Source organism: Oncorhynchus nerka, linkage group LG13, assembly GCF_034236695.1.
Source record: "Oncorhynchus nerka isolate Pitt River linkage group LG13, Oner_Uvic_2.0, whole genome shotgun sequence".
Taxonomy (NCBI): Eukaryota; Metazoa; Chordata; class Actinopteri; order Salmoniformes; family Salmonidae; genus Oncorhynchus; species Oncorhynchus nerka.
In genome coordinates this window covers 38,863,207-39,007,385 of record NC_088408.1, presented here as the reverse complement: position 1 = coordinate 39,007,385, position 144,179 = coordinate 38,863,207, and the positions used below count along the sequence as shown (strand labels likewise).

Sequence of the window (144,179 nt, the reverse complement as noted above, 5' to 3'; positions counted from 1 at the left end):
GACAGAGTACGGCTCCTACTCTGCTCTTTCCAGGCCTTCCCTGTCCTGTCTCTCCCTGGGGGTGTCTGTAGGCTATCACTCCATCTACCTGCTAATCGATGTCTCTAGAGGATAAAGAAGTGGTCCCACAGGTGACAAAGTACATGAAATATGTAGCACTGTTATTTGTGTTGAGTTCTCCACGAATTTGACATAGTTTGTAGGCCTTCGGATTGTACAGGTTTTCACAGACTTGTGTTTAACTGTGGTGACTGTATTTCCTGTGGCATTCTGTATATTTGGAGATAGAGATGAGATTATCGAACAGCGGATATCAGACCCACAGTTAAAACGCTCTGCTAAATCTTAGCCAATGAGTGCAATTCATTATCTGTGTTCTTGTCACGAATTGTCAAATTCACAGTGCTGCGAATAAAGCATTATAAGTATCTGCATTCTGCACTGCTTGGATTAATTATGTATTCTAGATACAAAAAAAAGAAGGAAGGTCGACCTTGCATTTTGACTTACATGTTGCCTCATGTCCTTATCCCTCAAACCCACTTGGTGTTGTCTGGCCCTACACAAAGGGTGAAAAGGTTAAACAAAGGTATTTTTTGATGGTCTGGCACACTCAGTGGCCACTAGCATACCAAAGACCAAAGCAAAATGGGAATGCCATACCAGTCATCCACTAACAATAGTCATCCATTGTACCTATCAGCACCTGTGAGCCCATGCTTGTGGAGACATGCAATCTGTGTCGTCAGGGGAGAGGATGTCCATTTACCCCCTCCCACCCACCACCACCAACCTACCAGCCCCATGTACTTCTGAAAGCCTGTATAATGTAACATGTTTTGGGTGGGAGTTCAAAACAACACTAATGGCCTCTCAGAGCTCCTGAGAACCTTCTGAGGGGGTATCCGTTACACACTGCAGCCCTTCCGTTCAGTCCCAGCCCCTCGGAGGCGTCACCCTTCAAATTATTTTGATGTTACATAAATCGCAGATCCCAGCTCTGACAGGGCCGGTGGGGGATCGCATAGGGGTCAAGAGGGTCGGCCAGTGGCCTTTGAAGGCAGGCCTGTGCAAGATGTCAAATTAGAATTCCTCCCTCTACCTCACACTGTGATCCTGCATGCACTTCCTGGCAACAGGGGTCACATCTTCTTTCAAATATGCATGAGTAAGTAGGAGTGATGATCCATTCCCCAGAACACCAAGCTTTGAAAACTGTCCTGCTTTGTTTTCCTATTTGCGCCAGGGCCGCACTCCAACGGCTATAACGCAGATTATTACACATCAATTTACATTTCATGGTTCCAGCTTGAGACGAGACGACCTGCGGTAAAGGAGAGTGGCGTTACTAATCTGAGACTGAATGTGGAGGGACAAGCTGGAGCAGTTCTGCCACTTGAGCGGTGTATGCCGCCCTCCTAAGCCTGCCATGCAGGAGCTGTCACCTGTGCTTGGCCAGACCCCAGCAAAGCCTCCTAATTTCCCCTCACCCTCCCAGCTGTGCTCCGGTCACCCACAATGTTGGAGGGATCATTAACACAATTCATTCATTTGAAATTAGACCATAGGAACAAAGCTCTCATTGTTCGACCCTCATTGTTCGACAAATAGAGAATAGAACTACAATGATATAGAGCAAACATTGTAGTTACAAAGACCATGAAATGTAAAAACGTAGATTTTTTTAATCATCAAACAAACAAACTGTAAACTACAAATATGACTTGTATATTATTGTGAGTATCTTAAGTAGTTCCATTGAACAAGAGAGGAAAAATTCTCTTTGTTTTCTTGTCGTCTTGTTTCTCTTTTTCTTTGTGAACAAGGCACTACATTTGCAAGGACTTTGCACTATAACAAATATCTGATCGAATATTTTCATCTGTTTTGAATCAGTGTGAATGATATTAGGATTATAGGGAGGACACCGGCTTTAGAGAGGAACCCAGCTAGCACATTTGGTTCCTTGAAAGTTGTGGGAACGTATGTTTTTTGTTTCACATAGGGTTGTGGGAACGAAGCCACACGCTTTCTGACTGGTAAAACGTAATGGTTTTTTTTGCACAGAAGTGGAAATTTGTTTTTTTGTCATGGAATTAGTCCACTGCACCACCAGGGTTGAGCTAGCATGCTATGCTTTTTATGTGTACAAAGCTGTTCATTTTAGTTAACTCAAACAGGCCCCATTTAAAAGGAAACAAGCAATCATTAAGATCAGGTGTGGCCAATTAGTGGGTGCGGCCAACACACCTGAACACACTTAACAAGATAGAGGATACAGAGAGTTCTGTTGTTGCTGAGAACAGAATGTATATGTTTTAAAATAACATTCTTAGAACTTTCTCTGAATGTTAAAGTTTTCTTGTGGTTTTAACGTTCTTGGAACAATTTGAGGACCATGAGGAAACCTGTAGGAAATGTTATGCTGAAGTACTGAAATTCCCACAATTCCCTGAACTACTTGAGAACATTCCCAATGTCAAACCAATAATGACATTTCAAGAATTATTTTTTTGTCAAGTTCCTTAAATTTGCTGAGAATGTTTCAAAGCCAAGGAACTACTGTATCCTGCACTATTCCCAGAAAGTTGTGGGAAGGTTGTATGCTAAATAACTATAGGACAACCACTCTCTCACCAAGCGCTAAGAAACGTATGGTTCTCAGAACGTTGTGTGCCAGCTGGGAAGGCTCTTGAGAGATTAGATTTATAGATTTATCCCACGCCAGTGATGTTTCATATCCAATGTTCACATGGTCCCAGTATGCATTATTATTCATGAATCTGTCTATGTTTGTCTGTCTCCATTCACACTCTTGTGCCAGAAAGATACTAGAATCATCTTATGCGTCGGCCATCTTAACTTTGATTATATTGTAGACCACAGATAAATGCTGTGGCAATGATTTATTTGTGGTCTGGCTGCTAATACCGTGGCACTAAAGATGAGTGTGGATGCTGAACTTGGGCAGCCTCACAGCGAATCCGGACACGCTATCCAAACCAATCCATGTCATAGGTTAAAAAAAAATCTGTAATGATAAATTGTAGATGAGTGATTATGCTGGATAGGTCCCAAGAATTTATGAAATTGGCTAAAGCCGAGTTAAATGTCTCCAGCTGCTGGAATACTGCACTCTGTGAATTTCCCTTCTTCAGGTTTCAGATTGAACAGCCTCCATAGGCCATAGCCAGCTTTTAACAAAGTCCAGTTGTTTTTGAAATGGCACACTTAAGTGTTGTGCCAAATACTTTGGAGAGTGATGGATTATCACCAATATAGGTGGGAAGACTGGGGGATGTCATCAGGGTTAGACAGAGTTCCCACTGGCCATGAGTGACAGTACAAATGAAAAGCAAGCTGAATCGTGTTAGGTGTGACAGGGTATGAGGATGCAGAGAAAACTAATCCACTACCGACCTATCATTTGACTAATATCTCAAATAAATAAATAAAAATTCAATGGAGGGCAGGGGTTTTGGCACTTTGAAGTACTGTAACTGAAACACCTCAATGAAATGTGTCATCGTTTTCACATTCAATGAAGAGGCACACCGTGCTGAGAGGGCAGTTTTCTGCTCTACAAAGTCATGGAAATATGACGGAGAGCAGTTGAATCAATGGCGCACTAATAAAATGTATCGTCTTGACGATATCAAATTGAAAATGATTTCTTATGACTTTTCCCCACACCCCTTTCTCTGCCTTAGTAACTTCAAGCGTTTCACTGTGTGGCCAGTTTTGAAGGCGACAAGAAATATTGTGTTAAACTCTCTTAGACAGTGCATAGGCTATTCAAAACTGTATCTGGGGCGGAGGAGATAGAAATCAACCAGTCATTTCCTCCAAAACGTACTCCAGTGATTCAGGAAGAATGATGCCTGCAGGAATGTGCAGCATTGCTGAAAAATAATGATACAAACAAAGGGCAGGGCCTACACAATTCATTCATCATGTTGCCTAGACTACAGCACAAATCAAATCACTCTTTGACACATTAATTACATAAATAAAAACGCGTTAATAGTAAGAATTACCTGTCACAAACAACAAACATCAAATATCAGTTGTTTTTTGGGGGGGGGTTGATAAAAAACTGAATCAAATTTTAATAACCAAAGCAGCCTCGAGTCGGATACGAGGAAAGCAGTGGGCTGTGTTGTTTCCTATTGTCTGCAAAGTTGCAGGTATTCACAAACAACAGCTTTGCCGCCATTGAGCACCATCTGTTTATGCAGTGTAGTTGAGCTGAGGACATTTGGTATGTATGAAATACACACACCGGCAGTGAGTAGTTCTCTAGCCCATCACCAGGAAACAAACAGGGCCTGAGGAGGGTTCACAGGAGGGTCACAGGGGTGGAGGACTGGGCAAACAGGAAGTCCCTTATTATCCCTGTGTTTTATGATGCCTTATTTATGCTCTGGGCTTTGGCCGTGTGCTATGAATATGAAGTGGTGGCCGTCTTATAAACCTAGGTGATCACGGGCCTGGAAGCCATATCAACGTCGGGACTCAAGGTCAGAAGGCATAATGATAGCTCCGATTTTATGCAGCTTGATCTCTGATTGGCTGCAGCACACACCTAAGTGGAGAGCCTAAATGAAGAGGACTGGAGGAGATTGGAATCACATGACCCCATCTGCCAGGGGCACTTCAGTCTTTTAAAAGTTAGCAGTCACTGCCGGAGAAGGCTAACCCTTTGAAGTGCCACTGAAAACAACCAGGGAAACGTGTCGCAGTCAATATTATAGCTGTGTTGCTTTCCTCCTTACAACATTCGATGGTGTGGTTTGTCAAAATTCTGTATCCAACTCCTTCAAATGAGTGCCCCTAACTGAATCATTAGAGATGCTGACATACTGTAGATCAATAGTTGTTGGTCACTGGTGTTGGCCAGAGGGCTCAGAGAAGTACAAGTCAAAAGCCTACTGCTACTCCATGTTTACCATGTCGACCACCGGTCCTCCGAAAGCATACAGTTGTACTGTGTAACATAAACAATGAAAAGGGAACATGATATTCGATTAGCCAGGAATATGGATAACAACAATGTAGATAGGGCAACTGGTTATATCACAGGACATAATAATCGATTATGTTAGACGGTGACATGCATGAAAAGATGCAGGTAAGATGAAACAGTAAGAGAAAAGTAAGATCCAGAAATGTTTGGTTTATCATTGGTGTTGAACATGCATGTATACACTACCAATACGCAAGTCAACTGTTACGCATCTTAAGACTTGATGTTTCTAATACTTAAATGATGTTGTGACGGATGGGAAAGGCGGGCAAACACAATCGGCTTTACCAGTAGCTAGGTTTCCATCCAATTGGCAACAGATTTTCATGCAAAAAGTCTTAAAATCTGCATAAAAAGAATATGCACATTTTCCCACTAGAGATGTTGACCTGTTGCCGATAAAAGGCTATGCATGATGACGTAGTGCACATTAAAATAACATTTGCGGTTCAATTCCCATGTACGGAATAAAAAATACATGTTAAATGGGTTTCAATCAATTTTCAACTCAACTGATGGTTTTCACACAAAAATGGGCTTTATATAGTGAAAGAAATGGGCTTTATATATGGGCTTTATATGGGCTTCATATGTGCCCACTCTAGTCTTGGTGTGTGGGCACTAGACAACAGCTCGCAGATACAGTGTACTGTAGGCTACCTACAGTACATGATGACATTATTATGGACAATATAGCAATATTATTTGTATTTGTTGAACGGCAGCCAAGCATCGGTCATCATTTCACCAGAGTAAGACGCTCAATATTAAATATATAATACATTTTATTGGTAAAGGTGCATCAAGCTTATCTCCGTGCACTTTCATCACCCGTGCACTATTTCATCTGTAGCCTAATAAACTGCATGCTTCCCTGAGTCATAGCGAGAGGACTCAACAGGCTATATTGAGTCGTTTCATCTTATCGTCCAAGGGGAATGCATGCAGCCGGCTATACACTATACACCAAAACATTCTCCGGTCGGTTCAGGCTGCAAAGGCGTCGATTTCCTCCTTAACTGGATGCAATTCTGAAAAGGGAGGGCAAAAAAGGGAAAATATGCATACTTTTTTTTTATGAAACCCCATTTTTCACCCCCATGCTAGTGGCTAATGCTGCTTCTTTAAACAACAGTCTGCTGCAACCTGATTGGCTGAACATGATATGCGTTCCTAGGCATTAGCCACTCTAGCATGGTAGTGGAAATGGGTGTTTCGCGAAACATTCTGCCTTCTCCACATTAAATCTAGTTAATGAGGAAAGCAACGCCTTTGCAGCCTTAAAGGAGAATGTGTCATGTACGAGTGTATAGCCGGCTGAATACATTCCCTTTGGACAGGTAAGATGAAACGACTCAATATCGCCATCGGCCGGCCTTTGGGCTAACGACATATCATTGATTGACTAAGTTCACTTCAATATGAGGCTTATTATATCAACATCTGCCCATAAAGGCGTTTCCACGGCCATTTCTCGCATAATAAATGTTACAGACACAAAAAGTGTCCACCCCGTCTAGCGTATTTGGTTTTATCTGTCGTGTTTTTTATCCAGCATGTACTTTACTTGCATAAAAAAAGGTTGGATGGAAAGCTGGATAGTGAGACAAAACTAAAGATGAACGATATGTTTGGTAATGATAATAGCATCTGGGAATCATGACCGCCGCCGGATTTGGTTTGCTCATGCTCAGATTTGAATGAAATAACATAGTGAAATGAATTAAGATTACATCCCTTAGCCATGCTGAATCAAATTATTGCATCTCGGTGTGTGCGTGTCTTGGAAGTATAATTATCTTAAAGACAAGGGGGTCATAGGTGGATTGCTAAACTCTCACCCTTAGTCATCCGCATTTGTTGACTCCCGAAAGGCCACTACATGTCTGGGTGGATGTAATCTTTTTTTCTTTTTCTTTCCTCCATATTAAAAAAAAGCTAAATGAATTACTCTGCACCCTATGACCCTGAGTACCTTGCCATGTAGGACCAAGTATCATAGTATATTTTGCATAATGCGATTTTACAGTACTTGGTAACTAAATTACAGGGAATTGAACCCGCCTGAGGGTTAGAGCTCGTGTGTCCTTGATTGACAACTTTCAACAGAATAGTCTTTTTCTAAAAGGTGCATGGAAACCAAACCAAACATGTATCTACAATATAGCCCAATCATACCTCTGCAGAGCGGTCACAGAACCTCGTCTCCGTTTAAAACGCGAACCTCTGGACACTGCCTTTGAACGAGGCTGATTAGGCTCAAGCTAGTATGTAACATTGTTCTGGTCTAAGAATAATTTTGGGACGGAAAGAGGGCACTCAGTTCGAGTCTTGGTGGAGTGGTCTTTCTTTTGAGGATGATTAATGAAGGCTCTTGCCCACGGAAACCAGAAGTGTTCTTCCCCATCAGACAAGTGATGCTGATGAAGCCACTGAAGTGCTCTCTGATTACTGGCTCACCTCTCATTCTCGTTGGCTCAGGGGCGTTGCTGTGTATGTGTGCGTGTGTGTGTGTGTGGGTCTCTGCTTGTGCGCTTGCGTGCGCGTGTGTGTGTTGGGATATGAGGGAGCACTTAGGAGGCTGGGGTGGGGAGGTGGAGGTGTGTGTTGGGAGGTTTATTGGCAGCTCCCTACTCCCAGCACTGCCTGTCTGTTAGTTCTGCATGGCCGAGTCCACTTCATCTTTCATCACTCTGATATCCGCCCAGAGACCCGGCCAGATTCGCATGTGTGCCACCAGCTCAGGTTCTCAGGATCTTCGGGCCCTTGTCAGGCTTCTCTCCATGTAATACATTTCCGCAGCATGAATATACCAGGCTTCACAGGACAGCGGTTTTGGACTGGAGTGTCCTCACTACAGGTCAGTCCGAAATACCTCCAAAACAAAAATATGTTGCTTAGATACATAACCATAACACAATTACTGTATGCTTCTGCAATTATGTTACTCTGAGCTATGGAGTGTTCTAAAGAGTGTTTATACGACTCAACGAATTCTACTATGTATGAAGTGCTGTTGGCTCGTCGAACATCGTGGGCCAACATTTCATTCACTAGGCACTCTTTTCGAGGCTCAACACACACAACACACATGCAATATTGACTGTTTTCATCTTTGGCCAAACATATCCTCTCGCCTGGTGTTGATGTGTTTATTTGTGTCAACACACCTATCAACAAACCTGTGTAAATAGAAAAAATAGAGAGTCAATAGAGAAAAGAATCTAGGACTGTAGTATGGCTCGAGTCGAGTGTGTTCACAATGAGGTCACTCCTGGCGGCTTCCTTCACGTGCAGTTCCACTGACCTTCACTGACCTATAGAGGCTGGCTTTGCTTTTGGCCGCTGATGCATCGAGTCACCATGAGCATCTGACCTCACACATGTAGTCAACTGCAGTGTGCCACATGACTTCACTTCTACACCGTGAAGGCGTCCCCTTGATGTCCAGTAATACGAGCCATCCGTAGAGGGATGAGAATTCAGAATCAGGAGTCATCCGAACAAGGAGAAGGAGGTATAATTTTAGTTCTATCTATCAAGTCTAGGTGTACAATGTTTACAGTATATAGTGCATTTGCAACAGTGTCGTTCCGTCCCTCTTCTCACCCCAACCCGAGCTCGAACCAGGGACACTGGAAATGTCGACAACAGTCACCGTCGAAGCGTAGTTACCTATCGCTCCAGGGAAACAAACACTCCGAGGTGATGTCAGAGAGAGTGGCGTCGCAAATTGAAATGCTACTAGCGTGCACCACTAACTAGCTAGCCATTTCACACCGGTTACACATGGCACAAACCAGTCTGGTTCATACAAAACAAAACGGACATGTTAACTTCTTCTCATAGCCTCAAAGACACAGGACCCTTTGATCTCTACCTCTGCTACTGTAATCAGGAGGCACAACATCTGAGGGGGCAGAAAGTACGTGAGGATGACTGGGGGTGGTGAATTTAGCATTTTTCAAACACTTGAAACAGATTTTTCCTGCAATCTAGAGCCATAACCATTATGCTTAATTGATGTCAAAAATATGTCTATTTTTCTGCATGTCTTAGCATACCACTTTAGCTGTCTGTATCCTTTTGACTGGTGTTTTTTTTAAAGAAGCTAAATATGCTTCATTGCGTCTCTGCTAAAATCTGGGTAAAAGATTGAAAGTAATGTGAGTCTCATTCAGTACATTTAGTAATTTTCTAAAGTCTACCAACCTTGCCAGCAGGCATGCCAGATGAGATAGCTAGCTACTCTAACTTGGGTCTCTATTCAATCCGTATCGCAGAAGTTCAGCTTCACAGCATGAATTGAAATTGAAAGGAGATGTTCCCACTTTAGCAGAGACTGTATTCATGGTAAATGCTGCGCGTATGTCATTTCAATGGGACATGACCTTTACATTTCTATTGCCGAATCTGTAACGCTTCAGCCTGAAATGGCTTCTTGGTAGCCAGTTATGAGGTTGGGAGATTGTGAAACTATCCGGGCTAGCTAAAGCCAACTTCATAAAATGACTAGGTCGCTAGTAGTATTACAGAGAAACAACAACAAACCATTTTACGGCGTTCTTAGTGTTTTGTACACTCAGTGTACATCACCTACTGTGCTGTAGCCTACATTCACCCACTGTAACAAAATGGTGGGAATGGGGACTGTATAATATTAACAAAATGAGTGACGTATACTGTATATTTACCTGAATGTTTTGGTCATGATTTGATGTCACTGTGGTTTGGACATGAAACCCATAAAATAATCAATCCACATGAATCCACTGTGTCAATCTTTTTAATTAAATTGTGTATATGTATCAGCATAAGCCTCGCAAAATACTTATAGAAATGACATCATCAACGTCTAGAACTCTTTTTTTAATGTTGACGTGTTCTCTAGAAAATAATAATGTTTTGATGTTATGACTGATGTCATACCGATGTTCCCTTTCTTTCTCCTCTGCTCTGTAATCAAAATGGGCTTACATCTGGAGAAACAAACAGCAGCCTATGAGATTGCTTCAAACATTTCCATTTCCTGAGCTCCGAGGCATTTAACTGCATGTGAGTAATTGGATGCTGAGTTCTAATATGACCTCTCGCGGACCTCCCTTCACCTTCCCTTCTCAGTACCAGGAAGTCGTTGTCATGAGAGACAGAAGGAGAGAGCGAGATAGAGAGAGAGAGAGGGGGACAGAGAAGGAGAGAGACCCGTGACAGACAAAAGTCCCACGTCAGAAAATGGTCAGGAAATTCCAATTGGCAATGTCCGTCTTGTTTAAATTTCAAAGAAATAACATTCTCTGGCATTCCCAGAGAAAATGGAAACAAAATGTCCATATTTTAAAGTTGAAGTCCCTTTTGCCTTCTCTGTAACTTGTTCCCACATATATGTACAGATACAATAACATTTTGTAAAAGGTGTAAAACATTTGACAAAGCATTTCAATTCGCTCAGTGGTCAGCACAGGCCTCACTTCCGTTTTGAAGAATTGTCCTTGCATGAACTGTGTTAGGACAATGGATGTTGTATTGTGTAATGAGGCGATGAGGAGCTGCAGGCCACTGATCAATAGGGTCATTTGTTAATCAGTGCTAGGAAGGTTTGGATTTGTGTACTCCCGGGGACTTCATTTGTGAGAATCAAACTGACACACTTTGAAACGTTGTCTTTAATGGCTTCTCTGGAAAAGGATCGACACCAAATCAAATTCCGTACATTTCGAATGAGCTCCAACTTCATTGTCGTACTTTTCATTATTCCACTCCCCCATTCATTTTTGGACAGACATGTCCTCTTGAGGTGTGAAAGTGAGCCACAACCTCTGAAATATGAATTTTGTCTGTCATGTTTCATTCAGTCAGCCATAAATTAAAGATGCATTTGATAGCTGGGGATGTAAATTGAGGTCTCGTAAACGTTCCCCTTTGCTCATCTGTCCAAACCTAGATCCCAGAGAACATTTTTGACATTGTTCCAAAAAGCATTTTAGCAGAAATAAGAGAAGTTCCAAACTCAATCAGTCTAGTGGCCAGCAACATGTAATTCATGACTATTAGACTGTGAAACTCAGAAGGCTCAGATGTTATAAGATGGTTGCTGGTCCAGTGGTAGCCTAGCGGTTTGGCCAGTAACCGAAAAGGTGAAACAAATCTGTCAATGTATCTTGGAGGAAGGCACTTAACCCTAATTTGCTCCAGGCATGCCGTACCGCTACGGCTGACCCTGTTCAACAACACATTTCACTGTTGTGTGTGTAACACAGTTTTTTTTTCAACATTTTTATTTCATTACCCACAATAGCAATGGGCATTAGGATGACACACTTATCCAACTCCCTGAATGTCCATAGTGCTTTATTGCATTGGGCTATGGGACGTTTACTTTGTAATCCCAAAAACAAACCGCGGCAAATGATAATGGGATATAAGACTCTCGCCATTAGACGTTCCTGCATATCTCATCTGATCCCTTGTGTTAACTTGTGGCGTTTATCACATCAAGAATGCTACTTTGTCCCTTGTGAATCTGAATTGATCATTTGCATCCACTTTGTGCAGAAATGTCTCTAAGATCCCTTTGACGATCTGTAACTCGATATGAGAACACATTCTGATGCAGCAGTCTTTTAATCAATTTCAGAGTGTACATACAATATCAATCTCTGAATGGCTGCGCAAGAAATGAACAGATATCCACAGGGAAACGTTGCAATATTACTGAGCTTCATAGCAGTTTCTCTGTCTGTCGTGCTAAGCGGGTTTGATCAGAGTTAAAGCAGCAGAATAGCATGCAAATATTTTCCCTTGCCCATTGGTTGCATCAACATTCTTATCAAGCCAGTCACATCCATACTATGGGCAATTTGAGATTCCCAAAAAGCACATTGAATTTTGAATTGACGGAGCCCGAGTAAGCCTACATTATTAGGCAAACACGTCCCTTGCATAATTTTTTATTTTTTACAAAAAAAAATTACCATATATTGCTTTTACTTTTGATGCACTAAATTATTGACCAGCCAGAATGGAGAATTGGCAAAAATGTGACTGATTCAGGCCAGTGATGGAGCTCTTCCCAGATCACTGGAAAACAGTCCATCATGTCAGGCTCTGAAACTCTGGTCACACCAGCACCTGGGCAAGATTGAATGAGAGCTGTGAGGTTTGACTGAGATTACCAGTGATACCCTGGGTTTCCCTTCCTCAGGTTTTCCATACAGGGAAAATATAACATCCTCATAACTACCATTCATTTACATGTACATACAGAGCATGTATTTACGTGAATATGAGAAACTGTAGACCAAAGGAGTGCCAATTAAATTTTTCCCCAGGGGGGCGCATTTGATCTTCAACGAGGTCTGGAGGAATGCACAAAAAATTGGTTATATTTCCTTGAAGTCCAAATTTCCATCAGATGGTCCTCTATCCATTGTTTTTGGAATTTTCGATCCTCGCTGACTGTCTAGCTTTTAATTTAGGTGATTATTAGAGAGCTGGACACAGTCAAGAAATGGTATACATGTAGTTCCATTATCATTTCTACACAGTTTTCGATTTGGTTTCAGTCATTTTAAATGACTTTTTTACACTGACTTTTTCTATTCTTCTTCTTTTTTTAAAACTCAAACCACCCATGGGCCAGATTGGACCGTATGTTTGACACCCCTGCTGCACACTACATTTTCAAGTCAAGAGCAGATTTAAAGGCCCAGTGTAGTCAAAAACGTGATTTGCCTGTGTTTTATATATATATGTCCACACTATTAGCTTCGAATAATACTGTGAAATTGGAAAATTATGATAATGCTATCTTAGTTTAAGAGCTGTTTGAAAAGACTGTCTGAAATGTCAGCTTGTTTTGGACCGCCTGGCGACATTACCAGGCGGTACATATTAATAGACCAATAACAAAGAGTTTTCACTCCTCTCTGCCAATAACAGCTAGTTTTCAGGTTACAATTACGTCCCTCACTCAGACACACCTCCCAGACACACCTCGCTAAATTCTTGCTTGAGAAATTGCTTTTTGCCAAGAAGGTAGTTTTGTTTATTTTTGACCATTTTAGTGAAAACAATAACAGTAAGGTACTGAATGGTTACCCAGAGATGATCTGATATTGAGATAAAAACATCTGCATTGGACCTCAAACAAAGGGTCTGTGTGGATTATCCTGCAAAGATGAAACCAGGCTCAGTCTCAAAATGTGTTTGCCAATTGTGTTTAACAACTTGGATTTTGATGTCACTGTGCATTTGGCGACTTTCAAAATAGGACATTATTAATGCAACAAATGTTCCCCCCCAATTTTGGTGAAATTAAAAGTAATTATTTCCCCTCTATTCAGGACTGACACATGCAGCCTTGTGGAGACAGGCTAATATCCCTTAGCAATCCCAGTAGAAATGTTCTGACTGATACAGTAGGTCATTAACGGACCGGTCCACAGGGCCTAGATCTAGCGCAAAGAGCATTATTATGGCTTATGGCAGGTCCTGGAAAATAGCCCCATTGATAATTCAACCCATTGTGCTCTGCCTTTGTAATTTCTGATTCATTTCAGCAGTTTAATCTGCTGGTGTTTTTTGTGTCACATTGTGAAATGAATAATTAATATATAATAACCCTCTGATTCACTTATTAATTTAAAAACACAAACAATACCTTGTATCTGTGCTGCATGCTACTGGGGAGTGGATTTGGCTGGTGAAAATTCTAGGTAAAGAAAGAAACTAAGCAGCCATCTCCCCAAAATGATTTTATGTACACAAAGGTGAAGTACATTGTTCATTCTGTGAGTTGTGAAAGGCTATCCAAGGAACAATTGTTTGTCAAAAAACAAGTAGGGCATCCTTGTTTCTCATTTCCCAAGTTCACCAAAATGGCAATACCACATATTGGTTTCCTTATAATAAGCCATGCGTTTCCCAGGCACTTTATTTCCCCATGCTAACATTTCAAAACATCTATAAGTAACTTTGTTGAGCGTCACAATAAATATTAGATGTTTTGGATGATTTGGACATGATGTGTGAAAAAGGCTCATATCGGTCTCATGACTTGAATGGGATTTGTGCTACAAATGCTAAAACATTAGCATGCGGAAACAGTGCCAGGGAAACTCAAACAAAGCATGGATTGCTGTCATACCTTGTCCATAGACTGCTTATAGGGTAAGGAAACCAATCTGTCATTTTGTAATTTGGGTGAACTATCCCACAAAGGACTAAATAATCCTATAAAAGAGAAAAACAGACTGATTTCATGTACATTCCTGCCAGAATCCATTTCTATTTCGCATACTGCCAGCAATCCTCCAGAACATTCCAATCAGCAAACTATGGTAGTCTTCTTCTCTCTAAACAGCTATTTGTTCCCAGTATGGACAATAGGTATAACAAACATGAAGGTTTTTCATTTGATTGGTCACAGGGATAAAAGCCCGTTAGCTTCTCAGCTCCACCAAACATCACGCCAGTCTCATCCACACAGAGTAATGGATAGCCCAGGCATATTCTCCTGGAGGTGTCTGTCACAGACTGTGTGTCAAACTTCAACAACAACAAAAAAAAAAACATTAGAGTCTGTCATTCACCATATGCGGGGGTTGATCCTGCATCATTTAAATAAATGCCGCCTGACAGAGCAATTAAAGTGGTGCCACCTAATTGTCAGTGTATGACCGAGGGTAGCAGTTAAGATACGGACTCTGTCAATCTCTCACATGCTACTAGTGTAGATTTGACTTACATTATGACTAGACAGTTCTCCTTGGATGAATTGAAAAGTCCAACCACACTGTACTGTCGAGAATGTCTATGATGACAACATTCCAAATACATAGAAATGTCCCCAAAAAGTAATGGGTTGCCAAGCTGGCGGTGACACTGTTTTTCTTTGGACCCTTGAGAAATGAATTATACTTAAATATCCAACACATTAGTTTTAGTATCAAAGCTTTTCAAACACGATTACTCAATTAAAGTATACTGGTCACATCCCCCAAACCGTCCCTGACATTTAAATAAGCTAAAACTGGAAGTATTGCAGTAAATCCTATTAAGTACTGTATAATGTTAATCCATGAAATCAATAAGCAGCTATTAGAAGTTCAAAAATTCACTGTCCAGAAAAAAAAGATGCACAAATAACAGGATTACTGATGCTGAAATATTTTACTTGATTTATTCACAGAGGAACTTTGAACCAGATTAAACCCAAAATGTGCCTAATGCTTCATTTTCTATATAACAAGTTCTACTGCATAAGAAGAGAACATTTAGAAAGCTTCACAGTTTAATGCTTCAAGTATAATACCTTTAACATGGTTCCCAAAATATAGACTCTCGAAATATGAAACGATAAGACCTCAAACAATTGTGGTTATCGTTCTGCGGTTCAAAGACTTCCAATGTATTTCTGGTGGCAGTGACCTACAGATACACTCTTAAATGTTTAAATATGGTACCAGAGCAGCTCTATAGTTTGCTCAGATAGGTTTTTAAGACTGTGAAAAATAACTTTAGGGCTTTATATCGATCAGAGAGAAGACCATTGATAACGTGTCCGGGTTGCTGTTTCACAACAGATGCATGCTCTAGAGATGGTGTATCAATTTGGTATATCACCCTAGTTTGGTATAGCTGATGATGTCTATGTGGCGACTGTGCTGTGCATCTCCAGAGACAGGAGAATGCCCATAGCCAACATTGAAGTGATAATTCACTTTTACAGCCATTTTAGCTCCTACATTACTAGACTGCAAAGATTGCCATGTCTGTCTTTAGGTCCAACGCACCAAGACAATTACAAAAGTAAGCCATGCATATCAGTCATGCATTGGCTTGAAATGAAACCCAGCCATCACATTCCTGACAATGTTACCAATATAACCTTGTTTGGGAAATTGGACACAGTGGCGGATACTTATTACTCATCAGTACTAACTCATTATAAACCAGTGTCACCTTTCATTTGCAAAATTATCCATTTTCCATTTTCTTCTCTCTGGATGTGGGGGGAAAAAACAAAGTGCTGAAAAAAGGGAAAACTACAGATGCAACGATCTTTTTTGTCTTTGAGTTAAGCCAAGAATGTATTGTTTGTATAGTTTTTTCAATGGTATTTTTTTTTTTACTTTAGAGGACAAATAACCTGAAAAGACCTACTTTGTATTTTTTGTATTTACTGAAAGTTGATTGCGGTCTTGCTGGCCATTGCTCCGCGTACATGTTCCCTACGAGTAAAAAAATGGTTACTAGTCTCACTTTCAGTGTACAACACTAAATCAGTGCAGCTAATTGCCACACAGTATTCAGACAAAATCAAAGGTTTCAAAAAACCTCTTGTGGTGATTTTTGTCAGCTCAGAATGCTGGCTTGCACAGTTGGATTTTGGCTTTCATTTTATGTTAAAGGGGAAAGAAGGTATCAATGCTGATTCTCTGGTATTTAATCAAGAATAAAGATGTTTCATAAAAAAATATCTGGATCGTGGGCCACCACGATCCAGAACAGCTTCAATGAACTTTGGCATAAATTCTACAAGTGTATGGAACTCTATTGGAGGGATGTGCCACCTTTCTTCCACAAAAAATATCCATCAGTTGGTGTTTTGTTGTTGTGGAAAAAACTTTCCAAGGCTCCAGAATCTTCAATTGAGTTAAGATCTAGTGAATGAGACGGCCATGGCATATAGTTTACATCATTTTAATTTTCATCAAACCATTCAGTGACCACTCATTCCCTGTGGATGGGGGCATTGTCATCCTATGTGGTAGCCAAAATAATGTCCTGCCCATAATTTTTTATACATGACCTCTAGCATGATGAGATGTGAATTGCTTACTTAACTCACAAACCACAGCTGCGTGGAAGCACCTGCTTTCAATATACACTATATATATAAAAGTAGGTGGACACCCCTTCAAATGAATGGATTTAGCTAATTCAGCCACACCCGTTGCTGACAGGTGTATAAAATCGAGCACATAGCCATACAATCTCCATTAGACACACATTGGCAGTAGAATGGCCTTACTGAAGAGCTCAGTGACTTTCAACGTGGCACCGTCATAGGATGTCACCTTTCCAACAAGTCAGTTCTTCTTGTGAAGTGGAAACGTCTAGAAGCAACAATGGCTCAGCCACGAAGTGATAGGCTACACAAGGTCATGGGACCGGAGAGAGCTGAAAATTGTATGTCCTCGGTTGCAACACTCACTACCGAGTTCCATACGGCTTCTGGAAGCAATGTCAAGACAAGAAATGTTCATTGGGAGCTTCGTGAAATGGATTTCCATGGCCGAGCAGCTGCACACAAGCCTAAGATCACAATGCTCAATGCCAAGCTGGAGTAGTGTAAAGCTCGCCGCGATTGGACTCTGTAGTGATGAATCACGCTTCACCATCTGGCAGTCTCGACAGATCAATTTTGGTTTGACGGATGCCAGGAGAATGTTACCTGGCCAAATGCATTGTGTCAACTGTCAAGTTTGGTGGAGGAGGAGGAATAATGGTCTGGGGCTTTTTCATGGGTTGGGCCAGGCCCCTTAGTTCTAGTGAAGGGAAAATCTTAATGCTACAGCATAGAATTACATTCTGGATGATTCTGTGCTTCCAACTTTGTGGCAACAGTAAGGGGAAGGAATTTTCTTGTTTCAGCCTGACAATGCCCCATGCACAAAGCAAGGTCCATACAGATATGGTTTGTCGAGATCGGTGTGAAAGAACTTAACTGGCCTTCACAGAGCCCTGACCTCAATCCCATCGAACACCTTTGGGATGAATTGGAACGCCTACTGCAAGGCAGGCCTAATTTCCCAACATCAGTGTCCGACCTCACTAATGCTCTTGTGGCTGAATGGAAGCAAGTCCACGTAGCAATGTTCCAACATCTAGTGGAAAGCCTTCCCAGAAAAGTGGAGGCTGTTATAGCAGAAAATGGGAGACCAACTCCATATTAATGCCCATGATTTTGGAATGAGATGTCCGACAAGCAGTTGTCCACATACTTTTGCTCATGTAGTGTATTTTGTATCCCTCATTTACTCAACTCCATTATGTTGGCAGATACCGTCACATAGGCAATTAAAAGCCCCAAACCATTCAAAAACTATGGTTTGGAACCCAAATTATTTTCTGATATACACACATAAAACAAATAAGCTGGTGCCACAAAGTGACTAAATATTTTCAGTAACAAGGCTATGCTTTTCCGGTGAATAACTATCCATGGCGTCCCCTGATGGACGTTGAGTTTAACTTTTAAACCAAACCAAGTATTTCTAATCACATGTACAGTATACTATGGTCTCTTTCTCCCCTACAGTCCTCCATATTTCCTCTCTAGTGAGGGTGCTCCCTCGACTTAACTGGGGCACCCAACCTTCACATCATTGGCCAGGGAAGACATCCCTTAAGCTCGTGGTCCACCCAGAGCAGTCAATGGAGACATAAGGAAATCCTAATTAGGATTAATACCTTTCTCCAAGGATGCACAAGGCAAAAATATCAGCTCCCATGGGGCGTGAACCAAATACGACAGGCCCAAAGACTTCTTGCCCCTCAGGTTTGACCCAAAAGTATCACATCGTTAGAATGTGGTTGTTTGCAGCATCTGTGGAGAGCCGTGTCCACCGGATACTTAGGCAGAGTGATAACTGTTTAGCGTGTTGTTAGATGCAATGTTTAATCTAAACGCTTGTTTTGCTGATAGTCCCCACAGCATCCAGAGGTCCACAGAACAGGCTAAAGGTTGGCCTCTCAAGCCCATCACAGTGTGTCTCCATCCAGCTGGCCTGCTTCCAGTGTTGGAGTCCATGGGAGGACCTGGTGGGACCGTGCCACATGGTCATATGGCAACCAAGCAACTGGCAGTGAAATAGGCCTGAGAATCAACAGTAAAGAACAAACAGGTGTAGATGCCTGTCTTTTTAATTGTGTAATTTGGCCCGGCTCTTAACACACTAGTTCCAGGGCTCATTTGCACAGCTGGACCACTCTGGAGGACATCAACACCAGTGTGGAGGTCAGCCAGCCAGGACCTTCTGCTCCCTCCAGACCTGCTTTCGCCATAATTGTTTTCTTCACTGTCACTCCCTTCTATCGCCACCATTTTGTTCTTCACTATCACTTCCCTTCTATCTCCACCATCTTGTTCTTCACTGTCACTCCCCTTCTATCTCCACCATTTTGTTCTTCACTGTCACTCCCCTTCTATCTCCACCATCTTGTTCTTCACTGTCACTCCTCTTCTATCTCCACCATCTTGTTCTTCACTGTCACTCCCCTTCTATCTCCACCATCTTGTTCTTCACTGTCACTCCTCTTCTATCTCCACCATCTTGTTCTTCACTGTCACTCCCCTTCTATCTCCACCATCTTGTTCTTCACTGTCACTCCCCTTCTATCTCCACCATCTTGTTCTTCACTGTCACTCCCCTTCTATCTCCACCATCTTGTTCTTCACTGTCACTCCCCTTCTATCTCCACCATCTTGTTCTTCACTGTCACTCCCCTTCTATCTCCACCATCTTGTTCTTCACTGTCACTCCCAGCCATCAGGCGAGGTAACCGTCCAAGAACTACAAGTGCTATAAAAAGCAGGAAAATTCACAAAACTCACTGTATTTTTTGGCCATAGACAATGACAGGTCAGGTACGGTAGTACAGACAATTAGAATAATTATGGACTGAAAAATAGTGAGCCTATCTAGCCTGGCTTCACAGCTACCATTTAAAACCCAGGTAACTATTCCCCTGTATGCTGTCCTTGCCTGTGGGCGAGCTGCCACTATCGAAGAGACATATTCAGTTCAGGACGCACAAACAACCCTGGCGGGCGGTGTGCAGTCTGCCACTGGGGGATGTTTTTTAACCAGTTGGAGGAAGAGCACCTGATCAGCATCCGACAGATAAACCCCTCCCGGCTCTCCCCATTGGGCGCTGATGGAGACAGCTTTAGAACAGAGCCGATCTGTCATAAACACAGTTGTGTGTTAATTGTGATTCCGTCACACCAAAGTTAATTACAAGCACCCGGGTTGAGACAGGGGGGGGGTCCACTCCCCTTTCCTATCGCTGTGTCACCTTTCATTTCATTTCACCAAACATTTAAATAAGAGCCGCACTTGTTGTCTTTGCAGCTCTGGATCACTGTCATCCCTCTGAACTAGCACAACAAACGCACTTCTCCCAGCTCTACATAGGCCCAGTTGTTGTATCGCATCACCACAAACGCAATTATTGTCCGTAATTACCAGGATCTTGGGGAGCTTGAGTGAAAGTCAAATTACAAAAACAACAAAACATGGATTAAATTGCTCAGACCACTTGACAAGAGGAAAGGAGTGTCATTAAATTGTCATTCAGATTCAAATGTCCTAAGTATTCCAACACCGGCAGTTTGGCTCGAGCACTTTGCCTTTTTTCCCCTGTTGTTTGCTGAAGGTCTTTGAGGTCAGACTCAACAAATGGCTCTCGGCTCGCTTTATCCACAGGTCATGAGAAAAACACAGCCTGTGGGGCAGACACGCTACCTACGAGCATCTCCTGAGCTTCCTCGATTGAACACACTGCAATTAACGTATCACTCTAAGTAAGCAGGTGTCATTTTCGAGTAATTTTGAGACCAGGGAGTTGACTTGGAGTCCAACTTACACTATATAAGCAAATAAAAGAAAGCCCCCCCCCCCCAAAAAAAAACCATGTTTGGCGATGCTTGCATTAAATTGGTGACATAACTGGAAAAACAAGGATAATAGTTTCATTATAGACATTTCAAATAGCGATTTGGTTTCTCAAGAAATGTGCAAAGTAGAATTGTATCAACAGAAATGTTTGCCTTTTCTCAAACTGCTGCTTTTTCACAACTTATTTTTAATGACACAGCTTCAAGAGAGGAGAGATATAAAAAAAGAAGTATAAATTCAAAAGGCTTGGAGTGAAATACACTGATAATTAGAACGGTATACTTTAATTGCATGAATATAAAATAAAAAAGCTCAAACCCCCTAGAGGAGTTTTTATTCTGTTGGAATTTCTGCACCAATTCTAAAATAGGGGAAAGGCCTTTAAGATGCAATTCAAGTTCACTTGCATCCTTTTAAAGATCTTACAGGAGCATTTAAGGTAACAACTGTACTCTTCATGCACAGATGAAAGAAGGATTACATTACAAAAAGTGCTCGCCATCTATTACATGTCTCCTTGTGAGTTTTACAATCTTAACTAACTCTGCGGTGTTGGGTGGTGATGGAACTCTTCACTGCCTTTCTGGCCGCCTATGCTGCAGGGATACAGAGGTCAAGGTTCAAGGGACCAAATCTAAGGTGAAAGCATTTACTCATAGATAAAAGCCATAGCCGTAGGGCTGCCGGCATTGTCATTTTGTTTTCACTAAACCAAGGTGTGGGCTTAATGTTTCAATCACTTTGTCGATGTCTGACGTCTCGACTCGTTTCAGGGGTCTTTGTCTGAGCGGGCGTACTGCAAATCGGCGGGCTGATTTGTTTTCATTTGATAAATGCATGACATCACCTGTAAACGCAGATGAGAACATGCAGAGCGTGTATCAACGAGAACACAGCTGTACTCTCAAGCACAACAGAGCAGTGTACTGACATTAAGTTCACATGAGTAGCTCAGAGTAGCCTGGTGGGTTTACGAAGAACGATTTTCTAAATGTCACATTATGGTTGAATTAGCGTTCTGCGTGCCCAGTTTGCCATGAGTGTTGCTAACAGCGCTAATGTACAGTCGGCATATGGTAAGAACAAACCAAAACTCATACTCTATAACCACCACCCATGTTGATGTCTGTGTTTACTAAACACACCTGTCACTCTAGTCAGACACTTCTACACAGTGAAAGCAGAACATTAGCCATCTCCTCCTCAGCTTGGGTTCTTACCATTTTATTTTCTGCAGAGAGGTAGTTTCTGCCGTAAGAGCCTTCAATGCGAGAGACCCACGCAAGCATTCCCAGGAGGACAGAATAATCGGATTCATATTCAGCCGGCAGAGTCATTATCACACGTTAAACACCAAAGGAGGAACCCCCGAGGAATTCAACATACACTGCATATAGATTATGTATGATACAAAGTACACGTATGGTATATATACACAGGGCCTGCAAAGTAAACGGCCATGCCGTAGCAACACTTTTCTCTCTCTCAGTGTGTGTGGATCCAGGGGCGACGGAGACAGCAAGCAGCAGCAGCAGTAGCAGCAGAGGCCTGCCTGACCCACTTTGCTAAGCCGCACCGCAGCAGAGGAAGAGTTAGCAGTGTGCTGCTAACACACAGACGAGCGCGCAGGCACACACACACACACACACACACACACACACACACACACACACGGCACACACACACACACACACACACACACACACACACCACCCTGTGTGAAGGTGTCAGGCAGGATGACAGATGCAGTGCCAGCCCGACAGCATGGTCCTGCAGGGGCCTGATGGGCCTTCAGTGCTAGTAGTGTCACAACCCCCCTCTCATCGTCACTGAGCTAATCACTCAGCCTGTCTGTCTGTCCACTACACCCTAGCCCCGAGCTAGCTTCGCTCTGCTCATCACATTAGCCATGCAGGGGGACAGGGACAGGGGCGCCATTTCATTTGCATTTTCTTCTGTCTCTTTTTTTTTTTTTATAGTTGTTTGGCGCTAAAGAGCTTTGTCCACCAAATAAGAATTACGATAATTAATGACACAACATGTTTCTCATTTGAAATCTAATCTAAAAGAGGTGGACACAAATGATTTGGCCTAATTGAAAAGTTAAAAGCAATAAAGCAGCGCTTTTACAACCCTAATGTGCTTCTTGAATGGTTGGGGAATGAAGTGAAGGGTCTTGGTGTGGGATCTATGGTTGCTATGAAGCTTTGTTAGGAAGCCACACACCAGCATAGATTCTGGTTCGCTCTGCGTCGTTGCATTGCATAAAAGTCCGTTCTTATACTATTTCATATGTAGGCCTAATACTTGATTTTTTTTTGCATTACAGCGAATTCTTATGAAAAGCTGTCTCCGTGAGAGAACGGAGTGAGGAACATATGCATATTACCGCAGATGCATGTGTACGGTTCCTTGATTCCTAAGGCTGGGGGATGAGACGATAAAGTTGTTCGCGAGGACGTTGATTGTGGAGCTTCTTAGTTTACCCGGGTAAAAAAATGTGTTAATGTCCAAAAAAAAGCTGTATATCTTGGACTCCTGACAGAGGCAATTAATGTGAAGGGAAAGGGAGAGGGAGGGAAAAAAAACATTATTGTAAACAGACAGAGAAAAACAAAAAAAATCGAATTCATCTGGTTTCCTTTAACAATGTTGCAGAGTGTTTTAATCATCCCCAAATCTCCAGGCGGAGTGAAAAGCTCCACGGGGAAAACAAAGGGGCAACATTTCTCCATTTCCTTGAGGGGCTGGGACCCTGGCCCCCCCACTGTCCCCTACACCTTCAGGAGCCCATTGAGGCCCCAGTAAATATCCACCTCACAAAGGGCTTGTTCTCAGTGGGGATAAGAGAAATCTACAGGCTAATTATCTCAGACCTAGCCAGTCGGATTTGTAGAGGCCTGCCAGGCATGCTCTCATTGGTCATATCTGGTAGGCTAGTCTGGGATTAGTGAGGTGGAGAGAGGGAGGCATATTCGCCCCTGTGGCGAGGCAGCCCCTACCAGGCTAGCCCGACCAGCAGGCCTTTATCAGGGTGTGAATGGAGATGGCCTGCCACGATGACCGACCGCAGAAAGGGCCAGGGCCGTCACCTATTATCCCTGTCTTTTGTTGAGAGATGGTGACTATGAAGGAGCGGGAGGGGGATTTGAGGTATTCTGAGACACGGCTAGGGCCTGTGAAGGCCAGAGTGGAATGTGATCGGAATCCAGCGGTGTGTTTGATGCTTTCGTTCATGTGACCTCTTTTCTCCCTGCCTCGCCGTGCTCCGTGTCTCTGAATCAGTGGTAGGATGGATGAAAGTAGTAGGTCTGGCTCAGGCCCCTCTGGACAGAGCCCCAGCCCCTCTCCCCTGGCTCCACGGTCCACTTGAGCCTCACTGGGCCTCACTAGGGTAATGAGCAGGGATCTCCGGCTAGCAGGTTAATGTGCTTTTATTGCCATGGTGGAGGTAATAGAGTTGTGATGACTACACCTGCCACGGCCAGAAGGAGAGGGGAGAGAGAGAAGCCACCGTGACAACTCCCAGAGGTCTAGAGCTGTCTATACGGGCAAAAGTGCAGCTGACAGATAAAGCATCTGACAATGACATATTGCTGTGGGACAACAATAAAAAATGACTAGAATTTTAAAACGTAATCCGTCTCTCTTCTTCACTGTTTTGCCCTCTTGTTTCGGGCTTGCTCTTGAAATTTTACATAACAGCGAGAGGGTAAGAGAGAAAATTACACCCAGACACTTCTCTCTCTACCCCCCAATTCAACCCACACGCATCCAAAAACACTATACAGCATTAATAATTCTGCTTCTAAAAAAACAATAGAAGCTGGGTCGTCTTTGCTGGATTTACAGTGTTTTCTGCCTTGCTATTGATTACTGGAGGGTTTGCTGATGTAATGGACAAGTGTTTTGTTCACTGACCTCTCACCTGATTGCTTATTATTTCTATGGTTAAAATCATTTTCAGAAAAGAGCTACTCCATTGTACAGAGTCATCTCAGCTGGAAAGCAATGGTGTAACATCTGTAATACCGTCAATACAATCACAAGGCTACGGTTGTTCTTAAACATAACGGCCACATTTTGGTTTAGCTCCAAATTCTTCATCATACTGATCAAGAAAATCCCATATTACAGGGGCCTCTGTGAATATGAAGTGACTTGTCAGATTAGGTTTTACATTTCATTTCACCCCGCTAGAAAATCACTTTGTAACAAATCACTCAACAATTGTGCAAGGGGTTTAACTTGAGGAGGCCTCAAAGCAATGTGAGGTTTTAGGGGAAAAGTTTATTTTGCCAAAATGTAATCCGTTTGGAATTGATTTAATCCCGGATTCACAGGGTGAATAGTAATATGCACCCACATAATGGTGGCGTCTCCTGCAGAGTCCAACAGCCTTCTACATTCCTCGTCTGTGAGTCGTAGACTGTTTGCACGGCAAGGCTTTTCATTCCCCTTCACATCACTTTGACGGCAGTGTAAAATGCATGGAATATCTTAGCACAATTGTTCATTCCTCAACGGTGTCGGCTCAGCCCAAACAATGATCCAACTTATATCCCTCCAATTCGGTTAAAACAACAGATCAGAGCTACTACATCTGATAGGAAGATTTCTGGCTAAGCTTCTTTTTTTTTACAATTATTATTCATATCCAACATTTTACTTTCCTACCGTTGCTGTCTGGCTTTGTGTTTGTGTACTTGCGTGTGTAGCTATATCGTTTACATTTGACTTGTCGGTACCTTTATGCTTGCGTGTGCGCTGGCACGTCTTCATTTGCCTGTGTGCAATTTTGAACCTAGGAATCAGTCTTATATTCTGGATCCCCTCCACCGTATTTCAGTTGTGTCCTGGCTACACAAAGGCCTCAGAACTGAATAGCACCATTGGACATATTTGTGGTGCCACTGAAAAACGGCCTATTTATCTGTGTTTGCCCTGAAATCCAGCACTCCTCTGTGCTCACCACTCCTCTGTGCTCACCACTCCTCTGTGCTCACCACTCCTCTGTGCTCACCACTCCTCTGTGCTCACCACTCCTCTATGCTCACCACTCCTCTGTGCTCACCACTCCTCTGTGCTCACCACTCCTCTGTGCTCACCACTCCTCTGAAAGTGGGATTATGTCTCCTAAGGGTCCATTAAATCTCTAAACCCCAATTACACTGCTACTAGTTGATTTATGGGTTTATTTTTAATGACACATTAAAATGCAATTAGCATCTGTATCCAGAACAAACTGTGTGTATCCAATGAAGGTTTTTCAGTATAAATGACATGGGTTCCCCTTTACCATATCACAGACAGACTCTTTGGCAGGAATCCATTCAATCCACGTGCATTAACTTAGGCTACAGGAAAATAAAGTTTAGGAAAGTGTGAGAATTAATAAATGACCTGATCTGGATTCTATCGTGTTAAGTAGAAAAAGGTCTGGTCTGTGGCTATATTTCACCTGCTTCTCTCTTTCTCCCTATTTCTTTCTCTCTCAATCTCTCTCTCTCTCTCTCTCACTCTCTCTCTCTCACACACACACACACTCACACTGCAAGTTCCAGTGATTTGCAGTTATGGAATCCTGTTAGCAAATGAAAATTCATTGATTTTTCACAAAAATGTTTTTCGATCCGATCTAACATGGAAGCGGGAACTTCTCCAGGCATTGACCTCAAGAATTACCAGAATTATTCGATTTACTCTACATGCAAACATTTTCCACTCAATACTGCCACTGACCTGCAGTCAGCAAACAAAAGACTGTGTCCCTTCAGGAAGATAGTAATCTTTACACACAGTGAAACACAGAAATAGCACAGAGATCAGCAGATTGCATTCTGGGATGCCGCGTTGCATACCGATCAAGCTCACCGTAATGTGTTCTCTTTAAAAATGAATTTGCTCTAGACAGGCCTAGAAGACATGTAATGCAAAACAGATGTGCTGTTCTTCTTCTGGGTGTTTGACACATTTACCAGGGCTTGTATACTGCACTTTGAACCTAGAGCTAAAGCCATCTCTTTAGCTAGTTTCCTGCATTTTTTCATATAGCTGATCGCTTTTCCTCATCAGAAGATATCTGTATTGACAAGGGGATAGACTAATGCAGGGGGAGCTCACCCGTTGCAATATCCCAATCGGCATATCCCAATCATCAGAGACGGCAAACGCCTCCATTGATTTGTTATGCTCCCTTGATACTCGTGTAATCAGAGGATTCAGATTGTCCATGTGGTCATACTGTACCTTTGAAATGCTCCGTGTGGATGGAAGGGAACACAAGATTTCATGTAGATTTATAAGTGCATCAAATGCTATAGCAGTAATCCTCCTAAGTGACGTAAAAGGTGCAGTTGAAATTCACTCAATTCCACTATGTTTTAAGGGAAACGACACAGCAGGAAGAGCCTCCTTACTGAAATCACTAAAAAGTTATTGAAAGAATGTATTAATTGGGACCTGATTCTGTCTTGCTTTTAAAACTCCTTTCATCGTCTGTGTCAGGAGGAAAAGTCTTTGTCAGCGACAGGGAAAGTTGTGTTCGAACAAATCAGAAGCAACAGGGGAGAAATGGGTATGAGATCAGAGGAGCAGCCACATGGCTGAGTTAGTGTGCGGTGACAGCTGGAGTGAGTGGAGTGACCTGCTACAAGACAGCCTGCGTCAGCAGAAATGACATGAATACAATTGATCTTGCCTCCACTGTTGGAGCGACCTCATATAAAAAATAAAAAAGTCTGACAAAGGGTTTGACAGCATCTTTCCACTGAGAGTCAATGCTACTTACCCTTCCCAGCTCCTCAAGTAAAAGGAGGAAGTGTCACTTTAAATCGGATCCAACACTTCTATCTATCGCTCGATGTAATACTCGTAAATAAGCTGCTTGCTGTAGCTTCCACCACTCCTTCACCGGATCATAAACCATAATAACACAGGTGGAACACGTGGATGCTAGGGAATACAGTAATCATTACGCAAATCTGCAACGACAAAAGAATTGAGGATTTACTTTGGGTGGAACACATGTCATGGAAAGCGGTCCAAATGGCGTGATGAACTGGGGAAGATCGAGAGTCTGAAGTTTCTCTTTCCTGTTCCCGTATTGCTCTTCCGTCTTTCATATGACCGTACACATTTATTTAGGGCTGGGTCATTTGCGTATGGGACATGGGAATATACTAGCCTGAAGATGGGACAAAGTGAGATTTATCAACTGAATACTTCTTGATAGCTATTACAGTATGAGACATAACAGCGCTCACTCTCCGATCATCAACTGCAAAGCCTTATGGGAGAATAATATTTTGGAGGATCCTTTTGTCAACGACTCCACCTATCAATCATGCAAATTACCTCTCACCTTGGAATATGACATTGTGCTAATTGCAGCCATTTCTCAACTGTTCTGATGGTGTGACACATATATCAGATAAGACCCTACCCCCCCCCCCCCCTATGTTTAGACTGCATCAATCATATCCCTTTCTTTGGAGGTGATATTACACGTTGATAGAAACAATATTTGTGAATTGAAATGGGTTGTCTTTCCCTGTCCCATTTCCATTCAGTTGTCAAATGTGGAAACAGAGATTTTTTTTTGTTGATCTGCCCATTTTGTAGCTCGTTGGTTTATTTCAGTTGAAAATGCTATAAAATAAAAGCCAGGAAAAACATCAATTTAAAAATGAATGGCTGTTGAATGATTACATTCACACTCCAACTGTCAAGTTTTAACGTCACGTGCAGAAGTACTATACAGCTCCAAACCCAACAATGCAGTAATCGATAACAATGTAAGACTAAAAATAACACAAGGTAGAACAAAAACACACGAGAAAAACGAATATGTAGTACATAACATAATCTACAGGATCAGTTCCAATACCACATTTACAATTTGCAGGGATACTGGATCAATAGAGGTAGATAGCTATAGTTGAAGTCAGAAGTTTACATACATTTACATTTTCAACTGCTCCACACAATTCTTGTTAACAAACTATAGTTTTGGGAAGTCGGTTAGGACATCTACTTTGTGCATGACACAAGTCATTTTTCCACCAATTATTTACAGACAGATTATTTCACTTATAATTCACTGTATCACAATTCCAGTGGGTCAGAAGTTTACATACACTAAGTTGACTGTGTCATTAAACAGCTTGGAAAATTCCAGAAAATGATGTAATGGCTGTAGAAGCTTCTGATAGGCTACTTGACATCATTTGAGTCGATTGGAGGTGTACCTGTGGATGTATTTCAAGGCCTACCTTCAAACTCAGTGCCTCTTTGCTTGACATCATGGGGAAATCAGCCAAGACCTCAGAGAAAAAATTGTAGACCTCCACAAGTCTGGTTCATCCTTGGGAGCAATTTCCAAATGCCTGAAAGTACCACGTTCATCTGTACAAACAATAGTACGCAAGTATAAACACCATGGGACCACGCAGCCGTCACACCGCTCAGGGAAGAGACGTGTTCTGTCTCCTAGATTTGAACGTACTTTGGTGCAAAAAGTGCAAATCAATCCCAGAACAACAGCTAAGGACATTGTGGAGATGCTGGAGGAAACATGTACAAAAGAATTCACAGTAAAACGAGTCCTATGTCGGCAAGGAAGAAGCCACTGCTCCAAAAAAAAAGCCAGCCTACGGTTTGCAACATCACATGGGGACAAAGATCGTACTTTTTGGAGAAATGTCCTCTGGTCTGATGAAACAAAAATAGAACTGTTTGGCCTTAATGACCATCGTTATGTTTGGAGGAAAAAGTGGGAGGCTTGCAAGCCGAAGAACACTATCCCAACCGTGAAGCACAGGGGTGACAGCATCATGTTGTGGGGGTGCTTAGCTGTAGGAGGGACTGATGCACTTCACAAAATAGATGGCATCATGAGGCAGGAAAATGATGTGGCTATATTGAAGCAACATCTCAAGACATCAGTCAGGAAGTTAAAGCTTGGTCGCAAATGGGTCTTCCAAGTGGACTATGACCCCAAGCATGCTTCCAAAGTTGTGGCAAAATGGCTTAAGGACAACAAAGTCAAGGTTTTGGAGTGGCCATCACAAAGCCCTGACCTCAATCCCATAGAAAATGTATGGGCAGAACTGAAAAAGTGTGTGCGAGCAAGGAGGCCTACAAACCTGATTCAGTTACACCAGCTCTGTCAGGAGGAATGGGCCAAAATTCACCCAACTTATTGTGGGAAGCTTGTGGAAGGCTACCTGAAACATTTGACCCAAGCTAAACCATTTAAAGGCAATACAATCAAATACTAATTGAGTGTATGTAATGTTCTGACCCACTGGGAATGTGATGAAAGAAATTAAAGCTGATGTGAATCATTCTCTCTACTATTATTCTGACATTTCACATTCTTAAAATAAAGTGGTGATTCTAACTGACCTAATACAGGGATTTTTTACTAGGATTAAATGACAAGAATTGTGAAAAACTGAGTTTCAATGTATTTGGTTAAGGTGTATGTAAACTTCCGACTTCAACTGTACAGGGGTAAAGTGACTAGGCATCAGTATATAATAAACAGAGTAGCAGCAGCGTATATGATGATTGTATGTGTGTGTGCGTGTGTGTAGAGTCAGTATAAATGTGTGTGTGTGTTCTAATGTCAGTGTGCGTGAGTGTGTAGAGTCCTGTGAGTGTGCATAGAGACAGTGCAAAATACAAAATAAAATACAAGGGTTTACTCAGATTGTCCATGTAGCCATTCTGTTTGCTATTTAGCCGTCTAATGGCTTGGGGATAGAATGCTGCTCAGGGGCCTTTTGGTGTCAGACTTGATGCACCGGTACCGCTTGCCGTGCGGAAGCAGAGAGAACAGTCTATGTCTTGGCTGGCTGGCTGGAGTGCTCAATGATTTTCCGGGCCTTCCTTTCACACCGCCTGACATAGAGGTCCTGGATGGCAGGGAGCTCGGCCCCAGTGATGTACTGGGCTCTCCGCACCACTCTCTGTAACACCATGCGATCGTAGGCGGTGCTATTGCCATACCAATCAGTGATGCAGCCAGTCAAGATGCTCTCAGTGGTGCAGCTGTAGAACCTTTTAAGGATTTGAGGGCCCATGCCAAACCTTTTCAACCTCCTGAGGGAGAAGAGGCGACTGTGATCATGTGAGTGGACTATTTTAAGTTCTTAGTGATTTGGACACCGAGGATCTCGAAAGCTCTCAACCTGCTCCACTGCAGCCCAGTTGATGCATTTCCTGTAGTCCAGGACATATATAAGTCCTGCATTTGTCATCACCTCAAGATCGCTTCTCTTCACTCTGAGCCTTTGTTTGGGAAGTTATGGGTTTCATTGATTGGTATTTTGAAAAACATAGTTTACTAAATCAGAATAACAAATATCCTTATACTGTATATGGAAATCATGAAATAGGAAATCTGAGAATCATCACTTGAACCTTGTGTAAGTCACACTTATTTTCGGCTTTCTCAAAGCCAAGTGATCAGATGTATTGTTTCTCACTGGTTCCAAATAATTTTTCAAATAATATATTGCTTAGAAATCGCATTCCACAAGGGTGTCTTTGTGCCACCTATCTCGCGAAAGACGTCTGGAGAGCAGGACTACATGGTGTTGTGACTGTCAAACTGGATCTAATTGAACCCTGCTAGAAGGAATCCACTAATCCTCTCATTTTCTGCCCTGTAATTGTTCCCCATGTATATCCAATGTCAGACAACTGAAATATGGGTTACTGCATGTGTAGCAGCAACAACACTAATGATGTCCTTGTACAAAACGACCAGCCTCTGAACTCCAACCTCAAATTCTTCTGTTATCTTATAATATAAGATAATTGTTTTAGCACTCAAGGGGGACCTGTTGTTTGTCTTGTTCTTCAGTGATTCATGTGTGAGTTTATTCTCGAGGTCCCCCCACGCAACCATTCAGCTCTACAAGTATATGGGGGGAAATGGATGTATTTGATGGTATTCAAAGGCATCTCTGTTTTGGCTTAGCTTAGCTCTCTCCCTCCCTCCACCCAATTCTCTGTCTGCAGATGTGTGCTGCTGCTGCTGCAGCTGACAGCTGAGTTCGTCACGGAAATAAAATAAGCAATTGTAAATAAAAGTTACATTTCTTGTTAACAATTACTGTTGAATGGAGACCAAGAGGTTAAGCTTGGTAATCAGGGAATCTGCATAAACGAGAGAAGTAATGAATTATGTAAACTAGAGGCATTCTCCCCAAAAAGTAAGACATAGGTTTCCCAACACGCACATTTACACTGAACAAAAATATAAATGCAGCATGTAAAGTGTTGGTCCCATGTTTCATGAGCTGAAACAAAAGGTCACGGAAATGTTCCACATGCACAAAAAGCTTATTTCTCCCAAATTTTGTTCATTAATTTCTTTACATCCCTGTTGATGAGAATTTCTCCTTTATCAAAATAATCCATCCACCTGACAGGTATGGCATATCAAGAAGCTGATTAACAACTTCTTAGGGATAGGGGGTAGTATTTTGATGCCTGGATGAAATGTGTGCCCAAAGTAAACTGCCTGTTACTCAGGCCCAGAAGCTAGGATATGCATATACAGTGGGGCAAAAAAGTATTTAGTCAGCCACCAATTGTGCAAGTTCTCCCACTTAAAAAGATGAGAGAGGCCTGTACTTTTCATCATAGGAACACTTCAACTATGACAGACAAAATAAGAAAAAAAATCCAGAAATCACATTGTAGGATTTTTAATGAATGTATTTGCAAATTATGGTGGAAAATAAGACCATTCCATAAAAATGGAGCTCTATAGGAGAAAGCCCTGCCTCCAGCTGTTTGCTTAGAAATTCTAGGGACAATTAGGAGGCCTGCGTATTGTGACCGTAGCGTACGTGTAGGTATGTACGGCAGGACTAAATCGGAAAGATAGGTAGGAGCAAGCCCATGTAATGCTTTGTAGGTTAGCAGTAAAACCTTGAAATCAGCTCTTGCCTTAACAGGAAGCCAGTGTAGGGAGGCTAGCACTGGAGTAATATGATCGAAAGGGGCAGGCATTTCACTGGATGTTGTCAAATCTATCCCGCTAAAGGGATTGGCATGCGAAGGGATCACTAACAGGTTAAAACTTCTTAGGGCTGCAATCCTGTTAACGGGATCAATATGACAACAGCCAGTGTAAGTGCAGAGAGCAAAATTCAAAACAACAGAATTCTCATAATTAAAATTCCTCAAACATACATGTATTTTATACTGTTTTAAAGGTAATCTTGTTAATCCCACCACAGTGTCCAATTTCAAATAGGCTTTACAGCGAAAGCACCACAAATGATTATGTTAGGTGACCACCAACTCACAGAAAAACCCAGCCATTTTTCCAGCCAAAGAGAGTAGTCACAAAAAGCACAAATAGAGATAAAAGTAATCACTAACCTTTGATGATCTTCATCAGATGACACTCATAGGACTTCATGTTACACAATACATGTATGTTTTGTTCGATAAAGTGCATATTTATAAATAAAACAATCTCAGTATACATTGGTGAGTTACGTTCACTAGTTCCAAAACATCCTGTGATATTGCAGAGAGCCACATGATTTTACAGAAAATACAATTCTTGGACATGGAAATATAGATATACCTCTCCTTAATGCAACCGCTGTGTCAGATTTCAAAAAACTTTACCGAAAAAGCAAAAACCATGCAATAATCTGAGACAGCGCTCAGATTTTTTATTTTTTTATCATGTTGGAGTCAACAGAAATCAGAAATCACATTATGAATATTCCCTTACCTTTGATGATCTTCATCATAATGCACTCCCAGGAATCACAGTTCCACAATAAATGCTTGATTTGTTAGATAATGTCCATTATTTATGTCCAAGTAGTTACTTTTGTTAGCGCGTTTAGTACACAAATCCAAACGCTCGTGCAGGTCCAGCCGAACGTCGGACGAAAACTTCAAAAAGTTATATTACAGGTCGAAGAAACTTGTCAAACTAAATATAGAATCAATCTTTAGGATGTTGTTATCATAAATCTTCAATAACATTCCAACCAGAGAATTCCTATGTCTGTAGAGAAGCCATGGAACGCAGGTCGCTATATCATGTGAAATGCGTGTGACCCAGACCACTGACTCAAAGAGCTCCCATCTGGCTCCACAACACAGTAGAAGCCTCATTCAAGTTTCTAAAGACAGTTGACATCTACTGGAAGCAACTTTATCCATATCCCACTGTCTATTCAATAGGGGCTGGGTTGAAAATCGACCAACCTCAGATTTTCCACTTCCTGTTTGGATTTCTTCTCAGGTTTCTGCCTGATATATGAGTTCTGACATATGTTATGACATATGTTATACTCACAGACATCATTCAAACAGTTTTAGAAACTTCAGCGTGTTTTCTATCCAATACTAATAATTATATGCATATATTAGCAACTGTGACTGAGGAGCAGGCCGTTTACTCTGGGCTCCTCTGGGCACCTTTCATCCAAGCTACTCAATACTGCCCCTGCAGCCATAAGAAGTTTTAAACAGCATGATAATTGCACAGGTGCACCTTGTGCTGGGGACAATAAAAGGACACTCTAAAATGTGCAGTCTTGTCACACAACACAATGCCACATATTGTCATGACTCAGGATAAGACTCAGATGCAGACACAGGAGGCGAATAGTATGATTCTCAGAATATTTATTATAACAAAAGGGGCAGGCAAAAGGCAGGTGGAGGGCAGGCAGTGTTTCGTCAACCAGATCAGAGTCAGGCAGTTACAGGATGACAGGCAGGCTCAGGGTCAGGTCAGGCAGAAAGGTCAGAACCGGGAAGATTACCGCGATCGGAGACCATGTTGACCAGACGTCCGTGGATCTGAAAGACGTGCTGCACCATGTGCTGGGCCGCCTGCTTGGCTGAGGGTACCTTAGGAAGGAGAATGAAATGGGCAGCTTTGGAATACCTATCCACCACTGTAAGGATAGTGGTGTTGCCATCTGACAGAGGGAGACCAGTGACGAAGTCCAAGGATATGTGGCACCAGGGGCGGTGAGGAACAGGGAGTGGTTGAAGGAGGCCAGCTAGAGCTGGCCGTGGAGTCTTATTCTGGGTACAGTGCAGGCGGCGACAAATGTGGAGATGTCAGGAACCATGGTGAGCCACCAAAAACGTTGTCGGATGAAAGCCAGGGTCCGACGGGAGCCAGGATGGCAGGTCAGTCTAGAGGAATGTGTCCATTCCAGTACCGGGGAACGAGCAGAGTCCTGGACAAACATCCAGTTAGCTGGGCCCCCCTTCCCCACCCCTATACTATATATACCCCAGATGACTGCAGCCGCTAGACAGGAGGTAGGGAGGATGATCTCAGGGTCAGACAGTGTAGCAATGTGGCTATATAGGCGTGAGAGCGTGTCAGGCTTCACATTCTTGATCCCAGGGCAGTAGGATATAGTAAAATTGAACCGAGTGAATAATAGGGCCCATCGAGCCTGCCTTGAGTTGAGGCACTTAGCGGTGCAGAGATACTATGGTCAGTCCACACTAAGAACGTGCTCTTGAGATGAACGGGAAAAAACAAGGATGTCGTCGAGGTAGACAAACACAAACTGGTTCAACATGTCACGGAGCACATCGTTGAACAGGGCCTGGAACACTGTGGGAGCAGTCCAAATGGCATAACAAGGTACTCGTGGTGCCCGCTAGCCGTGTTAAAGGCTGTCTTCCAATCGTCTCCTTCCCGTATCCGAAACAGATGGTAGGCATTCCGAAGGTCCAACGTTGATACACTGGTGCAGGGTTTTGTACTTCTTCTCCACGAAGCTGAACGCTGCGCTGGCGGGGGAGCGATGCGGAGGGACAGATGTAGCGAGGGCCTTGTTGAAAACCTCCCAGAGGTTCTGGTATTCCGTGGGAATGGTGGAGAGATCTGAGGCTTCTCCCAAGCTGGCAGAAAGACGTCCTGCGCAGGTTATGCCGACTTCGCGCATGGCAGAACGGGCTCGAACCCATGATAGAACCAGTAGCCCAGTCGTTCAGGGGATTGTGCCTCTGGAGCCATGAAAACCCCAAAACCACTGGTACATGAGGAGATTCAATGAGCAGGAACTGAATAGACTCACTGTGATTACCTGACACTTGCAGGTTAATAGGAACCGTATTGTGGGTAACTCTGGCAATAGAGCGCCCATCCAGCGCTCTGACGTCCATAGGAATGGGGAGAGGTTGTGTGGAGATTCCCAGCTCCGACACCAGGGTAGTGTCCATAATGCTCTTGTCGGCCTCAGTGCTAATAAGCACCTGGAGAGATTTGGACTGCTCACCCCACAACAGGAATGGACTGGTAGATATGTAATGTCCTGTTGTTCTACAATACAGCTCTTGGTGCTGAGTCTGCATAAGAGTTCAGTAGGAGACAATCCAACCCTGCTCGGGTGACATCGGATTCTCCCGATGTTGTAGATGCTGGAGACTTGATGTGTATGGTCAAGGCTATGAGAGAGTCGAGGTCCATGGGAAACTCCCGGGCTGCGAGCTCGTCTTTAACCACCTCCGATAAGGAACTTGTCGAATAGAGATTCCGGTTTCCAGGCAATCTCGGTGGCCAAAGTGCAAAGATCTACTGCGTAGTCTGCCACACAAAGGGAGTTTTGATGCAGTTGAAGTAGGTTCCGAGCAGCCTCTCTCCCAGATAACAGAGAATCAAACACCTTTCTACCCTCCGCCATGAACTCCTCCAGACTGAGGCAAACGGTGGATTGTTGCTCTCACACCGCCATAGCCCAGGTGAGTAGCCCATCAGCGTTATCATGTACACTATCTTTGAGCGATCTGAGGGAATCAAAAAGGGCTGCAGCTCAAAGATGAGGGAGCACTGGGAGAGAAATGCCCGGCAGGTTCCTGGATCTCCAGCGTAGCACTCCGGAGGAGGTACGCGTGGTTCTCGGGAAACCAGGGCAGGCTGGAGAGAAGTGTCACTAGTAGCGGGATTACTGAGAGTCTGGGTGGGTTACTGCTCCAGCAATGCAGTGAAAGAGTAGTCATGGTGTCCCGCCAAGGTCTGGAGTCTATCCATAAGGGTTTAAAGTAACTTCTTGTGTCTTCCAATGGCGGCTCCTTTGAAGGAGACAGAGTTGTGGAGCTGGTCCGAGTCTGCTGGGTCAGTAATGGCCAGTTCGTACTATCCCGACTCAGGACATGACCCAGATGCATACACAGGAGAAGGATAGTACGATTCTCTGAATATTTATTATAACAAATATGGCAGACAAAAAGGCAGGTTGAGGGTAGGCAGTGGTTTGTAAACCAAGTCAGAGTCAGGCAGGTACAGGACGGAAGGAAGGCAGACTCCGGGTCTGGACAGGCAGAAAGTTCAGAACCAAGAAGATTAGAAAACATAAACTTGATAACAGGAAAAACGGGAAACACGATGGTACAACCGGACAAGACAAGATGAACGCACAAGAAAATGCAGGTATAAATACACAGGGGATAATGGGGAAAATGAGAGACACCTGGTGGAGGCAAGCACAAGACAGGTGAAACAGATCAGGGTGTGACACAGATGTATCAAGTTTTGAGGGAGTGAGCAATTGGCATGCTGATTGCAGGAATGTCCACCAGAGATGCTGCCAGGGAATTGAATGTTAATTTCTCAACCATAAGCCGCCTCCAATGTCGTTTCAGAACATTTGACAGTATGTCCAACCGGCCTAAAAACCGCAGACCACGTTTAACCACGCCAGCCCAGGACCTCCACATCCAACTTCTTCGCCTGCGGGATCGGCTGAGACCAGCCACAAAGACAGTGGATGAAACTGTGGGTTTGCACAAATGAAGAATTTCTGCACAAACCATCAGAAACCATCTCAGGGAAGCTAATCTGCGTGCTCGTTGTCCTCACCAAGATCTTGACCTGACTGCAGTTTGGCGTAACCGACCTCAGTGAGCAAATGCTCACCAACAATGGCCACTGGCATGCTGGAGAAGTGTACTCTTCACCTTTGAATCCTGGTTTCAACTGAACAGGGCAGATGGCAGACAGCATGTATGACGTCGTGTGGGCAAGTGGTTTGCTGATGTCAACATTGTTAACAGAGTGCCCCATGGTGGTGTTGGGGTTATGGTATGGGCAGGCATAAGCTACGGACAACGAACAAAACTGCATTTTATTGATGGAAATTTGAGTCCACAGAGATGAGATCCTGAGGCCCATTGTTGTGCCATAAATCTGCCGCCATCACCTCATGTTTCAGCATGATAAAGCATGGTCCCATGACGCGAGGACCTGTACACAATTCCTGGAAGCTAAAAATGTCCCAGTTCTTCCATTGTCTACATACTCACCAGACATGTCACCCATTGAGAGTGTTTGGGAGGCTCTGGATTGAAGTGTACAACAGCGTGTTCCAGTTCCCGCCACTATCCAGCAACTTCACACAGCCACTGAAAAGGAGTGGGACAACATTCCACATACCACAATCAACAGCCTGATCAACTCTACGCAAACAAGATGTGTCGTGCTGCATGAGACAAATGGTGGTCACACCAGATGCTGACTGGTTAACTGATCCATGCCCCTAACTTTTTTTAAGGTATCTGTGACCAACAAATGCATATATCTATTCCCAGTCATGTGAAATCCATAGATTAGGGCCTAATAAATATATATAAATTGACTGGTTTCCTTATATGAACTGTAACTCATATAGAAATCAACTGCCTACAAACTGGTTGAGGAAGACGAGGAAGTAGACGAGAAACACGCCTCCACAACCGACATCTCAGATCATACAACCTTTGAGTACAGCCCAAAATCTACACGGGAACATTCTCAGTGCTAGGGAGAAAAGAACCTTCCGAAGAAATTCTCCATTTAGGTCAGGGTGAATTGCCATAAGTTGATTTAGATCCTTTTCTCAGACAGTTCCCTAACTGAAGTATGATTTACACTCATCTAAGTCATATCAGAAATATCAGTGGCACCCCACATCTCTCCCATTAACCCTGGAGGGCTGATCAAGCTGGAATCGGGGCATGATGGATGTTGGTGGGATTTCGACTTCCCATGACCCTTTGCACCACATACCAAACTTCACTGGCAAAGGTGACTGGGAGCTAACCTATTTTACATTGAATAACACCCCACCAAGGTTATTAGGGAACATGTACTCCATACATCATCGAGGCTACAGCTGTAAGCAGATTTTCCAACAGGAGCAATACACCAAATAGAGAGCAGCTTACTTCATGTATCATAAGTTCCTTCAACATCAATTCTCAATATTCGTACAAGTCCGACAAGAGTTCTGTTGCAAGGTGCCATTTTAAATACTCTCTACGTTGTTGGTTTATCAACTGGGAATCGATCTGTGAGATGGAAAATACAATGTGTCTAAGGCACAGCAACTACTCGGTACACTTTCCAGGAACAAAACAGACCCATGTGGCCCTGTCTTTCTTTCCCCCCCAAGTCTTTCCCATTAACCCATGGGGAGAGTACTGGGCCTCGATCAATAGTGGCCCCATTAGAGACACCCATGGAGGGTGGGCTCATGGCATTGACTGGTCTTTAGCCATCATAATAAGAGTCTGGTAGCAGCAGTTGTGGTGTGTGTGTGTGTGTGTGTGTGTGTGTGTGTGTGTGTGTGTGTGTGTGTGTGTGTGTGTGTGTGTGTGTGTGTGTGTGTGTGTGTGTGTGTGTGTGTGTGTGTGTGTGTGTGTGTGTGGACGTGTGTGTGTGTGTGTGTGTGTGTGTGTGTGTGTGTGTGTGTGTGTGTGTGTGTGTGTGTGTGTGTGTGTGTGTGTGTGTGTGTGTGTGTGTGTGTGTGTGAGTTAGTGCATATGTGCTAAGGTGTAGAGAATCAGAGCAGTTGGTCAGTCCAGTTAAAGTGTTTAGCAGGGTTAGGGTTGAGCCTGTTGGTATCAGACCTCATGCCCCGATACTGTCTACCCGACGGTAAGGGAGAGAACAGCTCGTGGTCGCCCTGTGTGGGGTCCTTGATGATGCTGCGGGCCTTCCTCAGGGACCGTTCGAGTAGATGTCCTTGACTGGTGGGAGCACGTTCCCAGTGATTTACTGGGCCGTCTTCACCACCTGCTGGAAGGCCTTGAGGTCGTGGACAGAGCAATTCCCGTACCAGGCCGTGATGCAACTGGTCAGGAAGCTCTCTTATTTTGAGAGGACCCGGGGTGGCATGCCAAATTTCTTCAGCCGCCTTAGGAAGTAGAGATGCTGTTTCGCCCTCTTGACACGAGTGGTGGTGTTGGTCTATGACAAGTCCTCAGTGATGTGAACGTTGAGGAACTTAAAACTGCTGATTCTCTCTACTGCAGTCTCGGGGCATGTTCCCTCCTCGGCTTCCTGATGTCAACAATCAATTCCTTTGTTTTGCTGACATTGAGGGAGAGTTTGTTGTCCTGGCAACACAATGCCAGTTCGCTTACCTCCCTATAGCCTGACATGTCATTGTTGGTTATCAGGCCTACAACTGTGGTGTCGTCAGCAAACTTGATGATGGAGCTGGTGTCGTGCAAAGCCACACAGTCAGTTAAGTTAAGAGTCAGTGTGGAGCAGGTGTTGTTGCCAATCAGGAAGTCCAGAAAATAATATGAAACAATAAAACATTTTCCTTTTTAGATAAAACTATACTAAATATGTTCACATCACCAAATACCCGATTAAAACACACTGTTTTGCTATGAAAGTCTACAGTAGTCTCAACAACACACTCTAGTTAGCACCATTGTGTAGCTGGAGGACAACTATTCCCCCTCTTCCTCTGGCTACATTGACTTCAATACAAAACCTAGGAGGCTCATATGCCTTACCCCCTTTCATAGATCTACACGGCAATTATGACCACTTCCCGGAGGACGTTCTCCAACCAATCAAAGCTTTTGTAATATGAACTAACATGTTGTACATCCAATCATAGGATTAGGAACAGAGAACTAATTTAGTGTGGTGTATTGTGGTTGTGCCACAGAGCATTATGGGGGCTCTACGTGTTGAGAAGCTTGGTGAGTTGGTGACATATTGGATAGAGATTGAGAGTGAAGAATGATAGTTGAGCATTTTTAGGATATTATTAAATTCAAACTAGTTTCTTTAAACTACAGGAGACGGAGGAGGTAGATTATTTTTTGTTTTCTTGGTTTTAGGACTTTATTTTTGTGTTGAGTTAGTGCAATTACCTTTAGTAGCAAGTGCTAGCGTTAGCTAGCCACCAGAGCGCAGTTTTCTCCTCCAGAATGGCTAGCAAATGCAAACAACAATGAGGTGGATTTTTTGTTGAAGAATCCCTTTCACTGGCGACATCAGATTCAAGCTTCTTGGAAAAAGCCTCATCGAACATCTAATGGACGAACGACCGCATATTCAAACGACGCAACACAATGAGAAGGTAAGAAGATACAGGGTCACAAGCGGCTTATCGGCAAGATGGCTTTTACTAAGGGTCACGATGAGAGAGAGAGTTCAGCCAACAAATGCAACTAAACTCAGCAAAAAAAGAAATGTCCCTTTTTCAGGACCATGTCTTTCAAAGATAATTCGTAAAAATCCAAATAACTTCACTGATCTTCATTGTAAAGGGTTTAGACACTGTTTCCCATGCTTGTTCAGTGAACCGTAAACAATTAATGAACATGCACCTGTGGAACGGTCGTTAAGACACTAACAGCTTACAGATGGTAGGCAATTAAGGTCAATGTTATGAAAACTTAAGACACTAAAGAGGCCTTTCTACTGACTCTGAAAAACAGCAAAAGAAAGAATCCCAGGGTCCCTGCTCATCTGCGTGAACGTGCCTTAGGCATGCTGCAAAGAGGCATGAGGACTGCAGATGTGGCCAGGGCAATAAATTGCAATTTCCGTACTGTGAGACGCCTAAGACAGCGCTACAGGGAGACAGGATGAACAGTTGATCATCCTCACAGTGGCAAACCACGTGTAACAACACCTGCACAGGATCGGTACATCCGAACATCACACCTGCGGGACAGGTACAGGATGGCAGCAACAACTGACCGAGTTACACCAGGAATGCACAATCCCTCCATCAGTGCTCAGGCTGAGAGAGCCTGGACTGAGGGCTTGTAGGCCTGTTGTAAAGGCAGGTCCTCACCAGACATCACCGGCAACAACGTCTCCTGTGGGCACAAACCCACCGTCGCTGGACCAGACAAGACTGGCAGAAAGTGCTCGTCACTGACGAGTCGCGGTTTTGTCTCACTAGGAGTGATGGTCGGATTCGTGTTTATCGTTGAAGGAATAAGCATTACACCGAGGCCTGTACTCTGGAGTGGGATCGATTTGGAGGTGGAGGGTCTGTAGTCTGGGGCGGTGTGTCACAGCATCGCCGGACTGAGCTTGTTGTCATTGCAGGCAATCTCCACGCTGTGCGTTACAGGGAAGACATCCTTCTCCTTTGTGTGTTATTCTTTCTGCAGGCTCATCCTGACATGACCCTCCAGCATGACAATGCCACCAGCCATACTGCTCGTTCTGTGCATGATTTCCTGCAAGACAGGAATGTCAGTGTTCTGCCATGGCCAGCGAAGAGCCCGGATCTCAATCCCACTGTGCACATCTGGGACCTGTTGGATGGGAGGGTGAGGGCTAGGGCCATTCCCCCCAGAAATGTCTGGGAACTTGCAGGTGCCTTGGTGGAAGAGTGGGGTAAAATCTCACAGCAAGAACTGGTAAATCTGGTGCAGTACATGAGGAGGAGACACACTGCAGTACTTAATGCAGCTGGTGGCCACACCAGATACTGACTGTTACTTTTGATTTGACCCCCCCTTTGTTCAGGGACACGTTATTCCACTTCTTGTTCAGTTTATGTCTCAGTTGTTGATTCTTGTTATGTTCATACAAATATTTACACATGTTAAGTTTGCTGAAAATAAACTCAGTTGACAGTGAGAGGACGTTTCTTTTTTGATGAGTTTACAAAGAGCTTGCAGAGGTAATTGTACGATGCTTTACTTGCTGGACATGTGTAAGTTTCTACTGTCTTATCTGGGATGTCGAAATCAATTCAGAATTATTAATCCATTCAAAGAAAGTTTGATTTAGTGCATTTTTGTTTTGCGCGAGCTTAAGTAGGCTTTTTACTCTCCTCCAGTATTTATTTAGAAAGGTGATTTAGAAAGGTGATAACACATAATCACTCCGGGCAGACACAAACAAAAACTCATTACATAAATGTTGCAGCAGCCTAGACTACACCCAAACACTAGAGATCTGACATGCTGTATGGGATGAAAACGAGCTGATTTTTCTGTCTGATCACCTTTAGGCCACTAACAATAGCAGCTGCATACAGCCAATGCGCCCTGTCCATCTGGCCAGGGTAATAAAATTGGTAACGTTATGCATTTATAGTCCATTTGTTTGTCAGGAGAAAATGTGAATGGGATCTCTATGTCTGGGTAGAGGAAACCCACCTGTTAGCCTAGTCTAAATATAATTCATATGAACAAGTACAAGGTTGCTGCAGTTTGACAAGGTTGTCATCCCCAGACCTTGATTATTCTTTTTTTTAACCATGTGATCTGATGTGAAAAAACGTTTTTTTGTTTTTTTTACAACTGATTAAATAACTCTCATACCCTATAGGGTCCAGAGTTGTCCTGGTTAGCTTACCAGATAAGGAACAACTCTGGGACCCAGGGGGACAAAATTGCCCCACCACTCTGGGACCTATGGTGCCACCAGTCTGCTCGCAGTTGTCAGGTATGTGGAAGATCGGGGCATTGTTCAGGAACATTTCTTGTCAAGTGGGCGAGATGCTGTGTTTGACTTTGTGAATTCTGAGATATCTGAGTCTAACTTCATGGAGAGACTTGTTGCGCTGCTGTAATGGAATGCATCTGCTATTTGTATTTACACCTAAGTCCCATCCTGTTCCCTTATTAGAGGTCATGACCTCTCCACTCCACGACCATTGTCAACTCTCTCCTGACATGAACTGCAGCTATGTCTCATGTGCCTCCTCATCCACTGGCACATTGAATGTTTCCTCTCCAAGCACTGTGAGTAGACCTGTCAATTTTCTCTCGTTACTGTATGTTGAGTCAATCTCATACACAAACACAATCACATTATCAAACATAAATGATTTACTCCTTGCTTGGACAAACTCATTCTTAGCTCTTTTGTCTAACTGTGTAGTGTATTGTGCTATAGTTTTTTGTCTTCCCAGTCCAATCCTGCCCTCAGTGGAGGAGTTGCGCTCTTCTCCAACACCATCCACCCATGAGGAGCCTGTCCTGCACGACAAACACCTCAACCCCTGTCCTGCACTACGGACACCTCAACCCCTGTCCTGCACTATGAACACATCAACCTCTGTCCTGCACTATGAACACCTCAACCCCTGTCCTGCACTACGAACACCTCAACCCCTGTCCTGCACTACGAACACCTCAACCCCTGTCCTGCACTACGAACACCTCAACCCCTGTCCTGCACTATGAACACCTCAACCCCTGTCCTGCACTACGGACACCTCAACCCCTGTCCTGCACTACGGACACCTCAACCCCTGTCCTGCATTACGAACACCTCAACCCCTGTCCTGCACTACGAACACCTCAACCCCTGTCCTGCACTACGAACACCTCAACCCCTGTCCTGCATTACGAACACCTAAACCCCTGTCCTGCACTACGGACACCTCAACCCCTGTCCTGCACTACGGACACCTCAACCCCTGTCCTGCACTACGAACACCTCAACCCCTGTCCTGCACTACGAACACCTCAACCCCTGTCCTGCACTACGAACACCTCAACCCCTGTCCTGCACTACGAACACCTCAACCCCTGTCCTGCATTACGAACACCTCAACCCCTGTCCTGCACTACGAACACCTCAACCCCTGTCCTGCACTACGAACACCTCAACCCCTGTCCTGCACTACGAACACCTAAACCCCTGTCCTGCACTACGAACACCTCAACCCCTGTCCTGTACTATGAACACCTCAACCCGTGTCCTGCACTATGAACACCTCAACCCCTGTCCTGCACTATGAACACCTCAACCCCTGTCCTGCACTATGAATACCTCAACCCCTGTCCTGCACTACGAACACCTCAACCCCTGTCCTGCACTATGAACACCTCAACCCCTGTCCTGCACTGCGGACACCTCAACCCCTGTCCTGCACTACGAACACCTCAACCCCCGTCCTGCACTACGAACACCTCAACCCCTGTCCTGCACTACGGACACCTCAACCCCTGTCCTGCACTATGAACACATCAACCTCTGTCCTGCACTATGAACACCTCAACCCGTGTCCTGCACTATGAACACCTCAACCCCTGTCCTGCATTACGAACACCTCAACCCCTGTCCTGCATTACGAACACCTCAACCCCTGTCCTGCACTACGAACACCTCAACCCCTGTCCTGCACTATGAACACCTCAACCCCTGTCCTGCACTATAAACACCTCAACCCCTGTCCTGCACTACGAACACCTCAACCCCTGTCCTGCACTATGAACACCTCAACCCCTGTCCTGCACTACGAACACCTCAACCCCTGTCCTGTACTACAAACACCTCAACCCCTGTCCTGTACTACGAACACCTCAACCCCTGTCCTGTACTATGAACACCTCAACCCCTGTCCTGCGCTGAAGTCAAGCCTCTGAACACCTCAACTCATGCCTCATACCCTCCTACTGCTGTGATCCCTTCCCAACACTTTGTCAGTAGCCCTCTCATTTCCATTCTCCATAATATTGTACTATAAATGTCTTTACTAAATGCTTTAGGTTCAAATAATTAATGTTTGACAATTTGTTAAACACACTTTGTCGTTTCCGTGCCTACACCGTAGGTTTCCCATCCTCCTCAATTTTTTTCAAGTCACCAGTCTCCTCTGAACTGTACTCATCCATCAGGCCCTAGTTTATCTCTCCAGCCACAGCCACCAACAGCTCCCTCTCCCAGGTACACAGCACTAATGGCGGCCTCTCATCTATTCTAGTAGGTTTCAGTGTTATTATGAGCTGTGATTATTGGCTACTTAGGCAGAGCATTTATCAGCTGTGTTTATCCAAATCAAGCATCCTGCGAGAGGACAGCCAAACAGCTGTTGACCACTTTTTGCTGCTGGACTACTATGCATTCACAGTGTATTATCTCAGGTCTCAACGAATTGTTGCTCATTTTATTTTAGTCCTTTGGAGATTGTCTTGTGTTGTTTTCCACATTCATAAGGGCTCATGTACAATACCACTACGAAGGGATAGAGAGGGGAATTGCCGTTAATTTACATATCAGAGAAAATAAGATCTGCACAAGAATGTAATCGTTTTTATAGGGACGGGGTATCATGCATGTATCGGTGCATAAACAATCATAAAGCAAGATTTCTTCTATATCACAAACCCTGGTCTATCACATTTACCCAGTTACCCCTCTGCTGCCTGAGCCCTTGGCATCTCCTATAGTATCTATTCATTTTACCATGAATAATGTGGCGCATCTTGTGTGAGATGGAAAGATAATGGTGTCACAAAGCTGGCACACATCTCTCTATTGACAATGGGCTACTCTGTGATTTCACTGCCTCTTCATGCCTCGCATTGCTGGCCAATGAGAGGGCTATTTGCAGAGAAGATGCATGATTGACCCTTCGGCTGACCCCCAGTAGGGTAGCACCCACGCAGCTCACAATACTTGACCTCTTGGTGCAGTGGATGGTAAAGATCAGGTCTGATTTCACTGATTTCTTCCCCACTCCCCCCCCCCCCCCCCCCTCTCATGATTCCCTTGAGGCGTAAAAACAGAATTGCATCATTATTTTCCAAGGTTTGACTTATTTCTATCCTCCCTCCTTAGAACCCAGCTGAGCAAGTGGTACCAATGCTCCAAGTCTGGAACCAATAGAAACCTGAACAGCTTTAACCCTCAAGCCATAAGACTACCAAATAGCTACCCGGTCAATCTGCATTGACCCACTTTGCAGGAACTCTTTTGACTCATCACATACGCTGCGGCTACTGTTTATTATCTATCCTGTTGCCTAGTCACTTTATCCCTACCTATATGTACATACTGTATCTACCTCAAATACCTCGTACCCCTGCACATCGACTCGGTACTGGTATCCGTTTAAGCAGCAAAGTTATTGTTACTCATTGTGTATTTATTCCTAGTGTTTTTCTGCATTGTTGGGAAGGTATGTAAGTACACATTTCACTGTTAGCCTGGACCTGTTGTTTTACAAAGCATGTGACAAATATCATTTGATTTAATCAATGATCTTTGCACTTTAGCTGACTAACACTTCCGTAATGTTATGGAATAGTCATCATCATGCTCTCATTACACTGCTGGGAACAGCAAAATGCAAGGAGATAGATAGGGAATATCTATGATGATGATGAGTAAACACCATTGACCTCTCTGAACCCAAGAATTCTGATTATTGGGGTTTCATAAGAAGGGCAGCTGGACATAAATGGCATTTCAAATCCTCCCTCAGCCCAAATTTTTTTATCATGAATATATTCCACCATACTATGTGCAGCTACATGGCTTTGTGAGGCTCGTCTTCACAGTCGGCCATTACTGGGCCAGAAATAGAGCCTTGACTAGCTCATGCCATATGAGCTGTCTTCGCTACTGACCAGCTAATGGCAGGGATGCCGTAAATCATTTCTCTCCACTGTGTCTTTGAAGAAACCATCAGATCTGCCAAATCTATCAGCCTTCTCCTCAGAGGCATTTGCCAGCCTGTGAAATTGATCATCTTCCCAGGGGATGGCAGTCCATAGAGGGGGAGCCATATTTTACTAGCCCCTGAATACTTAATGCTGCAAGGTGCCACGGGCCAGACCGTAAAAAGGAATCCGTGTGAATCCATGGTGTCCAGGCTATTCCCAATCAAATAGCCCGCGGTAGACTGATATGGTAAAAGCATCTGAAAGGCTTTTCATACTCGTCATGCAACACTCTTCATAAAAAAACGAGATTTTTTAAAAGGTATTAAACTCAAAAGGATTATGATTTAGTATTCTTAGGGGTAAGACGAATGTCAGATTTGCATCAAAAACGCAAGTGACAATTATCCATTTATCTGCCTTGAGCAAACCAGGCTTCAATCAACTTAGCATGAGTTTGCGGAGTTTATGTCTTTATTTTACCCTAATAAGGACTGATGATTCTTACCTTTAAGCGTTTGAATGTCAAGCAATGACATGACTCTGCTGTCATTATCTTAGGTGAGCAGAGAGAGACTGTGGTTATTATCCAGAAACCTTTCCCTGCACTTCGTTAATTATTTCTCTGCGTTTCCAGGAAATATTATATAAGCAGAGAAATCATAACGTTTCTGTTTGTCTTCTGAAGGGAAGCCGTGTCTGAGGGAGATCAGTGAAATCGATGACAGATTGTCTCTTCAATTCATACAATCATTATGTGAATTACATGTTCTCAGATAATTCAACTCGTATTTCTTAAAGCCAAATGTGTGTTTTTAAAATATCCTTGTATTGGATTTTCATGCTTTTAATTTGCATACAATCCTGTTCATTTGTCTTTATATGTCAAATAAATCGAGCCCCAGAGGATACATTTCTTCCTTCGAATATAAATATACTTCCTGATGTAATGATCAAACCCGACTGATGATTAAGCCTAAATGGAGATGTTTGAGTTTTGGCTCATTCTTCTTACCTGACAGAGTTGGTGCAATATCACGTCCACTGTAGTTTCAATGACATACCTGACAACAACAGACGACATATGTTTTAAAATAGTCTTCAATTACATATATTCACGTGTTTTGTGGAAAGACTAAAGACATACTCTCAAACAATGCTATTAACGATCTCAAACAATGCTATTAACGATCTCAAACAATGCTATTAACGATCTCAAACAATGCTATTAACGATCTCAAACAATGCTATTAACGATCTCAAACAATGCTATTAACGATCTCAAACAATGCTATTAACGATCTCAAACAATGCTATGAAACATCTGCAGGCTTTGCTGAACAGATATCCACAAATTATAGTGTGTTTTTGAATGTTTAATCAAATCCTTAATTGCTTTTTTTTTTTAAAGAAAATGTTATCGGTCTTTACCTGGCTAAAAGAGAAGGTAAAAAATATATTTTGTTTACAGGAACTCATTCTATACCTTTAGACGAAGTTCTATGTAAAAACAAAAAGGACGGGGGCACTAAGAAACTCAAAAGATGTGATGATAATTAACAATGATTTTGACCTGAATGTGCGAACAGATCTGCAAGGAAGGTGGATCCTTTTAAATATGCTATTGGACCATAAACATGCAGTTGAAGTCGGGAGTTTACATAGACTTAGGTTGGAGTCATTAAAACTTGTTTTTCAACCACTCCACAAATTTCTTGTTAACAAACTATAGTTTTGGGAAGTCGGTTAGGACATCTACTTTGTGCGTGACACATACTTTTTCCAACAATTGTTTACAGACAGATAATTTCACTGTATTTTACTGTATCACAATTCCAGTGGTTCAGAAGTTTACATACACTAAAGTTACCGTGCCTTTAAACAAGTTGGAAAATTCCAGAATATTATGTTATGGCTTTAGGAGCCTCTGATAATTGATATCATTTGAGTCGTTTGGAGGTGTACCTGTGGATGTATTTCAAGGCCTACCTTCAAACTCAGTGCCTCTTGCTTGACATCATGGGAAAATCAAAAGAAATCAACCAAGACCTCCACAAGTCTGGTTCAACCTTGGGAGCAATTTTCAAACACCTGAATGTACCACGTTCATCTGTACAAACAATAGTACATCATGGGACCATGCAGCCGTCACACCCCTCAGGAAGGAGACGTGTTCTATCTCCTAGAGATGAACGTACTTTGGTGCAAAAAGTGTAAATTAATCCCAGAACAACAGCAAAGGACCTTGTGAAAATGATGGACACAAAAGGTACAAAAGTGTCTATAAAAGTATCTATATCCACAGTTAAACGAGTCCTATATGGACATAACATGAAAGGCCGCTCAGCAAGGAAGAAGCCACTGCTCCAAAACCGCCATAAAAAAGCCAGACTAAGTTTGAAACTGCACATGGGGACAAAGATCGTACTTTTTGGAGAAATGTCCTCTAGTCTGATGAAACAAAAATAGAACTGTTTGGCCTTAATGATCATCATTATGTTTGGAGGAAAAAGGGGAAGGCTTGCAAGCCAAAGAACACCATACCAACTGTGAAGCACGGGGGTGGCAGCATCATGTTGTGGTGGTGCTTTGCTGCAGGAGGAACTGGTGCACTTCACAAAATAGATGGCTTCATGAGGGAGGAACATTTGGTGGATATATTGAAGCAACATCTCAAGACATCAGTCAGGAAGTTAAAGCTTGGTTGCAAATGGGTCTTCCAAGTGGACAATGACCCCAAGCATACTTCCAAAGTTGTGGCAAAATGGCTTAAGGACAACAAAGTCAAGGTATTGGAGTGGACATCACAAAGCCCTGACCTCAATTGAACATTTGTTGGCAGAACTGAAAAAGCGCGTGCGAGCAAGGAGGCCTACAATCCTGACTCAGTTACACAAGCTCTGTCAGGAGGAATGGGCCAAAATTCACCCAACTTACTGTGGGAAGCTTGTGGAAGGCTACCCGAAACGTTTGACCCAAGTTAAACAATTTTAAAGGCAATGCTACCAAATACTAATTGAGTATATGTAAAGTTCTGACCCACTGGGAATGTGATGAAAGAAATAAAAGCTGAAATGAATCATTCTCTCTACTATTATTGTGCCATTTCACATTCTTAAAATAAAGTGGTGATTCTAACTGACCTAAAACAGGGACTTTTTATTAGGATTAAATGTCAGGAATTGTGAAAAACTGAGTTTAAATGTATTTGGCTAAGGTGTATGTGAACTTCCGACTTCAACTGTAAATTATTCGGCTCATTAATCTATATGGTCCAAATAATGAAGATCCACACTTCTTTGAAAATATATATCATAATTTATTATGTTTACAGGCAATACATGAGTCAATTATTATGGTGGGAGATTATAATACGGTTTTAGGTACCTCAATGGAGCGTAAAGGAAATCACATTACAATCTATCACCCTCGTGCACTTAAGGATATTAAGAATGTTATGGATATTGGAACTAGTGGATATATTGAGGTTTAAATATCCTGACCTAGTGAGATATACAGTACATGGCAGAGGCTCAGTCAAGCTGGTTGTCTTGACTACTTTCTTATGTCATTTTCGCTGGCTCCAAAAGTTAAAAGATAGGAGACAGAATGTGGTCGGACCATCAAATAATTTGTATACACGTTACTCTTACAGAATTTCCGCAAGGTCGAGGATATAGGAAATTTAATCAAAGTCTACTGGAAGACAACTTGTTTTTAACCAAGACAGAAGAATTTATAACAGACTTTCCCCTACATAACATGGGTACAGCATATCCACTTATTTGTTCTTAACTGATTTGCCTAGTTAAATAAAGGTTAAATAAAACATTTATAAAAAAATATTTGTATGGGACACTTTTAAATGTGCCTTTAGAGGCTATGCAATTCAATACTCATCATTAAAACAAAAACTATTTAGGTTATAATAGTTTCATCTTAACAAAGGAAATCGAGGAACTAACAGTACAGATAGATGGCAATAAAAGCTGTAACATAGAGGCATACAAGTTAGAGGAAAAACAAAAATAAATAGAAAAAATAAATGGAAGAACTTATTCAAGAAATATCAAGTGTATCATATCATAAAAAATAAAGCCAATTTGATGGAATATGGGGGGAAATTAACCAAATCGTTTTTGTATGTTCAACATAGAAATGCTACCAAAAATAATTTACAGAATCTTGTTACAAATGACAGTCATCCATGATTCACTAAACAATATTTAAAAAAGAGGAAGCAAAGTACTTTAAGCATATGTTTTCATTTCAGTCTCCTCCATCTCTACTAACTGAAGTCAATTGTAAGGAGTTTTTTCTTCTTATAATAGTGTAAAATTAACAGCTATACAGAAAGTCATGTGAAGACCTAATTACAGAGGAGGAACTTCTAGATTCAATTAAAGCCTTCATAAGGCCTCACACAATTGGCCCTGCGTCGTCCGGGGTTAAGGTTCGGCCGGGGTAGGCCGTCATTGTAAATAAGAATTGGTTCTTTAACTGACTTGCCTAGTTAAATAACGGTTCAATAAAACAATTAAAAATGTTGGCATACCAGTTGAGGTATATCAAATATATTTCAATGTACTCAATGGTCCGTTAACATGTTTTAACCACTCTTATAGAAATGGTAGACTTTTATACTCAGCAAGAAGATGAGATTTCACTGTTACTGAAACAGGACCCAGGTGGTAAAGATCCAGTCCACCTAAAAAAAAAACTGGAGACCCCTTACACTTCAGTGCTGTGATGCCAAAATCCTAACAAAATGAATAGCGTATAGAATTCAAAAGGTATTGTGAGATATTAGTCATTGTAATCAGACAGTTTTTTTTTTACATGGACCATACATAGGAGATAATATAAGACAAGTATTGGAAACAATAGAATGCTATGACATCTGGGAAGCCACGCCTGGTATTCATAGCTGACTTTAAAAGTACGACTGGAATTTATATATAAATGCCTGGACTATTTTTTATTTTGGAGAATCTCTTATAAAATGGGTTAAAGTTATGTATACTCACCCTAGGTGTAAATAGTGAATAATGGCTACTTCTCAGAAGGTATTATATTGTCAATTTAAATTTTTATTTTTTACCTTTATTTAACCAGGCAAGTCAGTTAAGAACACATTCTTATTTTCAATGACGGCCTGGGAACAGTGGGTCAACTGCCTGTTCAGGGGCAGAACGACAGCTCGGGGATTTGAACTTGCAACCTTCCGGTTTCTAGTCCAACGCTCTAACCACTAGGCTACGCTGCCGCCCCTACCCTTACTCAAGAGGAGTAAAAGAAGTTTGTCCACTATTGGCATATCTATTTATTATGGCCATCGAAATGTTAGCTATTAAAATCAGATCCAACAATAATATCAAGGGGCTAGACATCCACGGCTTAAAAACTGGTGTCATTATACACTGATGATTCATATTTTCTTTTCAAATGTTTTACTTTAACATTACCTCGTAGTTTACTAATAAACATTTTGAGAGTGATGTGGACATACACTGTATTTAAATTCCGAAATAAATGATTTCACTGCAATATATTTGAATAGAAAGTTTGCCAAATTAGATAAGATCTTGGTACCATGGAAAGGACAACACCTAAATGTTTTAGTCGTATCCCAATTTACCTATTTACTTATGGGCCTGGCTACACCTAACGACTTGTTTTTTTAAATTATATGAGCAAAAAAAGATTCCACAATTAAACCGGTCTAAAATAACTATACTTAAATCTGAACTGGTTTTCTAGCAGACTAGTAAGAATGGCTCACACCGTGTTCACGAATGGCCTTTTTCCCTTTATTCAGGTTACAACCTCTCACTTTCGGTTATTATAAAAATAAATCATCTCCAAAATATTGCTATTTTTAAAACAAGAAAGCTATATATTTTGGTTGCAATTTATGCTTAATCCACCAGAAAAGACAGAACAAATATTACTAAAAATATTATGCTTAAACACAAATATACTAATTGATAATAAAAAAGATATATACATTTTTTAAAAAGTTTAAAAACGGTATAATCCTTTAATATCATATCATAAATCGGGCTGGTGGAGTTATGTCACACATGCAGCAAAACAAATTACATGGCTATGTCTGCTCTATCCAAAATTACAACCAACTGATTGCAGCATTACAACCAAAATGGAGGAGGTAAGTGGAAGGGGAAGGAGGTAAGAAACCTGTCTGTTGGCCCTGCATTAAAGACCAATCTTGGCTAAGGAAAATTGTGATGAATACAAAAGTATACCAGTTTCATTTAAAACTTGACAGCTGTGCCATACAGGTTGCAAAATAGCACAGTAGAAACATTCATGGCAGCTATAAATCAACTGGACGGTCTTCAGAGATAGATGGGAGGGGTTGAGGGAAGCTGAAGGCAAAAAAACAGAAGAAAAAAAGATAACTAATGTAAAATATACTGTGTCCCTAAGCTATAATTAGAAGCATAAGTGTTGTTGTCCATTATTTTACTCAAATTAGGTGAGGGGCGGTAGGGTTGGGAGAAAATAATGAAGAAGCAAAATATATATTTTTTAAAAATATTAAAAATAATATATACATATTTACAAAAATATATATATTCGGATTGGAAATGATGCAGACCACTACGTTGATAGAAGACACAATCTATCAGCAATATTGAATCTGATCTACTCCCTAATTTTTTATTTATTTATAAATAAATACATGTATATTTTGGCTGCATTTAAAACCCCCACAAACAAATACATTTGCATGCTCAATGTCATCATTATTTAGTATGAACACACTCATCAACGTCGTCACCTTGGGATCAGACATTATAAATAGTCCTGTGCCCAGTCAATTACATTCCCAGATTTCCTTTGATGTAGTGTCCCACAGCAACATGTACCTTTTCTTGGTTTGGGGATTTTATTAATGTGTGCAAATGACATATCTGCCCTTGTCTTTTGTATTCTGACAAGTCCACTAGCTCCAGTATACATATTTCAACCAGAAGTGGGTTATATGAGGCATTAAGCAGCAAGGAAGGCACGTTTTCTAGATAGGCACCTAGTTAGGCACCTACTACACACCTGACTAACATCGTATACTACATAGAAGAAAACATAAGAATATTGGATGGTGAGCACTTCCATTATAGACTTTATTGTATCAGAATGGAGTGTCGTTTTAGACTTTATTGTATCAGTATGGAGTGTAATTTTAGACTTGATTGTACCAGGATGGAGTGTAGTTTTAGACTTTGCTGTACCCGTATGGAGTGTAGTTTTAGACTTGATCGTACTAGGATGGAGTGAAGTTTGTTTCTTGAGTGTACAAGGATGGAGTTGTATGCATGCATTCAGTCTGGAATATCAGAGCAAGGAGGGCTGCAGTAATTGAAGGATGAGCAGGTGAATGTGTCCGATTTGCATTGTGTCCGAGAGCCCAGGATGATCCTACCCTGTCCTCTCTGTCCTTTCTACAGTTGATGGGAACAGGAGGTCGGTGACCCACACTGCAGGTGCCAGCCCACACAGGCCTGTGGCCCAGCCAGATGAGATTGAGGACCACTCCATGGCCAACCCAAGAAGACCGTGGAGGAGGCCAGACTACCTCCACCACACGTTTCTCAAGCTCTTCAAGGTCTGGAAGCCCCACAAGCTCCTTAAACTCCACAAGCTCCACAGAGCCCACAGTCTCGTGACAGGAGCAAGGCAGTGCCCCCAGTCCTGCCACAGCCAAGTCACAGTGAACAGGAGAGCCCTGTCAGTCATTGTGTAAATATTACTTAGCTATGTACATCCTAGCTATAACTATGGGTGGGGCAGCAGTCTAAGGCACTGCATCTCAGTGCAAGAGGCATCACTGTAGTCCCTGTTTCGAATCAAGGCTGCATCACATACGGCCGTGATTGGGAGCCCATAGGGCGGTGCACAATTGGTCCAGCGTCGTCCGAGGTAGGCAGTCATTGTAAATAAGAATTTGCTCTTAACTGACTTACCTAGTAAAACATTTTTTTTAACCTTTATTTAACTAGGCAAGTCAGTTAAGAGCAAATTCTTATTTACAATGATGGCCTAGGAACAGTGGGTTTGCTGCCTTGTTCAGGGCCAGAACAACATATTTTTACCTTGTCAGCTCAAGGATTCGATCCACCAACTTTCCAGTTACTGGCCCAAAGCACTAACCACTAGGCTACCTGTCACCAGGTAGCCTAAATAAAGGTTAAATATATATGTAGATATTTTAAACCCAGTAGGCAATTTAATGCACATGAATCAAAACACCATATGAACAGCTTTGGACAAAAACCTAAAAAAGTTCAACTCCCTGTTCACCCATGACTGCGTGGCCATGCACGCCTCCAACTCAATCATCAAGTTTGCGGACGACACAACAGTACTAGGCTTGATTACCAACAATGACGAGACAGCCTACAGGGAGGAGGTGAGAGCACTCGGAGTGTGGTGTCAATGAAATAACTTCTCACTCAACGTTAGCAAAACAAAAGAGATGATCGTGGACTTCAGGAAACAGCAAAGGGAGCTCCACTCTATCCACATTGATGGGACAGCAGTGGAGAAGGCGGAACGTTTTTTAAGTTTTTTAAGTTAACTGAAATAGTCCACCCACACAGATAGTGTGGTGAATAAGGTGCAATAGCGCCTCTTCAACCTCAGGAGGCTGAAGAAATGTAGCTTGTCACCTTAAACCCTCACAAACTTTTACTGATGCACAATTGAGAGCATCCTGTTGGACTGTATCACAGCCTGGTACGGCAACTGCACCACCCACATCCACAAGCCTCTCCAGAGGGTGGTTCAGTCTGCACAACACATCACCGGGGGCAAACTACCTGCCCTCCAGGACACCTACACCACCCAATGTCACAGGAAGGCCAAAAAGATCATCAAGGACAACAACCGTCCGAGCCACTGCCTGTTCACACGGCTACCATCCAGAAGGCGAGGTCAGTACAGGTGTATCAAAGCAAAAACAGCTTCTATCTCAAGGCCATCAGACTGTTAACCAGCCATCACTAACACAGAGATGCTGCTGCCTACATACAGACTCAAATCATTGGCCACTTTAATAAATGGATCACTAGTCACTTTAAACAATGCCACTTTAATAATGTTTACATATCTTGCATTACTCATCTCATATGTATATACTGTATATTATACCATCTATTGCATCTTAGCCTATGCCGCTCTGTCATTGCTCATCCATATATTTATGTGTATATACTCTTAGTCCATTCCTTTACTTAGATTTGTGTGTATTAGATAGTTGTTGTGTATTAGATAGTTGATGTTCGATATTGCTGCACTAGATATTGAAGCACCAGCATTTCGCTACACTCGGAATAACATCTGCTAACCATGTGTATGTGACCAATAAAATTAGATTTGATTATAGATTAAAGGTTTTGGTCAGCTGTGAAGAAATGTAATCCATTTGGTATGACTGCATATTATTCTGGTTGCCAGGATTTTGTCTGTGCTAGCAGAGAGCAGAAAACCTTTTTGTGTTAGCTAGTAAGCACAGAGAGAGACAGATTGAGCCACAGAGGAGTCTGATTATCTCATCAATGGCATGTACCTGTAGAAGCCCAGCAGGGACATGCACAGATCGGGCTGTACATGTGCAGAGCCCAGTTATCTAAAAGGGTCATGATCTTTTAACCTGTGGCGGCATACAAGCACTTATCTAAGCCAAGTATATTCAAATACATTTAAAACTGCCTCTTAAACATTCATCTCAATATCAATGTTGACCTCAGTATTTGATGTGAATTGTATGAATAGTAGGAAACTAGTGCTTCAGATTATTAAAGAAATAAAGACATTTCTTCCCCTTAATCCTCTACTGGCAGTCTTTCAGTTTTTCTCCCTCCCTGTCTGACGGTTGAGTTTAGTGCGGTGTATCTGGGAGACATAAGCTTTTCCTATTCAGACATGGAGAGGAGGCTTTTATAAAGAAGATCACTGTTGTAACACCTCAAGCAACTGACTGGAAATAAAAACCTCCCCTTTTCCAGCGAGCTTGCACTTTGCAGTGCTCCTTTTCTTTACTTGTTCTGTTGGCGTTTGCATGTTTTCAGCATGAATGCTATGTCCAATCAGCCTGCAACCACTCAGTGTCCCCATAGTTGTGAGAGAAAGAAAAACAACCTCTAGCAAAAATACCTTTAACATAAATCTGACAAACTAGGAGCCATAAGGCTGGAAGAACACTCTGTGTTCCTATTAAATCAGTCCAACTTTACTGTGTATATGAAAATACCTAAACATTTTCCCATCCCTGTTAGATGGCAGGGTGATAAGCAGGCTGCAGTGTACTGTAGGGATTAGTGGTGACAGAGGAGTAACCATGGATCCTCTCTTCCTCTCCCAAAAATGCATGGATGGTGGCCAAACTCCCCTGGAAACATACATTATGGATCTGTCTTAAATGGCACCCTATTTGCTATATAGCGCACTACTTTCACCAGAGACCTATGGGTACTGGTGAAAAGTAGTGCACTATGAAGGGAATAAGGTGCCATTTGGAACAGATATATGTTTTATGATTGAATTCCATCAGCCTCTGGGACGAGATGTTAAGATTCCACCAACTTAATAAAATAAATATTACAATAATGGGAGATATAATCTTTATAAATCCTTTAAGGTTCCTTTGTTTAGCCTAAGTCCCTCAGGATGGAGCTTAATTAGATTTTTTGTGCAAGGTTGGAGGGCTGGTAATGTCTTTTTAATGACACCATCCCTTGCTGTCTTTCTTCATATATACTTTACCCACCCATGTCATTCACACACACACACATCACGCAAACACACACGCACAACATCACGCCAACACACACACACACACAATCACACACACACACACACCATCATGCAAACACGAAAAGGTCATGCATTCCATTTGTTTACATTCAATCAAAACAAGTTTGACCATATTCTTACTTTAACATTCAAAGAACACTGATGAATGATTTACAAAATGGTGCTGATGGATATGTGAAACGAGATCCTATGTAAAGACATGACACTAATTACGATGGAAAAGAGTCCAATGAGAGAGGATTTCTATAGAGATTGTATTATATTTCCAAAAATATATGTACAGTCTATTACAAAGGTTACGAAGCAAAAAAAAGAAACGTCTATTTAACAAGAAATCGTCTAAGTAATGATTTTACACTTCTGCTGTTTGGGGAAAATACTCTTGACCAATGAATACTCTCAATACTCTCATCACAGAAAAATAAATAATAAATTGACAATTCGTATTACTGTACATTAAACTAAAAGGCAAAAATAAAAACAAAATGCAATTCCAAATGGGAAACCTATCAGCTGTCTTTGGTCCTAAATGAGAAGGTATGTACAACTGAAATCTTCTGGGTGACAGTAATCATCTGCAAGTGAGATAGAAAAATATAGTGCATTTTCAATGTATTCAGAGCTCACTACAGAGTAATGTGTGTAAAAAAAACAACAACAACAACGACAACAATATAAATAAAATGTACAAGTTTTACAGTTAGAACATATACAAAGTTCTGATCTCTGATCTCTCTGACACCATCAACAGTGCTGAACTCTTTGGAATTATCCACCATCTATGCAAAAGGCGTGTTCACAATTTCAGTTTGTCCAAAAGGTATGCAGAATATTAACCAGTCTACTTCAATATTTTTTTTAATGACTTCTCATTCTTGAATCCAATAAACCCGCCACACAAACTGCCTTAAAAACTTAGTTGAAACACAATAACACCCCCATATATTGAGTTAAACATCCTCAACTACAAAATGGGTAAAACAAAAAAAAAGAAAGTAAAAGCGAACAGTAAAAGGTGACATTTCCTGTGAAGGTTACAGATTATTTGTATGGCGGATCGATTGTATCCACGTCTTAATCTCAATTTGGCTCAAATTGCTGTCTCTACGGGACCCCTGACTCAGAGGGAGAGAGGGAAGGGGGAGTGGGGGGCCTCCAGCACCGAGGTGTAAAGGCCCCCAGGGGCCCGCTGTTTGAGATCAGAGCAGGGGAGAATAGACAGAGAGAGAACGGGAGAGGGGCAGAGAACGAGGACTGACTGCTGCCTGCCTTGTGAACTGGGGAGTTTTGTGCTGACTGAATGCCTTTGCGCTGGTATTCAATTCAAAGGGCTGGCATAGACCCAATTGCTGAGCTTTGCTGTATGGATAAAGAGTGGCTCTGTCTGTCTGTGACACGGGGCCCAGAGCAGGCTGGGCAAGGTCTGATTCCCAGGTATCCCCCTACCACAGGGGTGAGTCCCTTTGGACTGAGCACAATGGAAATGTATCTAGGAAAGAATAGACAAAATCGCTAATGGCTTTACAAATGCTAAGCTTGCAGCCAAAGTCCATGATGGTGTTTCAGGGTTGGCTTTCCGAAGACCATTTCATTCTCTACAGGCAAATTGAAGGGCATTTTAAATAATCATTGGGAAAACTGCAGCTTTAAAAATCTGTATCTATGATGAGTCCACAGGAACAAAGACAGCATCAGCCACAGCCAAATACTCTAACATTGGGTACATATACAGTACCAGTCAAAAGTTTAGACACACCTACTCATTCCAGGGTTTTTCTTTATTTTTACTATTTTCTACACTGAAGAATAATAGTGAAGATATCAGAACTATGAAATAACATACATGGAATCATGTAGTAACCAAAGAAGTTAAACAAATCCAAATATATTTTCTTCAAAGCAGCCATCATTTGCCTTGATGACAGCTTTGCACATTCTTGGCATTCTCACAACCAGCTTCATGAGGTAGTCACCTGGAATGCATTTCGGTTAACAGGTGTGCCTTGTTAAAGTTCATTTGTGGAATTTCTTTCCTTTGCAATGTGTTTTAGCCAATCAGCTGTGTCGTGACAAGGTAGGGGTGGTATACAGAACATAGCCCCATTTGGCAAGAACAGGTCAAATAAGAAAAGAGAAAAGACAGTCCATCATTACTTTAAGACATGAAGTTCAGTCAATATGGAAAATGTCAAGAACTTTGAAAATTTCTTCAAGTGCAGTTGCAAAAACGATCAATCGCTATGATGAAACTGACTCTCACGAGGACCACCACAGGAAAGGAAGAACCAGAGAGACCCTCTGCTGCAGAGGATATGTTCATTAGAGTTACCAGCCTCAGAAATTGCAGCCCAAATAAATGCTGCACAGAGTTCAAGTAACAGACACATCTCAACATCAACTGTTCAGAGAAGACTGCGTGAATCAGGCCTTCATGGTTGAATTTCTGCAAAGAAACCACTACTAAAGGACACCAATAAGAAGAAGAGACTTGTTTGGGTCAATAAACATGAGCAATGAACATTCGACCAGTGGAAATTTGTCCTTGATGAGTCCAAATTTGAGATTTTTGGTTCCAATCGCTGTGTCTTTGTGAGACGCAGAGTAGGTGAATGGATGATCTCAGCATGTGTGGCATCCACCATGAAGCATGGAGGAGGAGGTGTGATGGTGTGGGGGTGCTTTGCTGGTGAAACTGTCTGTGATTTATTTAGAATTCAAGGCACACTTAACCACCATGGCTACCACAGCCTTCTGCAGCGATACACCATCCCATCTGGTTTGGGCTTAGTGGGACTATCATTTGTTTTTCAATAGGACAATGACCTAACACACATCCAGGCTGTGTAAGGTCTATTTGACCAAGAAGGAGAGTGATGGAGTGCTGCATCAGATCACCTGGCCTCCACAATCACCCGACCTCAACCCAATTGAGATGGTTTGGGATGAGTTGGACCGCAGAGGGAAGGAAAAGCAGCCAAGTGCTCAGCATATGTGGGAAATCCTTCAAGACTGTTAGAAAAGCATTCCAGGTGAAGCTGGTTGAGAGAATGCCTAGAGTCTGCAAGCTGTCAAAGGCAAAGGGTGGCTACTTTTAAGAATCTAAAATCGAAACTGTTGTTTAACACTTCTTCGGTTACTACATGATTCCATATGTGTTTTTCCATAGTTTTGATGTCTTCACTATTATTCTACAATGTAGAAAATAGTAAAAAATAAAGAAAAACCCTTGAATGACTAGGTGTGTCCAAACTTTTGACTGGTACTGTATGTTCAAAATACTGTGAAACCTCCCCTATTTTTTTTTTTTTTTTTTTACACAACTGCAGTTGGAAATATCGATATTTTCCTTACTTTTAATGAGAAAGAAATGAGTGAACCAACCATTCGTCTGAGAATAATACAATGCTGAAGACATATATGATAACATTCATTTTGTTGTAAAAGGTGAAGACTGATGGCACCATTAGGTTGGCTTTTTAGCACATCTTTGCAGAGCCCATTCCTAATCTCTGTGCCCTGATTAGCATACAAAGGGGCAGGGACGTAAAAAAAAGAGAAGCATTTTATGCATGTTACATCACCCATACTGTTTGCCTGGCTCTCCTGAATGGCTAGGGCTGGGACGGTAAGTGATTTTCACAGTATGATTATCGTAATAAGGAGTATCAGGATTTTCTATATATCATGATATTTGGGTTATTAAATGCTGTTAAGTACCTCATGCCAAACTGAAGGCCTTCAAATGAAGTGTGGTGCAATGGAAAGGATGATGTCATGACTAATGCGTGTGCCTCTCTGCTGCTTGAATGTCATTTCACCCCACGGTTACAGCCATATGTTCCAAATATAGTCATACACTGTGACCTTGTTATTAAGTCATTAGCATATTCGGGGATACCATTTCGTAAGTGGCATTACTATTTAATGATTTGATAACTTAAGTATACCGGTATATTATCCCAACACAACAGGCATTTCTGTAAAACCTAGCACCTTCAAATCTCTGAGATGGACCATTTCTACCTGGACTAATTATTGCTTTGTTTGGTCAATCATCAATCATCAATCATCAATCGTGAAATTCAACATACGCAAGTGTGCATGATTTTCAAGTTCAGGATGAATGGAGCAGGTTGGCATTTACTTTCATGAGTCTTGCCTTGGAGGCAGCTCTGCAGGGTGGTCACTAGCTTGCACAACCACAAAGTCATAAAACCTGATTGTAAACCTAAACTCTAACCTTAACCCTAGCCTTGAGGGGTTGGGTTAAATGCAGAAGACACATTCCAGTTGAAGACATTCAGTTGTACAACTGACTAGATATCCCCTTTTCCCTTTCCTTTCCTTTAACCACACTGCTAACCCTAATGTCTAACCCGTACCTTCATTTAAGACCAAAAAGCGAATGTTTGTTTTCATGAATTTTTACGATATAGCCAATTTGGATTTTGCAGCTGGCCCATCTAGCGGAAACTGCTCAGTTCTGCCTCCAGGGAAAGATTCGTAACAATAAACGTCGACCTGCATGAAATGATACCACAAAGAAAATGGGGAACCTTTCCATTCAGACACAAGACCTGTCTCACTGAACTGCAAAAAACATTGCCATTGAATAGCCTAAAAATAATGTCAATATATTAGTCTAACACATTTTAAGGCATTATTACTTCTAGAAAGTGCGTACACAGCATTTTCTAGATTCACCCTCAACCACCTTATTCACTAAAATACAAAACAAATACCATTTGCTGCAAAAAAAAATTGGGGGGGGGGCATTTCAATGGCAACACAATTTGCAGTGGATCAAGTCATCTCATTAAGTTTCAATACAATCCTTCTGTAGAGCAATCTGTGGAAACGTTCAAATGATGAATTCAACAACGGAAAGTTCAGATTGAAAGCACATTGGACAATATGATCAAATGATTCATGTGGTAAACATGAACATGTAAAGAATGTTGCCACTTTGATGCTTGATATTAGATATAAAAGTTGTGATCAATCTCAAATCGACTTGAATGATTGGTGTCATACTGTTTCAAAATTTTCGACATACAAATTTGAAATCTGATTTTCCATCACAAAATGGGAGCATCTGTGTTCAGGCAAATGCGTACAAGCAAAGCACTCCTGTAAGCTTCAAACGACCGAGATAACACTACTATCTCTGAAGTCACTTATCTGAGGTGCAGCATACCGTCGTTCACTTCAAAAACATCAGGAAGAAAAAACACAACTCACTGCAAACAGTTAAAACAGCCAGTAGTGTCTCAAGACAAACTGGTCAAAGTACCTCGAAAATCATTTCCACCAAAATGTTCAGACACCATACTCATCCTTTTGGATGGGAGCGTTTACCCTGTTGTCAAGTCCAAAATAGAAAAAAAAGGAAGAAAAAAATTGTAAGGGGAAAATAAAAATGAAAGATTACTGTACGTACCACACCATATCACTGTGGCTCCTGACACTAACAAAATGAACAAACTAGTAAAGAAAATACTGAAAAACCACCGCAAGGGGAATAAACAAATTGTTTGAAATCTTCTTTCTTTTTCCTTTTTTTTAAAGTGAAATCCATTTTCATGGTGCACAAATAAAATCATTCACGAGGTTAAAAGAACAAGGTAATACGTATCAAACTCATTTTCCAAAGCTCCATCTCTATTTGATATGTTGTTGAGAGTTCCTCAGAGCGTTTTAAGTCCGGCATCATGTTCAGGTAGTATTCTGTCATTCTCTCCTTAGTACCCGTTCTAAAAGAGGGGTTCAAATCCTTCGCCAAGGATCACAGGAATTATTTCATTCCGAAACATCCGGAAAAAAAATAGTCAGATAGGAGACGACATCACGTCACATGATTTTCAATGATTATCCTGGGAGGTTTTTGCCTTAGTGCTGCTCTAGATAGCCCGTCCACAGGGGGCACTGTAGTCTGTCATCACACCTGGATTCCTGTGCCATGGAGATGCAGCATCTGGGCTCTCATAGTCTGTATGCTGCTCATGATCTTCTTCTGATGGCCCACCAAACTGATCCCCAAGCTCATCACATCCCTGCAAGACAAGACGGCCAATGATAAATCACAGCAGTGGACAACAGAGAGGCTCAAAACATCCCATGGCGTATAGCAGCACCAGGTATTTCGTTTAACGGAGAAATAGATCTGAAAACATGACAGGCTTGTTTATGAATCACAATGATGAAATAAACATGCAGTATTGCCACGTCCAAGGATATTGACTGAGAAAATAATCTCTCCAGAACTGGCCATATTGGATTTGACCTCCACGCGTGTTTTAAAGTTCAGGTTCCTTACTCAATTGACATCCTGGCCACAGAGTCCAGTGAGCTGTAGCCAGCGGCGGTGAAGTTGTCTCTGTATCTCTCCATCTTGATGGCCTCCAGCCACTCCCCAACCGAGCGGAACGTAGTGAAGTCTGGTGTGCTCTGATCTAACAGGGGACTAATCGGTCTGTTGGATGAGCAAGAGGAAGCCATTAACGTCTCATGCGAAAACTGAAACATTCCCATAACAAACACAAACTGAGCCGGGAGCAAGACACAAAAGACAGCCAAAGACATCCCGGGGTAACAGTAAATTGCATGTGAAAAAGAAATTAACACATTTAGAAAATTTCAATCGATGTCAAATTCAAAAGTGCCAATGCCATCTGATCCTCTTTTTCAAACAAATGTGTGTGCTAAGTAACTATCAAAACCCCTCAACTTCATATATGGATGGTAATTTTACATCAAACCTCCACAAAATGGCCTTCAAAAATGGAAGCACTTTCTAAGTTATTTTATTTGGGGGGGGGTTACACTGTCAATCTCACCCAGGGAGATTGTGTTCTGAATGTAAATAGAATTAATTTGACAAATGTCCCAGAGGGTTCCAGAGTTCCCACAGCACTTAAAAACCCCAGGAACTCATTACAGGGATTGATTTAAAAGCCCTGCTATTGACCATAAAGCCATGGAAGCTGCTTTGGCTTATTGATTCTCCGGGATTTATCTTTCATCTGTGAACTCCTGTGGATAAATCAACCCCTGGATGCTTTGGATTGTCCACTAATGTAGCTCCATAGGAAAGAAATATGAAGAAGCAATACATACTTCCATAGTCTTACAGCTACTTTGGTCAAATGTTATAACTGAAGCTGCTAATTTATTCCATTGGAGTTGTGTAGTGCTCAGTTACAGGGTTTAATGAGACAAGCTTTCCTTACCTCGTGCAGGTTCCCACCGGGGTTTTCAAGGTATTGGGATTGCGAATCATCTTATCAAGGATGCCAACTATTTGATCAAATTTGGGACGATCGGCCCTGTCTTTCTGCCAGCAGTCCAGCATTAGCTGGTGCAGGCCTGGAGGGCAGTCCATGGGAGCAGGGAGGCGGTACCCCTCCTCTATGGCCTTTATCACCTGGGAAAACCAAAACACAGGCAAGTCTTTAAGGGCTATTACCACTACGATTACCACCACATTAACACAAGTCACCATTCACTACAGTTCATTTCCATTTCATTCTCTAATCAAAGATGTTTGTAAACAGGAAGTGTCAGTACAAGTCTTGTGTGGTTCCCTATTTACAGAAGCGGTGCTTTGAGAAGAAACAGGCCTAACCAGATGTGATCACTCAGTCTCAGCTTGTTAAGATGACGGTGAGACCCAAGGACCCAGAGTAGCAAGACCCAAATGAGGATATATTGAGAGTAGCATCTAGTGGCCCTGTCTGGTACAGAGATGGGTCTCTAGAACACCGGCCCATGCCTGTCATACTATACAAATAGACCTGATTGTAATTAATTAAGCAAACAGTGGCTCTGTTTTCCCTTAGAAGCATCCTTCATATTGTTTGTACTCTTTGTCTCATCAATAGACTGCATTTACACATTGTCTAATGAATAATGAAAATACACAACGTTGCATATCTTCAAGCTACATCTATTCTCACTCTTGTCAATAGCTAAAAACAAAGTCCATTGAAAGTCAACGGCGTGAGAACTTTAACCATTAGGGGCCCAACGGGCACCTTTGATTTGAGACTCAACCGTCTCTTCCTCTATTTCGGGGAATGTGAGTTTGTTTATTTTCTGCACATGTTCATCTGTTATTCCTGTCAGGGCTATTCAAACAAGACTGAGCTACGGTAGAAAAAGTGTCAAAGGAGTGGTTTGCCAACATCTTGACAGAGGAACTGTAATCTCTGACATTGATGCCTGTCAAGCACGCTTCTTCCACAACCAATCATGTCTAGCATTTCTAACAGCTGATTGTTCAATCAGCAGGCTTCCCATTAGGAGGAGCTGAGCGTAATATAATCCTATTTAGTCTTTCTGCTGAGGAGAAGACTTGTTTGTCCTACTGGATTATGTCATCTTTAACTTCGCCACGGGAGAAAACTACCACTGGAGCATCTTTCAGACAAGTACTTGCAAACAGCGGCAACTTAAACCCTTTCACCGCTTAAGTATCGCCGTTACTGACTTTCAAATCGGCGACCAAACCCCTCTAAAGCCACTTTTACGATCAGCACGGTGAACCGATTTGCAATGTTCATCTGTTCCAATTGAGCCTGAAACGAAGCAGCGGCCGCAGCTAAAACTGAAAGTTCTACATGACTAACTAGATAGCTCCGGCCTTATTGAACTCTGACAAGTAAGGTTCAATTATCATAACTCAGTATAAAGGTTCAAAGCAGCTTTGAAGTCCAACGAGTATTTTGTATGCCAGGTATCCAGTCTGTTTCTTTATATTATCATATAAAAGCATTTGATGAATATCAATCTCGGATTAAAACAGAATGAATTAATACCTAGCAATCCTCCTCGTTCAACTCTAAATAGTAATTGTGGCTCACGTTTAAATCAGTCCTAAGAATTCAGCTAATTCTGTTCATTCTGTAATACGATAGCCAGTCTCCTGAGTAACATGCGAAACCTGACATGTATTTGGTGAATGATTGACTTTGTGTAACAGAGCAACTCACATCTTGATTGGACATGTCCCAGTAAGGCCGTTCCCCATAGGACATGACCTCCCACATGACAATGCCATAACTCCACACATCACTAGCGGAAGTGAATTTACGGTACTGGATGGCTTCCATTGCTGTCCATCGGACAGGTATCTTTCCACCCTGTTCAGTAAAATGCAGGTCAATGGCTGGAGTAAAGATCACATTCATTATATCCTGCATCTTCCCCTAAAACATCAATTAGAATAGAGTTACAACTTCGCACACAGGGTCAGTAAAACTTCCAAACGTTCAAAGCTAAAACTTCACCAAAGAGACTGCAGGTCTTGCATATTGAATAACTAGGCCCAGACATGCATGGGCATGCATGCGTAGTTTATACTCCATTCCCATGCACTGGCTGTTGGCTTGATTTGAGTGTTCAGAGAGAGCTCAGGGAGTCTAGGCAGGGAAAGCAATACGGGGCTGGTTTTAATTGACTCACCGTTGTTGTGTAGACAGCCTCGGGATCGTCATCGATCACTCTTGACAGGCCGAAGTCAGACACTTTACATACGAGATTGCTGTTGACAAGTACGTTTCGTGCAGCCAGATCTCGATGGACGTACCCCATGTCGGAGAGATATCTCATCCCCGCTGCTATGCCCCGCAGCATCCCCACTAACTGGATCACTGTGAACTGACCATCGTGTTTCTGTACACAACAGAGGAAAACAGTCAGCTAAGCAAAATCCGCTCAGTTCACAAAGGCATTGCAGTGGTATTATTTATAGAATATGAAACTCTTAATGCGAACATACTGTATTACGCATAACTGGTAAGGGAGTTGCAGTTGCCATTTATTTTGTTATTTTTACAGTGAACCTTTCATTTAACTAGGCAGGTCAGTTAAGAACGGTGACAGGCTACCCCGGGCCAAACCCGAACGACGGTGGGCCAGTTGTGGCGCCGCCCTATGGGACTCGGCCGGATGTGATACAGCCTGGATTCAAAGCAGGGACAATAGTGACGCCTCTTGCACTGAGACGCAGTGCCGCTGCTCCACTCGGGAGCATTGAGCGCGTTGAAAGGTACTCACCCTGAGAAAAGCATCTAACGAGCAGTTTTCCATATATTCAATCACAATCATCACCGGTTTGCCTGAAAACAAGGGTGACACATCCATTATTTGACAACAACAACAAAAAATGGTTTATTAACGGCTTGCTAAATTACATTTCAGCCTTTAGTGTTACATTGAACAATTTCCTTCATTGGTTTGTAATTAAGTGTTAATATCTGTTCCTTATATTAGGCTGTCTAAATGAGACAATATAAAACCAGGGAGCAAGCCTAATTTGATCAGAAACACTACATGTACAAACGTTTGGGGTCACCCCTTCAAATTTGCGGATTTGGCTGTCTCAGCCACACCCGTCGCCGACAGCTGTAGAAAACTGAGCACGCAGCCATGCAATCTCCATAGACAAACATTGGCAGCAGAATGGCCTTACTGAAGAGCTCGGTGACTTTCAACGTGGCACCGTCATAGGATGCCATCTTTCCAACAAGTCGGTTCGTCTAGAGCAGGGCAGATTTCTGAGCTGCCCCAGTCAACTGTAAGTGTTATTATTGCGAAGTGGAAACATTTAGGAGCAACAACGGCTCAGCCGCAGAGTGGTAAGCCCACACAAGCTCACAGAACGGGACTGCCGAGTGCTGAATTGAGTAGCGTGTAAAACTTCCTTTGGAAGCAAAGACAGCACAATAACTTTTTGTTGGGAGCTTCATGAAATGGGTTTCCATGGCTAAGCACCCGCACACAAGCCTAAGTTCACCATGCGCAATGCCATGCGTCGGCTGGAGGGGTGTAAAGGTCGCTGCTATTGGACTCTGGAGCAGTGGAAACATCTGAAGTGGTGTATCATGCTTCACCATCTGGCAGTCCAACGAACAAATCTAGGTGAAGGGTATTTGAAGGGATTTTCAAGCTGTTTAAAGGCAGTCAACTTATTGTATGTACACTTCTGACCCACTGAATTATAAGCGAGATAGTCTGTAAACAATTGTCCAGTGAAGGGACATTTTAATGCTACAGAATACAATGACATTCTAGACGATTCTGTGCTTGGTTTGGTGAAGGCCCTTTCCTCTTTCAGCATGACAATGCCCCCATGCACAAAGCGAGGTCCATACAGAAATGGTTTGTCGGGATTGGTGTGGAAGAAGTTGACTGGCATGCACAGAGCCCTGACCTCAACCTCATCGAACACCTTTAGGATGAATTGGAATGCAGACTGTGAGCCGGGCCTATTCGGCCAAGATCAGTGCCTGACCTCACTAATGCGCTTGTGGCTGAATGGAAGCAAGTCCATTACTAATACTTTTGGTCTAGAAAAAAAAAGTATGTGCATACCTGCTCGTGGAACATCCCATTCCAAGATCATGGGCATTAATATGGAGTAGGTCCCCCTTTGATGCTATAACAGCCTCCACTCTTCTGGGAAGGCTTTCCACTATATATTGCTGAGGAGACTTGCTTCCATTCAGCCACAAGAATTTGACAAATTTGACAAACTGACTTGTTGGGTGCCACGTTGAAAGTCACTGAGCTCTTCAATAAGGCCATTCTACTGCCAATGTTTGTCTATGGAGATTGCATGGCTGTGTATACACCTGTCAGCAATGGATGTGACTGAAATAGCCCAATCCACTAATTTGAAGGGGAGTCCACATACTTTTGTATATATAGTGTATGTACATATTAAGAATGGTCTTTGAGTGCACTTGCTTTACTTTCTTGCTGCAGTTGTAGGCGTGTGTGTGTGTGTGTGTGTGCGCGTGTGCGCGTGTGTGTTTGAGAGAGAATGCAGTCCTTACCTCTGGTCACCACTCCCTCCAGATGGACAACATTGGGATGGTCAAACTGGCCCATAATGCTGGCCTCACACAGGAAGTCCCTCCTCTGTTTCTCTGAGTAGCCCACCTTCAGGGTTTTAATGGCCACTGACATGTCCCGTTTCCCTGGGAGCTTCATCCGTCCACTACACACCTCCCCAAACTCTCCTGTGAGACGGACAGAGACAAAACCACTCATGGGTCATGAACCTTCAGAAAAACGAGCAAAAGGAGCAAACGAGTTTAGTGTATGTTCAGAGAAGACAGCTGTGCTGCAGGAGATAATAAAATGGAGTAGAACATATTGTTCTGCTCAAGCTGTGTATATATAGATACTCTCATTGACTGCATCTCTAAAACTGATGTGGCAGCAATTCATCAGCCGTGAAGCATCTCTGCTATTGTCGTACCTTTTAAAAAGATGCAGGCCCACACATTAACTGCAATGAAACTTTCCCCCCTTTTTTGCAATTGCCCTATCAATATACAGCGAGGATAAACCGTGTCCCCATTCAAAGTGTAAATGTGTGGCTGTCATTGTGATGTATGAGTGTACGGTATGACTAAACAGAGAGAGCTGGGAGACACCAGCCAGACTCACCTGCTCCAATAACTCGCTCAATCTTAATGCAGGACGCGTCCAGCTCCTTGGCAAATTGATGGACAGCCCTGTTGGGGTCCTCGTAGGTTTCAGGGTCAATGTATGTTTTGGTGCCTGGAAATTTAACTGTAGAAAGGTAAGGGGATTACTGTTACGATTAAATATGCATACAGCATGCCGGGCCGACCGGGCGCTTGTCAGACACACCATAACCAACGGCAACCATTCAGAAGGAATTGCTAAACAGCCAGCTGATGGAAAGCACCTGTGTCAAAAGCTCTTTCTGCAAACACCCTTATATACCAGACATTTATTCTTTTCCCCCCTTTTTTTATTTTTCCTCCGATAGAAATGAAAGCGTGATTATATTTTCTTCTCAACCTCCTCACAAAAGGACCAGCAAAGATGTGAGCAGCCCAGAATGAGAGTTGCCCACCAAGGTGGTCTGCTACACTGAATGGGGTTTGGAGCTAGCTCAGTCTATCGAGCTCTGCCAGCGAATGAAGAGTCTGTTAGACAGACCCCGATACACAGTAATGCCCGTCATAAATGCAAGTTATTCTCCTACGGTCGTTTCTGTGGCTTGATTTAACGTCCTGAATCGTACGGCCCGGTTAATGGCGACTGCAGTTATATCACAGTTAGATCAGTACAACGAATACATGTTCCGAATCACGTATCACCGTAAAATATGAAGTAACACAATGATACTGGAATGACTCGTACCTATTCACGCACACGTAGGGCAAATGGGTAGTACAAAGAAACATAAGCATTTAGCTGACCGTGGTTTGAGAAAGAAATGTATATAACGCCACACTCATAAATTACACTGTTATGGTACATGAGTGTGTTCCGCTGACCTAATTTGTTCATATCAAATCCCCCCCTAATTACAACATAACCTGCCAACTTCCATACCACAAGCTATTTAATGAGATGCATATAGCTGAAGACAATAACATACAAGGAGAACAGACACACCAAAACACCATAATTAAATTACTAATCAGCTCCGGGCTCAATAACGACAAGCAGAAGAAAAAAATTCTGCAATATCCTCTGTTTGCGTCCCGGAAAGCCATATTGGCCCATCCACTAACAAACACTATGCATTGTTTTCCAGCTAGGAGCTCCAGCGATGGCAGCTGATATTTCCCTCCACTCGCTCCTATAATTGCTTCGTCCATCCAAGCTGTCACTGGATCTGATAGGGAGACGTCTTATCACGACTGCTCGCGCTACACCGTGGACAAATTAAGCCTACATGTTGAATTCACGCACTATCTGGCTTCTGTCGCCCTGGCAGCGTTTCCTCATTTAATATTGTAGAGCAAGTCCCTCTATTAGGCCCAACAACAGCAGAGCGCTCTTGTTTGTGTTTTCATCACCCAGTGTTTTTAGCAAGAGGGCCTGTGCCTTCCTACAGCTTGATCTGTCAGATACTTAGCAGCCGAGGACCGTGGAACGCCAACACAGCCCTCTTTCTACCGCTGTGGCCATGCCGACACCCTGAACCTTTGTTTCCAAATCGTCAGTTTGCCTCCAGCAACAGATCATTACGGCTTCGCTTGGGCAGATGTCTGCGGCTGCATCTCCAGGGGCATCGTTAGGACAGGGTGGTGTGGTGTGTGTGTGTGCGTTGGTTAAAGGAGCGTGGAAGGAGAACCTTAGGATAGAGTGAATGTATCTCTATCTCTACTCCGAGGAACACTGGGAGACGAACAGTATACGCCGAGCATACGAAAGAGCCTGAAAAGTTAGGGGTTTTTCATTTTTAATGAAGACTTATCGCTTTGAGCTCGGCCCTGGCTCACGGCTCTCTCGCAAATCTCATACGCATGTATTTGCAGTTTGGAACTAGGCCTAATGTCCTCATCTCAACAGATTTGTCCATTAAATCCCAAACAGATGCTCGTGCGAGGGTTCCCGTCTTTCATTCGAATAAAGACCTATCAAATGAAAGGGATCAAACATTACGGCGCGGGGGGGCCTTGTTGTTGGTGTCGCGGCGGGGGGGCCTTGTTCCCCGTGTCGCGGCGAGGCCGTGCTGTAGTTGAGGTGTTTCCATGTGTGCGTGTGAGCTGACGGGGAAAGAAGGGACTCACATTGGAAATACAGCTCCTCGTCTCCTTCCTGGTCCGCCTTGCTGTAGCCACAGTGTCTGACAGGGAGAGAGGTAGAGGGACACACAATCAACTGATTGGGCAGAGGCCGAAGGCAGAATGGTCTGTTTTGCTCGAATCTTAATGCAGCGAAGCCATGACGCTGTCTATACAGATACAGTGCCAGCGGAGAGGTGTGGGAACAATGTGTGGCTGCTGAAGTTTAACTAAAGTACCCTCGTGTGGTACTACTACATGCTGTTCCCTGTAAAAGACTGATCAGCATTCCTTGTAATATTAATATGCAACACTGATGTATTGAATGCACCCTCAAGCAGGTCATTAATTGCACTGTGTTTGCTGGCAAACTGAAAAATGGATGGATGGGAAACATCCAAGTAACACATGGTTGACATGCAGGTTAATATGTCAAATGTATATAGAGATTCCATGTGTACAAGGCTCTACCCCCATGTAAGGCATGCTGTGATGAAATGCTATCCATAACAGTAATGAAGCATCGTTGGAGGAGTGCACCAGGAAATGGCGGTAATGGTGACTGACACGCGGGAGGGTTGCTCTGGTAGGAGATGGCAAGAAGCACTGACAGACAGTACTTCATCCTACCGGAGTGATTCACTGTATAACACCACAGATGTAACACATGCACACACATACATACACAAACACGTGGGTTAACGGGACACACGCGCACACGGACACACACGCACACACCGTCACCCTCTCACTCGCACGCACACAGAAATATGAGCACACTTGTCTCTATAATGGATCCATTACAACAACAACAACAAAAAGACATGCAAATAAAATACGGTCCGTTTTTGTCTTCACAGTGTGAGGACTGGGAAAATGATGCATCACAAACCATTAGCACAGCATGCCACAGATGATGGGGTGCGTGTGGTGTGTGGTGGCCTGACTCCACGGCTATGGAGGCCTGTGAGTGACAGAAAGGCTAATTGACAAGCAGAGACTCACAGCAGTGGAGAGTCAATGGGGCCCGCGAGAGCGTACCTTCTCCCAATGATGAAGCCGAACACCATGAAGACCAGGATGATGGTCCCCGCCACGGCCACCACCGCGATGATGATGACGGGATTCTGCTCGCTGGAGACAATGGTGGCTGCTTGGAGAGGGACACACACACACACACACAAACACAAAGGGCACACAGTGTGAACTTTCAGCACATCAGACGTTGGAATCTACAGGGCATAATAGAACCAATGAGGAGTGAGCGGGGAGACTGATAACCCCCTTCTCGCCCTTTACCACAGAGACAAGGGTGTCTAGTTCTATTTCTAGCCTCCGCATGCACTGCTCCACTGTTTCAGAAAGTGGGCTTAATAGTCCCAGATGGTAATGCTGGTGCCCTTCTCCTGAAACAACGACACATTCAGGTTGGATTGTCTCCCATTCAGAGACACATTACACTGCTAGACTATTTGCATTGACAAACCACCAATTGCTCAAAAGAATGGGTGCAGTGGCACTTTCTGCTGTCAGTGCAAGCGGTGCATTACTGGGAGAATTCTTGCATTTTAAATCAAGTGAGTTGAGTTGCTATATAAACACCAGCGAGAGAGGACAGCAATGATTTCTGAGCCCTGCCACTTTAGTTGAGACCTACTGCTCCTTGTGGACGATCCTCAAGCATATTTCTAAAAGGGAAAATTGGAGCTATGAGATCAGCAGTAACTCGGCGAAGGTCTGGACACACTAATCATCTCTATAGAGTGTGTGTGTGTGTGTGTGTGTGTGTGTGTGTGTGTGTGTGTGTGCTCATGTGTGTGTCTGTGCGTGCCTTTCGTGTGTGCACGCCCATGCATGTGTTCTGCTGGTACCTGAGGCCTCCTCCTTGGTTGTGACCTCCAGCCGGGGTCCATAGGTGCCGTAGCCGGCCGCGGTGAAGGCTCGGATCTGGAACACGTAGGCAGTGCTGGGCTTCAGGTTGTTCACTGTGGCTGACGTGGACCTGGACTTCACTGTGGAGTAGATGCGATCCTTCTGGTCCTTTAGAGAGGAACAGACATTGGCTTTGTGTTATGTTAAATTAGTCCTGTCAATCATAGACACCAAGATACAGACCTTTTTGTAACATACAATATATATATATTTTTTTAATTTTACCCCGTTTTCTCCCCAATTTCATGGTATCCAATTGTTTTAGTAGCTACTATCTTGTCTCATCGCTACAACTCCCGTACGGGCTCGGGAGAGACGAAGGTTGAAAGTCATGCGTCCTCCGATACACAACCCGACCAAGCCGCACTGCTTCTTAACACAGAGCGCATCCAACCCGGAAGCCAGCCGCACCAATGTGTCGGAGGAAACACCGTGCACCTGGCAACCTTGGTTAGCGCGCACTACTCCCGACCCACCACAGGAGTCGCTGGTGCGCGATGAGACAAGGATATCCCTGTGTGTGGCCTATCAGTGGGAAAGCTGGAATGTTTCTTCAGTTTGATACGTTTATTGAAACTGGGGTGATGGGGTGATAGTTGACAGGTCAACTCAGAGGACATATGCTGGCTGTCCAGTCTGTTTCTGCTTTTAGTTTTCAGCATGGCCCTAGCAGAGAAGCCACTTTCACACAGATGGGTAGTGCTGAACGGTAGCATGATTCTAATTGCATGACAGGCGAGAGCAGGATACTCGTTTCCCGGGAGACGCATGCTCAGTCCGCAAACAATTGACAGCTCCACCAGCTGATCCTCTTCGTTGCTCGGCAACATGACGCTTCCAATCTCCACCTGAAAGGGCTCCCTTATCCAGTCATCTTGTCTCCTGTTCTCCTCCGGGAAGCAGTTGCAAAACTTTCCCTGCAACTTGACAAGATGCTGTTCAATGTTTTTTTTCTTCAGTGTGTCGCCGTGCGCTTTGTTGACCAGATTCGGAATCTCTAAATCGGCATTGGGAAACATGTCCATCCTTCCGTTAGAAACGTAACTTGTCCAAACGGTGAGCTTCACTTTGAAGGCATCTACTTTGTCCCTCTGTTCACATCGATTGTGCCCCCTCCCCAGCGTTGACACACTAAGCGAATTCAGATGATCAAAAATATCTGGCAGGTAGGCTACCTGCACTAGCCATTCCTCACAATCGAAATGTTCAGCCAGAGGTGACTTGTTTTCCGAAAGAAACTCAGTAATCTCCGACTCGAAGCTCATAAAAACGACCCAAAAATGACCCAACACTTAAGCCCTGGAAAGCCAGCGGACCTCTGCATGATAAAGCACCTGCTGCTGCTTTCCCGTAATGGCAGCTGCCCCATCAGTGGTCACACCGACACACCAATCCCACGGAGCCCAGGAGCATATCCATTGTGTTAAAGATATCCTCTGCAGTGGTGGTGGTGGGCAAATCAGCACTAAAAAGGAACTGCTCCTCGAAGTTATTATCCAAGACGTGTCTGACATAGACCATTAGAATTGCATGGTTGGCCACATCTGTGGATTCATCAAGCTGCAGTGCATAATGGCCATTTGCACTGATGCGCTGTTATGTCTGGTGCATTGCGTCGTCAGACATGTCCTGGATTCTCCTCCTCGTGGTGTCATTGGATAGGGGTGTGGTTTCAAGTTTGTTGGCGGCTGACTCTCCCACGATTTCAGTGCACATATCAACCACAGCAGGGAGTATGAGATTCTCTGTGCTGGTGTGGGCTTTTCTGCACTTTGCAATGCGCTGGGCCACAAGGTATAATGCGTGAAGTGCTTTTTCTTGTACCTTGCATACGTTCTTCAATGAATCTTATGAGGCCTCCAGATATTGACATTTTCCTTTTAAAAAGGTCAGATGTCTTATCTTTGTGGCTTGGATGCTTGGTGTCCAGATGCTTTTTCATTTTGGAGGGTTTCATGCTATCATTAGCTAACAGCTCATTGCATAGGACGCACTGCGGTCTACACTCACCCTGCCTGTCTTCTATATACAGTACCAGTCAAAAGCTGTCATCAAGGCAAAGTGTGGCTACTTTGAAGAATCTCAAATATAAAATAGATTTTGATTTGTTTAACACTTTTTTGGTTACTACATGATTCCATATTATTCTAGAAAATATTATTCTAGAAAATAGTCAAACTAAAGAAAAACCATGGAATGAGTAGGTTGTTGGAAGCTGCAGAAGATGAAGGGAGAGCTGCATGTTTTAAAAAGTTGTCCATGATTTTACTCTGACAGCTAGCCTACATGAGTTAAGTGACAGCTAACTATCAACATGTGCAATGCCTGCAGAACACATCTGCATAGTTAGCTCTCAATCAAGCGAGCTGTCTGAAGAAAATCTGTATTATCTGATTGGACGTGTCACATTTAAAACAAAATAATGTGGCAGAATGACATTTTTATTGGATCAGTGTGTGTGTGTCGGGAAATCTGTAATTTCATTGGATCAGTGTGTGTGTGGGGGGGCGAGGACATTATTCTATTGGTCAATGAGTGTGTGCAGCGCGAAATCCTGCGAGCCAGAGTGTAGCTAGCCTTTTCAGCACTGCGGACGCGCTGCACGTGTACAGTCTGCACCAATAAGCGGTGCGGTGGTATCCTTTCAAAATAAATGTTTTGGTGCAGCGTTTACCTAATGTTTTTTTTTTTGTGTTTTATTATTCTATCTTTTATGTATATATATATATATATATATATCCTTGCACAAGTCCCGCAACCCCTTAAAATCCTCCTGTGACCACCAGTTGAGAGTCACTGCTGTAAAGGCTTTCTATCAAAGCCAATAGGCAGAAAAGAAGCTCTGCGATGCCAGGCTCAGAATCCTTCTGGAATCTACAGACTGCGTGTGCTGTGTATTTTGTTGTTGATCTGTAAATTATTTTGTCGGCAAAAACACCAAATGGAATGCCAAAGACTATTAGGAGAGAAGTCATGCTTGTTTCCAATTTTACAGCTGGGCAGACTACAGCCACAGTATGTGACACAGGAGACTGATTCCTGGCAGCCTGAGAGGTCGTGCTCAACAGGGTCTGGAACCTCAGGAGCCATGGAATCTAGCGCTTCTCCTCAACCTCATCAACCTCCTCACTCATCTGTTCAGAGTTAAAGTACACGGGAGCTCTATTATATATGAGGGGGCGAGGGAAGATACAGTAAGAGATTGTTAATGCTGGCAAGGTAGTGCAATGAAGTGTTTGCTGCCTGGCATGCGTGTGTGGGTGGCTGTGAAGGACCAGGGACTGATTAAAATCTTATGAGCATCTCATTCAATTTTGAGACAAAGGACGCACTCGCAGAATCCTGCTGATTCCACTCACAGCGTCTTGCAGATATAATGCAAAATGAAGAGTAGGCTAAATGAAACTAAGAAGAACAGGAGAGAGATAGGGGGAGAGGGTTGAGGAGAGACAGAGTTGTCTGTGTTCAAAGCTGCCACACACAATCACAGACAGACAGACAGACAGACAGACAGACAGACAGACAGACAGACAGACAGACAGACAGACAGACAGACAGACAGACAGACAGACAGACAGACAGACAGACAGACAGACTCTCTCTCTCTCTCTCTCAAACATTAATGGATTCACACACTCACTTTTTCGTAGTACTTGATCTCATATTCGGTGATGACCCCATTGGGCTGCTCAGGCTCCTGCCAGGAGAGCTGGATGCTGCGCTGCTGCACTCTCTCCTTGATGACTTCACTGACTTGGGAGGGAGCTGTTGGAAAAAGACGTGTGTCAATACGTGATGGGCAAACATACTCACAACTCACATCGTGGCACCTGTGTGCTGGAGTCTTTCTCAACTAAGTATACTTATTTTACTTTCTCAAACTCACATTGCCTCACACACACACACACACACACACACACACACACACACACACACACACACACACACACACACACACACCATACTCACGCACGCACACACACACACACAGTCTTGCAAACTAACCTTGTAGGGACACACAATTCAGTCCCATTCAAAATCCTATATTCCCTAACCCCTAAACCTAAATCTAAACTTTACCCTAAACCTAGAAATAGCACTTGACCTTGTGGGGACTTACAAAATGTCCCCATTTGGTCAAATTTTTGTGGGGAGTTCTGGTCCCCATAAGTATAGTTAAACATGTCCACACACACACACACACACACACACACACACACACACACACACACACACACACACACACACACACACACTCACACACACACACACACATTCTCCTCCACTAGCTGCTAAACAACAGTCTTTCTGTGGCCCTCGTGGCTTTGCCACCACTCTGATGAATATTCACATGGCCACTCTTAAATGTTTACACCTCATAATGGAAATTTCAATTACTGTCGAAACAGCGGAAGATAGCGTTATCTCAACCAGTGTAAAACGGCAACGTGGGTTATGAATGACAATTAAGTTCAATTAATTCCGTTGATACTCCGGATGGAACAGGCAGCACTTATTCTCCCACATGGCAGAGGCATTCAAAAAGCATTTCAGAGAAATATACCTGTTACCTTGTGACACCTAGTTCATAGCTGAGTAATTATCTGTTGCACTGGGCATGAACTCTGAAAGTTGGTCTATTTTTATCTACGTCTACTGCACAGACAGTGTATTGTTGCTGCACCTGGTGTGACGAGCTATGAAGTTACGATTGTAATTGTACATTGTAGCAGCTCTGAATATTGAAATTCTCACACATTTAAAAAAAAAATGTCCACAGTTAAGCAAGAGGAAGTAAACACATAGACGCGTTTCTTTAAGCAAAGATAATAAACCCAAGACATTGAATTCCAATATTTGTGCAGATGGGGCATGCATTGCTCATTGGTGGTGTGAGCTTGAAGACGGACAGATTGACGGCTGATACCCTACTCCCATCTACAGTATCAACCACACAGCCGTGCCTCAAGGCCAGCTGGCTTCTGAATGAAATGACGCTTTTATTTTCACAGAACCACACATTTTGACCGATGCAGTTCAACTCCGAAACTTCAACAGAAAATGGAAAATAGTCCTCGTTGAACGTTAAGTTATTGATATTGTAAGAATATGTCGGAAAATACACAACCCAGAGATGGAGGAAAAGAGGTCAAAAGATGACAAGTCAATAGAATTAACAATCAATAGTGTTTTTTTTTTCTGTAATGGGGAATTATTTATCAATGGGTCAGAGTCATGGGAGGAATTTGTCTATACAGTGAGCCTTAAATAGGGTACTTGTTATTTGGCCATTGGCCCAGTTGTACTGCAAGGACTTCTAATTGGTCAACCACAGGCTAGTGCTGGGTAATAAAACAAGATCCTGTCCCTTTGTTCTGGGGAGATAATCACAGGAGAGAATCACTGGAGAGAACCACTGGAGAGAATCACTGAGAGCATCACCAAGGACAGGAGAGCATGACCATCTACTTCCAAGCTTAAATTGCTAACAATATTGAGCAGCCATGCTCAACTGGCGGACCGCAGTTCGGATTCGGACCCAGAATGGGTTCAATATGGACCGAGGGTCCCGACATAACACAAAAATCACATTTTTAGGAACTCAATTGGGCTTTTCACTTTCTGAAACAAGGTTCAAATTCGAAATGAATTTGCTAGTGAACCGGCAGTTAACCTCTTGTTATGTTATTCACTGACTTAACAAAAAGCTATTTTTAACCTGTCAGAAATGTCCAGATGATTAACTACTGGCCATGTTAGCGAGATGGGTAAGTTAGGTTAACCAGCTACAGTTGAAGTCGGAAGTTTACATACACCTTAGCCAAATACATTTAAACTCAGTTTTCACAATTCCTGACATTTAATCCTAGTAAAAATTCCCTGTCTTAGGTCAGTTAGGATCACCACTTTATTTTAAGAATGTGAAATGGCAGAATAATAGGAGAGAATTTTTTATTTCAGCTTTTATTTCTTTCAACAACATTCCTAGTGGGTCAAAAGTCTACATACACTCAATTAGTATTTGGTAGCATTGCCTTTAAATTGATTAACTTGGGTCAAATGTTTTGTGTAGCCTTCCACAAGCTTCCCACAATAAGTTGGGTGAATTTTGGCCCATTCCTCCGGACAGAGCTGGTGTAACTGAGTCAGGTTTGTAGGCCTCCTTGCTCGCACACGCTTTTTCAGTTCTGCACATACATTTTCTATGGGATTGAGGTCAGGGCTTTGTGATGGTCACTCCAATACCTTGACTTTGTTGTCCTTAAGCCATTTTGCCACAACTTTGGATGTATGCTTGGGGTCACTGTCCATTTGGAACACCCATTTTGCAACCAAACTGTAACTTCCTGACTGATGTCTTGAGATGTTGCTTCAATATATCCACCAAATGTTCCTCCCTCATGATGCCATCTATTTTGTGAAGTGCACCAGTCCCTCCTGCAGCAAAGCACCCCCACAGCATGATGCCTCCACTCCCGTGCTTCACGGTTTGGATGGTGTTCTTCGGCTTGCAAGCCCCCCGCTTTTTCCTTCAAACATAACTATGGGCATTATGGCCAAACAGTTTTTTTTTTGTTTCATCAGACCAGGGAACATTTCTCCAAAAAGTGAGATCTTTGTCCCCAGGTGCAGTTGCAAACCGTAGTCTGGATTTTTTATGGCGGTTTTGGAGCAGTGGATTCTTCCTTGCTGGGCGCCCTTTCGGGTAATGTTGATATAGGACTCATTTAACTGTGGATACAGATACTTTTGTACCTGTTTCCTCCAGAATTTTCACAAGGACCTTTGCTGTTGTTCTGGGATTGGTTTGCACTTTTTGCACCAAAGTACGTTCATCTCTAGGAGACAGAACGCGTCTCCTTCCTAAGCGGTATGACGGCTGCGTGATTCCATGGTGTTTATACTTGCGTACTATTGTTTGTACAGATGAACGTGGTATCTTCAGGCATTTGGAAATTGCTCCCAAGGATGAACCAGACTTGTGGAGGTCTACAAATTTTTCTCTGAGTTCTTGGCTGATTTGTTTTGATTTTCCCATGATGTCAAGCAACGAGCCACTGAGTTTGAAGGTAGGCCTTGAAATACATCCACAGGTACACCTTCAATTGACTCAAATGATGTCAATTAGCCTATCAGAAGCTTCTAAAGCCATGACATCATTTTTGGCACAGTCAACTTAGTGTATGTAAACTTCTGACCCACTGGAATAGTGATACAGTGAATTATAAGTGAAATAATCTGTATGTAAACAATTGTTGGTAAAATTACTTGTGTCATGCAAGAAGTAGATATCCTAACCGACTTGCCAAAACTATAGTTAGGTTAACAAGAAATTAGTGGAGTGGTTGAAAAACAAGTTTTAATGACTCCAACCTAAGTGTACGTAAACTTCCGACTTCAACTGTATCTAAATATTGTAGTTTTCACAGCCAGATTATGTATCCAGTGACCTCGACCCCCAGGGGTCCCCATTGATTTCGTGGTATCAAAACACACAAGACATGGCAAAATGTGTAGAACTGCCGGAAATGTGCTTTAAAACTGCAAAATGTTCTATCTGCCCCATGGCATGGTGTTGAATTGCCGGGAATGAGTTTAAAAATGGCAAATATTCTCCAAGCCAACAAGAGGGGTGGGAACGGTTTGGGGTCACGAGGTTACGGTTTGTTACTACGCCGATAAACGACAATATTAATCCGAACCTTTGACATCTAAGAAAAATGTGTGAACGGACCTTCTAAAATACTAGTTGAGTACAGTATACAAAGTATATAAAGTATATCCTATAAGATGAGATGGCAAAGGAATTCCTCATAGGAAGGAGGGGAGGAAAGAGCCCTGATTGTGTGGGAAGGAAGGTTGGTGTTGGAGCTAAAAGTGGATAAAGTGCTGATGTTTCTGTGTCATGCTGCTCAGTGACCCGGTGGGAGAGGAGCTCTCGGCGCTCTCTTGCCCTAACACGGCCTGACCCCAGATTTGTTTTAAGATGCCCTCCCCGCTAATGACTGGCTGCTGGATTAAAACCTTGTTCGGGCTCATCTGCATTCCTGACAATAATGCACACGGTGGAGAGTGGACACCAAAGACCCTGTCACAACCCCCTGTTTTGACATGTCACATATAATCCCATCAATCCAACCAAAACACGTGAACAATATATCCTTCTCACGATGGCCGGGGCAGTTACAGGGACAATTAAAGTTTTCCTTTCCGGAGTCACAACAAGCGGTTAGGGCAGCTTAACTTGGACCAGCTTTGATGCTTGTTCTCTGCACCCTGTCATGTGACTAGCCCTTTAATAAGTGCAGACAGCCTCCCTTCTCCTGATTGATGTAAGTCCTGGTTTGAGTTTAGAACTGCCTCAAGACACCTCTAGTGTGTGTTCCTCTCTGAGGTTCTGCTCTGGCATTTTGTTTTCATATAAACGTGTCAATTACCCTGGGAGGATTTCAGCAGCCATTGATGTGGGTAGATAGATAGATAGATGCAATCTAAAGTGACATTTGTACAGCTGAAAGCACTTGTAGCTCAGTAATTGGATCTTTTTACACTTTACTGTTGGTTACTTGCCTCCATCGACTATTTGTTTGGAGGTTGAACGAAGACGCTGGCTATTGTGTGTCTCTCTCTCTCCCTCTTTTCAGCTAAACTAGGACAGCAGCAGCAGCTTGCGTGAGCCACCGTTCCTCAAAGAAAACATGACAAAGCCAATAAAATAGATTGAGACGTTCAGTCTCTTGTCTGAGATCTGTAATTATACTGAGGTGTTTCTATGATGAGTTGTAACACTGTGACACACACAACCATACCTCATCATCAGCTTAACCTCATTTAGCCCCCTCTGGCCTTAGGCATTCTGCTGCTATGATTCAGTCAGTCACCCAGCAGCCCAAAAAATGTAACTCCTCCATCTCACCGCTCCCTCCCCTCCCTCGCCTCCCTCCCTCCCTCAGCCATGGGTGACATAGAGACAAACAATTTGCAGATCAGTTCCACAGGAGAGAAAACCCTAATTCCAGGATAGTAATTCCAAAAAGTAAAGGGTAGCATTGGCCTTTAAGAACCTGCTTCTCCCCTGTGGATTACTACTCAGGCAGCACCCTGTGACAGCCATTAACGACATACTTCAAATTATGGAGGCCAGAACCCAGTCAGCCACTCTGAGACTTTTAACATACCTGAGAGGCTTAGTGTACCAGAAAATGGTATAAGTGTTATGCCTGTCTCTAAGTGACTGTTTGGGGGAAAGCATTTGTGCAATCGCTCACTCTGCAATATTATAGATCTTATTAGTGACCCCCCCCCTCCCCAACACCTCCCCCTGTAAAGCTAACTGATCCAGAAACCCTCTCTCTCTCTCTCTCTCTCTCTCTCTCTCTCTCACGTGCCGCACTTGAAAACCTTCATGAATACATTATGCAGGGACATTTTAATATCCGCTTCTTTCACTCAGCCGGTTGGTTCTGAGTAAGTCTACAGTGGCGAAAGCGGTGTCAGAGGCAGAAAAAGGAAAATGGCAGCTCGTTAACGAACCTTCTTCCTTTCTGCTCCTCCGCTCAGCTTGTGAACCAAATCGAGGCTGTAAACTACTCGTCTTTTAATGACCAAACTACTGAAGTCACGCTTGAGTATCTTACGCCCACACTGTTGATTGATTATACTAGATGACTTACCGTCTACCGTCTTCAAAGCCACAGCTACTTGACAGCATTTCAATCCAATACAAGGGGTAGTCTTGCTGCATCTATTCTTCAACAGGCTCTGCGCAACAGACAGGAAATCGTCTGACAACAGGGACATTTGAAATCAAAATGTTTTTGGTCACGTGTGCCCGAATACAACAGGTGTAGACTTGAGCCTGTTCCCAGCAGTGCAGAGTTAAAAAAGTAAGCCGCATATATGATGAATAAAAAAAGGAAAGAGCAACACAATAAACACAACAAATACAATAAATAACGAGGTCATATACAAGGAGTGTCAGTACCGAGTCAATGTGCAGGGGTATGAGGTCGTTGAGGTAACTGAGGTGATAAAATATGTACAAGTTGGCAGGGGTAAAAGTGACTAGGCAATCAGGACATAATAAACTGAGTAGCAGCAGCTTATGTAAAGTGGGTCTATGTGTGAGTGTGGCGTCAATATGCATGTGTTTGTGTGTTTTGTGTGTGTGAGCGTATGCAGTGTGTGTGTGTGTGTGTGTGTGTGTGTGTGTGTGTGTGTGTGTGTGTGAGCGTATGTAGTGTGTGTGTGTGTGTGTGTGTGTGTGTGTGTGTGGTATGCGTGAGTGTGTGGGTTGAGTCTAGTGAGAGTGCATAGAGCCAGCGCAAGAGGGTCAGTGCAAAAAAATTCAGATAAATAAATAAGTAATATAGTGGTCAATGTAAATAGTCTGAGTTGCCATTTAATTAACTGTTCAGCAGTCTTATGGCTCGGGGGCAGAAGATGTTCAGGTGCCTTTTGGTCACAGACTTGGCACTCTGGTACTGCTTGCCGTGCGGTAGCAGAGACAACAGTCTATGCCTTGGGTGGCTGGAGTTTTTGACCACTTCCTTTGACACCGCCTTGTATAAAGGTCCTGGATGGCAAGGAGTTCGGCACCAGTGACGTACTGGCCGTACACACTACCCTCCGTAGCCCCTTGCGGTCGGATGCCGAGCAGTCAAGTTGCTATCAATGGTGCAGCTGTATAACTTTTTGTGAGGATCTGAGAGCCCATGCTAAACTTTTCAGCCTCCTGAAGGAGAAAAGGCATTGTTGTGCGCTGTTCACGACTGTGTTGCTGTGTTCGGACCATGATAGGTTGTTGATGTGGACACCGAGGAAGTTGAAGGTCTTGACCCACAATACCACAGCACCGTTGATGTGAATGGGGGTATATTTTTCCCTCCTTTTTTTGTAGTCTCCTCTGTCTTGCCCACATTGAGGGAGAGGTTGTTGTACTGGCACCACACTGCCAGGTCTCTGACCTCCTCCCTATAGGCCAGTTCTATGACCTCCTCCCTATAAACCAGGTTTTTGACCTGTCTCCTCGTCATCGTGTCTTCGGCAAACTTAACGATGGTGTTGGAGTCGTGCGCGGCCATGCAGTCCTGGGTGAACAGGGAGTACAGGAGGGGACTGAGCACAAAACCCTTGAGGGTCAGTATGGCGGATGTGTTGATGCCTACCCTCACCACCAGCAGGCGGCCGTCAGGAAGTCCAGGATCCAGTTGCAGATGGAGGTGTTCAGACCCAGGGTCCTTAGCTTAGTGATGAGCTTGGAGGGCACTATGGTGTTGAACGCTGAGCTGTTGTCAGTGAGCAGCATTCTTACGTAGGTGTTCCTTTTGTCCAGGAGGGAAAGGGCAGTGTGGAGTGCAATAGAGATTGCATAATCTATGGATCTGTTGGGGCGATATGCTAATTGGAGTAGGTCCAGGGTTTCTGGGATGATGGTGTAGATGTGAGCAATGACCAGCCTTTCAAAGCATTTAATGGTTACAGATGTGAGTGCTACGGTGTGTTAGTAATTTAGACAGGTTACCTTGGTGTTCTTAGGTACAGGGACTATGGTGATTTGCTTGAGATCTGGCCTCCACAATCACCCGACCTCAACCCAATTGAGATGGTTTGGGATGAGGTGAACTGCAGAGTGAAGGAAAAGCAGCCAACAAGTGCTCAGCATATGTGGGAACTCCTTCAAGACTGTTGGAAAAGCATTCCAGGCGAAGCTGGTTGACAGAATGCCAAGAGTGTGCAAAGCTGTCATCAAGACAAAGGGTGGCTACTTTGAAGAATCTCAAATATATTTTGATTTGTTTAACACTTTTTTGGTACCTACATGATTACATATATGTTATTTCATAGTTTTCACTATTATTCTACAATGTAGAATTTAAAAAAAAATAAAGAAAAACCCTTGAATGAGTAGGTGTGTCCAAACTTTTGCCTGGTACTGTATATACGGTCACTGTGGGGACAACGTCTTCGATGCACTTATGAATGAAGTCGGTGACTGATGTGGTAAACTCCTCAATGTCATCGGATGAATCCCTGTTTTGCTAGTTTAGCATCCGCTTCATTGGACCACTTCCATATTGAGTGCGTCACTGGTTCTTCCTGTTTGAGTTTTTGCTTGTAAGCAGGAATCAGGAGGATAGAGTTATGGTCCGATTTGTCAAACGGAGAGCTTTGTATGTGTCTCTGTGTGTGGAGTAAAGGTGATCTATAGTTGTTATCCCTTTAGTTGCACAGGTGGTAGAAATGTGGTAAAACAGATTTCAGTTTTCCTGCATTAAAGTCACCGGCCACTAGGGGCGCCACCTCTGGATGAGCATTTTCTTGTTTGCTTACGGCCTTATACAGCTCATGGAGTGCGGTCTTAGTGCCAGCATCGGTTTGTGGTGGTAAATAGACAGCTTCGAAACATACAGATGAAAACTCTCTTGGTAAATAGTGTGGTCTGCAGCTTATCATGAGGTATTCATACTCAGGTGAGCACAACCTTGAGACTTTCCTAATATTAGAGATCTGTTGTTAATAAAGAGACAAACACCACCACCCTTGGTCTTTCCAGACTCTGCGGTTCTGTCCAGCCGATGCATGAAACCAAATTGATTTACATGATCCATGTCCTTGTTCAGCCATGACTCCGAGAAGCATAGCATATTACAGCTCTTAATGTCCCGCTGATAGGATAGACTCGTGGAGCTCGTCCAGTTTATTCTCCAGCGATTGCACATTCGCCAATAGAACATTTGGATAGAGGCGATGTATTCATTCGCTGCTGTAGTCTCACAGCGCCGGCCTCTATAGGGCCTTGTCCGGGGTTAATCAATACGTCATTCGCCTCACCCTCATCCTAATCAAGGTTAGTGATAGCTGTTCTGATGTCCAATAGCTATTTTCGGTCATAGGAAAACAATGGCGGAAACCGGTGGAGGGTGCTGAGGGGAGGACGGCTCATAATAATGGCTGGAACGGAGCGAATTGAATGGCGTCAAACCATGTGTTTGATATATTTGATACCATTCCACCTATTCCGCTCCAGCCGTTACCACGAGCCCATCCTCCCCAATCAAGGTGCCACCAACCTCCTGTGGCGGAATCATTATGCACCAAAAAATACACAAAGTAGCAATTGGTCAGGAGCCCGTAAAACTGCCGCCATTCCCTCCCGCGCCATTCTTTTCCCAACACCATAAACACCTACAAACAACCTACATTGACTACGGAAACGGGTGTGATATCACACAGACAGCAACCACCTCAGACCTGTATTACACAATTAAGTTGTTTTTCGTCTGTCCAGCGTCCTCTGGATTTCATCCTTGTAGAGACCATAATTTTGATATTTATGGCCCACTTTGTTAAGGCACTCAACTTTAATAGACTGGGAGCTTTTTTTAGACATCTTTTCCAGAAGTCTATGAAAACATCAAGATCGGCGACAGAATGGTCCCAGGGTTGACGCTAACGAGCTATGACATAATTCTGATGACTTCCCATTTGACATTGTGACTCCCATAAGAGAGAAAAACTCCCTGGTATTAAATGTTGGCGGCGCCCAGGAGAGAGAGGGACGTTGAAGCAGTGGGCCAGGGGAAGTAGAACTGGTGTGCGTGCGTGTGTGTGTGTGCGTGCGTGCGTGTGTGTGTGTGTAGGTAGTGGTTGAACTCCCTCATTGTTACACCTAGGTTCCCGAAGCTATATAGCTTGATTGGCTGTAAGGCAGTGTAGTGCTGCCTGGGCTGAAACCAGCCGGGGCCTAGTAGCCTAGTAGTGAAAGGTATTCAAATCACTCAGTAGGCTGCACACTGGGAGCAGACATGAAAAAGAAGAGCGAGGGAAAATTCCCTTTTTTGTGTTCAGCGCAGTCAGTAGAGGCTCAGTGAGTCTGGAAATAAAAACCTCAGACAATGATAGGCTCGGCCTTTGATGAATGTGAGTGGAACTATCGGAATTGGCGTGACAAGGTTCTGGCTAGTGGGCCTCCACCCGTGAGTGTCCTCCGCCCGCCCTCTCTCCTGCCTGCCCGCCAAGACGAGCCACACACGGAAATGTGCTTCCCCATCTGCCGCTCACAGCTTTGTCGCCTCCATTTAGAGCCGGGGAGGGAGACAGAGAGAGAGAGCGACCACTGCCGATGTAAATCGTTCAGCAAAGTTAAGTAACGCTTTCGTTTTTTTTTTTTGAGGGCTTCAGCTTTCACGTGGATGACATCGCTGAGTGGAGATCTTTGTAACTGAGAAATGCCCAAGCTCTGCTCGGCACCTTCAGCTAAACGAGGCCTGTCTCCTATCACTGCTATCACTTGGCAATCTCATTCTCTTTTCAAACCAGACATTTACGAACACGCAATAAGGATCTGTAAATTGTAGCTAAAGCTGTAATGTCATATTATTCATCGGTAGGTTACACTTCATTGATCATCTCTATAGTTTATCTGATTCTAATTCAGTGTGTGTGCTTTGTATAAATGAGGATGTGTGAAAATACCCAATTTATAAGTACCCTTGATGGGGTGTGATTCAAAATAGAGTTAGAAACGGCTCGAGGACAGGCCACTACCGGCATAATGACAATGCTGGAATATAGGACACCTTTGCAAGGGAGGTCACGGGGGAATCTGTTTCAAAGCAATTAGCAAATACTGATTTGGGGAGGCTGGCTCTTTCATGTTCCATCGGAGAACTGACAGCTCCACAACTGAGGTGCCAATGATGAATACATATCTAACACTTCAGTACTGACAGCTAGACGGGAGCCTTCAAAATGACATTTTCACATCATTATTTTCCCGCTCAAAGACCTTTTTAGGAAACCCAGCCTCCCTATTGTATATTAATTTGTATTCTCCTGGATCAGTGAGGTATCGAATCCAATTTTCTTGGCTTCAGAACTGTATGTTACTACTATTTTTTACATATCACGTGACAATGATATACTATATATATATATATTTTTTTAATCGAAGAAAAGCTTTCGGACCGGAATTTGAATCACCAATGAATAATTTCACGATCGCCCAATTTTTATGTCTGCAAAGAAATGAGATTTAATGCGTTTCAGTAGGTCTCCTGTGTGTCACCCTCCATAACAACATGAGTAGAGCTTTGTGCCGGGCTGTGAAGCTGTGTGTGTGACTCATAGCAGAGGGTCAGCGGGGGAAAAATTGCTCCAGACCCCTTTTAAATGTTCATGCTACACTGACGTGCTCATATTATGCGCCATGCGCATCATTCTCCCTCCATCGCGTGCTGACAGGGAGTCCGTTCGTTCGTTCGTTCGTTCGTTCGACCCTGCCCCTCGATGGCCGGCCCATGCTGTGTGAACACTGTCCTAATCTCTAAATAGCATTCGGTTGTGTAACAGATGCATAAATCACTGGTCAACTTTGTTACATAATTGTTTAGCCAGCAGGGACCCCACTTATTTAAAATCCACTCCGCTGCTCTGTGTCAGTGGCCAAATTAGGGAACAGGGCTAACCGGGCTGGCAGCCTATCATCAGCCTCTCTGAGACACACCCCGATTCCTCCAAGAGAATAGGAGAGTTGAGGTTTTGTTTTCAAGGCCAGGGGCCATAAGAATTCTGTCTTCATTAGGACATTTCCCTGCTTATAATAGTCAACTGGGCTAATGTACTATAATGATGGCACAGACAATAATACATGTCTGAACCCAGAAAAAGAAAGACACTTTAACATACGGAGTAAACAAAGGTTTGTGTACTACAGTACAAACCACAACACTACACCGAGACCATACATTCACCCCTGAAGTCAAATGTGGCCTCTTTACATGCTATAACTTCCTCATAAAATGTGCACTTCAGCTACACATTTCTGTCAAATCCTCTGTTGCTCACATTGGGGAGTATACGAGAGCTCAATTTAATGCAATACATTTTACGAGCTGCCAAATGAGGGCTTTCGTTGACTTCCGTTGGCAATCAAAAAATTTCACTGACTATAAACAGAAGGCCTGGATGTGAGAGGAGAAGAATGTCAACGGCGCTAAACGCAAGCGTGTTTCGCGGCGGTCGTCAGAAGTCAATGACAAGGTCAGAAACGGAGTGAGAGCTCTGCGGCTTTGTAAATAAATCCTGCTTTTGTTGGGAGTCCATCTGAACTCACTTAATTAGATTAAATCCCAGTTGGAGAACAGAACAGAACAGCCTTCCTGGAAGATGTACAGTGCCACATCCCGGATCCCGGCTCCTAATTGCAGCATTTCCCCGAGATCAACGGAATTCACCGCCCAATAATGAAGTCATAAAAATATGTCATGCCCATGCTCCTCCAAATCCCTTTTTTTTTCTCCTTGGGAGTCGTATTCTAATGATGATATCTAAGTCCTGCTCAGCACACTGAATGTCACAGGGAATCGTCTGTGAAACAACAGATGCGGCCCAGATGAGAAATGAAAGCGGCGGGACGGGCGGTAATGTACTAACGTAAGACGCTTGGTTCTGCTTATCGCCCGCCTCAATGACCTTTCTACTGCAGGCAGCTGCCGGGCATGTCTTTTCAAATACACTAACAGGCCTAAGCAGAGATATGCGTTTGCATACACAGTGGCTTCGTCATTTATCTTCATAAAAACAAAGGCTCTGGCGTGAAAAGGCAGAGAGGCAGATTACAGCAGTGGCTCACGCGGACAAACGTTTCCTAAGAGTAGGTCTGACCGCAACTGTGGATATTTACAGGATCCGCTGCTAACCAGCCACAAGGCCCTCCACCTCCTCCTCGCTTCTATGAAAGGTCAAAGCACAGCCCCAGGCCCCCGGCGCATGCATCTAAATCCTTGATTGGATATCCAAGCCATACAGGGATTGAAACGCAAGATAATTCATAAAATGCAGTGTGCTGGTGACTGATGGGGCCCTGCTTGGGTCAGAATCCAGGCATGGCTATTATATAGGGGTTTGGAGCATTATGGCTACTTATCCATGCCTTCCCACAGAGGCAGGTCTGCCTGCATTAAACTGCCTTAACCCCGCATACTCATTCCCTTATCAGCTGCGAATAAATCTTGTGTTTTTGGCAACGCCGCGGCAAATATTAACATTTCAAATTAGACCTCCACACAACCGTTTCGCAGGAATAGGGGGAAAATGTGATCGCCGAGGGTTATCATCATAAACATCCATTCTAGAAATACCTCTGTCATCACCAAGATGATCATATTAATCAGAGTTCTTATGCCCTTAATCACAGTCTTGGACAGCATCCATCGCAGGGAAATCATATCCAGAGCCCCTCCAGCCAAGTCTGTAATTTTGCACTGAGCACTGGTTGAACGCATTGTGCTGATTGCCAACAGATCCAGGCCAAGCCGACAGGCCTCTCCCTGTCTGCCTCTACCTTTTTTGGAAACACTGAGTCAGGCCCATACCTGTGGATTCCAGGCCAAAGGCAGACTATCGTTTCCCCCAGTGTGGGAAATAACCCTGCCTACTTGAAACAATTTGAACAGATGCAGGGGTGCAGTATGTTGGGAAAGAAAGACATCCTCATCACCCCTGGTACTGTTGTGACCAGCGTACCAGAGTCTGTCAAAAAAAGATAAAGCAGGAGCAGCACAATCATCAAGGCTGTGTTTTCAAACACCAGGTATTTGCGGTAAAAGTGTTTTTTTGTTCTGTTTGGCAAGCAGACAGGAAATGATCAGTGGAAAGAGGGACACATCTGTGCGAGTGGGGACATGGTACCAAAATTGGCATCACGGAATCACAACAGTGAGATGAGAGGCGAGCTGTGTTCTATTCAACAAACACTTGAATGTCGACTAAACAAAAAAAACTGAAAAACAGCTCAGATTATTAGCCTCCCCCCCCAAAAAAAAACGACAACAACTACAAATATTTTAGCCAACCCCAGTAGTTTTCACCACAGCTCTGACAACCCTCCGATTACTGCCAGCTCTTGATTCAGGTGATCTGGGTTTCCAAAGCCACAGGTCACGCTCTCGGGAGGGGAGGTATGCTGCTTCACAGCTCTCTCATGTCGGGCCCGTAAATCCCCCCCCCGCAAATCCAATAAATGCCTCAGCCACAACCCCACCTAGCAACCCCACCTAGCAACACCTCATTCTACCTCCTATTTCACCACGCCATCAATGAAACCTCCGCCGCTACCACTGCAAACCACAACCCGGCTTGCGCTGAGGTGATAATGACCGTACATGGAAGTCGGAGGAATAGACCGAGTGGGCGTAGGACGGAGCATAACTCATTCCGCCCGTGACAGGCGAGCGTGCCTGTCCATGTAAAAAAAAAAAAACATCAGCTTCAGCTGTGCCCCATTCGGGAAACGAAGAGAGAAGAGAAGTGCATTACTGGAGTTAGTGTGCCTAGCGATGAGGGACAGAGCTGGCACGCCCACCCAACTCCAAGCAGCCAGTAATGACGGGGAAGGCCCCACATACTAGCAGCAGTGGCCGAGATGACTAAACCCTGCCTCAGACACCCAGACAAACCTAGCCCTCAGCCCGCCCTCCGCTGAGCCGCCATATAGACAGCGAAGACACAGATTGCGCAAAACAGTCTGCTTAGTCACGGCATAGTTTTGGAGGTCGGCTTTTTCAGTCTGTCATCGACGGTGAGCTGCACTATCATTCATCTGTCTGATGTGAAGCAAGCTTGATGTCTTCTTTATGTTCAGACAAAAACAAAATGACAGGGCATGACGAAAAACAGACACAGGCACACACACATACATTGACAGGGTGTGGCCCCCTTAGCTCACTTTACACTTCAACGTCATGCTTCAAACATAGTTATCTCAGAGAATACAGTAGAAATACACAGTATTGACGGTTCATCCATCTACAGTATATAGATGCGTTGATGACTTGAAATGTGACGGTCCAACCAGCCACATCTAGCTATTACTTCTGTCTTATTAGCTAAACGGAGACACAAACTGATTGTGATTGTGAAACCCAATGTGTTTCTATGGGGCTTTCCCATATACAGTAACACCGCGAAACATTACAACTCCTGCCTTTTTTTGAGGGTCCGTTTGCCACATCTCCCCAACTTGTAACCATCTGTTTTAATCACAACTGTAACCATGATGAATAATACAATGTCAGGTAAAAGCTGTCTTTTGACGTGCTAAACCTTACGTTGCTTCCACCCCTAATCAGTTGAACAGCGTCAGAAAGGGCAGCCTTCCCTTTCAAATGGCTGTGATGTGCTACCTGCTAAAAACAATAACCTCACTCAGGTTGCTTAGCCAAACCCAGAGCTGACTAGAGAGTCTCTCTCTCTCTCTCTCTCTCTCTCTCTCTCTCTCTCTCTCTCCTCTACAAAGACCAGTCAGACAGTGTCCTTTTGTCCCTCCTCCGCCCTACCCAGCCAGCTTCCAGGACATGTGATTGGCCATAATTCGCTGGGCACAAATCGGCTTCAGTTTGCCGTGAGAGGCGCAACACCACTGTAATACCCAGCAGATAACCAGGTTAGCTCCTTTTCCCTAGAAAGCAGCCCCCTAAATCCTCTTCAACACTGTGCTGTGTGGGATCAGAATCACAATCAAAAACGAGAGTGTTTGAAGGTAGCCGTCCCACCTCTCAGCTGGTGGGATATTGGCTAAGCTGTACTGTCCACAACAGTACGACCCTTAACCCAGGAAATAGAGCCACAGGAGGTTCTGTCTGCTGATGTAGAAGGATGTGGTCTGTTTGCTGTTGTTTTGTATTCAGTACCTGAACTGCCCGTGGTTAAACTAATTCCCCCAGACCGCAGCTCTCAGGAAAAGAACTGATATCTCAACACAATAGCTGAAATGATTCTACTGCTACACATGTCAGGGAAATAATTCATGGGGGAATTATACATGTAGTATTTCTTGGTATTCTGACAATACTAGTAAGTGCATGTGTGACTGTGTGAATATGAATCTGTTCTCACATTTTGACATAGTGCCAGAGCCCAGGGTCCCTATCATTGTGAGTTACATTGGCATCATTATTTCATGGTAATTATCCCTCAGAACGTTACTCAGTCACCTGATGAGAGGATATATTTGGTTACTAACTCTTGGACTTTGTAATGACTCTTTCCTCTCCCCTCAATCTCTGACATAAAGCAATATATCGACACTATCAGTGTGGTAGCCCATGGCACTGTAACGGAATTCTTCGTCCTCCTCCTCTGACGAGGAGTGTGAAATGTCGGACCTATGCGCAGCGTGGTGTGTGTTCATGATGATTTATTTTTGCTGAACACTGAAAATACAAAAAGAACAACGTGAAAATAAACGAAAACCAAAACAGTCCTGTAAGGTGCGTAAAACACTAAAACAGAAAATAATCACAAAACGCAGGTGGGAAAAGTATGATTCTCAATCAGAGACAACAAACGACACCTGCCTCTGATTGAGAACCATACCAGGCCAAACACATAAACACAACATAGAAAAAAAGGACATAGACTACCCACCCCATCTCACGCCCTGACCATCCTAACACAAAGACATAACAAAGGAACTAAAGGTCAGAACATGACAGGCACTTTGAATAGAATTACGAGGAAGTCTCTATTATTGAATGACAAACGTTATAAAAGCTACAAATCAAAATTTGACTCAAGGTTGAGAAACGTTTTTTTTTTTTGTCGAGGACAGACCAGCTATATTTATAGAGTCGGATTTTAGTACCCGCAGAAAAGCAGGACAACTTTTTGTAATTGTTCCATTAGCTGCGTAATGTTTTCTGATTTGGGGACCAAAGCGAGACATTTGAATGGCTTTATGATTAAGTTATTGATAGTTGCTTAAAATGACACACCCAAGGAATGGACCAATGAAAGTCGGGCAGATGAATCCGTTTCTCTGGTTGTATGAAAGGAGGAACACGGCCAGAGGAAAGTATTGAAATGTAATATGGGAATAGAAAGGCTGGCAAAGGTCTTTGAAGTCTGATTAAAGTTTGAAGCTTGGCTAGATACAAAAAAAAAACAATCTTACTCCAAATTTTCTCTCGGGAATTGTATTTTATTTCTCTCAAAGAGAAGGCAGGTGCAGTATGAACACAAGTTTCTTTCACGGGGGGAGGAGGATTCCCTAATCTAGTACAAATGAAATCGCGCTCTGGTCAAATAAAATTCTCAGTCCTCCAACTGGAACTAATCAGTAGTCAATACCTTGAATCACAATCTCATTGTGTTGATTCTTAGGGCGTTTTCACGTGTGATTCTGAGCTATAGTTCAAATCAGAGTTTGATTATTTGCTGCATTGGTTGGTATCACACTGCCACAGTTTAAACAAACTAAACTGCCTAGACAAAACTTTGTGTCCCTGAAAAGTCCATTTTGTTGATTGGAGAAAAATACTCACGTTAAATCCATCTATGATCATCATGTAGCATCACTTATGTGTCCTAATCGTCATATTACTTCCGCGTTGGTCTTCCAACAACGCGCGGGAGGAAAAACAACTCTATAGACGCTCTGACTGCATCACGCAGTCGACACGATATATTCAGTTGCCTTTAACCCCTGTATAGCCCTGGTTTCCTCTAATCTGTTTCAGAGATATCAAGTTATGATCATGTGTGCATTTAATCAAACGCTCGCAGTCGAACAACAAATAATACTGTTCGAATCTAGTTATTTTCCGTGTGTTTGGTCCGCACCAAGGTTAGGAGCGAACCCCAGTGGGTAGTTTGACGTGCTCCTGATTCTGGACAGAGTGTTCACACCAGTCCAAACTAACCGAACTAAGGGGGCAAACGCATTCATATCCATATCCCACGCACTCTCCATTTTGCCTGAATGTGGGTTTAGGACAGGCGATGAGGGGTAAGGGGGTTAAGGAAGCGTTTGTAATGCAGATAGATATTCTACACCGAGTAGGACCACCAGCAATGCAGATAGCACAAACACACCACTTTTACACAGATAGTAGATTTCCCCCCCCCCCCCCTAACAATGGGCCCAAGGGATAACAAAATTATCTGAAATTGGACTAAGACGGCTAAATGCTGTGCATATAGGGGGAGTTAGTGGCCGAGGATCCCTCAATTGAGAGATCAAGTAAACCTTGTTGATGAAGATGAGCCAGGTGTCACTTCTATCAGCCGTTGTGTATTAGAGGGAAGGATTTGCCATTACAGTAATTGGTCATTTCTGTGCGTTGTGAGACAATAAGGAATAGGCTTAGGCCTAAGTGGGAGGGCTGGACAATCGTTTGCTTTCAGGCCGTTGAGCTTGTCCCGAACCCTGTTCCCCAATTACCCCCCCACAGCACAGTGACAGACCGAGGCTTTCGCCTCTCTTTGTGTCACGCCGTATGTTTTTCTTTAGCAAATCCAAATCCACTTTTGTCACCAGTTAATTGGCGGACGTTGTTCGTATTATCATGTAAATATCAGGAATGTTCACACAATTTAACACGAGCTACCTTTCAGTTATCTGGAGGTAACAAACGAACAGAACTGCCAGTCTGGGAGATCCGCCTCCTCTCACCTGCAAGCAGCAAGCTTAGTAAAGCCATCTTGGAGCAGTATACCTTTACAGTATCAACCCATGTGCCAGTTACCTGTAATGTTGTATCCGCAGTGAAACAAGAAGGTCTTGCCAAAGTGTATTAGTCTAGCCGCACTATGTGAAAGTATTTATTTTTTTGGGCCACGGCTACTCAGTGGTGCGACAGCGAGGCAATTTGAGAGGAATTCAACACATTTCATTATGTCGGTCTCTGAGGACATCAGCTCCTCCAAGTTTCATTTAAATTGAATTTTTCCTCCGAGAATACTTTTCAGAAAACAATCCCCCAAAAAAAAACACAATCCTGGCTCTCTTCAAAGAAAAAGATATTGATAACTCCAGTAAGAAATATGGTCGTTTTATATGCATGAGGAACTGTGTGACCTAGAAAGCACTTTTTTTTTGTGCCTAAGCTTTAGGCACATCCACACAATCACAACAAACAACAAACACAAAGAATATCAAAAAGACTGAATCTGGTCATGCAAGAATAATGCATCCCCAGCACAGACTATTGTCTAATGTACTACCTGAAGAAATATCCTGAGACGCCACAGAGGGTAATTAAGCCATTTATCAAGCAGTTTTAAGTTGTGAAACCATGTTTTTGGCACCTGAGTATAAAATTATTACATTTCACTGATGCTCAAGGTTAATTAGGCAATTAAATTCCCTACTACATGACTCCCTAGCTAATATAGGACACCGGTCGGACCCCTTCAAAAAAAAAGGCTTTCTCTAGATCGTCTTACAGAACTGTCGAAGGACTTCGTTTAAGACAACCAAAGATGACCACAGAGATGACTCCACTCTCTCCTCTGGGCATGGATACTGAAGAAAGGAGGCGGGGAGGAACGTTGGTTTCAAAGCCCACAGAAGGTCACTTCTCGACAGTTAGTCCCAGCTTCTCTCCAGCCCAGATGTGTCCCATCTGCTCCACAACCAGTAACCAACTCTGCGAACTCTGCGGACGCTATAATCTTTTTACTGTTGTTTTTATATCAAATCATTCAAAGCAGCCTAGCAGATGGCTGTCATATATTCCCCGTGCTTTGATAAAAGACAATGTGTTGTTGTTACGGAGCTGCTGGTGTAGCTACGTTGGGGAGGTGAGGGGCTCAGTTAGCACAGCTGAGGAGACTAGCAGCTAGTGAGATGAAACCGAGCCATAGTCGCTGTAAGGCTTTTGAGGCGACAGCTTTGGGGTCAAGAGGTCGACCATAATTACCAGCGGGCCTTTTCAGAGGTGGCAACTGCTGTTTGAAGGTTTTCTCGATTTTTGTTCTTTTTAATTTTTTCTCCCGTTCTGAGCCGAAGTGTTCTTCTAACTCAAACTCATTATTATTTCCAAGTGTGATGATCTGAATAAAGGGGAAAGGGTGAAGCATGGGGTTGAAGACATAATTAGTTCCTCTCACTGCAGGAGACAGTATGCTGATGAGACAATGAAAGAGTGAAACAACAGACCTGTCAATCTGCCTCTATTCTTTCCGTGAGTAATGCTCACAGACACAGAGAAAAATCTCTCTCTCACTCTCACTGCTATCAAAATACATTGTTGTGTTATGCAACATACAAGTTCTGCCAAATCCCTTCCCATAAGACAATCTGTGGTTCTCCCGAAGCTGAACAGAAAAGAAGAAGAAAAGTAAGTAGGTAGTTGTTTGCTTGTTGCAGACATGTTGCAGCTCCTGTTCTGCCGCACTGAGTTGTTTGAATAGAACGGTTCTCTCTGTATAAAAGCCACGGTGACAAGTTGAAATAGACTGCAAATGGATATCAAATGTCCTTTAACCTCAGGCTGACCGAGCTAGTTTTCCAGTGTGTGGCAGTCTAAGCAGACAGAGTTAAACCTGTCACCCTGAGTGAAACTGTCTGGGTCGTATGAAAGGTATATCCCCCGAGTCTACACCCACAGCAGAGCTGGGAAAATACCCTCTGTAAAAGGAGCAAACCATCAAGGTCTTGAGATTGGGGAATGGCTTCGTGGGAGTGTGTGGTTTTTTTCCTCTCTCAAGTCTATGGGGATTTGGCAACTATCAGGGACCTATGACATGCATCACTATTTAGGTTTTATTACCAAACTCCTTTAAGTTCTTCGGGCAGGAAATGAAACACTTGAATGGCTATTCTGCAAAGTGCTGGAGCCCTTTCCAGCCAGGGTATCTAGCATGGATGAGCATGTGTTCCATATAAACACAGTGCCTGGGAGTCACAGGTGCATGCTGAGTTTGTGTGTGTGTGTGCGTGTGTGTGTGTGTGTGTGTGTGTGCGTGTGTACATATCAGAGAAATAGAGAGAGTGTATAAGTGTTTACTGGGGCCTCTCAGTCCCCCCCATGGGCAGTAAAGGGAGTAGAGCCTCTGCATAGCATCACAGACCAGCCTCGGCTTGCTCCACTCACTGGTGAACTGGACTCATCCAAAGGAGCTCCCTGGTCCATCGTAAACACAATTTCTGTTTCAAGCACTTTACCTCAATAAAGTTGTTACACCGTCACTTCATTCAGCCAAACCTCTGTCTTTTGATCCATTTTGTCGCCGTGGATGTGTACTGTATGTATACGTGTGTATTGTATACGTACTGTATGTATACTTGTATGTATATTTTGTATTTTGTATTTATTAGGGATCCCCATTAGCTCTTGCCAAGGGAGCAGCTACTCTTCCTGGGGTCCGAACACATCAAGACAGTTACAATACACATAAAGCTAAATGTAAAACAGTACATCATATAACATCGCTAAACCAACACATATCCGCAACACAAACTGCACAATAAACACCGTAAAATAAAACCACAATGTACGTGTGTGCTCGCGCGTGTGTGTGTATGCCTGTGTTCGGTAACTGTGTGTGTGTGTCTCTTCACAGTCCCCCCGCTGTTCCATAAGGTGTATTTTTATCTGTTTAATGAAAAAAATCGGATTCTACGGCTTGCATCAGTTACCTGATGTGGAATAGAGTTCCATGTAGTCATGGCTCTATGTAGTACTGTTAGCCTCCCATCGTATGTTGTGAAGAGACCTCTGGGTGCATGAAGAGACCTCTGGTGGCATGTCTTGTGGGGTATGCATGCGTGCCCGAGATGTGTGCTAGTAGTTTAAACAGACAGCTCGGTGCATTCAGCTTTGTCAACACCTCTTACATCTTGAAGGCGCCGGAGGTAATTACACACAAGAGTTTCATACTACTGCCGAGTACATTCTCAAGTACTCAGAGGTATACAAAAAAAGTGTGACGTCATTGAAAACAAAAAGGGTTGTGCATTGCGAAATCCATTCCTCTGCATAAGAATTGAAGGCATCGTCTTTGCGTTTCATTGTTTCGCAGGTCATGCTATTATTTATCCCAGCCCTCATCCGCTATTTCCACCCAGCCGTGGACTGCTTCATGTAGGAGCTGTCAGTCAAAGAAACTCGTTAATAATAAGAGTCCAATCCAATTTTAAATGAACTGTATTAGAGTTCCAGATATTTCTCAAGTAGACATTTACTTTGTAAGGACAGTCATTTCACTGAGCTCATAATCTATACTACATGGAATGTTCCTATATGCCAGTGCTCTTAAACGAATGAGTCATAGAGGATGCATGTAAATAAAAAAAAAGTATATGAATATGAAGGGTGTAAATGTTCTGGGGCAGTGAAGAGTTCAGTTGCTGTTGCTAAGGTAAATGATAGTTAGCCTGGGAAAAAATTTCTGGCCTCAAACTGGTTTGCAGTTTCACAGGCGTCTCAATAATGAAACTGGTTTCAATCCTGAATTCTGTGGGAAACACCGGCTAGAAGATAAAACTGAATAAGAATCAGCGCCGTAGCCTTTTAACTTTGACAAGATTCCCAGCTGGGCAAAACAACATCATAATCACAAAAGAATTGCAGTTCCCGGCAGTGTTTTCAATCCAGATATCAAATATCATTATTTTCACGCAAATGTTCACGCATCACTGCAAACGCAACACGCTTAGACACACACACATAAACACAAAGGAAGTATAGAATGAGAGATTGACAGATACTGCTTTCGTCAACATTATCCCAGCTATGAACGGGTAGGGAACAAAAAGTCATTTTTTTCAAAAGCTATTTAGTGGACGGTAACAAATGTGTTTTTCACAGCTCCTCAACACAGTCTGACCGTGTCTGTAAATGTGTCCTTTCCGAGGCAGAGAGAGAGAGAGAGCGAGAAATGGGTCTGTAATTCTGACAAGAGTGCATGGAGCGCTTAAACTCTGTGTGTTCTCAGAGAAAGGGCCCCTCTGCCACTGGGCTGTCCACTGGTGGTGATAGGCACCAAGTCAAGGGGAAAGAGGGAACACTGTGGGGCTACTGTGAGAGAGAGCTCAGTCATGCGCGCCAGATTCAGGGGGATTTAGGTGGCTCGTCTGCCAGCAATAAAAGACTGAAACAGGATACTTGGGGAGATTAATTACCTAGATAGGCCACGATAATGCCATTTAAATAGGAAAGTAATTAAAGTGCACCTTCCATCAAAATTATTCATTGCTGACGGATTGGGTGACAGGCAAATCAGGAGGCATTTACAGAAAGCTACAGGTTAAGTGCCGGAGCGCTTGTGCTTCGGGGAGACCACCGCTGTTTTATTGCAGCTGTTGAATCGGACTGCTTTGCCCGGCTCTCATCAAATTACTGCATGTGGAGGGACAGAGAAAAAAGAGGGGGGGGGGGGGGGCTCCCAGGTAACATAAAACCACTGACAAATGCAACAAAGGAGGATCCGCTTAACTTTAAAATGACACCCTGGCCGCGATGGTGGTGGTCAGTGGGGAATCCTCCGAATCAAATCCACTCTGTCTAAGGCCACCATGACACCATGACAGTGTAGGACATTAAAAAGAATCAATCAATGGGCCTTTGTTTCCATAAGTGTTGCTCTCACCAACACATTGAGGAATATCCATTTTGCAGTGATAAAGTGTAGATAAAGTGACCATATATATTACCGTTCGACAACCACAGAGTATCAGCTTGCATGGTTGCCCGTTTAAACACCTCTCACTCCCAACATTTATCCAACTCATTTCACTGTGTTAAAGGGGCAATCAGCAGTTGCTACATCTCTTTTTGGCCTTCAATTTAATTACATGTACCCCATTGATTCTTGAAGAATATGACTCACGATCAACTGTCGTACCCCATCAGAACCCCAGATAAAAGCTTGTTTTACTCCAATGTTTGTAACAAATCAAATGTAAACAAACACTATATAGCCTCAAAACACAGTTGACACTATAAGTTCGATATCGTGGATGGTCAAACCTAGCGTCTATAGCTTGGCCAATGAATTTGTGATGACATTTCTCCAGCCCCTTCCCTCAGCTTTGTTAATGTTTCTACTGCCGATTGCCCCTTTAAGGGAGATGAATTATCCCATCACGGCACTAATACTTGTTGCTGTAGACCGTCATACAAATGACTGACAGCAAACAAGAACGTAGTCCTGACAACACTAGCAGCCCAACAACTTGTGTTGAAAGGGGGATATTTGCTTCTCACGCAAGGCTAGAGCATAGAGGCTTCTCAGATCAAAGTCAAATGCTTAGCTGACACTCGCGCGTGCCACAAAGCATTTTCTCACCGAGTAAAACGGTGGCAAAGGGAATAGCCCGTTGTTCCCTTTGAATGTTTAAATAGGTCCGCACTTGAGGACACTCTGATCTCATTCGAAGTAAATATGAAGTTGCACAACAACAGTCCCGAAGGAGGTGATCTAAAAATAAACCGGGAAAGCAACATTGTTTTTCTGAAACCATTAATCTGCAACAATTGATTTAAAAAAAAAGAAAAAAAAAAAGGCTATCAACGTGCGATCTATTACATCATACTAGAGGGCTCTGAACACAAACAGCAACAGTAGAGGTTTCTATCGGTATGTAACCTGTTTCCTGCTCCTGGCTAATATGAGCAGTCAGCATTCAAATCCATTTCCACAGCTTCCCCCTTTCCCCCTTCAAAGGTGCAATGTGCAGAAATCGCTTCGCCATTTCCTGGTTGTTCATATGACAAAACAAGCAATGTAGTCTATAGTGTAGATCGGTGTTTCTCAAACTCGGTCCCGGGGACCCCAAGGGGTGCAAGTTTTTTTTTTTTTTGGCCTAGCACTACACAATTGATTCAAATAATGAACTCATCGTTAAGCTTTGATTATTTGAATCAGGTGTTTAGTGCTATGGCAAAAAAACAAAAACCTGCACCCCATTGGATCCCCAGGACTGAGTTTGAGATACGCTGGTGTAGAGAATACCATATAAACTGCTGTGAAATATCTTTTCAATAATCAAAAATATAGCACTTTCAGCTGGTTGAAGCTGCTATACAAAACCGAAAGTTAAATACGCATAAACTAAACTTGACAACGGGGAGCATAGAAATAGCGCACATAGAACAGATCTACCGCTTCTTAAGACTTCAATGAGATGAACCTACAACTCCCATTTCTATGTGAATTTGGTCGGTCGCCAAAAGAAAGTGACACATTGCAGCTGTAATACATTGTTTACGCCACTTTATGCTCACACCTTAGCAGCATCATCCACTGTTCTGTGGCTGAGTGTCCCGTCACACATAGTGCTCCTATAGCCATTCCCCTTAACCAATTCCAATCATATTTCTACCGTGGTTCTCCACGGGGAATTTTCGGGTTGAGATGTGATGTGTTGAGATGTGATGAGATGACACACTCTCTTGAATAAATATGAATGGCTATTCCATCAGCAGTTCTCACTCACAGGCTTCTGAGAGAACAAAAAGTCCTTCTCTACAAGTGTAGCGGCATGAAAGCATCCGGAGTATGGAGGATCTTCGAGGGCAGCTCTCTAGAGTTGTCAAGCGACAATAGTGCCCTGATTGAAATGCACTCTCCGTCTAGCTAGCCTAACTTTTTTTCCGGAAAAACTCCACCTCGTCAAGATGTGATGACAAATTCATATTAATTCACCTGTGTATGAGGACGTGGTGAGGAGGCGAGAGGGAGAGTCGAAGACAAAACAAGATGATGAACTTGCGCCGCATCTCCAACAGTAGTTATTTAAACACACTTATAGACAGAGCTGGGAGGTAATTTGGTTTCCCTGGGAACAATAAGCACTCAGCACCTTGTGCAGATCCTCAACTCATCCACGGCTGCAGACTGCCTCACAGCCTTACTCCTCACACGTCCTTTGGGGGGAGGTGTGAATTCCTAATCAGATGAATCACCATCTGCATTTTTGCAGTCACCCTGCTCCTCTACTTCTCTCCTCCTCTCCCTCTGTTCCGCTCCTCCTCTCCTCTTCACGGGTTGATTATCCTTCAGCAGGAGAGAGAGGCACTACCTGCTTGATGGTCTCTCCTCTCCTCTCTTCAAGACTTTTTCAGGACCACGGCTCACTCTCTCGCTACCTCCACCCCGAGGAACGGTTCATCAATTCTGGATGGTGAGGCGTAAAAGGGTTTATTATTGCAGTCATTCATTAGCAATGTGGCCCGACTTGTACGTGCTTGCTCGGGAAGGGGGCCATTGTTTTAGGAAGAAGCCGACGTTCCAATTAAAAAGCACTGGAGCGTTCCCTAATGGCCCGGGCACAGGATCCGGACACGATGAAGGCCCAGTGGCCAGTGCTGAAAAGCACCGCAGGACAGGGTTAACGTCTGGGCTGCAACCCGCGCAGCAACACTGATTCAGCTCGCTCTCTCACATGAGGATCTCACTAACAATATGTGTTGGCACATCATCAAACTGAAGCCAAGCAGTCTGCTACATCCCCCAATTCTTCAAATGTGTCAAATAGTGTACCTAGGCTATAGGGTAACAAAACATCTATAAACACATCTAATTACACTAAATAGCAGTGAGCATCTCAAACTACGCAATTCGTGCTTCAAATAGTAGCCTAATGCTAGCTTTAAGACGTAAACCTAATTTCTTCCTCATCAAATGCATCCCTCTATTTCCCACTATATCTGATGGCTAAATATACGGCAGGGTTAACAGAGCAATTGTCTGTTGTCAACATGCCACGTGTAATTATAAGAGGCTCTGAGGGAGCCATGTGTTAATTGTTTCCCACCATCTTTCCCTGCAGGTCTCCCTCCTTGCAGTGTCCTTGTGTCCTTGGCAAGGCAACCCCTAGAACCATCCAGCGTGTGTCTCTGTCATGAACCGTGTCACGGAACATACATCATTCCCTACAGTTTAACCCACATTCATGCTGCCAGGCCACTATTATCCATTCTCTTTCTCTCTCTCTCTCTGTCTCTCTCCTTTTGACAGTCTTAGAATGGGGGGGGTTGTTACGAAATTTGTTCTTCCATTTTGTCTATTTGATATATATTTCTTAGCACACGCGAACAAACAACACAGTAGAGTATTCTAAACGAGTGCACTCAAACATTTCTGAAATAAAACAGATACCGTATGCAGATTCATCTTACTAGGAGAGCATCGCAGGACATGGCTGCATGATCAGGATTGCCCCAATTCTTTCAAGGAAAAAAACTCTAAAGAGTTGCAGCTCTTCTGCAGTCATGTATAGGGCTGGGTTGGGGTGAAGTCAAGTCTAAAAAAGACAACATCAACAAGTCTAATTTCAGGTCATCTGAAAGGTGGTTCAAAGTCAAACCTCAACATATACCACAAGAGCCTCAGTGTGCGCCACACAAGTCCCCGAATTCTCGTAGCTACTGGTTAGCGACATGGTTATGATGATAATATTCCCCAAACACTCTTTACAAGCTACAATGGCTGTGCAACCCTCTTTTAATGACCCTAGTTAGTATTCCCTTTTGACTCCAACTGCGCTTCATGGACGCTTGAGCATGAAAGATAAATCTTGTTTGGTGGATCCATAGAAATAATGAATTTAAGAAAAGGTGGAGTGCTGCCTTCAGTTGGAGTGTGTCACCAAGAAAATACAGCATTTGAATTATGCTAGGTTCCCAGGGGAGCTAGCGACACGCACTGTTTCCGATGGTACAACTCGCAGCAAGCCTTGCTATGCTACTAATGTTTTCCACCGTAGCTCTGACACACATATTAAATGAATCTGGGTAATATGCCAACTGTAAATGCTGTGTATCAGCCTATGGTCATTAACGCCAATGAGGTATGATTAAGGTACTTAGCATGTTTTCAGTTGAACGGCAGACCTCAGCGCAAAATAGCCATTGGTTTGTATGTGAAATACGCGAAGGTTTGTATAGTGCAAAACGTTTGCCATTATTCTGTATCCTAAAAGGGCCAGATCTGTCTCGCTTATCCTGAACATCTAGGAGACCATGAAGTACTGCAAATGAAAACGTGTGTTTCTTTGTAACTTAATCATGAAGGCAATTCTAGACCACACCAGCGGAATATGGAAGTGCAAGGAATTTAGCCATCGTTATTAATTAAAGTGTAAAGGGAAGGGTGGATGTTAGGACGTAGGACTGTGTTCTGGAATCTAGCCAAACCCCCAGAATTGGATCTCTCTTGAGCCAATCAGACTCCTTACTTGCTTGACTGGTGGCGATGCTGACTGCGGCGAACAGCCTCTGGGTGCGGCTGAGGTCAGATACCCCGTTGACTGCCTCAACCTCGAAGGTGTAGTTGGCGTGGGCCAGCAGGTCCACCACGCTCACGTAGGTGTCCACTAATCCCGCCTGCTGGGGGGAGTATCCCACGTTCCCCCCGCACGCTACGCATTCCTCGGCCTCCCAGCTGCAGCGCCGGCACATAATCCTGTAGGTGACGTCGTTGCGGCCGCCCGTGTCGGCCGGCGGGCTCCACTCCAGGCTGACCGTGGTCTGGTTGATGTTGTAGACCAGGTTCTGTGGCGCCGAGGGAGGTCCTGTCAGGGCGGGAGGCAGACAAAGAGGGAGAGGAGGGAAGGAAAGAAGGAGGAAGAGGAGGGAGAGTTAAATAACGGAGTGCCAGGGAGGGAAAGTGACAGCAGACTGGGTGTGCGTACTGACTGGATATGCGGTTCACTGTTCTGCTCTGTTCTCTCAGACTGACTGGCACGGGGACATGCCAGCTCTGACCCTTTGGGCCACACTGACACGCAATTATAATAGAGCTCAAATCTAAAAAGAAAAACTAGTGCAGGTAGGTAGAGAGGAAGTCAAATACCAGCAAAGCCAAGGTCAATGAGGAGTAGGCTGCGAAACTGAGACAACACACGGGGACAATTACAATGCATAACGACTGCATTCCTACCACTCGGATTTGATGCGGGTACATACTAAGTATGAACGTAAACGTGTTACGTATCGCTCATTTGTCATGTCAACTGTGTAATGGTATTGCCTTTCGAGTGTGCTTAGCACGGTTAAAGAACAGGTACCTGTTTAAAGGAGTGAATGGTTCATGCGAGGTGAAGGCAGGTCCTTTTTGGATGCCCGTTCTGTTCATTCAATAACCATGCATTCACAAGTCACGAATTGTCGTTAACGTTCAAACGTGGAATATATCAGAAATGTAACATTTGAGTTGAAATGATTGAGATGTCATTCCATTGTAGAACTATTTATCCTGAACAAGCGATCAGAGGGAGGCAGATACGAGGCATTATTAGCTCTCCCTCAGTCCTCCCCAATATACAATTATCCCAGTGTGAGACAAAGGGTTTCCTTTCCAATGAATCGCAGAGACAAGACACTTAAAGTTGATGTTTTTGAAAAATAGCCCCGGAATTTACGAGTGAGATTAAATCGGAGTTATCGCCCGACAATAGCCTCTATATAGAATATCACTGGAAGCACACTACCCACGTGTTCAATAAATGATCCATCCTTCACTAGAACATAAACCATTGTCCTCTGAACAATAGCAAAAGAATTACCCTCTTGTCATAAAAAATGATTTACAAATTGCTGCTTTATTCACTCAAATTCAAGCCCTTGTGTTTTATGACCCAGATGTTTATATACTGTGGGCCTTCAATTAAGTGATCGTTTTATGTCCCTTTTAATGCACGATAGATTATGAATTCTTTGTTCATGGGCGTTTTTAAAAGCATCTTTAATTTTCTCGGTGAAATACTAAACGACTCCATTTTCATCCAAATCCAAAAGAGCTTCTCAACCACATTTATTTAGACAAAAGTCTCTACAAATTGGTAATACTTATGCAGAGAGCGAAAACTATAATTGTCTGAGTCATTATTTATATTATTTATTTAACCTTTAACCAAGTCAGTTAAGAACAAATTCTTATTTTACAATGTCGGTCTACCCCGGCCAAACCCTCCCCTTACCCGGATGATGCTGGGCCAATTGTGCACCGCCCTATGGGACTCTGGATCACGCCAGTTGTGGTAGAGCCCAGGATCGAACAAGGGGCTGGAGTGACGCCTCTAGCACTGAGATGCAGTGCCTTTGTGCCACTCAGGAGCCCAATATTGCACATTAGGTTATTTTCCTAATTCCTCCCATTGAGAAGAATGAGGCAGGCAGAACAGAGCAATCCATATTCACGGTTACAGAGGGAAACGATGAGATGGAGCCAGTGATACTCTGGGCTCTGGAGATGAAAGAGACACATGTGGCAGCTGAAGAGGAGAGGCGGCACGACTCTCTAGCTAGAGCCAAGGCACGACTTCAGCACTGTCACCTACACTGGACCTGGGCTCATAAAGGACTAGTTCACTATTTTACAACTTGATGTTAGACAGTTTCTCAGCCTGGAAGTCGTCTATGGGCCAGTAATGTAATCCAGGGTTCAGTCTTCTTTAAACAGCCACTACAAATTTCTGCTAGCCTTAGCCACCACAAGCTAACAATCAATGGAAGCGATGGGGGCATCTGTTCCTTAAAGGTGATCTGGCAACAACAACTAAAATGCACATGCTCACATGCCACCATCACTCCCATTCCTTATTAGCTTGTGGTGGCTAAAGTTAGTAGTGGCTGTTTAAAGAGAACTGAACCAGTTTCTCCTGGCCCATAGACGACTTCCAGTGTGAGGAACCAGCTAACATCAAGTTGTAAAATAGTGAACTAGTCCTTTAATCCTCTTCAGGGACGAAGAGCGAGAGTCACACACATACACGCATGTGCACGCACAAACACGCGCGCAGGCACACACTCATCTCTCAGGCGTTTGTTTGTACTGCATTACCATGGTCACGGTTACCAACAGACAATAGCTTGTTTTATTTACTCAGCCACTCTCATTGAGTCTCAGGTGACAAAGATCAGGGCAGTGATTTCAGAGATAACAGCTGGAGGAGGATATTGAATTAGAATGAATTTGAGTGGTCTGTGTTTTGTTCTTGTTTTGCGGACATGGAATACAGTGAGTGCTTCCCTTCGCTGTCCTAGACTAGACATAGTGCTTCCTGTTCCCTGGGTTGGCTTTGTTCCCCCGCCACCACACAGTTCTCTCCCTGCCTCTGTAAGGTGAGGTGACACTGTCCTCCCTGTCTTACCTGCAGCTAGGAGAGGCAACATCCTGAGCCTCTGCCGTCTGTCTGCTGATCCTCGTAGCTCAAGGGCTTGCCGCCCTCGCTCTCTCTTTTTCCGTCTCTCACTCCTCTCCTCTCGGTGTCTTATCTCTTTACGTTTTCTCCTCTCACCCCCTCCTCCCGGTGAAGTTTCATTTCACGGATTAGCCTTCCATAGCCCTCACAGTCTGAGACGTCTCAATCACAAGCTTCTTCCTTCCAACGCCGCATTGTGTGTGTGTGTGTGTGTGTGTGTGTGTGTGTGTGTGTGTGTGTGTGCGCGTGCGTGCGTGTGTGTGTGTGCGTGCGTGCGTGCGTGTGTGTGTGGGTGGGTGAATGTGTCCTGTCACCTCCTTCTTATAGCGTAATACAGCTGATTCTCCAGACACTGGGTGAACCTGTGATATTGCTGATGAATAACCCGCCTCTGACAGCACATTCACTCGTTAACCAAATCGAATGGACCTTTTTAACTGAATGATATGGCATAAACCAAGATGGCTGACTCTTTTTGGATAATAGCAATAGTTACTAGATAATTAGGTCATCTTGCTGAGCCTGTCTCTCTGTGTAGAGCTGAGAGACCTGAGTTAGTCAGAGGGCTTAGGAGAAAAGACTAATGTCCTGATTTGCTGTGAGAGAGAGCAGAGCTAAAAGAGAGAGGTGCTCTTGGCCGTCTCAGCCCTCCACTGCCCTATTAGGGGGCTACACACTAATTGGAGGGATGGAGGGAAAGAGGGGAGGCTGGGGGTGAACGGTATTCAAATCAGCCAAGCACTCATCCTTCATCTGCAAACATGTGTTGTGACCTTTGACCTGGGTGGTTTAAAACCTGGCTGAGTGAAGCCATGTGGAAGAGAGGGAGGCCGTGATAGGAGGAAGAAAGGAGGAAAGGGACTCCTACGTTCCACTGGCCCTCATCCGTCCCCTAGCAACTACAGGCTCCAATCAGGATGGAATCTTTCTTTCGCTTTCTCTCTCTCTCTCTCTCTCTCTCCATTTCTCATTCTCATCTCCTTCTCCCCCTCTCTCTCTCTCTCCCTCTCCCCCTCCTCTCCCTCTCCCTCTCCTCTCCCTCTCCCTCTCTCTCTCTCTCTCTCTCTCCCCCTCCCTCTCCCTCTCTGTGAGATGTCAACTTGTTGAGGTTGCAAATTTGAGTGGGACGACGGGGGCGAGATGGGGGAGAGGGGTGGAAGGGGGAGATGGCTGCTCACAACTGCCCTTTTCAGACCCTGCTAGCGCCAGCACTGCTCACAGCTGTCACATGATTGATGCCCACTCCCCAACCTGTCAGCAGCTTCAAGGCTTTGCTCCGCTTCTGGAAAAATGCTCCCAGCCTTCCTGCAGTGCCATCCCCATACATTTCTCATTATCTCCTGGCTTTGCATAAGAATGGAGTGAGCAAATATTGGAAAAACAATATCATACAATGTGTTTTTCCTTCTCTCTGAACACGCAATATTGGCAACAAAATGATAATGGAAAATATATTGTCCGACGGCCTTTCAAAACTTAGTGTCTTAATTTCCGTTTTTGCCTGTTGCAGTGAATTACCTCTCCCAATATATCCACGTTTCATCTTTATCTCCCTCCTCGTCCAATCTTAGTCTCATAAAGACATTCCTAATCCATGTGCTGCAGAGATCTGTCTCTCTGTTTGTACAGAGCCTAAGATAAGGGAGGTTTACAAGCGCCCATTTAAAAATCTGTCAATCAAGCTGTTTGCTCAAGCAATGTAAATTCACTTTCAATTACTATTGAATTCTACCCCTAGACCAGACCAGACCAGACCAGACCCCACAAAGGCTGGCCCACATGGGGAAAAATGTAGGGAAAATGGCGCAGCACACCTTCTACAAAAAGAGTCGCATTCAAACTAGGGATTTTGTGGCTAATTGAGGTCAAACAGTCATTCTGTTCATAGATTATGCATGTATGAAACATCCAGCTCAAAGCGAGCGGTTTAAAAAAAAAAATGTAGTAGTCGCCAAAGTTCCAGAGCACGTCTTTAATGTAGATAAACAGTGGAATCTATTAAAAAGACAACTAGGCCATTGCCATTTCACATGTCTGTTTCCACCAAAGTGATTCTTCACAGCAGAACAGACAGAGGGCAACAGGAAATAACTTAAATAATATCAAACTTCTTCGTGGTCAATTGCGTAGCAGTAACCCACAGGACAGGCTTGGTGGGGAAAGAAATGCATCAGTCTTTCATAAAATCATCTGAGTGGTTACCGTGGAAATGTGGGCTTTTTGTTTACTACCGGGTTCTGATTGGAGTAGCTAGGGGTTGGGAAGGGGGAAGGGGTAAGTAGAGTCGGTCCTGTCTTTGTTTCAAGTCAAGGACTGAATTAAGACTGGCCAGAACAAATATGGACAGAGAGAGAGAGAGAGAGAGAGAGAGACGCTGGGATAAATCAGACTTACAGAGGAAGTCCACTTTTCCACCTCTCCTTATTAGCCCAGTCCTTGTACCACCCTGCCCGCTCTACGGTTCCTTTAAATTAGGCCTAATTTCATTGCCCCTGTGTCCTCCCTCCCTCCCTCCATCTCTGTGGAGTCAGTCATTGGTTTGAGGTGGTGGTGTAGCCCTGTAAAAGCCCCACATGAATCTACCTGTTTGGGAGCAACAGATGTGGATTTTGGAGCAAATGAGCCCCACCCTCTAAAATGAATCCCCTGGCCTGTGTAAACAGGTCATCAATGCCTGTCACATAATTGCAACACTGACCAGAACAAATGGAGACACAGGGTGCTGCTGTTGACTGTAATTGCAATCTTTTAGACGGGAAATGGCAAATTGCTCCTCTGATCATTAACTACCAGCCGGGGGGGGGGTAAGAGGGGAAAAAACACACTCAGGCCCATGAACATAATTATAAAGACATATTGGGAAGCAGAGGCAGGGGACTGGTATGGGCTCTGGAGTAGATTAGATGGTGAACAGATCTGGGCTTTTCACAATCCTCCAGATTGAACATTCTCAGTGTGGCCAGTGGGGGTCTGGAAGGGAGACTTGCATGTGCACGTGCAAGCGTGTGTTCATGAGAGCATAAATGCAGAATCTAAGACAGGTCCTTCCTGTATTTACCTAGCAACGCTCCCGTACTTACTTGTGCAGGCCACAGAGGGTGGGTCCGAGAGTCCCCGGTAGTAGCCGTCCTCACAGTCGCAGCGCCACGAGCCCTCCCGATCATTGTAGCTGTGTGCTGGGCAGCGCGAACACTGCAGGTCCTGGGACGAGGACTTGTAGAACCCACGGCCACATGCTATAATCAGAGGAAGAAGGAAAGGGGGGGGGGTTAGTTCACACTTGAATTCCCAGAAAAGAGAAAGGGCATGATAGAACAGAGAATTACACTTTTGTTCACATCACAGAACAGCTGGTGTTCGGATCAACCTGCCCCTCTGGCTTCATCAACCAGCTTGACAAAACCCCACTTAAAAAAAAACTATCACAAATATCACCATGTCAAAGCCTGCACTGAATGAGGGAGAGGAAAAAATGACTGCTTATTAACCTGAGAGGCGAAAATAGGGCTATTTTTGTTCAGTTTTTTTTTAAATCCCCTGGTCAGTAAATAAATACGTGTTTAGTTTATCAAAGCCCAGCCTGAGCGGGAGTGTTGTCCTAGTCAGGCATGCAGTGCTAAGTGAGGTGTGAATAGAGAAAACAGACAAGGTTGTAGAAACCCTTAATGGATTATTGGAGCGTTTCAGCTTGGTGAATATGCTCGTATCCCGGGGATAAGAGACAGTGTATGAATTCTTCCCTACTGGTCACATGGCTGTTTGTGTGATGGGTAGAGCCCTGTTTTTTTGGGGTTGGTCATGTCACATGACCTGGATTTGAAACTTTTAAGCCTTTTCCAGAAATGAGAATTACGCCAAACAAAAAAATGAAAGCGTTTGTCTGAGGATGGCGCTGGACCATCTGACATGAAAAAAAAAAGTTTGATGAAAGTAAAGTTTAAATTCCAGGTCACGCGATACGATCGACCAATCAACGGGCCCTTAGCGGTGAGTTAACTCAGCCACTTGTGAGTTATTAGGGATCATTGTTTTATGCAACAAACCAAACACTAAATCTGGAGGGGGGGGAAAAAACAGGTACAGTAACTGACAAGATCCAGCAATAATGCAACAGCAACAAAAAAAACTGAACAATTCCTGTATAACAAATGAAACGATTCATACAGAGGGCTTTGTGAATCACATGCATGTTCCAAATGCACTTTTAAGCATGAGTGAATAGGGAAATGTCTATTTTGGGTTTGGCTTTTTCAGTCTCAACACTTCAAGACAAGCAAGCCACAGTGACCCGCTGTTTGTAGGAAATCCAACGCTAAGCCTTGTGGGGAAGAAGAAAGAAAACTCAATCTAGGCCACATGATTTCTGTTCCAATCTGCAAAGGATTGTACCTGTAAATAGCTCTGCATACAAACTATCAAATTATACAAAACATTTATTTTACATGAGCCGCTGGGGAAATGGGCAACGTTTTTTTATTTTTATACCGAGGTCCCCCCCGTTTCACATCTCTGTTAACACCATTTTTTCCCGGAGATTCGGGATATTTGGCCGTACTTCTGTGACAGGTCTAAAATAGAGAGGATAAAGGAACCTGGTGTCCCCTCATTCTAACACCTCCACAGCGCAAGGAGGAGACCGAGGGACGGGGTATCCCCATTTCAGCAACATGAAAGCCCTGTCACTCTCTATTTATCTCACCGCACCAGCCTCGTGAAACAAGACCTTTTTCGGAAGAGGGGAAGAATAGACGATTTTATCTCGAATACTTCCTCACCTGAGAACGGCAGTAATTGAAAACAGGGTTTTAAAGCTGCGAGAGAAGTGCCTTGTGATGGGAGCTGTGTGCTGCCTACCGAAACATATTAATCACACAAATTCTCATGTACCAATCCACCGTAACGTTAGACATTAAAGTGCAAACAATGTACCTACACGTATACCCACACCTAACGCACCACACAATCCTCTGATAAGACTACGTAAAAATATTCACGTGTTGGCTTGTGCCTGTGATAACACAGAGCAATCCATTTTGCAGAACGCTCAAGAATGGTCACCGGTTCTGTTTGAAAGGCTGCTCTCTCCTCTCCCACCACGCATGGCTGTTTAAACACTCTGTTTGCCTTTGGGTTTGGGGTAGTGGTGCTCCGCTGGGTGGCCAGCAGTGTTGAGGGGAGGCCCAGCTCGCTCCCATTGCGACTGCCATCTCTGCCTGCCTGGCTCTCAGGCATCCAGTCTCCAGATTAGTGCTATCTCAGCCACTAGGAACAACAGGGCTTTCAAAAGTAAACAGTACTCCAAGTTAAAGTTCCCATGCAAAAATATGGTTTATTTCCCGTTTCTTTTCTTTTTCTTTTTCCATGATGGCCCCTGTGTTTATCAATGTGTCTGACCGGCTGTTTACAGAAGCAACGAGGCGGCAAAGTAGGGCATCAAATCAAACAGCTGTGTGACATGGGTAACCATTTTTCTGGGCTCGCCTTGGCTCTCCCTCTCCCGTGCTCTCTCACAGTGCACTGAGTGACAAGGGCAAACACAGCCATCCCAGAGCCTGCATTCCTGTCAAAGCAGCACAGACGCTCTTGGCCAGTTCCTGGTCCTGGAATCATCAGCTGAAAACACACTCTGTAACAGAGATGTTGAAGCATTAGATGAAAGCGGGTGATAGTGAGTGATTTTCCCCTCCTCTTTCCTTTGCAGCCACATATTTCTTCAGAGGGGGAGAAGAAAAAAAACTCTGCTGTATAATTACCCTGGGTTCACTCTCTAGTGCTTGTCTGTAATATCAGGGCAAACCTGGGGGCGCCTCTCGTACAGTACTTGAGAACTTCGCTAACAAAGTGTTACACTGACAGTGAAACACGGTAGAACACTGTACACGTCTCCCGACTCACGATAATCCCTAAGCAAACAGATTGATCGCATCCAACAGACAAACGTATAATTACGCGCATGTGAGGAGGGGGGGGGGGGGGGGGGTACATAGTGACAACTTAAAAAGGCCCTTCAACACCACTCAGTTGACGGCTAATAGGCTGTGCTTGTTGACACAGGCGAAGGGGGAGGAAAAACACCGAAAACAACCAGCTCTCATTTACACTACACTGCGAATATAGCCAGTCCTTAGAGAACAGGGCTGAGGTTGGAGCAGAGAGAGCGAGGGAGGGAGGAAGAAAATACTAAATCTGACATTCCACCCCGCTCCTTAGCGAGGAGTAACAGAGCCAGCATCTGTAATTTTCCTTCCAGTGGTCAAACGCTCTCATTCAGCGATGGGGGAAAACAGTGTGCAGTCAGCGGTTTTATGCACCGCACTGATAGAACAGAAAAGGCCTCAGTTAGGAATGACTTTGCCCCGACTCACTCTATCTCTTCTGAGGACGTTTAAATCATTCTCCGCATTGTGTGAGACGACAAGAGGATAAAACAAGAAGCCGTTATCTGGAACAGACACACACTAAGAGACGAAATTCTCAATATTTATTTTTCCTCAGAGTCTGGCTTCTTAACATTTTTGAATTGCATCCAGACAGCGGCTCTCACTGTTTGCCCGATTAAATGACAATCTGGATAAAGGACACAGAGGCGGAAAGAAGGGAAGAGGATGGATGAGATTCCTGCGTTGACATTTTGTGACAGGCTGACATATCGCTTCCTGTGGCCTTACCAGACGATAATTATTCCTAATGTCCCGGCGCAATGGCACTTGAACTATATTTCCTGCGTTTAATCTTCCACTTAGATTGACAGTTTGCATTTCATTTCGACTTCTAGCTAGTGTTACCATTACGGAAAAGCAAAGGTTTTACCTTTGTTTTAGAGAGTCGGTGAAATATGTAAACAACCCCTCTTCCACTTCCCAATTAACCCTCACAACTAATCAGGTTCTCCTTATCAACCATTGAGGACAGAGGGGACTTCAGGGTCTTAACAAGCTAGAAGTAATATAGAGTTTCTCCACATCTGTCTCATTGTACTATGGTAGGCCTTCAGAGGGACAGGCGTAGCCCCGAGAAGTAGTAGCAGTAATCCTGCCTCGGTCGAGAGTGGGGGGAATGGTGGTGGTGGTGAGTGTTGAGCTCAGTGCTGTGCTCCAGCTCTCCTGGCCAACAGTGCGATGAGATGGACTAGTGTGTGCCAGTCTGTCTCCATGGCATGCCGTGATGATCCCTGTCAGAGCCGGGCCTCCCCCTGGCCACCCTCCCATCTAGCTTGATTATGTGTTAAATCCGCATTGCGTGTCCCATCTAGCTTGATTATGTGTTAAATCCGCCTGCGTGTCTTTCAGGATGGATGTGGAAAGAATGCAAGAGTCGGCCCGGCCGGCAAGACAGAAGAGGAGCGAAGGCTACAGAGACCCGGCGAGAGAGAGAGAGCAGCGTGGAGAGGATAGCACGCCATTAGAGTGATAAAGGAGGCCGAGGGAGAGAACTGCAGCCGACAGGACCAACAGGCAGGCCAGGCTCTGCTCGCTGATGAATGCCAGGTGGAGCAGGTCAAACGCGATAAAGGAAACAGTTTATTTTCTTATTTCAAAAAACGCCATTTGCCTTTCCTTAAACAGTCTCCGTCGCCACCGCCCCTGCTACGATAGGGAAACGTCCTTATAAATATCAACTATAAACACAGGCCCCCACGAAGGATGGGATTCTAGTCTACGCTGCTTTTTATTAATCCATTTCCTCCGGGTGTCTTTCTCTCCTTCCTTGTTTTGCTTGGTTCTGACCTTGGTGCTCAGTTGTCTGGCTAGACAGCATAAACACATTTACCTCCTATTCTCTCTGCTAGACATTGTTTCATCAACTCCATTATACTGCTAACTCAATGTTAATATTACCAGGGACATTCTTTGCCAGTAAATATATATTTTTTTTTTTGCCCTGTTTCTAAATGTTCACAGAGCCATGACATGCTATTTCAGAATCATTGCTTTAGATCCATGTTTGAGTTTTATTTCTAAAGCATAATTAAGCAATAAGGCACGTGGGGGTGTTGAATATGGCCAATATACCATGGCTACGGGCTGTTCTTAGGCGGCGATGCAACCCCGAGGTTGTTGCTATTATAAACTGGTTACCAACATAATTAGAGCAGTAAAGATAAATGTTTTGTCACCCGTAGTATGCGGTCTGCCATACCATGGCTGTCAGTCAATCAGCATTCAGGACTCGAACCGCCCAGTTTATAATATACAATTATGACCGTGACACTGTGTCGTAGCTGGAAAGGGATGCCAATAGCTCTGGAGAAGCTGATTTCTTATGCATTACTTAACATTGGCTACAGGGTGTATGCTGTGTGGCTTAGATGTAACTTGTGTGCTTGCCTGAGTAAATAGTATGTGTTGGGACATCCATCAAGCCCTGTTTACTGACATGTTATGTACGCTACACTCTCTTTTATATGCTAATAAAATGTTGTTTTACTGCGTCCGCCTAGCAACAGGTGTTTTTCCACTTTTCCACCTCTGTGGAAGAGGAAAATAATATTCAGGTAGCCTTCTGCACTTTCTATTAAATCTCCCTTTTTTTTATCTATAAAGAAAGAAAAGAAAGAGAAACTAAGCTGAACAACTGGGCTTTTTCCCTGAGACATGTTAATCTTTCACCTTTGAAAGGCGAGGCGCCTAACCAGCTCCTGGAACAGTGGCACAACACACACAGAAGTGGAGGGAGACAGAACTGAGACCCTGCTGGAACCCTCTTCGCAGGGGACGCAAATTTAGTTTGAATGTCTAAACCCTTCCAAACAAGCTACTTTCAAACACCTCCACCTCCTGTGGGCTTTAGATGGGGGGAGACAAGGCTAAAGGGAGCGAAAAACTACAAAATGATCAGATTAGGAGTCTTAGCTAGAAAGAACCAGATTAAATGGTTAAAACACCTAAAAACTATCATATTGTCGATAATTCTTCCCACATAGGCCCACCACGCACAGCTGGATTGGCTGGCTTGGCACATCCAGACAACTGCTCCATTCATCGGTGCTAACTGTGCTTAGGGGGAGATAAGTAGCTTTACCATGAGAAACAAAGAGAAGATTAGCATTCCCTTACACTGTGTTAGAGGGCGCACTCCCTGAGGAAGTGTCTGGTTAGATGTACCGAGCTAAGATCAAAACTAGCCTACCGATTTTTTATTTTTTTTAAAATCTACTCTGTTCTGGCTAACCAAACATTCCATATAATTTAAGTATTAAAGTATTTGGGTTGTAGAATTAGAAATATACACATCATTGGGAATGAAATCTAACAGGGAAATATGGTTTCAATTTCACAGCAAAATAGAACTGATTTAAATGATTTAGGACGCTGATTTAGGCCCAGAGCAACAACAAAAAAATATCATGGGATTTATATTTTTTTTTAAATGTAAGATTAATGTAAGAGCTGTTTGAAAAGACCGCCTGAAATTTCCACCTGTTTTGGTGGGAGGGAGTTTTGGCATTCCATGGTGACATCACCATGCAGTACATTAGTTAATAGACCAATAAGTAAGAGAGTTCTAAACCTCTCTGCCAATAACAGCTAATTTTCTGTTTTCCCCTCCCCACTCAGACCACTCCCAGACAGTCCTAGCAAAATTCTTGCTCGAGAAATTACTAAGAAGCTATTTTTGTTTCTTTTTTGATGCTTTTAATTGAAAACAATCACTGCAAGGTGCTTAATTGTTACCCAGAAATGATTTGATATTGAGATAAAAACCACTGCATTGGACCTTTAAGTAAAATAGCAGGGCAATCTATCTAATTACTACTGAATACATTATATTTCTGACAGTCCCATTTGTGTTGGCTCCACTTTGTCGTCCGTAGTACCAAAGGAAGTATCTTTAGCCTCACTTGTAATTGTTCATGTGTTTAAACCTAAAGCCAACACATCTATGTTAAAAATGAAGTCTTAGAAGAGAACATATTGTATCGGGTGTGGTGATAATCATGCCTGATTATTGATTCAATAATTATTATCTGATTATCTGATTCAATAATCAATACGTACCGTCGTTTTGGTAAATGTCGCAACAGTTACAAAAGTCACAAGATAGGTGTGACGATAACATAACATAATTTACGTATAACCAGTTCATAACTAGTTTCCAAACTTTTCAAAAGACATCTGCTCCTAATGCATTACAGCCTGTGCTGCTGCATGTTGTCAGAAATACAAATAAGCAACAATAAACTCCAGCACCTGTTTCCTCCCTCAGCTTTCATATTGATTTACTGCATGGATCTGCAGATGGAAAATGAAGGATGTTATCACATTAAATCAATTATATTACAGAATTTATAGCTCTGGTCCCGCCTGAGCAGAAACTGAACATTGCGTCCGTACAGAACTATAGCCTCTACCAGAGAAAGAGAGAGGTCTTCACTTCTTTAATTCATCATGCAGGGTAAAGGCTTTCCAAATGAATTTCCAGTGACATGGAAAATGTCCCTGCCTAATCGTCTTTTATTTAGTTCATTTAACTCGCATGGCGACGGGAGAGAAAAGTCTTAAGGGCAGCTAGGCCGGGCAGCTACATTTTAATGGAGGATGTGGTCAGCTCTGAGAGGACCTCTGCTGAAAGACTTCTAAGGAAAGGAGAAGAGACTGTGCTGCTCTGGAGATAAAAGCAGTGGGCCAAAGGTTTACCCAGACCCAAAGCCCCCTGCAGCCACAACGAATCAGCACTCAAAATGTCCCCAGTCAGCAACTAAGCATTATATCCAGATTGTGCCAATGCCCCCCACTCTCCCCACTCCCTTCCACCCCACTCCAATCCCCATGGTCCCACTACTGTGACAGAAAGGACTGAAACACAGGGACAATGTCAAACCAGCCGCTAGTTTCCCCAGCGTGGTCCAGCCCCCTTGGCCTCCAGTGACACAAAGGTGTCAATTTGCCCTCAGATGGCCGTGCTGCCGTGCACGCTGCTCCAGAGACAGCCAGAGCCCCTCAGGAGGCCAAGAGAACCATCGATCAAGATTTGACAACCAGCCACACCAAATCTAAACCCAGTTCCTGTCCTGACAACCAACCACACCAAATATATTACCAGTTCCTGCCCTGACAACCAACCACACCAAATATATACCCAGTTCCTGTCTTGACAACCAACCGCACCAAATATATACCCAGTTCCTGCCCTGACAACCAACCACACCAAATATATACCCAGTTCCTGTCTTGACAACCAACCGCACCAAATATATACCCATTTCCTGTCCTGACAACCAATCACACCAAATATATACCCAGTTCCTGTCCTGACAACCAACCACACCAAATATATACCCAGTTCCTGTCCTGACAACTAACCATACCAAATCTAAAACCAGTTCCTGTCCTGACAACCAACCACACCAAATATATACCCAGTTCCTGTCCTGACAACCAACCGCACCAAATATATACCCAGTTCCTGTCCTGACAACCAACCACACCAAATATATACCCAGTTCCTGTCCTGACAACCAACCACACCAAATCTAAAACCAGTTCCTGTCCTGACAACCAACCACACCAAATCTAATACCAGTTCCTGTCCTGACCAACCATATATACCCAGTTCCTGTCCTGACAACCAACCACACCAAATATATACCCAGTTCCTGTCCTGACAACCAACCACACCAAATCTAAAACCAGTTCTTGTCCTGACAACCAACCACACCAAATATATACCCAGTTCCTGTCCTGACAACCAACCACACCAAATATATACCCAGTTCCTGTCCTGACAACCAACCACACCAAATATATACCCAGTTCCTGTCCTGACAACCAACCACACCAAATATATACCCAGTTCCTGTCCTGACAACCAATCACACCAAATCTAAACCCAGTTCCTGTCCTGACAACCAACCACACCAAATATATTACCAGTTCCTGCCCTGACAACCAACCACACCAAATATATACCCAGTTCCTGTCTTGACAACCAACCGTTCCTGTCCTGACAACCAACCACACCAAATATATACCCAGTTCCTGTCCTGACAACCAACCACACCAAATATATACCCAGTTCCTGTCCTGACAACCAACCACACCAAATATATACCCAGTTCCTGTCTTGACAACCAACCGCACCAAATATATACCCAGTTCCTGTCCTGACAACCAACCACACCAAATATATACCCAGTTCCTGTCCTGACAACCAACCACACCAAATATATACCCAGTTCCTGTCCTGACAACCAACCACACCAAATATATACCCAGTTCCTGTCCTGACAACCAACCACACCAAATCTAAAACCAGTTCCTGTCCTGACAACCAACCACACCAAAACCAACCACATAAATATATACCCAGTTCCTGACAACCAACCACACCAAATATATACCCAGTTCCTGTCCTGACAACCAACCGCACCAAATATATACCCAGTTCCTGTCCTGACAGCCAACCACACCAAATCTAAAACCAGTTCCTGTCCTGACAACCAACCATACCAAATATATACCCAGTTCCTGTCCTGACAACCAACCACACCAAATATATACCCAGTTCCTGTCCTGACAACCAACCACACCAAATCTAAAACCAGTTCCTGTCCTGACAACCAACCACACCAAATATATACCAGTTCCTGTCCTGACAACCAACCACACCAAATATATACCCAGTTCCTGTCCTGACAACCAACCACACCAAATATATACCCAGTTCCTGTCCTGACAACCAACCACACCAAATATATACCCAGTTCCTGTCCTGACAACCAACCACACCAAATCTAAACCCAGTTCCTGTCCTGACAACCAACCACACCAAATCTAAACCCAGTTCCTGTCCTGACAACCAACCACACCAAATATATACCCAGTTCCTGCCCTGACAACCAACCGCATCCAAATATATACCCAGTTCCTGTCTTGACAACCAACCGCACCAAATATATACCCAGTTCCTGTCCTGACAACCAACCACACCAAATATATACCCAGTTCCTGTCCTGACAACCAACCACACCAAATATATACCCAGTTCCTGTCCTGACAACCAACCACACCAAATATATACCCAGTTCCTGTCCTGACAACCAACCACACCAAATATATACCCAGTTCCTGTCCTGACAACCAACCACACCAAAATATACCCAGTTCCTGTCCTGACAACCAACCACACCAAATATATACCCAGTTCCTGTCCTGACAACCAACCACACCAAATATATACCCAGTTCCTGTCCTGACAACCAACCACACCAAATATATACCCAGTTCCTGTCCTGACAACCAACCACACCAAATATATACCCAGTTCCTGTCCTGACAACCAACCACACCAAATATATACCCAGTTCCTGTCCTGACAACCAACCACACCAAATATATACCCAGTTCCTGTCCTGACAACCAACCACACCAAATATATACCCAGTTCCTGTCCTGACAACCAATCACACCAAATATATACCCAGTTCCTGTCCGTGGCCGCTACAGTTAAAACAAACGCTAATCACAAGTTTATGGATTATTATTATCATGACAATTAGAACAAACATGTTTTTTTTTTGCATCTGAACAAGCAGTATCACTGAGATGCTTTGCTGACGTGAGCAGATCAAATGATTTGGAATGGGGGAAAAACAGACGACTTGAGTCAAAAGAACATGATCTGTTTTATCATTTTTATAACTTGCTTAAATGTTTTATTTGGTAATAACCTAGCACAGAAACACACTCATTGTCTGCCTCACAAAGTAGCTTGTATTCCTCTGTGCAGTGCTTTTGCTCTTTGTAACCCCTAGTTATGAGAAAAGGGCAGTTTCTTCTGCTTCTCATTAGTATAACGTAGCATAGTTCCTTCCTCAGAGAAATGTAAAGAGCACAAAATGGTTTAAATTGTGAATTTGGAGAGCTTTTGAATTGTAAATTTGGACAGTTAACAAGGCATTCATTTTAATGTTGGATCCAATGTCTCTCCCTTTTAAATATATACTACCACTTCCGAATGAGGAACAAAATAATACAAAATAAAACTTTTCCCTGGATATCAAGTCTCCTAGCTGCACAATGCTGCCAGGCCTGACATTCTGCAGGAACGTCCACATGTCAAATTAAATACAAATCCCTCGTTTTCCTAACAAAAAGGTTTTACTGGGCTCACTCTTTTCCATTCATTTTGGTTTGGTAAATATTTGTTTCAAAGTCATATGCAAAACTAGAATAGCCGATATGCATCGATTCACATGATTATAGGCCTTAATCTAACATTAATGCATATTGGGTTAGAGCAATATCAAACGAAAAGAAAACTCTATTATCTTTCATGTTTTCTCCTACTGTTTGTCATTCTTGCAGATATTATATGTATAGATAAAAGTGGGTATAATGAGGGTATAAAATCCACACCTAAAAGTATCCGGTATAAGTCTCCCCGCAGACAACACGTTGTTACTCGCTTGCTGCCTGGTCATTGGTAAAAAGGTTTTTCTTTCATCTCGCTTGATAAGCTGCTGGAACTAACTCATGTACATATGAATATAAATCAGATAGTAAAACATAAACCACTTAAAAACTTGTCGGGACACACCGACGTGTCCAGAAGACACTAATAGATTACATTTATTTAACCCCTTCGCTGAATAACTGTTGATCAAATGGGGCTAAATCAAATATATTATCCCTCTGGTAAGCACTCTTTGAGTCATGCTAGTTCAAAATGGAGAGTAACTAACTGACACACATTAATCATCTATAGATGTGTCACTAAATAAGAGCTGTCAGGCCAAATTAGAGACCCAAGTTGAATTTCATGAATAGACAGAATCCTAGTAAACATTCTCTGTTTTAAAGCAAACAAAGACAACGAGGAGAGATATGTGGGTAGACATTGTTGACCCTAAAATGGAGACCTTTGCTATTTTGTGTCAGATTGTGTCATTTCCAATGTGACACTGGGGTCTCTCATTGGCTATGCATAAGGTCAGGGAATATTAACTTTCTTTACACATGGCTACAAACAAGGACGGGCTGGACAATGGAGGCCTGCCTCTTGCGCTTAGTAACGTGAGCGCCCTGGATGACAGGACACTGCCAAGATGGAAGATGGATGATCGCAGCAGATGACCCTTGGTCATCAAAAGAGTCACCTCTCCGGCTCCCTCTCTCTCCGCACAACAATAGCCCCTTCCGCGTGCCTCAGCAGTCCTCATCTCCACTTGCACTAACAGGTTCAGACACCTCCATCGATCCCCAGTTCCATACCTCTTGAGATTGCGGGCTTTACTTCTCTTTGGCTATCTAAACTGTGGCACAGATGTCTTTTTTTGTAATTGCTCAGCCGCTGACTCTTGGGAGGCATGCTATCGGACAGGCGAACACGATGTCAGAAGACAACGTCTTGCCATTTAGTGGTACTGTCCCTGTGGGTGAAAGTGATATGTGACTGGGCCCGGGGTCTTAGCACCTAGCTGTGTGTCAGGGAGGGCCTTGTCTGTTGTCAGCGAGGCTCTCTCCTCTGGGAGCTCTGCAGACTGGTGGCTCTGCACTTCAATCTTCCTTTAAGAGGAAAATCAATAACTTATTACATAAGCTCACACTTTTTCCCACTTACACCCAGAGCAGGCAGAGGGGGGATTTAGAAATGTGCTTGGAAGTGCTCTGTAGCATGAAAGCCTAGTGGTTTTTTTCCCAGTGACTTGTTCTCCTTGTACAAAACAGGCACATGCTCTATTACACAGTAACTATACATTTGGGGTGTGTAAATAGGTGAGGGTGTTTACTATCTACGTGTCTCTCCAGCTACTAACAAAACAAGCACTACAATTTACAGCAAAATGAACAATAATATTCCAAACTTGGTAAACATGTATAAGCCAACATACTATTTAGATGAATCCGCCCAAAATACAAAAACAAATTGATTTTCAGATTCGATGTAAGCTGTCGACCATGTTTGTGTTCAAAAGCAATAGTTGACAATGGCACATCTGTGCCTATATCACTCTGCTATCTGCCAGGTCAAACAAAAACAACAGGAACAACCCTGAAGCTGTGGAAGAATGCAGCTATTTACAGGAAGTTAGCCAACACTGGCGGTGACAAGACTAGCCACCATCTATCCCCAAATTACTTCAATCTTGAGTGATTTGAATCCAGTTGCGTCTCCTGGTGATTCCGTGTGTACCGTTATTTGCATAATTAAGCTTGGTAGCGGTTACAAAGGACCGCCATTTGGAGCATTAAATTCACACCTTATCAATCAGGAGGAGCGTCAAGATGCATGGGGTCCCCTGACTCCTGGCTTCCTTTGAAATGCTAAGTAGTTGCCTGGGCCTGGAGCTGGGCTGGGGCCTCTCTCCCCTTCACACAGACACACCTTGGCTTCTGTGGTCAACCTTAGGTCCTTCCCTCAGGGGCCTCGGCCCATCAATCAGCCCCAGACTAACTCCTGTCCGACTTCCTGACACCCCAAGATGGATGGTATCAGTGTATGCAGGATGCTATATCCTTTCATTAATTCTCATGTTAGCATGTAGTGATAGCTCTGGGATAAGGCTTTGTTTTTATCTGTTTACTGGAGGTAGCAGGCCTTTCACACTGGAGAAATAGTTGAGCAGGTCAATAGTTAATCAGTTTTCAGGATAGGCTACTAAAAAGGGCAACTCCAACACATTTAACATTTGGGTTGCTATAATGAAGTATTTAGCAATCTCCTACAGTTTCATTGTATATCATAATTTCATGTATATTGATTCTTTAGTGATGAGGAGGATCCCTGAGATGACAAATAAAATCTGTGCTTTTTTGATCATAGTGGAACTCCCTGCTATATGTTGCTCTGGTTGTCCAATAACATCTGGAAATATTTCAAACAGACGCTCAGAAACCTAATGACATTTACAGCCAGCTTACTCCAATATACTTCTGTTGTTCAAGGCACAAAGTCCCATAATTCCATTCTGCAAAACCACTCCCACCATCACCGATGTAGTTGCGTGGACATATATTTTTATGGGTACTGCTATCTGGGATCCTTGAGACGTCACTACCCTAACCCCTATCCTTACCCTAACCTTAACCCTTAACTTAACCATTTGAAATGTCAACTTCAATGGGGTAGGCACGTCCCAAGGATCACTAATTGCAAGGAACATATTTTCGTAGCAAATTTCTGTTCACTTTTTTTTATTAGTTCCAATAGGTCTTCAGTGTTGTTGGATGGATCCTTGGACAGTTCTTAAGGTTGTCTTTGGCTTCTTTTTTAAAACACTTTATTTCAGATGCAGCCGGGTTAGCTATGTAGCTAGCTAGCATGGCTAATATTAGCACCAAAGATACAGGCTTCAAGCATCAGACTAGGATTCCGTAGTGATGTGCCTGTACATTTCATAACATGCCTGCATGTTTTTTGACTGTTGTTTAAGACAGTCACTAAGATTAAACTTGGCTGTAATTGTTGCAAACACTATTATTTCTGATATAGCAGTCGGGCTAGCTAACTATCAGATACAGTAACTTAGGGTTAGCCATCATTAGAATATAAATTCTAATTATTTTTGAGTGTAATGCAATTGATTGGTGACAATAACATGAACATATATTCAGCATGATATTCATGTCAACATTATAATATATTTACAACCCAAAAGTAAAGTGAAATGGACTCATAACTTATGACATAAGCTTCATCTGAGCTTGCTAGCCAACTAAACAAACTGAAGATTGGGCAGAGCATTGCATTTTGGGAGGTGAAATGCACTCTGGGAATTGTAGTATACTGTATATGAGGGCAATGCCGATGATTAAAAAAAATACAAAAACAAGGAATTGTGCAGTATGACCAACAAAAATGTATATAAAATCTTACAGTTGTGCATTTATACTAACATCATAATAACTGGTTCTAAAGTGGTGGAATTGTCCTTTAACAACATAATTATGTGTTAAAATTGGACAACATACAGGTCAATAGTTATTCAGCTCTCAGGAGTTGGTTGCTTAGGAACAATTATGTGATGTGTTAAAATTGGAAAACATACATTCCTGGGGTTCGAGAACAACTCAGGAAAAAAACACAAGGGCCCTCTCTTTCTCAAAATGACTCAGTGGCTCCATTTCAGTGAGTGGGCCACTGCTGAACAGAACCTGAACATGAATGCCCACTATTTTAACACCACACACTTGTATGCAAATAAACCCTGCGCACGCTGCAGGACACTTCAAATGGGCCTTTTTCAAAACCCACAACATTGAATCTCCTAACACTGGGAGAGAGAGAGAAAGACAGGCATTTATAGTGCTGCAGATTGCCACACACAAAGAGTTAAACAGAGACAGAGACAGGGAGGGAGAGGACTGAAAGACATGCAGCCCTTCTCCGGTGACGGTGATGAATGAGCGGATCACAAGGCGTTCTGGAGGAGGCTGCTGCATCCACCGGGGGGCTGCTAGTCCTCGAATGACATGACTGACAGCTCAACTCACTTGCTCCTCCTTCAACCTTCTCCTCGATATATCACAGACGGCCATTTTATAGTTGGGGGATACCGTAGATATTGAAAATGGGACAGTGGGGGAACGTATGAGGGAATGTGTATCTCTGATCTATATAGCGAGGCGCAGTATCCCGTTGAGGAGGCTAAAAGGGAGGCCTGGGTAAAGACTGTATGAAATCCAACGCAAGTACTTTAGCTGTACTGTCGTAAGGCAATGGCCTGCAGGATACGCTAGTCGTGGTTACAAAGGACAAAAAACATCTTCCATCCTAGGCCCCATTGCAGTGGTGTTCATCCGATGGAAAACTTGAGTATTTTCCCCTTTGATTTGCTCCAAGAGGAAACCCCTGAATGGGCAGTTTAATATCACCACATATCTGAGAAGCTGCTGATGCTGCAGTATGATGTTCATTTTATTTAGATTTACTACCCCCATAATACAATAGCCAACCATGCCCCAATCGAAATAAATCTCTTATAAAGTTAAGGGCAAGTTTGGTTCTGCGTTGGATCAGTTCATTGCCTGGGATGGGCAACAGTTCAGTTCAAGCAGGCCATGTGCACAATGCTTTACAAGCAGAAGAGCAGGAATAAAGCAGGCATTTTTTTAGACAAAGCTTTTATACTATATGCTACATTGTTTGCTCCTTTGGAAGTGAATCAGAAAATGGCCCAAATTGCTTTTTAATGTAGCTTTTGTCCCTGGGGCAGAATTGCACACCTACTTACCAAAATAACATAAACAACACCAGAAAAAAAGACTCCCGGGTGTTGAACGAGCTCTCCCACATTTGAGGGAACATAACTCAAGAGGCAATTTTTTATTTCTGATAATATCACCTAAGTACCCTTCACAGGGTAAGAGGGTATATGCCGAACACGCTGGTGAAGGACCATGTTTGGCAGTTAGTGGCCTAAAAGTGTCTGAGCCTACATGGACTTCTAATTTGTGCTGAGACACATTCTCTTTAATTATTACTTGTCAGTACCCCTCATCAGCTGCTTTAATGGACATTGTGAGGGGGGGGGGGGGGGGTGTTTGGCTGACAAGACAGGGCACTTAAGCTATGTGACCTAAGTAGTTCTCCTTTAATCCAACGTGATTTTTTTATCTTACAAGTCAGGTGGCCACTGAAAATAATCCTTTGTGGAATTATAGAGACATAAAGCATTTTAATGCTAATTGCAGAGGCTTGGTGCTAGGACCAAACAACACAGCCAAGCTTGACTGTAATTGCGTTTCCTGTTAGGTCCCTTCGTAAATATCCTGAGGCCTACATGCCACAGTATGGCGGCTATTTGTTTCCCTTTCTGTCAGGGTCGTTTGGATTGGGCAGAGGGATACTGAAATATTGGATGGACTTCCTTCAGACCTGTGTATTCTGCGAGTGATTGCCTTGGCCAGTAGCCATCCATAGAGGTAAGTGCTCTTGCAGAGGAGTATTGAGCTAAACTGAAGTGCAAGTTATCATTTAATCCCAGTGTCAACAGAACCACGGATATAAATTAAGAGCCCGCTAATCAAACAATTAACATGGATTCCAATTATAACACTGAGGATTTCTGGGCCTCCATACTTTATCCATCATTATTATTGCCTTCAAATCAGCTGCTTTAATTTTATTTGCCACCACAACTATTCAATGTGGCCTAACTTGTCATTTGCATGCTTTGCATAATTAAAAACTAAAATGCTCAACAGATTATTTTTCTGGTGTTTAGGCATGGCATGGGTGATTCTGTGCGATAATGATTCAAAGGGAGAAAAACTATTCTAAACATGTACATTTGAATGAGGCACATTTTCTGCTTACCAATAAGTTTAATATTTCCCTAATTAAAACCATGTTTGGAGTTCAGTAATATTTCTCAATATTGCAAACTGACGTTTTTTCAGAGGATGGAAAAATCTATGCCACTAATGAAAATTGAGTATGGATAGAATATATACAGCGAGGTTACTATACTGTAACTGTACTCACGTTCACATGCATCGCCCTTCTGATGAAATCCCGCTTTGCATATACATTTCCCTATAGGCACCAGCCATTCCCCCTCTGCGCTGCAGTGCATCTTGGGAGAGTTGTCGGCCTCCTCCTCGGCGTCACTGACACACGTGCCCTCAACCTCGACCAGAGAGGAGAACTCTGACCCCGTCACTGTGTCTGGGAAAGTGGCCAGGTTCTCAATGATGGACCAGCACTTCTTGTAATAAACTTTGACAGAGACCAGAGCGATGCATGCCCCTACATCCTGGAAGGCCAGGTAAAACCCTCGTCTGGACAGCGGCCCAATGATGCGCACTTCTGTATTCAGCTTCATCTTCCTCTCTCCCAGGTCCCCCTGGGTGAAGCTCTCGTCTGCTGCGATTGTGTCAATTTTCACGTACTGGTTCTCTCGTATATTCCTGCCGACTTCCGAATCGGTTTCCTGATAATACAGGTTGAATGTCTCCTTGCACGTGCCCACCACACCGGGTAGACTGTTACAATCCCTCAAGGTGAACTTCAATTCCACAAAAATCCTCTGGGCATCGCCCTTCTCTATCCAGCTAGTCCGAAGCCAGTTGTTCTGATTCGGCTCCATGACCTGACAAACCTGGTATGTGCGAATGGGGGTGTAGTTTTCATCCAACCCGCTGATCTCTTCCCACTAAAAAAAAAGAAAAGAACAGAGCACAAGTTTGGTAAATTAATATTGATTGGCTCTCATCAGCGATATATTTTTTGCAACGAAATCAACACCCGACGATGTAAATGACGGACGTTTTTTATGTCCTACTGTGGTATTGCGTCTTTGTATGTAATACATGGTAATGAAGTAGTGTTAAAGCTGCACAAATGAATAATAAAGGTGCATAAAGGTGGTGCAGCAAAATGTTATTCCAAGTACATAGGGAAAGAAAAGATCTGTTATTGGAGCACTTTCTGAAAAATGTGTCATCCATCATGCTTTTAATCTATTTGTCAACTATTATACATAACCCATAAACGTATCTCTGTTGTTCTGAAATCAGGCCCAAAGAAATATTAGGAAATACTAACAGAAACTAACAGAGTAAAATACAGTGCCTTCAGAAAGTATTCATACCCTCTCGACTTAGTCCACATTTTGTTGTGTTACAAAATAAATCTACACGCAATTCCCATAATGACAAAGTGAAAATGTGTTTTTTTTTAGAAAGGTTTACAAATGTATTGAAAATGAAATACAGAAATAACTCATTCACATAATTATTCACAGTCACATACATGTTAGAATCACCTTTGGCAGTGATTACAGCTGTAGGTATTTCTGGGTAAGTCTCTAAGAGCTTTCCACACCTGGATTGTACAATATATATATATTTTTAATTCAAGCTCTGTCAAGTTAGTTGTTGATCACTGCTAGACAGCCATTTTAAAGTCTTGCCATATATTTTCAAGCTGATTAAAGTCAATGTCACCTTGGTAAGCAACTCCAGTGTATATTTGGCCTTGGGTTTTAGGATATTGTCCCACTGAAAGGTGAATTTGTCTCCCAGTGTTTCTAGGATTTTGCCTGTGCTTAGTTCTATTCCATTTATTTTTATCCTAAAAAAACTCGGTAGTCCTTGCCGATGGCAAGCATACCCATAACATGATGAAGCCCCCACATGCTTGAAAATATGAATAGTGGTACTCAGTGATGTGTTGCGTTGGATTTGCCCCAAACATAAAGATTTGTATTCAGGACAAACATTTAATTTCTTTGCCACATTATTTGTAGTTTTACTTTAGTGCCTTATTGCCCAAAAAATATGCATGTTTCCTTCCTCTCTGGCAAATGAGTTAGGAAGGGCACCTGTATCTTTGTAGTGACTGGGTGTATTGATACACCATCCAAAGCGTAATTAATAACTTCACCAAGCTCAAAGGGATATTCAATATGCTCGACTGAGGGACCTTAGAGATAATTGTAAGTCTTGGGTACAGAGATGATGTAGTCATTCAAAAATCACGTTAAACACTTTTATTGAGTGAGTCCAAGCAACTTATAATGTGACTTATTAATCTATATTTTTACTCCTGATCTTATTTAGGCTTGAATACTTATTGACAGAAGACATTTCAGCTTTCCATTTGTAATTCATTTGTAAAAATGTCTAAAAACATCACTTTAACATTATGAGGTATTGTGTGTAGGCCAGTGACACAAAATCTCAATTTAATCAATTTCAAATTCAGGCTATAAGACAACATCATGTGGAAAAAGTCAAAGAGGTGTGAATACTTTCTGAAGGCACTGTAAGTATACCTGATAAGCATAAAAACAAATGATGGCTCAATTGAGATTACTTCCATACCTGACTTTCCAATCACATTACTTACATTTGTATTTCTTTTTTAAATGTTTTTATTTATGAAAATGTAAAAAATGTTTAGGGACAAGCTATTATGGAAAGTTGACTTGAGGCCTAGGCTACATCAAAAACAAAATGAATATCTCTTCACTTAAATGCCACCCATCCAATAGATTTTCAGGACTGCTACTACTGACATCAATTAACATAAACAAACATCCCACCCAAATGGTCTTTGTCGAACTCAGTCCGACACTGTGGAAATTTGAAAAGGCTTGCCTCTGGATAGCGTGGCTGTCAATTACCGAGAGGCACATATGCATGGTAATGAGTCAGCCAGATATAATTATACTGGACCGTGTTGAAATTTCCCATTCCAATTAGCCCTAGATTTTCCTCGTTAGTAGGTCTACAAAGCCCATTCCCGACACCAATAAAGGAAATCTGACTACGAGTTATGAGATAGTATGTCATAACTATTAGATAGTAAGCCATTATTATGAGATATATAAATCATAATTCTGAGATATATAAGTCATAATTCTGAGATATGTAAGTCATAATTATGAGATAGTAGGTCTGGATTTTAAAGGGGCAATCTGGGATTCAAACCTAAACAAAAAACAAAACTTATTCCCTGCCACTTTTTTGGTAAACAGCTGAGGAATGGTGCAGGAGAAATGTAACCACTCTCATAAATAGACAGAAGGACTCTCACATATGGAAGCAAGGACTGACCATCCGTGATAGTTTAACCATGTTTTGAAGCTGTACCGTTTTGTTTACAATTACATTGTTTACGAACAATGGAGTAAAATAAGCATATATTTGGGGTTCTGGTGGGGTAAGAACATTGCTCATGCATTTCTAAGTTACATTCCTCAATAATAAATGGCTATACAGTATATTAATCATTTAAAAGTCAAAAAATCGATGTTCCAATCCCAGATTGCCTCTTTAATTGAGGCACCAACTCACATAAAAAAACAAACATTTTAATACATTAATATGGAACAATATCACCACAAACTCTCTCTATCGCTCTCTCTCACACACACACACACACACACACACAACGTGTGATTGACTTTAGGACATACGTAAGGTTGTCCTTGAATGTTGCGGAGGGCCTGATGCAAAGTGCACATTGGATTCATGTAATACAGATCTCCTAAATGCATATCATTATAATGATTTACATATCTCATAATTATGACATGCTATCTCATAATGACGTGCTATCTCGTAATCATGACTTACTATCTCCTAATAATAACATACTATCTCATAATAATGACTTACTTTCTCATGACTCGTAGTCAGATGTATTTATTACTTGTGGTGGGAAAGGACTTCCACATGGAGCATGATAACGGTGAAAATAATAGGGTTGATTTAAGTATTTTATGTGAATGTTCTCAGAAGTGTGTAGGCTAGTTAGTGTCCGTCCCACTTACCCCACTAGGAGGATAGGATATCCACTCCAGTTCTGTCTGCTGCGCCTTGGAATCCAACAGAATCACTAGCGACAGGAAATAAAATGGTAGAGCAAGCGATTAAATCTCTGAATGTCTGTTCGCTGAATATGACTAATAATCTATAAAAGTCTACTTTGCTGCTAGATGAGTAGACAGACGTATGACCCACTTTCTGCAGCAAGCTATTAAAATGAACATTTACAGGCTGAGCAGACGGGCATTGATGGCAATACCTTTCACCTAAATGACACTGCATGAGAATACTGCTATATATTCAAGACATTGCAGCACCAAACACTGGATAAACACATGTTCCTTCCTATAAAGACTTTGGACAACTTGTAACGTTATCTTCATTTATCTAAGAAAGTACGTGTTGTGTGTGACAACTTTGTGTTCCATGTAGCCTGCAAACCACACAACATGAGGTAAAATAGCAAACAAATCACAATCGATCTGTGTGTCTTTTAAGTATGCATGCATGCTGGTGCAATAAGGTCAGACGAGAACACCTGCCTCTATACGTAAATCTAGCACATTAAAAATCAACGCATGAGTCCTTGCTGTGCACGGGCGACAGAAGTACGAACAGGAAAATTATCCCAAAACAGTTCAGATGTAGTCAACCAACGGCGACATGAATTTGGTGTAAAGTGTCACTTGTAAAATATATCGGGTATAGGCATTCAATAGATTATTAGCGGGTAGTCACGGCCGAACCATTCACCGAATACAGCCTGAGAGCGCACTGCCGATTTGTCTCCATAGAACGCAGGGCCGTGAGAGAGTATGTTTGATAACGGCGTTATTATATGCTTAATATCTTAATATCTGTTAAATATATATTGATCAGACATACGAGCATATATTATAGCCCTATATGCTTTAAAAAAAGAATTTACACAGCCAGTTTCAAACTTCAGACGGACACTTCAGTAGACTATGTCAAAATCAATACAGTGTGTTTACGAACACAATAATCCCCGTATAAATGAAGGTCAACAGCTTGGTGCCATTTTAATCTTATTTCTCTCCTTCCAATTGTATTTATTTATTAATACGCGTATTTCTTTAGCAAGATGAACATAACATACTTTGGTTTATTTCAAGTGCATAGTGATCTTTCTATCGCTCTGTGTATGTGATATATACTTTCCTTGCGCGCTCTGAGCATGCCAGTTTGTAGAAAAACTGATTTATTTAAGGTATTTCAAACATGAACTCCTGTAATGACAAGGAGGTTTACTGTGTACCATATTTATGGTGTCTAATGCGATAGTAATTAGCTTATCCAACGATCATAGAAGTTAATTCCTAGTCATAATGTATGTATGATATGACACTGAGTGGCATGACAGTCTTCCTAAATGTAGACTTGTAGCCTTGAAAACTAAAATGTAACCATCGTCCGTACGGAGCCTTATTTTTGATTGGGTGCCATGCGTAAAAGCCTGCTAAGATAGCCTTACAACGGACCGTTTGTCACACAAACGCCGTGTGAATGTGCACAGAGACTGCGATCTACTGAGTAACAACACTCTAAGTCACTGAACTAATGTCATGACATATTGCATTTGACAGATTTCACAAATACAGGAATGATCGTTCGTGCGCAAGCAACAGAATGTCAGGGTGTGCGCTGTCTTTGGATATCACTTCGCGCCATTGCCGATCAGCTTTCGGGATGTAGCCTGGATGATGAGAGGGTATCAAACTTTATTTACATACCTTCTTTCGCATTCTGTGCTTTTCCAGTGTCCATAAAACAACATAAATGAATGCAAAATGTAATCCACAAACACGGAATCGACGTGGAACCCATGTTGTAAATGGAAGTTAGCTAGACAGTATTCGCTTTTCCACCGTGGCGTGTGCTTCCCATTGACGACGCTAAACCCCCTGCTACTTTAGGTTAATGTACAAGAAACTGCCGTCTCTCACTCAAATAGCATCAGCAGCTGCTGGGCGGGGACTGTAACACAACCGATGTCACTAAACTAGACTGATAGAGGGATTATCCACTCACGGCTCGTAGAAAAAGATCATGTGCAAGCTTTGTGACCAATACATTCTTTGCAGATTCTGTTCTTAGACATAAGGCATAAAGTAAGATTTTAGGAAATGTTACAGTCTAGTCCTCTTTGGCCAAGTTGGACATCTTTTGGGTAATATGATGGTAAAAAAGCTTTTATTTCTGTACAAGACAAAACATATTTTTTATCAGCATACATTTCCTTAGCCTAGAACAAAAATATCAATAGGCCTATTTGACACCGTCTCTCTCTCTCTCTCTCTCGCTCTCTCTCTCTCCCTCAATTCAATTTTAATTTAAGGGCTTTATTGGCATGGGAAACATATGTTAACATTGCCAAAGCAAGTGAAGTAGATAATAAACAAAAGTGAAATAAACAATAAAAAAGTAACAGTAAACATTACACTCACATAAGTTCAAAAAGAATAAAGACATTTCAAATATAATATTATGTCTTGTAACGATTTGCAAATAGTTCAAGTTCAAAGGGGGAAATAAATAAACATAAATATGGGTTGTATTTACAATGCTGTTCGTTCTTCACTGGTCGCCCTTTTCTTGTGGCAACAGGTCACAAATCGTGCTGCTGTGATGGCACACGGTGGTATTTCACCCAGTAGATATGGGAGTTTATCAAAATTGGCTTTGTTATCGAATCTGTGAAATCTGAGGGAAATCTTTCTCTCTCTTTGTCTCTCATCTCTCGAAAAAAGGGTTTGAGGATGAGGGTTGGAAAAGGTAATATACTCAATGGTGGAAAAAGTACACAATTATCATACCTTAATAGAAAATGACTCAAGTAAAAGTGAAAGTCACCCAGTAAAGTACTACTTGAGTAAAAGTCTAAAAGTATTTGGTTTTAAATATACTTAAGTATAAAAAAAGTAAATGTAATTGCTCAAATATACTTAAGTATCGAAAGTAAAAGTATCAATCATTTCAAATTCCTTACATTAAGCAAACCAGACGGCGCCATTAAAAAGAAAAAATGTACGGATAGCCAGGGGCACCCTCCAACACTCAGACATCTTTTATAAACGAAGCATGTGTTTAGAGAGTCCGCCAGATCAGAGGCAGTCGACGACCAGTGGTGTTCTCTTCATAAGTGAGTGAATTAGACCATTTTCCTGCCATGCTAACCATTTAAAGTGTAACAAGTACTTTTGGGTGCCAGGGAAAATGTATGGAGTAAAAAGTACATCATTTTCTTTAGGAATGTTGTGAAGTAAAAGTAGTCAGAAATATAAATAGTCAAGTAAATTACAGATACCCCCCAAAAAAACGACTTAAGTAGCACTTTCAAGTATTTGTACTTAAATACTTTACACCACTGGATATACTCTATATCAAAGCATGTGGTGCATTAACCTGAAATAACAACATATATACACTAAACTTAAGGGGCATCTGGGTAAATAATGTTGTGTTCATAACTTGTTACCATTGTTTACCATGTCACCGCTTGATTCTGTGCTGTGATGTATTGAATTGAAATCCATTTATTTGGGGTAACAAACATATACAATATAATGTACAATGTGCACCCAGAGGATATCACTTGAAATGATGAATTAAAACGCTTGTTTCCAAAGTGGTCCTCGATTGTAAAAACAACAGCACATATAATGCAGCGCAGAGTAACATGCTAGTCAGGAGCCTCCATTTCCAACTCCACAGTGCCATGTATTTTGTTTTTTTTGTATTTGCTGAGAAGAGTGAGTAGAGACAGTGGGACACGGTTGTGTGCATCATCTTCAGAAGGTCACCTTTAAGATAGGAGGAGTCCCACTGAGTCTGGTCCTTGGGAGGAGGAGAGTTTGACTCATTATGCTGTGTTGTGTTTCTGCATGAAAGACTGCTGCCTTACAGAATGAACAAACTGCATCCTGGGGTTCTAAGTAGCGCTCTAGAATCAAGATAAACACAAAACACAATTAAAAAGTGTAAAGTTCATTTCCAGTCGCTCAGATGACTTGGCAAATCACTGATAAATTGCAGCATGAAAGAGAAACTCATTAGCCCTTTGCATATACAGCATGTGTTTCAGGTCACTAAATAATCTCCATTTACCTCATACCAAGTAAAAAACTGCTATAATTACGACTCACAAATATTGATTAATAAACGATGTACATCATGAATGGATGGTAGGAGACAAGGACTAACTTCAAGGTTTATTTACATCAATCTTTTGTTTGGCCTGTTTATTATGCAAATGACTGTTAATCCTCTTTACCCTTGATACATGTTCCACCATGGCATTATTCTGTATGCCGCATAATTAGAGAATTAAAATGTATTAAAGTTAACTTCATTATACAGCATTTAGTATTATTTATAGCTCAACTTAACAATATAAATGGTGCCTTTTTTGATTCGAAGAAGAAGGAAGGAAAATGAAGGAAATATTAGGAGAAAATATCATGTTCATGGGGGGGCCTCGTTTCAGACCTGTTGCTTGTGTTGTTTTACTGTACCACTGACTGTCAAAGGTAGATAGTACTCCGCCACTTGGATTTGTGTCAAAGGCATTTGAATATTCGTGGTTATTGGTAATCCACTCTCCATCTTTTGCTTGATCCCCACGCGACAAACCAAGGCTTCCTCTTCCATTTCTCTAGAATAGACTGAATCACTGGATAATAGATTCATGAGGATAGAGTAAGCAATCCATATATGTTTGTACATTTACATTGTACAATGGTTATGTGTAAGGCGCGGTGCAGTCTTTTTGTGATATTGTTAACACTTGGGCATTGCTACGTCATAGAAGATCTATATTCTGTATCATGCCACGGAATTGTCAAGCTAGGTCAGATTTCAGGTCATTATAAGCTTCTGAGATGAATTAGCTATATTTTCTTTTATTATCTGTTGCTTACTGTTACCATGGCCCTCTCTAATTGGGTCCTTGTTATTACACCATGCTGTGGTCAGGTGGAAGTGACACTGTATTAGTCGTGTGTTCAGTGTTTTCCAGTAAAGCTATCAGCAGCAGCTAGTCTATCCTTTGGTCTGGGGTGTGGATTGCTTATTACACGGGAACCCATATAACCCATACAAAGGTTTAATATTTAAATGATTGCGGGTGAGAGTTGCACTTGAAGCTAATTCAGATTGAAACGGCTGTCCAACTGCCCATCATATGGGGAAACAATGATGAGGGACTGTCCGGAGGGAGAGATGCAGCTGTTGCTGCAAAACCAAGTGTTATTGCAAGCTGTGAACTGACAGACACTTACCGCTCCCATTCAGTCTGTTTGAAGACCCCCCTAGTTGTCGAGATATCAGTGGAAATTCATGTGAAATCATTAGGCAAGTGAACGTGTAGCTAGACCCACTCCCCAAAACCAAAATAAATCACAGAGCCTGAGAAAAAATGACCACCTGTGACCAATAATTCACAAGAGTAACTACAGGTTTAATGACACAGACACAATAGTTTATTATACAGTATTAAACATTCATTACTTTTCTGGTTCCCTCCCAGTGAAAGCCAAACCTCCACCAACCAGACTGTCCTCATCAGCAGGAAGTGACACGCCACTTCTTTTAAAGCTTCTTTCCCTGCAGGACTGAATGATGTGGTTCTCACCCAGAGCAACCTGAAGACTGCTGCGATGTAAAGAGGGTGAAGGACTACTTCTGTATACAGCTCTGTCTTGTTCCCATGTACCTCTGGCTGTGTTAGTAAGTAGTGGGAAACACCTTCACAGCCGCATGCTACAGGCTGATCCTGGCATCCTGCATGGCTGGGCGGAGGCAGTCTGAACGTCTGTGAGGCCCTGGAGGAACACACCACCCAGAGGTTTAATAGCGACAATGAGGAAAAAGCCACGAGGCCCTGTCAAATGGTGGTTGGATTGGTCTAGCAGGTAATTCAGTTATTTTTATAGTTCCCTAATATGGAATTGTGGTCCCATAGGAAATCTCAAGTGTTGAAAATTCACTGGGGCTGTGGGGCAGCTCACACCCATTTGCACCTGACACTGGTTTGTTGATATAATCACATTCCTGTCGGAGTCTGTCTCTGTTAAAAAAAATGCAAAGCACTGAAGAAACAGTAATCATGCCACCCAATTTCCCCAGTGCTAAAACAGATAGAAGCCTCATATTCATGCCTTGGGTCACAATTAAGTTCATATGAAAAAGTTTTTTTTTTTAAATAGGGAAGTATGCTGGAAATCCTAAATATGCAGTGATCCAATTAAACTGTTCAAATAGAGCGATATGCAAACGTATCTTTATTAAGCATGTTCCTATCTGGCATGTATGTCTATTCCGAGATAACAGAAAGGATGTGGCAGGAAGGTTCCATTCGAGGCATATGTATAAGAGAGAGAGCATAGACTGTGTTCTAGGCTACTTGTATAGGCCATTGGAACCACCAGTCCGGCGATCTGTCAGTGTATAAAGGCAGGCTGGTTAGTGTGACTAATTGTCATAGCCACATACAAAAAAAAAAACAATTCACTTTTTTTATCTTTAATTTAATTACACGAAGAGCATAAGTCAGAATGGAACATTACAGACACAACCGAAGACTAATGGAGCGTCAAATGACACAAGTGTCACCAGAGGAGGGAAAAATAACATGCATTGACCGATGTGCTCATATTAAAGTTAAGCAGCAACAAGACTTGTGCTTTCAATTTTGAGCATGTTGTTTCATAGAGATTGGAGATGAATTCAAACTCTCAAACACTATCTGCACTGTGTACGCAAAAGCACTGCCTTGATGCGACGATTTCAAATGAATCTGACATTTTACCAACTCCAAGTGGGCATAGAGCCAGTTGCTCTGCTTTCCGTCAACATTTATAATTCAAGTTCCAGTAGTTTGAAGGGGAGCCCTGCTTGTGAGATCTGCTTGTGTCCTGTGAGTTCTGCCTCTGCGTGTCGGTTCCTTAGAGGTCTTCCTTACTAATGACTGGGTCAGTGCCTGCGCCATGGGTCTTTGGGCTAGCCCAGACATGTAGGGATTCTTCTAGTGACAGCTGAAGACATCCAGACATCAATATGTATGGAAATCATGTGGTTGGTACGTTCCTCCTTCATGTTTCAGGAGAAGCAATTTGATTGGCTCAGCCAGGATCATTAATGTCTCCCTGTGTATTTTGGCATTGTGTAAAAGACCCACCTACACAGCCTCAGATGTTTACTTTAAACGGCTGCCACTTTGCAGCTGGAAAAATTAGGAACAATAAGGTAGCTTTGAGCCAAGAATAAATTCTCAAATCAACCGTTTGCATAAACTGTAGAAGGAAGGGTGGGGCATTGTTGTGATCAATGATTGAGTCGTTTTTTAAGTGTGAGAACATTGTGTTGTAGCAATGATATACATTACAAGTTTTTCTCCCTATACCTGACAATAAATGTGATCTTCACATCCTCTGAAACACAGATGAAAGCATAAGGTGAGAATTGATAAGGTTTAGAACCGGATCATATTATAAGGCCGCTATATCTTCCTGTGATATAATGAACCCTGCGGAATTTAAAAGTTAAGACTGAAAGGATGTGAAAGGATGAGGAGTCACAATGACACTAAGAACCTATAAGCCTCCAATTACTGTCCATGTTGCATGCAGATCACTGTTCCACGAACTGTACACGTGTACACTATTCTTCTCTAATAATTCATGCAAACATAGTGTCTATGTATGTATTGTATAATATAAAGTGTTACCATGCATGTATTAATAACCTGCTGAAGTACTTATGCACGGGGTGTGTGCTGCCAGGTTTATGTGGTGGAGACAATGTCACAACTGAACTCATAATTTAGTTATCATTATTCAGCTGTTCATGCAATGATAAATCTAATTTTACCGACAAAAATAGGTACGGATTGCTGGGCTCAAATAAAGGGTTCCGCGTCCCAAATGGCACCCTATTTCCTAGATAGTGCACCCTATTCCCTACATAGTGCACTACTTTTGACTAGGGCCCAAAGTCTCTCTCTTTCAGGTATTGCAGCTCTGTCAGACTGTTACTGCACGTGTCACCAAGATCCAAACGTGGTAACAGTATAGCATTACTCAACTGTCTCTTATAAATCAACTACCTCAGAGAGACAAAAACAGCCAGGGAGTTGGTAAGGCTTTCCATAGCGTGAAATAGTAGTCGGTGGCCCCTGTGAATCTGAAGGATGCCCAGCAGAAAGGTGTTTTATTTCACTGTTTCTCCAGCTGCCTGCTCCAAAATGCTGACGGCATCCACTTTGGTGATGGTTGGCTTGCGTCTCCCTGGCCTGTTCAGTCAGTCAGCCAGGCCAAAGGGGGCCCACAGCCCAGACAGAAGCCAAGCTCGGCTAGCTGCTGTCTGGCAGCCATAGCTCCTGAGAAATACTACATGTCCTGTCCTCCAATTATGGTTTAATCAGTTCCCTGCACAACATATTGACCAATTCTAATTCCTTTAGGCCTTTTTGTTTTGGATATTGCAACAGTATCCTCTTGTGCCATTGTCTCACTCTGTGGGGAATGTTATTAGATGGCAATGCTATTTTTGGATAATTTGTTTAGGGGCTTAGTCTGTAACAAACTTGCGCAAACCCCAAACTTGTCAGAAATAAGAGATTGTGGAACTTGCTCAGTGCAAAAATAGTGTATTGACAGGAAAATCATAGGGGTTCAGCATAAACAACAAAATAATGATTCAATAATCATCAACAAATTAATTGAAAACTTTAGTCCTACCAGAACCTCTGGTTGGGTCTGAGTCTTGAATGGAATTCCAAGTCCAGGTCCAAATAACTATTTGCAATCCAATGGAAAACCCCTAAAACATACAACAACAAAAAAATCCCCGGAAAATCCCGGATATTATAGTTTCGCCGGTCGGCACAACTATAGTGTGGGATTGGTTGAAGCTCAATGTTAAATTCAAATATCCCTACCATTAAATTTAAGCCAATATGACTTGTCGATGAAAATGTGCAAATCAACTTGATTGTAGGTACACAAAACTCTCTTCGCCTTTCATCATGATCAAATAACCACTTTACCTGATTTTTGACAGTGTCATTAGCATTAGGGTCGCCAGACAATATTTTACCCAAACCTAGCTCAAATTCTAGACGTTGGATTAAAACGAGGCTGCAGCGTCCATAAATTGACCAATAGACTTAGATACATTTGGACTAAATACGTTTGTAGGTGCAACACATTTCTGCTCAATAAAAAACAACGATATGCTACCTTTTTGTAGCATGTATGACAATGCTAACATCTTTTCTGACGAATCTCAGTGTTCTAAAACCGGGTTGAGCAACTTGGTTGCTGTGCAACATTAGCAGCTAGCTAGTAGAAGGATAGCAGCTGTAGCTAGCTAACACCAGTTGGATGAGAAGCAAAAGAAAGGTATATTCTGCTATGGAAGGTTTTTCATAGTCATCGGTGTAAACTGTTGAGCTGTGGACAATTGCGTATAATCAGAACACGAACAAATAAGCAAGTAAATGTCCTTGACTGCTATTATATCTGACCAGTTAGATACGCAAAACCTTGGGAAAACTGCCACGCTGCTAAATTCTGTCAGTACAATTTTCTTAATGTCATTAGAATCCAAATTTGCACTGACTTTTCAATGTGCTCCCGAAAACCTGAAGTCGCCATCCACAATAGCAGGGGTGCAGGTTGCACACGAAGCATCCAGGTAAAACAACAACAGCATCATAATGATCATTGCATGCTTGCCAACCTATGCGCAGTCAAAAGAAAACGCCATGCTTGCTAACTTGGTTGGCAATGTGATCAAATGAAACTGTTTTCAACACTTCAACTGTTTTACACAACAACAAAAAATGACCAAACAAGATAAATAAACATTCAATCAGTACTGGGTGAATTAAAAATATATATAACTGGAACAAACACGTGCTGACATCACCAGACTGTCCATTTAAATAGTGTCAAGTTGACAGGTGTTTGTAGAGTAATGGTCAGTGTCATTGCCCTGGGATTTGGTTCTGGATTTGCCTACCAGAGGAGATTGTTTTTATTTTTACCCCCTTTTTCGTGGTATCCAATTGTTAGTAGCTACTATCTTGTCTCATCGCTACAACTCCCGTACGGGCTCGGAAGAGACGAAGGTCGAGAGCCATGCGTCCTCCGAAACACAACCCAAGCAAGCCGCACTGCTTCTTAACACAGCGCGCGTCCAACCCGGAAGCCAGCCACACCAATGTGTCGGAGGAAACACCGTACACCTAGCGACCTGGTCAGCTTGCACTGTGCCCGGCCCGCCACAGGAGTC

General features: G+C 43.0%; 1 protein-coding gene across 3 annotated transcripts; it reads right to left on the bottom strand.

Annotated features, from left to right (window-relative positions):
* Window positions 1-58,448: 58,448 nt before the first annotated feature.
* On the bottom strand, window positions 58,449-135,784 carry LOC115139519 (ephrin type-A receptor 7). 3 transcript variants are annotated; one of them, XM_029677009.2, is made up of 17 exons: window positions 135,617-135,784; window positions 133,868-133,932; window positions 130,072-130,741; window positions 112,725-112,880; window positions 106,678-107,013; window positions 78,349-78,473; window positions 74,648-74,816; window positions 73,818-73,929; window positions 72,783-72,838; window positions 70,675-70,800; window positions 70,056-70,241; window positions 68,275-68,336; window positions 67,681-67,890; window positions 67,209-67,358; window positions 65,448-65,641; window positions 64,535-64,690; window positions 58,449-64,271 (listed from the first exon to the last, which is right to left on the bottom strand). In XM_029677009.2, the coding sequence occupies exons 1-17, from the start codon at window positions 135,708-135,710 to the stop codon at window positions 64,157-64,159; spliced, it is 2,982 nt and encodes a 993-aa protein (XP_029532869.1). In that variant the 5' UTR covers window positions 135,711-135,784; the 3' UTR covers window positions 58,449-64,156. The 3 variants fall into 3 exon arrangements, with proteins under 3 accessions (XP_029532869.1, XP_029532870.1, XP_064882491.1); XM_029677010.2 differs by having other exon boundaries at window positions 70,675-70,788; XM_065026419.1 differs by lacking the exon at window positions 58,449-64,271 and having other exon boundaries at window positions 64,531-64,690.
* Window positions 135,785-144,179: the final 8,395 nt, after the last annotated feature.

Bases quoted from the DNA above. Each gene is read 5' to 3' on its own strand.
- LOC115139519 (XM_029677009.2), bottom strand. From the start codon at position 135,710: ATGGGTTCCACGTCGATTCCGTGTTTGTGGATTACATTTTGCATTCAT. The intron at 70,801-72,782 runs GTGAGTCCCTTC...ACCTTTCTACAG, and splicing joins CGAGGAGCTGTATTTCCAAT to TTAAATTTCCAGGCACCAAA. The intron at 67,891-68,274 runs GTGAGTACCTTT...TGTTGTGTACAG, and splicing joins CGTTAGATGCTTTTCTCAGG to AAACACGATGGTCAGTTCAC.